This window comes from Neolamprologus multifasciatus, chromosome 3, assembly GCF_963576455.1.
Source record: "Neolamprologus multifasciatus chromosome 3, fNeoMul1.2, whole genome shotgun sequence".
NCBI lineage: Eukaryota > Metazoa > Chordata > Actinopteri > Cichliformes > Cichlidae > Neolamprologus > Neolamprologus multifasciatus.
The window spans coordinates 47,518,688-47,626,627 of NC_140441.1; the positions used below are offsets into that span (position 1 = coordinate 47,518,688).

The window sequence follows — 107,940 nt, forward strand, 5'->3', positions numbered from 1 at the left end:
AGGCTGGGTCTTCCAACATGACAATGATCCAAAACACACCGCCCGGGCAACAAAGGAGTGGCTCCGTAAGAAGCATTTGAAAGTCCTGGAGTGGCCTAGCCAGTCTCCAGACCTCAACCCCATAGAAAATCTGTGGCGGGAGTTGAAAGTCGGTGTTGCTCGGCGACAGCCCCAAAACATCACTGCTCTTGAGAAGATCTGCATGGAGGAATGGGCCAAAATACCAGCTACTGTGTGTGCAAACCTGGTAAAGACCTATAGTAAACGTTTGACCTCTGTTATTGCCAACAAAGGTTATGTTACAAAGTATTGAGTTGTATTTTTGTTATTGACCAAATACTTATTTTCCACCCTGATTTACGAATAAATTCTTTACAAATCCTACCATGTGAATTCATGGATTTTTTTTTCACATTCTGTCTCTCACAGTTGAAGTGTACCTCTGGTGCAAATTACTGACCTCTGTCATCATTTTAAGTGGGGGAACTTGCACAATCGGTGGCTGACTAAATACTTTTTTGCCCCACTGTATGTGCACAAACTGATTTACCAACATTTGCCACACACAGTGTCCTGTTAATGGTGCTAATATTGCGACCTCAACACTAACCGAGAAGGGTCTGGCTGCAGCCACTGGGGAGCTCCACAGTAGCCGGAAACACGTGACCTCCACGGTAGGTGGAAATACGTTCCTGCATGGATCATCAACTGTGGAAACCTTGCAAGTGGATCATAAAGGTTGTTACAGAGTCTTTCATGTCTAAATTTGCCGTTAATAATATATAATTGTAGGAATCATCTAGTTTGCTTACACTGATTACGTTGGCACTTTGTTAGCACTACAACAACGGTCAGACCCCCAAGGTATCTAAACTTTAGTAAGAATGTGCACATTTGACACCTCTGGTTAGCATTTAGTGGTCAGTTTCAAAGGTATTTGATTTTTGCTTGTTATGAACAAATTCACTTCACTACTTTTCACGATCTGTAACATCAATGCACATTGTTCCATTTACTGCATATTGTTCTTTATTCATGTCTCTCATTCCACCTGCAAAAACATTGTAAAGGTCGTCACAGAGAGTTTTATATATGTATAAATACTAATATTCTCTATTCCACTCTGTTTTATTGCCCAGATGTTAGTTAGCCTTTGTTCAATTGTCTTTTATACGGGGAGAACATCCAACCTCCACAGAGACTCTCTCTGCACTAAAAGCACAAAATAAAAATCACACTGTCATGTAATTTAAGAAACTGGTCTTAAAAAACAGTTAATCTAATATGTCCAAATGGAGCCCGTGTTAAGGTCCGTACTGGGCTTCAGAACATCAAGTGAACAACGTCAAATGGGACCTGGGTGCGTTGTCTCCTGATAGAAAGTGCTGAGGATCAGAAGGACTCAGGGACAACACAATATCTGTCCAGCAGAGGGCGCATTACTCCAAATGGCTCCATCCTAGAAACATGATGTGGAACAGCTGACCTGTAGATCTGCTCAAGAACAATCGTCACAGTCTGATCACAGTCAGTCCCACATCTGCCATGTTCTCAGCTTCCTTTAGTACAAGTAGCTTTAATGATCATTTCAAGTGTGATTGTTTCATGGAAACAGAGAGCAGACTGCAACATCCGTGACAGCCACCTCTAACACTCTGATGGACGTGTGGACAGCAATGCTGCCTTGAACAGTACCGATGTTTCAGGGCTGGATGACGTTTTTGGGTGGGACATCTACATCCTGACATATCAACGTTACTTTACTTTTAGGTAAATTTGCTTCACAGAAAAATAATAGCATTTGTCATCCCTTCACAAACACACACATCGATTTAAACCTGACAGACACATATTTGGAAATTAGACGAGATGAATCAAATCAGAAAAACAGTTATTAGTTATTAAGTTTAGTGACGGCAGCAGGGACAAAGCTGCTTTTATAAGACTTTGTCCTGCATCATTCTCATGATAAAACAGACTCAATGGCCCCAAGATATTTATATGACTGCACTTGCTCAGGTTTGTCCGGATTTCAAACTGTTCTAAAAGTCTTTTGATTCAAATCTGGGGCTGTGTTATTGAAAGCAGAAGAGAAATCGATGAACTGAAGTCCTTTACTCTCTACATGTTTGACAATCAGGCGAAGTAGAATCAAAAGCACATCCTCCACTCCTCTATTGGGCTTATGTGCAATCTGCATTGAATCAAGCTGAAGTTCAGTGTCTTCCATAATCACATTTCTGATGATTTTTTCAAAGACTGAGGTGAGGGCAGCAGGCCTGAAGTCGTTTAGAACTTTTGGACGACTAGATTTAGGACCAGGAACCACAACAGCTTCTTTCCAAAGACAGGGCACGAACGATTTATTCAGAATAACCTAAAATATAGGACTGAGTTCTTGAGCACAAGTGTAGGAGCCATATGAGTTGTTCCTTTTTGTTTTGGATTAAGAGGGTTGGTTTAAATGCACACCTTGTATTGGTGCACGGGTGTGGGGCGTGACGCGTGGGCGTGTTAGGTGATAAATGTGGTTGCACTCACCTGTTCACCTCACCTGATGAGCAGAAAGGTCGGGTGAGTATGAGGGGAAACCTGTTGACCCCAGCTTGAGTCATTTTGATGCATTTTTGACTGTAACTTGATGCATGTTTTATGCACTAATTGATGCCATAGGCCGATGTTGTAGTTTGGTGTAGTAATTGGTGTAATTCTTTGTGAGTTGCAGTCATTGTGTTTGTGCAGTCTGTGCATTTGTTTAATAGTTTGATGTGCTGATTTGTATAGTGGACAGTAACATGTGGAATTAAAGGAGCAAATAGTGCAGAAGTGCATCTCATGTGTTTATTGTTGTCGTCATCAGCGTCCTCATGTTTAGCCTGCTGCCGCCATTTGCTGGAGGAGCCACAACAACTTGTCAATGTTACACCCTGAAAAGGGGCTGAAAAGGGGATAAGTCAATGACGACGCTCAGACACGATGCTTCTCTTTCAGCAGCTTCATTGCGAATGATTCAGAAATATAAACATACATACAAAAGTATTAAACATCTTAATAACACTGTACAGTCTCTGTTAATTGTAAGACAATATATCTCCAGACTGTTTTCTTTCCTTTAAGTTACAGATTAAATTGAATGTAAGAATTTACAAAACCAGATTATGAATCAATAAACAAACTTAGATCATTAAACTGAAATGTACAGAAAATAAACAAAATATTCATATAAAAATACTAATAGGCATTTGTCCCTTCACACAAAATAAACATGTTCTTCGTCCAGATGAAATGCAAAATGCACACAATGCTGTATGTTTCATACACAGTCTGGCACGATAAAGCTCCATGCTAGCCACCAACAGAGCGCTTAGCTTAGCTAGCTGCTTATAGCTTATCCTAACAACACAGTTAACACAAGATCATCTAAATATTCCTAGTATCCTCTTGGTACATTTGGAAACATGGTCAGTACAACTCAACATACATATTTGTAAAGTTCAAAAGCAGAATTGCTCAATTATTACCTGAAAAGGGGATAAGTCAATGACGACGCTCAGACACGATGCTTCTCTTTCAGCAGCTTCATTGCGAATGAGGCATCGTGGCCAGAGCTCCCCCTTCCGGCAACGGCAGGCATAACTAATCAATCATGATCACTAAATCACATGGATTCTTCTCCAGGCTCGACAAGTAGATCACAGATTGAATTTTACACAGGTTGTAGTTACATTAAGAATTATTATCCAGTTGAACATAGTCATGAACTCTTTTAACTATTTTAGCCTGTGTTACATTACATCTCTTTGATGGGACTTCTTTTACCCTTGTTTAGACATTTACATATTTGAAATAAATTGAATAATACATTAACTTTTAACCACAACTTTTTACTCCATTATGAACTTCAACAAATAATCAATCTATCACATCAACAGAAGAGTTTGTAGGTTTTATTGGATTATTTATATATAGTTTTATTGGTGAGAGTTTTATGGTTCGCTGTTGCCTTTTAGAGTAAGCCTGTGGCTTCACACAGCTGGTTTCAATCAGGAGTCTTATTCCCCTGTTAGGTTTCAGCAGTTTCACCTGCATTAGGCGTTGTACTGATTTGCTTTCTAGTTATTGTGCATCAGGCGGCTGAAGCCATTGGCTTGGGAGTACCGCCGCAGTTTGTGTTTAAGACAGTTTGTCTTCCTCACACCTGACGGTATGGAGGTACATAAATACCCATCGCCAGTATGTACGGAAGACTAGGCTGAGTTGGTTAGGTTTAACAGGCAGATTAGTGGGGGATGTTACTCCTGTTAATTGTGTGTGTCCAAGGTTTACTGAAAGGAACGTCATTAATTTGATTCAGAAATTGGTTTAGAAAATCAGAATCAGAAAGGGTTTTATTGCCAAATGTTGAGCAGGTTTACAACATTAGGAAATTGCTGCAGTACTTGGTGCAAACATACTGTCATATAACCCTTAAATAAACATAAAAATAAAAATAAGAATTAAAAGTTCTAAGTAGATAAATATATACGTGAGTGCAAGTGGTGATCAGTGCCAAACATGGAATGAGGCAGTGAACACAGCGTAGGGTCATGTGCAGAGATGGGCAGTAACGCGTTACTTGTAACGCGTTACTGTAATCCGATTACTTTTTTCAAGTAACGAGTAAAGTAAGGGATTACTATTGCAAAAACGGTAATTAGATTACCGCTACTTTCCCGTAGGTACGCTGCGTTACTGCGTTACTAAAACCGTGATTTTCTTGCGAGAATGTCTCATGACAGTGACGTAAACGAGTGTGATGTTCGTGACAACAGCTGCGTGCAGATCAACAATGGATAATATATCGAGTGCGGGAGAGTATGAGCGTGCAGCGTTTAAAGCGTGGAAGTACTGACCTTACTTTGAGTTTGATTCCGTAAAAAGTGACAAAAACATTAGTGTCCGCTGTGCGTGGGAAGAAAACTTCTTTTTACAGCAAAAAAAAAAAACCCTAAACTTCCAAGCAAGCACCGAGTAGCTACGACGTAATGAGAAACTCACAGAGAAACTGCGGTATCCTTCCACTGACCTCTGCGGCACACCTGCACCAGGATAAACCTCCGCCTACTCTACTCCTGCTTTACAGGTGAAAATAGAGCAAAAGGACCGCTAGTCTTTGACTTTATTTATTTTCTGCTGTGTTTTACTTGCATCTGAAAGAGTGAGTGTAAACACAAAAAAAAAAAAAAAAAAAATATATATATATATATATATATATATATATATATATATATATATATGTGTATATATATATATATATATATATATATATATATATATATATATATATATATATATATATATATATATATGTGTGTGTGCTGGAATGTGCAGAAAATAGGTTTAAATGTTAAACTAATTTCTTCCAGTCAGAGAATGGTGCATATAATTAAAATTTTGCTTCATGCATAAAGTTAAAAGATTAAAACTAACAAAACAAGTTTTAAAAAGAGACTTTTCCATTTTATTACATTTTGTATGATGGATTATGTAGAAAAAGTAGAATTGGGCTGAAAGATCTATCGCTTTATCACCTATTCAGGTTGTAAATCATGTTTTTAAAAAGTAACTAAGTAACTAAGTAATTAATTACCTTTGAAAATAAGTAATCAGTAAAGTAACTGGATTACTTTTTTGGGAAAGTAATCAGTAATTAATTACTGATTACTTTTTTCAAGTAACTTGACCAACACTGGTCATGTGTTAGTGGTAGGAACAGTCATACGGTTATTTTTCATGAGTCCAACAGCAGAAGGGAAGAAACTGTTCTTATGGCCAGAGGTTCTGGTGCGACTGGACCGGAGGGGAGCAGGTCAAACAGACTGTGTCCAGGGTGAGAAGGGTCAGCTGTGATCCGAGCTGCACGCCCCAGTGTCCTGGAGGTGTACAGGTCCTGCAGAGATGGGAGTCTGCAGCTAATCACCTTCTCAGCAGAGCGCACAACACGCTGCAGTCTGTTTGTCCCTGGTGGCTCCAGCGTACAACACGGTGATGGAGGAGGTGAGGATGGACTCGATGATTGCAGTGTAGAATTGCATCATCGTCCGTGTTGGCAGATTAGTGGGGGATGTTATTCCTGTTAATTGTGTGTGTCCAAGGTTTATTGAAACTTGTCCTTTTTGTACTGGTATGTATATTTATACCTATATTTCTCTATTTCTCTAGTTATCTGAATATTTATCCATCATAACTCTGTTTCTACACTCACTTTATATGAGTGCTTGTTGTTTCTTGTATATTTGCTGCTATGACAACTCAGTTTCCCTCCTGGATTAATAAAGTTTCTCTCATTCTGAAATACAGTGAGCCATTATATTTGTAGTTTCTAACTAACAATATAAAGGCTCAGCAACCGATAGTGCCACAGCACCTCCCACTGGCAGCTGAAGGAACTTTTCAATAAAGGACTTTGTATTTTAAGCTTTATTTATACAGGTCGGCTCATTGAGACTCAATGTCTCATTTACAAGAGAGACCTGTTCCAGACAAACATATTAAAATTACAACAATAAAAGAAAAGTTTGTGTAATGTACTCAGTCACATTAAAAATGAGAACAAGTTCCCAGAGATGGTTTCACAAAAACATGTGTACGTCTTTTGAAGTCTGCAAGTGAAATCAACTGAGAGCCTTAAATCCTTCGGTTATGTTTTCCATGAAGACGGAGCAGAAAAGGAGAACGCCTTCTTCCCAAGCTCTGCATGAACTGATGGAACAGTGAATGTAATGATGTCCTGAGACTGCAGGCTATGACTAAACTGTTTGCCTAACATGTAAATATAGAGACGGACCCTCTTTCTGTTTGTGAACAATATGACTTTGGTTTTTTTCTACATTTAAAGCCAGTCTGAGCCAGCTGAGACTGAATACTATCAACAGCTGCTGTAATGGTTTGAAAACTATGTTGATGGTATAAAATGAACAGATGCATCTAGATTTTGTGTCACACCGTTGACATAAGTAGCCCAGGACAGAACCCTGTGCACTCGTTTAGTGACATTTAAAAAGCTGGAAGAGAGACCATTGAGCTGAACGCACCGCTGATGTCCAAAAGAACATTAGAGAAGCAGCCAGCTGCTCGGTCTGAAAGGCCTATTTCCAGTAATCTATGACATAAAATGCTGTGGTCAGCAGCTCAGCTCATAAACCAAGGGACTGGGAGCAGCTGCTACTGAGTGTTGCTGGAGTTCCTGTGCTGTTAGATCCTCATCCTCTCCACGCAGCTTGGAAGTAGGTGAAGTTGTGCCAGAAGATTTTTTGTTGTGGTCAACAGTGTCAAAGGCTTTTGATAGATCAATAAAAAGAGCTGCACAGTAGTTCTTTGCTTCCAGCGCTTCATAGATGTCTTTGAGAACTTTTATCGAAGCAGTTCCAGTACTGTGCAGTTTCCTAAAACCAGACTGGAAGGGAGATAAAATCATACTTTCATCCAGATAACTTTGAAGTTGATTATTTACCAGCCTTTGAAGAACCTTAGATAAGACACAGAGTTTGGAAATTGGCCTGTAATTATTAACTGTTGAAGAATCACCAGCTTTCAGTGGGGGAGTACAGAGGCACACTTCCACATCTGTGGTAAAGCCTTCTGTTGTAGAGAAAGATTAAAAATATAAGACACTGGCTCAGCTATGATATTTGCAGCCAAGTGCAAGAAGGAAGGAGAACGATTGTGAGGACGGGCCGAGTTTCTGGTGTTGGGGCTATTCAAAGCCTTACAAACCTCTTCTACTGTGACAGGTGTGACGGAAAAGGTATCAGTAACCAGGAACTACGAGCAGAGTTGTGTGCAAGAGGTTTACCATCAGATACTGTGCTGAACAAAGAACAAGAAGCAACAAAGTGTTTGTTAAAGCAACATTTCAGTTTTGTCTGACACAGGAGTGGAGTCGATATTTAAGTGAGGAGGTAGCTCTGAGGAGTCACAGCTGGCAGAGACACTTTATAGTTTGCCAAAACCTCCTACGGTCGTTTGGACTGTCAGTCGTTAAAGTAAAAAATAGTTACATTGGATCTTGATGATGGAGGCAGTAATCCGATTACACAGCTAATGAAAACGTAGCCAATCAGCATCAGAGCCAGACTTCCTGCCCAGGCCTGGTTTCTCTCATGTAGGAGATCGGCCGGTACTGAACCAAACCAGGCCTGTCCCGACCTTTCACCCTGACCTGGCCAAAAGGGGCGTGTCTGTCCACAAAGTAGACACAACTCTCCTGTAAATATTCCCAAACTGACATCGTCAGCCTGTTTAATACGACCCCAGTTCAAACTGATGCGGGGCTCGGAGCGTGAGATTTTAGTGTTTCTCACAGCACCAACTATGCAGTGATCACTCAGGTCGTTGGCAAAAACTGCAGATGTGGAAAACTTACGCAGCATATTAGTTAAAAAAGGTCAATAAGAGCAGATTTATCCGGGTGTTTAGGATCAAGGCGTGTGAGGCTTTAAATAATTTGAGTTAGTTTTAAAAACAAGCAGCGTGCCTTAAAATCATCAGACACAGAAGAAAGCCAGTCCCAATGAAAATCATCCATCTGAAAGACGTCATTAAAATGCAGTTCAGATAAAAGTTGAACCAGAGACGGTGATGTGCTGGGGGAAGCAGATGGAGGCTGATAGCAGCCAACAACAGTCTGATTTCCAAACAGATCAATAGTTAAGGCCAAGATTTCAAATCGCTGAGGTGCAGATGGAGAGAACAAGACTTGAGCAGCAAGACAGACCTTCACATAAACTTCCAGACCTCCGCCTTTTCTGGGACAGTCTGAGTGCTAAATGTTAAATCCATCAGTTGCTACGTTTTTATCCAGTAAAGATTTGGAAAGTCTCAGAAACAACAATGATACCAGCACCGGTTGAACAGGCCCAGATTCCAATCATATCCATGTTAGGAAGCACACGACGTGATGCATGTGTAACCCAGACAGTTTTTAACATCTGCTGGTGTTTCACATTCAGCCAGAGGCCCAGGGTTAGGTTGGATACCAGACAATAATAAAAGCATCGTTATTAGACTCTAGAGCTCGTATTATAGCTGACACCACATGTAGAGTTTAAGTTCACACAGAGACGATGACATTTTTCTAAAACCAGCAAACAATAAACAAGAAATGTAACAAGAGTTTCAGAAGAAGCTGTTTTACAGAGAAATGATTCCCTGAAGACAAAATTATTATTATCATCCTGTATTTCTCCAGGTGAAAATTTAATTGAGATTAAAAATGTTGTTTTCAAGAGAGACCTGGCATCATGGCAGAAAGAGTCAAAAATACAGAATAATTCAAACAAATACAAAATAGGAAAAACATCCTACATAAACTTCATAAAGTTTCATTTACAGACTTTGAACAATGGACTTCAAACTTCCCCCCAAAACAACAGAAACACATTTGAAGATAATGAATGACATTTATCCCTCTAAAGAATGACTTAGACTACGATTTAATATGAATGAGAACATGTTCATAAATGGATGAAACCAAAGATTTCATCAATCCCTGATTTAGAAACAACAGAACATTTGGTTTGATTTCACAAGATAAGAATGACGACTGAGTTGGAAGATTGTTTTATGTTTAGTCAAATCTTTCATACATAAAGTCGGATTACAAAATCATCCCCTAAGTTTGTTGTTTTATTCAAGGAATTGAAATTATAGAGAAAATCTGTGAAATGACTTAAAGAAAACAAACCACAAAAACTCGATGATACTCTAAACCCCCTGGTTTAGGTCGGCAACCTTTCTGATGATGAGTGCATCTAAAATTTCCTCAGAAGTCAATGTGCCATATGATTGCATTAGCAATAAATTACACACTATATAGAACCACTTTATAGGATTATATTGGTGCGCAGATGTTGGCAGCTATCAGCGAATAGTTATCAGCTACTTTGAAACAAAAAAGACTTTTTATCCATAACAGCAAACGAACTGTACAACAGAAAATACAAATGCTATTTATGGTCTCCTCACAACAATGATAAGAAAAATAACCTGGGCCAATATGGCATGTTTGTTAATACAGGGACACGCATGTTAATGTGATCTCTGGTCTCCCACTCAGAGACACAGGTCTCCGAGTGTCCAGCATTCAGACCTGAGAACTCTCTTCATGTGAGAGAAAATCTGCTCACACAGATATGTAGAGCCAAATACTGTCAATAAGGCCTCTGCAATGTTCTGAAGACAGTTAAACCTGTCAGGTAGTGATGTCCAGCAGGTGGAAATGCAGCTCCATGAACACGCACAGCTGTGGATTCCAGCTGCGTTTGTAGTTCTGCAAACTTTGACCCCACAGAGTCGAGCTTTTCAGTTCAATCATCTGCATTTCGATGTCCTCTGTGTCCAGCCAGTTAATGCGACACAAATCCAGCTGCTCATTAAAGCTTTCTGGTTTGATCAGAAAAGAAAACATTGGTCCAAACACCTGAAAGTCCCAAAAACACATTGTGAATTCTGTCTCCAGTATCCGGATGTATCCGAGTATTTACGTGGTGCTGATGCTCCTGAAGCTTTTGAAGTGTCTGAATGTGGAACTTTCAACATTGCTTGAAAAAACTGCCAGCGAGCAACGTCCCTCTCACCGGTAGGCGAAGTTATTTTTAGCCAATTACAAGTTGAATCTGGTAGTTGGGGTTGTTAGCTAAGATACCATCATTAAGAAGCAGCACAACTAATGTGTCTATGTGAGCTAATTTGCGATGTGCACCGCTGGCCCGGCCATTTTTTTAATGCACCTTCCCAGATTACTTCACTGCGTGTCGTGCCCAGGGCTGGACTGGGACATAAAATTGGCCCGGGCATTTTGACTAGAGACCGGCCCACCAGGTATTAAAGCCATAAAGCCTTTGAATGAAAACAAACACTGTTGTGACAGTGATGTACAGTCTTGTTGGTTTATGTATGATTTCTATACATTTTACATCAGATAAAAACTTTGGTTGTAAGATTCAGATAATTATTTATTAAAAGCGAAACATTTTAAATGAGAAGAAGAAAGAAAAGTATTTCTTTGTGCCCCCCTTTCCCTGTTAATGCCCTACCTGCCCCCCTGGCAAAACTTTGCTAGATCCGCCCCTGCACAGTTACCAGCTGTCAGCTACATAGAAAAGCATCCTGGTGTTATTTGTCTCTCAGAAACAGTTCATAACTTCCCTTCAACTCATTCATGTCACCTAAAAGGTAAACCTGTTTCTCCATCACCTGTTCAGCTCTGATGATTCAGTAAGGACATCTCCAGGTTTCATCTTCATGTTTCCCTCTCACCACATATCCAAACCGACATCATGACCAGCAGCTTTTGCAGCTGTGGCTCCAGCAAACATCAGCTGATACTAGAAAATAATAGTAAATAAATTCTAACAACAGCTGATCAAGCTTAAACGTGCTGCTGTTGTTTAGGGCGACATCCGCTGGTTTCCTCTTTCTGGCGCAAAGTGGGCGATAAATAAACAAGAGAGAAATCAGAGAGATTATTGATCAGTTTCATTATTGAAGTAGCAAAAGGAGACGGAGGGGAGAGAATGACAGTGTAAAGACACAGAATAAATCCAGCTTTGTGTCTTTTCCATTCTAGCTGAAGTCCGGGACAAACTGCTTTCCTTCTCAGCTCAAAACCCATTTGTGGCTTTAATGTAGTGTTACATCCTGCTTGTTTGCTTCCATCTGTATACATGTCCAGATTCACTGTTATGTTTCTATTCTTACATTGCTGTGTGTGCGGGACCAAGCAGCCAAAGCAAAGAGGACACAGGCAAAAAAATATCTTCAAAAAGGGTTCTTTATTTTAACCCTCAAAAATTCCAAAATTAAATAAAATTCAAAAACCATACTTAGCAGGCCCATAAAAGAGGTCAACTAAATATAACTCGACAAAAAGGAATTTCCAGAAACTTAAACAAAAGAAAGTGAGACAAAACTTAACTCACAAACTGACCTAATTACAAAGACACACGAGGGTAGCTTTTATAATGATTTGGCCAAACCATTTACACACAATAGGGGGAAAACAAAAACACACTAATATTAACTAAGCACAGAATAGCCTAACTAAACCTAAAACACCCCTGCTTCTGGTAAGCCCATGGTTGGTCCAGCTGAGCAGGCACTTTTGTTCCCGAGTCCTCAGCCATGCCTATTGCCAGGCAAAAGACAGGAAACAGCCACCGGCCAAACCCAGGTAACTCAAAGAAAGAGAAACATAATTAATATAACAAAACATTTTAGAAAAACCCACACAATATTACTATGTGCGTGCCTCATAATACCAGTGTTAGGTTTAACCAAATGATTAATGAAGAAAACTGCAAAGCAAACTAATAAAGTAAAAAATGGACTAATTTACCCCTGTGTGGCTGATGCCATCACACTATGTGATCACTGTTCCCTCTGCTAACTGATTTGACATTTGTATCTTACACTGATACTTGTCATATTTGTCTCTGCGCCTAAAAGATAAAAAGGTTTCCATGCTAAAACATATGGAACGCCAGGACTGCCATAATGAATTAATTAAATACACCATTAAATAATTAATTAAATGTGTCAATAATTAATTAAAATGGGAATTAATTAATTAAATAAATAGTTATGACACATGTAATTAATTAATTATTGACACATTTAATTAATTATTTATGTATTTCACATTTTAATTAATTATTGACACATTTAATTAATTATTGACACATTTAATTAATTATTTATTGACACATTTAATTAATTATTTATGTATTTCACATTTTAATTAATTATTGACACATTTAATTAATTATTTAATGATATATTTATTTATTTCATTTTGGCAGTCCTGGCGCCTGGCTCTCATCATGGAATAATTTTATCTGTCAACCTCACCCATCAAACGCAGGGGGCGGGGTTAACGCTGCCCATGCAGCTTCTCTAACATTTGATTGGTTGCCGTGCAAAGTAAGTCAAAACAGGTCGATCCTAGATAATCGATTGCTTGTGTAGACTTGGGGCAGCCAGGTATCCCAGAATGCATTTCAAATCACAGGCAGCAATGGTGGTGGTGTAGTTTTAAAATACCCCGTTTTTCTGTCACCAACTACACTTTTAACAGTGTTTTAGCCGCCACCTCCACCTCCACCTCCTGCAGTTCTCCCTCTGAACCACTAGATGTCTCTGTTATCTAAATGAAGACGTGCAGCACAGCAACCACAGCAGCGCTCAGATCACACGTGTCCTGTTATTATGTATAAAAGCATGAAACAGGTGAGACAGGTGGGATCAATATTAATGTTGTGGAAATATATGAAAAAGCAAGAGAAGAGTGAAAACATTTCGTGTTTCTAGAAAGATCTTTCAGCTCACAGCTGCTCACAGACTGTATTTACAAGTGACAAACTGCAACTCTACAGTACATCTACAGTATATATTAAATATATTCTGTATTCAAATCTACTGAGTGATGTTTGAAAGTCTTTCCAGGTGAGTTTGATCCAGGAGGGTCTGAAGCCAGAGTCAGACAGAGACTGTGCAGAGACTGTAGAAGGACAGAGCAGCAGCAGAGCAGTCCAGATACACTGATGATCCTCTGTCAGATCCAGAGGGACACACAGGGATGATGCTGGACTCTACATTGTGTCTGACAGTGGAGCTGTTCTCAGAGCAGTTCACCCTGCAGCACTGACAGTCATCTGCACTTCTTCTCATTCCTCTGTCAGTCACTGCTGGATGAAGCTCTCCTCTCCACCTCCCAGTAACATGGCCCAGTCAGAGCGTCTCTACACACAAGCTGCTGCTGCTTCAACCTCTCTGGATCATCAGGACACAGCTCCTCCTCTCTCAGCACACACACCGTCCTGTTTACCATCATCATCTCCACCTGCAGAAAGAAGAAGGAAGAGCAGAGGAGATAAACGAGTGTTTCCAGAGACTCTTCATCAGCTGTCAGTCAGTGATGCAGCACATCCAGTATAAAGAGCAGCAGGGACTTCAGTGCTGGGACTGTACTAGGACTCATTGTTGCTTCACTTTTTCTAATCTTTGGATTTTTATTGAAGTTGATGAAAATGTTTTTCACTCCTAGTTTGAGTTTAGACTTTCATTCATTAGAAGAACCTTGGTGTGTCCACTCTGAGCTCTGTAGGAACCCCAACAACAAGCCCAACAATCCAGATGGACGGTTCCAGCTGTTAACTGGAGGAATTCCATCCAAACATCTGCTCTCACTAAATTCTTCCTCACCTACAGACTGTGTTCTTCACTGCTTTAAACTTGGAAATGAATGCAGTCATTGGTCTGCGTGCTGCTTTGTTCAGAGAGCTGATTGGCTGTTGACAGTGTTTGATGAGAGCGTGTCAGCCGTTACTATGGTGACCATAAAGGTGAAAAAAAGGCAGAAACAGGAAGTGTTTGTGTCCAATCCTGAAGCCTGTCACCATTCTCCTCTCACAGCTTCACTGAGAAGCTGCAGCTTTACAGGAAACACTGGATCTTTGTTTCATACTGACTGTGTTTAGTACAATACTGCTGACAGCACCACCCACTCACTCCATCACTCTACTGACCACAGAGTCTCCAGTCTGTAGTCTGGACTCTGCTGAAGATCAGACAGCTGCTTCACATCTGGATCATTCAGGTAGTTTCCATGCAAGTAAAGCTCTCTCAGATGGGAGGGGTTGGACTTCAGTGCTGCTGCCAGATAATCACAGCTGATCTCTGACAAACCACAGCTCACCAATCTGTATAAAGAATGAAAGATGTAAGTTTATTAGACAAAGTGTGAGCTTGAAATCATTCAGTGTTTCATCATCTGTTCAGAGCTAAAGAAGGTTCAGAATGTAGAAGTTTAGAAAATGGAAACTCCAAACAGCTGAAGCCAACAGGAAGCAGCTTCAAACAGGAAACTGTGCAGAGTTTCAGACTATATGTCCTGATGCAGCCAGTTGGATTTTGGAGATTTGAATCTCTGTTCTGTGACTATGTCCTTGAATCATTTCTTCCAGTTTGTCCAACAAGACAGACTAAGTATTGGACATGTGTTGTGGCTCCATTAGGGGAGCTTCTAAATGTGATGTGATGGCCCCTCTGGGTCTGTCAGGTCACAGGACTGAAGAGAGCTCAAACTGGGCACACAGTTGTTCCAGTCTGGACCAAAGACTCTATACTGGGACTGAGGGACTGCTTTGACTGCACCCACTGGGACTTTTTAAAGGCTCATGTTCTCACTTACACTCACTCCTCCGTGAATCGCAACCATATCGTGGTGGAGGGGTTTGTGTGTCCCAGGGATCCCAGGGGCTATGTTGTCTGGGGGCTTTTGCCCCCTAGTAGGGTCTCCCATTGCAAATTTGTCCTGGGTGAGGGACCAGACAAAGAGCGATTCAGAAGACCTTTATGAAAAAAACACCAAGGGAACAGTGCCCGGGATAGGGTTACCGGGGCCCCCGCCCTGGAGCCAGGGCGGGGGCCCCGGGGGGGGGGGGGGGGGGGGGGTGCTGGAAGGTGCTTTGTTATTGGACTTCTGTGCTAATCACAGTTTGGCCATAACGAACACCTTGTTCGAACATGTAATCGTATCACCAGACCTGCGACCATATGTTCTGGACACTCGGGTAAAGAGAGGGGCTGAGCTGTCAACTGATCACCACCTGGTGGTGAGTTGGATCAGGTGGCGGGGGAGGACGCTGGACAGACCTGGTGCACCTAAACGCGTAGTGAAGGTGTGCTGGGAACGACTAGTAGAGGCCCCAGTCCGCGAGATCTTCAACGCACACCTCCGGCAGAGCTTCAACAGCATTCAAAAGGAGGGGGGGGGACATTGAGTCCGAATGGACCATGTTCAGCGCCTCCATTGCCGAAGCTGCTGCATTGAGCTGCGGCCGCAAGGTGGTTGGTGCCTGCCGTGGTGGTAATCCCCGAACCAAATGGTGGACACCAGAGGTGAAGGGAGCCACCAGGCTGAAGAAGGAGTCCTATCGGGCTTGGTTAGCCTGTGGGACTCAGGGCGTCTCAGGAGGGGAAAGCGGTGCTCTACCTGCACTGTGTATAGTGCTGGCGGAACGCTGCTGACGTCGACTGGGAAAATTGACTGAGCTGGAGGAGGTGGCTGGGGAGAGGGAGGTCTGGGCCTCTTTGCTTAGGCTGCTTCCCCCGCGACCCGGCCCCGGATAAAGCGGATGAAGATGGATGGATGGATGGATGGATGGATGTTCTCACTTAGATCATCGATTTCTACTTACATTTCTTTCTGGGAAAAATGGGGATTACTTTGAAAACAGGAAGTATTTTCCCCAAAAAGGAGCCCTGGATTAGTAACTCACTCCAACATGTTCTCAGGCAGAAGAAACTGTCTTGTTATGAGGGAGAGAAGAAAAAGATTGAGGCACAGAAACTTGTTGAAAGAGAGATAAAGCAGCTAAAATCAGGTGTAAAAGTAAAGCAGAGGATGAATAAAGGACACTCAAGGCTGGCTTGGAAAGGAATGAAGTCCATGGTGGGGATGCAGAACAAGGAGCAAAGATGAATGTGATGCTGAATCAGCAGAAGACTTGGACTCATTTGATTCCAGCTTTGATATCATTGATTTCAATGAAGAGCTTTGTGATTGTAGCAAAGGGCTGGTAGCTCTGAGAGTCCCACTGATGAGGTGTTTGTGTGGAAATCTCTTAGTGGGACCAAAGAGAGAAAAAGCTCTGATCCTGATGCTGTGGGAGGGACATGATTGAAGTGTGCTGTGAGGAACTGACTGCGAGATTTTCACACATTTTCCAGTCCTCCTTGGAACAACAGGAAGTTCCCAGCACATGGAAACAAAGGTTAAGTGTCCTATGGCACTCAGTGATGATGATGCTCTGGCCCCACCACCTCCACCTCTTTGTAAAGGAACTAACTGTAATCTGGAGCTTCAAATGGAACTAAGACTTCCTCCACTAGGTGGCAGTGTCTGATGAGAAAGTGTTAGTGGAGCTGGCCTGGAGTCAGAAACAGGAAGATGCAGGATTTGGGCTGAAATGGAGAAAAGTGGTTAGCGCCAGTGCCTTAAAGCAAGAAGGTTGTAGATTTAAGCTTGTTGGCCTTTATGTGGAGGTTGGATGTTCTCCCACAGTCCAAAGAAATGCTGCTTAGGTTCATTGGTGCTTCTAAATTGGCTGTAGGTGTGGATGTGAGAGAGTGCTTCTCTGTCTCTCTCTGTTGGCCCTGTGATGGACTGCTCACCTGTGCAGGTGGACCACGCCTCTTGCCCTATGACAGCTAGGGCACAGGCTGCAGCCCTGTGAGCCTAAGCTGAATAATCATTTAGCAAAAAAGATCCATAGATGACCTGAAGTTTCCCAGTTAGCAGTTTGGTAGATAGCTATGACATGCTAATCCCATCCAGCAGCTGTATTCTACCTGTAAGCTGATCCCTGCTGAGCCAAAGCACTTTTTCATATACAAATTACAACCTTTAATAGAAACCTATTGGTCAGCATCTTATTAGCCTGCTGTTAGCTTCATTCCACAGAAAACTGAGAGAAACTAACAGAGTTGATAAAGAATAAAGAGAAATGTGCTGATTTAAAGCCTTTGAAGTGCTTCAGATGATCTCTGTCCACTTCTGTCCACTCATTCATTCATGTAAGCTTTCTAATGCAGCTTTGATCTTCACAGTCTGCTTCATGAAACTCATTCTAACCCTGAATGTCAGAGTATTCCTCCTTCTATTTCCCATCATTCATGCTGGCAGTGGAGGAGATTTGGATGTTGGACTGTGTTTTGGATGATGTTTGTATGTTTGTGTTGGCCTGCTGTCTGTAAAGCAAACAGACATTTTGCTTTGGATTTCAGCGTCAGACAGACTTTAAGGTGGAATGAAGAGTTTGAGAGTTTCACAGTGAATTATCCAGTGGAGGATTTTTCTTCTTCTTTGAAGGTTTGAAATGTGAACATTGTTTTACTGCAGTCAGTGGACTAAACCAGAGAATAAGAAAACAGACTTAACCATGAAGATCTTCAGTGTGGATCAGTATAATATCAGCCTGATGTCTGCAGTTTAGTGTCAGCACAACTTTCACATCATATTCATCTCAGCACAATTAAAACATGCTGACTGACCTCAGAGTTTCAAGTCCACATCCTGGACTCTCCAGGAAACCACACAGATGCTTCACTCCTGAATCCATCAGGCTGTTGTGGGTCAGCTCCAGCTCTCTCAGATGGGAGGGGTTGGACTTCAGTGCTGCTGCCAGATAATCACAACTGATCTTTGACAAACCACAGCCCCACAATCTGTATAAAGAATGAAAGTTGTAGGTTTATTAGACAAAGTGTGAGCTTGAAATCATTCAGTGTTTCATCATCTGTTCAGAGCTGAAGAAGGTTCAGAATGTAGAAGTTTAGAAAATGGAAACTCCAAACAGCTGAAGCCAACAGGAAGCAGCTTCAAACAAACACAACAAGAGAAAAAACTCTGAATGTTTCACATTAAAGTTGTACATTTATCATAAAAAAAGGAAAAAGACTTGAAAAAGTCATGTTTTTCCTTCCAGGAACCACAAGGCTTCACTTTTAAAGGTGAAGTGTGAAAGAAATGGACATATTTGAAGTCCAACACCTTTTTCCAGTCACATTATTAAAGCAGACAAACTACAAGCTCATTTTCATTCCAACAAGTCAGCTTCTGACCTGGACTAACAACACTGGTCTCTATGTGCAGCTGGCTGTGAGACCAGTGCTTAGGGAGCGTCTACAAAGTGTAACACTGGAAGAACATCACACACTAATTTGCTTCCATCATCCAACCTGAAGAGGAAACAGAGACGGCTCCCCTTCAAAGTAAAAGCTGCTCCTTTTGGACACAGTATCAAAGAAAGTCTGTATAACATAGAAAAGTGTCACGTAAAGGAATGTTATTTTACTGTCACTGTGTTGTTATTCACATGCACGATCATTATTTCATCATTACTTCATTAGTCTGCATCACTTATCATCAGGTTATCACCAATATTTTCATGTATCATTTATCATTTAGTATATTTGCCAGAGCACACAGAATAAACACATTCTAGACGTAATACTATCATGCATAGCACCAGCATTGTGGTAGGTCCGCAGTAAAGTCAGATAAGGACACTGAACTTTCGTTGGCCGGGACCTATAATAAATCACACTTTCACACTCGAGTACACAGTTGATATGTTCCCAAACACCGATGATGGCAAACATCTGGTTTCAAGTCTGGGAAAGAGTTGTTGTTCTGAAGAAGATGATTTCCAGGAATGGTTCTGACGTCATAAAGGCTATAAAGCTTTCTGTAAACGGGCAGAAGGAGAAGTCCGGCTTCCCACACTGTATAATACGTGTGTGTTTAATAAATCACTTTTTTGGACACCCCCTAGGACTCTGTCTGCGCTTATTTTTCCTTCCAAATCAAAAGAACCTTACATTTTGGTGCCGAAACCCGGTTTGGGGGGAAAGAAGACGCGCTGCGGGGAGCGGAGCTCCTGGGGGGTGCCAAAAGATGGGGGAACCCAGGGGAGTGACCGACTGAGTGACAAAAACCGCGGAATAAAAGGTCAGTACCACCTGTTGAATAATTTTTATCCAAAGGTACTAAATGGGAAGTTAAAACTAAATTGAATGTTCACGCAGGGGGGCCTTCTGCTGGGTTCTGTCCGTAGTGATTTTATTTAATTAGGATAATTAGTGGTAAAAGTTGGATAAAATTCTCCCAAAGGTTATTGCTGTTTATTTTAGGGGGTTTTCTGTGTTTTTTGTGTGGTGTTTTGTGGTGTTAAAGCTAAGAGGCTTGGTTTATGTGCCTTAAGAGAGAGTGTGGAGTTAGATGCCAAGCACTCTTTAAGGTTAGGGGAATTCGGACTCATTGGGTGGTAGAAACGCGGTTTCGGGTGTCAGGTAATTAAAAACTGAGGGGCTGAGAGTCCCCAAGGACGCTTTTAAACAGTGTATAAATTAACCTAGTTCGGGGTGGGACCCCGTAGAGCACAGTTGTTCAGCGTGTGGCAGTGACCGGTAATCGTAGACGTGCGGTTATCTCTGGCGGCGACCAGTTAGCTCGGATGGTCTCCCGCGGGACTTCGGACACCCGTTAAAGGCCAGGTAATCAAGGATTACCTTTTACTGTGCTGTTTGGCTGAAGGGTGAGACCCGGCCGTGACTATTAACGTGGGTGACAGTGAGCTTTAAGTAAAGCTGAACACGTGAGTTTGATACTTTGACGCGAGATGTGGAGCGACCTGCCAACCTGCGGGAAGCGGTTTTAAATTAATTAGGGCTTAGAAATCTGACCGCTGTCGGAGATGGCGTTCCCGAAGCGGGTGCATTGACCAGCAAGGTTGGACCTGGGCTTAGAAGCTTTTAAATTAGTCAAAAAGTTAGGTGTACCGGTACAGAAGTGATAAGAAGTGATAAGAAGTGACAAGAAACTGTTGAATAACTTGTCTTGGCATCTGGCGTCGTTTCTCATGTTGATACAGGCCTGTGTATATAAAATGTATATAAAATAAAGTGTAAATCGGCTGTGTAAATTGCTTATATTGATTATAACTGCGTGTGCTGTGAAAGTGATTTAATACAGAAGCTGAGTGTATGAGGATTAAACAAAATAGTGTATGTATGTGGTGTGTAGAAATCAAACTGTGAAGTCAATTGGGGGGTTGAGTTTGGTTTTATATTTTTTAGGGGAAGAGAAACTGCGGTATCGAGTCTGTGGCGCAGTTTGCAAATTTGTGAGGTGCACAAGAGCGGATGGCACCCGCTCTGTGTGCCGTCTAGGGCGTTGTCCAGGATAAGCAGAGAAAGAAGTGTCTCACAGAGAGTTTGAATGGTACTGCGACAAGCATGAAGTGAGTGTGAGCCAGCCTCGAGGGGCGGGTTCACAGGCGGACCAAACGAGGAGTAAAATGTGTGTGTGTCTGTGAGAGAGAAAAAGGTGGGGGCCGAGTGACCAGCCTGTGCATGTGTGAATTCCTGGATGACAAAAGAAGGAGAAGTAGATCAGTTGATTTTCTGTGAAATAATAGAAGAAGAAATCCTAGTGATCAAATAGGAGCAAGTGAACTGAAAATAAATAAAGGAAACTAAAATAGTGAATTAGTGTTAAGGTAAAGATAAATAAATTGACAAAATTAACAGTGACTTTAAAGGTGATCAAGTACTCAAGGATGAATGGAGAATTTGATGGCTGACTGTATGAGTGAGTAAACAGGTTAAGGTGTGCGTGTGAAAAAATAAAAGAAAAAAGGAAAGGAAAAGAGAAAGAAAAGGAACTAAAATAAACAAAGAAAATAAAAGTGTGGAAGTGTGAGTGAGAAATTGTCTCCAACTGGGGAAGCAGTGATGCTAGAGGTCACCTTATTCCCCTGCTGGACACAAAATGAAAACATAATTTGGAGTGTTGTGGACGAAAATAATTAATAAAAACATCAAGAATATTTTTTGTGTTTGCGGTTATGAACAACTAAAAATTCACATTTGGGGTTTGAAGTCAGTAGAGTTCAAAACAGAATAAGTAGAGATGTGTTGTTTTAGGAGTGATGAAAACATCTGCAGTCACAGTGAGTAATGAAAGTCTCTCAGTCTGTCGTTTACAGGTGGGGAACGGACCTGGATCAATTCTCCATGGGCAGCAGTCGGAAGAAAATTATAGGTTAAAATCATTAGAAACAAAAATGGAAACACCCAGCCAGAATTTTGGCTGAATTGTTTTGCAGCTTCCCATCCTCATCCTGGACAAGCAAGCTCCAGGGAAGCTAATCTCTCCCTGAAGACACAGAGTGCAGTTCCAGAAGCATGAGCATGAACATTAACAATGGACAGAAGTCCAAGAGACAATACCGGAGTTCTGAGCAGAGAGGTCCAGCAGCGCTGTGGGCAAACGGCATCAGAAAGAGAAGATCCACCATCTGGATTGGATGGATGGAGATGCGTTTCCAGCAAGCTGCAACCTCACTGTGTGTGAAGGACCTTTGAGGAGACTGTCTGAGTTTGACATTTGCCATGTTTGGAGCGAGATGGCAATGAAAGAAACAGTGAGACAAAGAGATACACGGGACAAAGCTGAAGAGAACTGACTGCCATTGGACTGAAAAGTGGGAGAAAAGAACGGAGAGGAAAGGGCCACGTGATGACAGAGGCGGCTGTTGTAGTTTGGGGAATTAAATTGAGTTAAGGAATCCGGGGAGACAAACGACTGCCTGGGGGTGGAGGATTGACACAGTGTCCAGACTACCACAAAAGGGGGAGGAAGACAAGCACCACACCTTGACATAATATGCACCAGAGATAACACAAAATCATATATGAAGTGTAACACATTAAAAGAGGGCATTTGTAGAAGGGGGTTAACAACACACAGTGTGGTTGCCGATGGTAACCTGCAAATATTTGGGGTTTAGCTGTGCCTGACTATGCCAGAGTTTTTCATTTGGATGTTTCTGAAACAAACTTAGGAGTGAACGGAACTTTTTTGTTTCAGAAAAAAGGGGGAAGGTACATAAAAGGATACATAGAAACAGAAAATGTATTAACCCGACTAAAACACACACACACACGCGATCAGCTCATTAGGATCAAACACAATTTTAAGAAGGTAATACTGTTACCAGCATCCTGTCTGGTTTATTAAGTGGGTTGAGAAGTGATACATAGATTGAATTAGTATTATTTTGGGGAAGATGATAGCAGGCGTGAACAGGATCCTGCTGCCAGAGTTTAAAAGAGTGAAACTAGCAGATTTTTTGTTTTGTTTTGTTTTATAAGAGTGACAAGTCCTAAGACCGGGCTTCGGTATTTTTTATTTTATTTTTATTTTGAACAGTGCACTGATTTTGTTTGTGAATTTCTTTTCTTTAAGCAGATCTGCACGTCGGGAATTAAAAGCGCTACACGTCGTCAAGAAAATTGTTGCAAGTGAGTTTCTCCACATTAAAATGGGCTCTGGGGAAGCCACTTATTGGGGACAATTAGAATATGAGAGTCCCGGCCTAAGAAGGATTCAGCGAGGTAATCCGATCTAAAGTTCTTCTTTTTCTTTTTGAAATGACGTCATTTTGCTGAGGGTGGAGATCAAATGCGACGATGGTTTCCACTATCAGCAAAGGAAGAATGAATGGATGAATGAATGGGAATAAAACTGACTGACTGACTGGTAAAAGCTGACAAAAGCTGATAAGACTGGACCACGACTCAAAGTTAACCTCCACCTAGACAGGACGAAAGGGTGGATGAATTTTTGTGTGTTTCTTTTACAGGAACAGAAAGATGACAGCAACATCCGAGGTTGCGTGAGCTTTGGCCTGCCGATTTAACTTTTAAATGCCACTTTCTGTGTTTGTAAATTTACCAGGGGAGTGTTATTCATGGGTTTGTGTTGTGTGTTGCTCACAGAGGTACAGTGGGGCAAAAAAGTATTTAGTCAGCCACCGATTGTGCAAGTTCCCCCACTTAAAATGATGACAGAGGTCAGTAATTTGCACCAGAGGTACACTTCAACTGTGAGAGACAGAATGTGAAAAAAAAATCCATGAATTCACATGGTAGGATTTGTAAAGAATTTATTCGTAAATCAGGGTGGAAAATAAGTATTTGGTCAATAACAAAAATACAACTCAATACTTTGTAACATAACCTTTGTTGGCAATAACAGAGGTCAAACGTTTACTATAGGTCTTTACCAGGTTTTCACACACAGTAGCTGGTATTTTGGCCCATTCCTCCATGCAGATCTTCTCAAGAGCAGTGATGTTTTGGGGCTGTCGCCGAGCAACACGGACTTTCAACTCCCGCCACAGATTTTCTATGGGGTTGAGGTCTGGAGACTGGCTAGGCCACTCCAGGACTTTCAAATGCTTCTTACGGAGCCACTCCTTTGTTGCCCGGGCGGTGTGTTTTGGATCATTGTCATGTTGGAAGACCCAGCCTCGTTTCATCTTCAAAGTTCTCACTGATGGAAGGAGGTTTTGGCTCAAAATCTCACGATACTTGGCCCCATTCATTCTGTCCTTAACACGGATCAGTCGTCCTGTCCCCTTGGCAGAAAAACAGCCCCATAGCATGATGTTTCCACCCCCATGCTTCACAGTAGGTATGGTGTTCTTGGGATGCAACTCAGTATTCTTCTTCCTCCAAACACGACGAGTTGAGTTTATACCAAAAAGTTCTACTTTGGTTTTATCTGACCACATGACATTCTCCCAATCCTCTGCTGTATCATCCATGTGCTCTCTGGCAAACTTCAGACGGGCCTGGACATGCACTGGCTTCAGCAGCGGAACACGTCTGGCACTGCGGGATTTGATTCCCTGCCGTTGTAGTGTGTTACTGATGGTGACCTTTGTTACTTTGGTCCCAGCTCTCTGCAGGTCATTCACCAGGTCCCCCCGTGTGGTTCTGGGATCTTTGCTCACCGTTCTCATGATCATTTTGACCCCACGGGATGAGATCTTGCGTGGAGCCCCAGATCGAGGGAGATTATCAGTGGTCTTGTATGTCTTCCATTTTCTGATGATTGCTCCCACAGTTGATTTTTTCACACCAAGCTGCTTGCCTATTGTAGATTCACTCTTCCCAGTCTGGTGCAGGTCTACAATTCTTTTCCTGGTGTCCTTCGAAAGCTCTTTGGTCTTGGCCATGGCGGAGTTTGGAGTCTGACTGGTTGAGGCTGTGGACAGGTGTCTTTTATACAGATGATGAGGTCAAACAGGTGCCATTCATACAGGTAACGAGTGGGGGACAGAAAAGCTTCTTACAGAAGACGTTACAGGTCTGTGAGAGCCAGGGATTTTCCTTGTTTGAGGTGACCAAATACTTATTTTCCACCCTGATTTACGAATAAATTCTTTAAAAATCCTACCATGTGAATTCATGGATTTTTTTTTCACATTCTGTCTCTCACAGTTGAAGTGTACCTCTGGTGCAAATTACTGACCTCTGTCATCATTTTAAGTGGGGGAACTTGCACAATCGGTGGCTGACTAAATACTTTTTTGCCCCACTGTAACTGTGAGAAAGTGTATACATCTGCGCAGCGCTAACATTTGCATTTTCTTCTCTACAGCATTACAGTTCTTCATGTGGTTTGATCATGTGATTTACCACTGGACAATTGATTGACGTTTGGTTTTCTACTACAGGATTTCTGGGCTTATGTGTGAAGAAACTGTGTTTATAGGTTATGACGCCTGATCACCGGGATGGTCAATGTGTGTTGCTAATGTTTGTTTTGCTTTTGTTAAGGGTGCAGGTGGAAGATTCGGTAGAAAACAGACAAGTGACATGAGGAAACAAATAAGATGCAGTGTTTATGGAATAGTTCAACATGGAGCTCACTAGCTGGCCACTTTTTGAGCTCCTAGTGATAAATGGGTGGAGTGACATTGCTTAAGGAAAGTCACTGAGTAAATTGTGGAGTAAATTGGGATGATTCATGATTGGAGACAAATTATGGTAATAATAGTGAGTTAATGATTGGAGAAAACCTGCACATGATACTTGTCTGTTGTGCTGAATGCTTTATTGCTCTCATGATCTATAGTTGGTTGTAAATAGGAAGTTTGATTTAACAGATTTGTTCTGCAGGATACAGGCTCCAGGTTGAGCGGGGAGTTAAATAGGCTTAACCTGTAACTGCTGACTAAGGTTTTACACAAGGTTACAGGTTGGCCGGAGATTGTTTTAGAGAGAAGGTGTAACATTCTTGTACATGTCTCATTGGGGAGTTGAAACATGGAGGAAGCCATGTGCAAGAGGAGGTGAGTATTATAAAGTGTAAAGGTCACTCCTCGGGGACTGGCATGGTGGCCAGAGGAAATCAGGAAGCCGATCGAGCTGCGAAAGAGGCAGCAGGCTATAAAGCACTACGGCAGATCGTGCAAATAAGTGTGGAGGAAGAAGTAGGAGTCAACATGTTGGAGGAGGCCAGGATACAGGCTTGAGGAGGATCAGTGATCATGTTAAGGAACAGCAGACATAGCACAGAGAGCTATGTTACTGAGCGTCCAGGACATTGAGAGGAGACTTCCCACAGCAAAGTTTGAAATAAAATGAGAGATTCATCGTTGACATTGAGGAAGACAACTAAGGTGTACGACATGCTCTGCCTTAAATCTTCAGCAGCGTTGGAACATGAGAACCTGAGGGATGAAGGGAGCGTGCCAAGCTCCAGAAGTGACGGCTCGTACCACAACAGCGGTCCGGTTGAAGGGGACAGGCGAGACCTGGTTCCATTGGTCTCAATGTGCAGTAGCAGATGAGAGCTTGGTGGAGACAAGCTCATCTCCAAATGACACGGGTGGCAAGAAGGAATAGAGGCAGAATAACCCTCTGACCCGTGCAACGACTAACCAGTAGTCTACCTGGGAAGTTGAAGCGAGAAGAGGAGGATCGCAGAGCATCACTTCACTCAAAGAGGAGGTGGCTACAATCTCTACAATTGTAGAGGACTGAGACAAGAGTTAATAGAGCGGGCCACAGGTTTTGGTGATAGGAATCTTTGGTTAGATTGGGTGGCTCAAAATGCTAAAGAGCAGGAAGTGGTTGATTGTGTTGCTTGTGCTACAGCTCGACCTCGTCTGTTCACTGAACCCGCTCCTCTGTATCCAGAGGATGAGTGGGGTTATGATTGTATGTTGAAATTAACTAGAGAGGCGGTGAACACAGGTAACTGCACCACTTTGTCAGGTTTATATCCGCCAATTGATAAACGTACACAACCAGGTTCATTTACACCTAAAAGGGATAATTATACATGTTTTGAGTTCTCTACAGACAGCGTGAGATATACGTTAGGAAGAATTGATCCAAGCTGGTGTCAGAGGACAATCCCAGGCAGGACTACCAATAATGTAAGTGACCCAAGCACTATTATAGGCACCTGGGCAAGGGGTGGGCTATATTATTATTGTGGGCAGTACACCCTTTTGGTACAGGTTCCCCTGGGGAGTGTGGGAACATGTGCTCTGGTGCGCCTAGGAGCACCTTTGATGCTGATAGGAAATAGAGTAGAGACAGTTCCACAGCAGGACACTGGTGTGTTGACAGCCAGACGTAGGAGAAGTATAAGAGGTGCGCACAAATATGACCCAAGATGGGACTCGCCAACCTGGATTGACTCAATAGGAGTTCCCAGGGGAGTTCCAGATGAGTATAAGTTAGTCAATCAGATAGCGGCCGGCTTTGAAACTGTGTTTCTGTGGATAACTCCAAATAAAAATGTTGATCGCATTAACTATGTCCATTATAATGTGCTGAGACTCTCTAATCTCACTAGGGACGCGGTGGAAGGCCTTGCGGAACAATTAGGCCCGACGTCGTTAATGGGAATCCAAAATCGAATGGCCCTGGACATGTTGTTGGTTGAGAAGGGTGGTGTGTGTGCCATGTTTGGGGACATGTGCTGTACCTTCATACTCAACAATACGGCCCCAGACGGTACGGTTACTAGAGCGCTTGAGAGTCTGAAAATGTTATCTAAAACCATGCATGAGCAATCCGGTGTGAACACTGGACTGGGAGACTGGTTCACGTCTGTCTTTGGGCAATGGAAGAGTGTTGTTATGTCTGCCATGTTTTCTTTTGTTGTTTTTCTTGCTATATTAATGATCGGATGTTGTCTCATCCCTCTGGCCCGGCGAGTTTTAGTAAAGATGCTGGAGAGGGCCCTGAACTTGGGCTCACCTGGTTCAGCGGCGCCTGAATCCATGATGCCCTTGAGGGAGATTGTAGGCTGGACGGAGGAGTGAGACAAATCCTGGTGTAGGTTGGTCTCGCAAGCGAGCCCAAGAGGAGGAGTTGTCACGTAAAGGAATGTTATTTTACTGTCACTGTGTTGTTATTCACATGCACGATCATTATTTCATCATTACTTCATTAGTCTGCATCACTTATCATCAGGTTATCACCAATATTTTCATGTATCATTTATCATTTAGTATATTTGCCAGAGCACGCAGAATAAACACATTCTAGACGTAATACTATCATGCAGAGCACCAGCATTGTGGTAGGTCCGCAGTAAAGTCAGATAAGGACACTGAACTTTCGTTGGCCTGGACCTATAATAAATCACACTTTCACACTCGAGTACACAGTTGATATGTTCCCAAACACCGATGATGGCAAACATCTGGTTTCAAGTCTGGGAAAGAGTTGTTGTTCTGAAGAAGATGATTTCCAGGAATGGTTCTGACGTCATAAAGGCTATAAAGCTTTCTGTAAACGGGCAGAAGGAGAAGTCCGGCTTCCCACACTGTATAATACGTGTGTGTTTAATAAATCACTTTTTTGGACACCCCCTAGGACTCTGTCTGCGCTTATTTTTCCTTCCAAATCAAAAGAACCTTACAAAAGACAGAAATTTTTTTGGCTGTTTTTAAATTGTGCAGAAATGAAACTACACTAAGCTCAATTATGTGACAGACATTTCATCCCATGTCAGTTTGGCCTCATCCTGGGCCGGATTATCCAGCACACACTCTGACCACAGGCCCAGGGGCCACGCACAGCTGGGCTCCATCCAAGAGACAGGAAACAAACCAACACAATAATAAAAAGCACCATCTGATCTTCTTACATCTTCAAGCCAAACATAGTAAAAACATGAGCATATTTGTTTCCTGATAAAATGATGTGACAGGAAGAACAGAGTAAAGTGGTGGTGTTACAGTCTTTCTCCCCTCTGCTGCCGAGGCTGTTAGTCTCTCCCAAACTCAGCTACAGGACTTCCAAATGAATGAAAGCAGCAGAAGTGGCTTTACAAATCAAAGAGGAAGAGGAGAAGAAGAGGAGAGGGAGGCCACCCTCACCATCACTGCAGCTGAAAACATCACACTTCCATTAAAGTTGGTGAGAAAATGTTGAGCAGGATGAGCTGCTGGCTAATCTGGAGGCTGTAGGAGCAGCTCACAGTCACAGTGGATTCCCACTCATGAAAAAGCTCTGGCTGCTTCATTTCTCATCTCATATCAGAGACTTTAATGCTTCACTGAAGCTGTACTCTGATGCTTCCATATTCTAGTGAGGCCTCCATAATGATTTCAGCTGTTCTGTACACACACTGTGTGCCCTGTATGGCTCAAAGTCTCTGCAGCCTGTTTTTATCTGCTATCATCAGATCTTCATCATCCTCATTCACAATCTTCACACACTCTACAGCCTCATCAGCACTGACTTCATCTTCATTGACTGATGGAGCACAACATGAACCTGTGGAGGCTGAAACACTGTCCTGTCAAACATCTCCCCATCACCACTCCTCTTCTGTCAGCCTTTAAATGAACCCTGCTCAAGACTGTCACTTCTGTTTGGAGCCAAAAGAAAAAACTTTTGTTCAGTCTTTTGGAAAGACACAACATTTCTGAAAGCACTCAAACTCCTTCACATTTGTCTTAAGACACATCCTGAATATTTAGGAACTAAAGAAAGTTTCAAACATCAATCAAATACATGAAATATAGAAAAACCAACAACAGCCGCAGTCAGTGAACTCACCTCAGAGTCTCCAGTCGACAGTTTGGACTCTCCAGTCCAGCACAAAGAAGCCTCAAACCTGAATCCTGCAGCTTGTTCCAACTCATGTCCAGCTCTGTCAGATTGGAGGGGTTGGACTTCAGAGCTGAGGCCACAACTTCACAGTGAGACTCTGAGAGTCGACACCGAGTCAGTCTGTGATGATAGAAAATATAAAATGTGTTATTATAAAAGCAGAAAATCTGCATTATAAACACAGACTGAATGTATATGAAGACAAAACAGAGTAAGGTCATAATCTGATGAATCTGCTCTTCACATCTGTGCTTCAACTCCTCTTACTGTGTTTGACATAACACAACAATCGAGTCTCTCTCAGACCTGCAGACTTTTAATGAGAATCTTTGTTTGGCTTTAATCTGCAGATGAACGAGGAAGATGGTGTCACATTTAGGCTTCCATAATGTCCACAGTCTGCCCTGATCCAGAGTCAGAGTGAAGACACACATTTGGACTGTTTCCTGTTTTGAATCTGACTCCAGAACATTTTGAATGAGTTCAGCTCAGTGAAGAGTTCCAGCTGGAAAGATGATCTCTGTTTGCTACCTGCTGTCAGGTACGACTGTTCACGTCCACACACAGGAAAAACCTGCTGACTGTTACCAAACGGAGCAGAAATCTCATCACTGGACAATAATGATGAATGAACTCAGAGCTGCTGATATCAGATCTGATTTTAGGGGAACTAAACACATAAATGATATGCTCATTTTAGCTTTCTGAGCCATTATCTGCTGGTGTGTCGCTAGTTGGCAGAAAATGATTTGTATTCCTGTTTAGGGCTTCAGTGTTTATGAGTTCAGATCCAGGTGAAAGCAAGTCAAAATGATGTTACCTGTCTGTGTCCAGCAGCAGCCTGTATTCACTTTGAATATTGTTATAACCTGACATGGATCATTTTTTCTTTGATTGGTTTGTAAATGTCAGGGCCGTACAGAGAGGTTTAAAGAGGCAGGTGCTCAAAGTTAAAAAGGGGCACATTGAACCAGGCTGAATAACAACAACACACATTCATCAAGAATCTAATATGGGAAGGGCAGGGCTGTGTTGATCTGAGACTGTAGACATTAAAAAGTCCATAGGAGAGATGGTAGCTGATTAAACAAGTGTCATGAGATAATAACAAAATGCAAAGATTGGTGACAGCGCTTGGAACCATAAGCCAACAAAAAACTGAGAAATAATTTAGGCTCTGCCTGTGAATCACTCTTTGCTTCTCTTCTTCCTTCCATCCCATCATTTCATATATCACTCTCCACTTGCTGTCTATCTGAGAACAAGGCACAACTTGCTATTGCAATAAACTATAATCTAATTATCCACACCTAACAACTCTTGCACTTAATCTATAATAAAATGATGACAGAAAAATGTTATAGCACTGCCTTTAGTAGCCTCACACAGCTCCTACTGTTTCCTCCTCATGTCCTTACCAGGCATGTCTGGACAATGTTATATCATGAGTAATATTTTTTTTAAATTCATCTAAATAAAACACACACATGCACGCACAGTGACATTTTAGACCTTCTTCAGAATACAGTATATACTATGGGCATCATGGTGCTGATCCAGAATCCTTACATTATTATTTATTACTAGAGCTACAATAATAAAGCAATGAGGAGGGGGAAGTAATAAATATGAAATAATGTATTTATGATGATTCCATTTGTTTCACGATCCACTCTGTGCAGCCGAAAGCTTATTAAACTGTAGAGATACAATAATTTTACTGCTGTTAAATCCAAATTTTGTCTTATTTAAAATATAAATCTAATATAATCTGCTTCTTAATGTATGTTCTTTAAAATACAGCGTGTGTTTTTTAATATATTATAATTATAATACTGCATAATTATGTGGACATGCATATTAGATCATTTTTTAGTGAAATATAATCTCCCCAGAAAGGCAGGAAAAGCCCGGAAACTTACTTTAAAACTAAATATGTTCCCTAAAACGGTGACAGAGCTACAGACCCATGACAGCCTTACACAGGTAGCCAGCAGCTATGACCAGCACTACTTGTGCAGTTAATAAAAGGACAGGTAATGTTTGTCACGCTTTTGCACACACAGCACGCTCATTTGTTTCAGTTCGTCAGTTGCAACAAGAAAGCTTACCAACGTGTACGTAATAAGCTAATACTCCTGTGTGCTATACACTACAGTGTACGCTGTACACCTACTTACTGGTTTTGTCGCATCAGTCTGTGTCTCTGAGTTCATTTGTGTTTCTCCTACAGCTCCAGACTGCAAAAAATGCGCGTGCTCTTTGTGAGCTCGTTCCCGGATCGTAAACAGCGCGTTCTGCCGTCAAGGGCGATCATTGGTTAAATGTGATCATGTGACTGATGCAAGCCAGATCCTTTTATTTAGCAAAACTGTGATTAATAGTTAAATATTATTGTTGAGGGGCACAGACAGAACTCCGCACGCCCACACACATAAAAAAAAAATAATAATATTTTTTTTAAAAAGTTGCCTCAACAAAAAGGCACTTTGGGCACCCATCAGGAAAGGGGCGGGTGCTCAAGCCCCTCTAATCCCCCCCTCTGCACGTGCCTGGTAAATGTCACTGTTTCCATTGGACCTGAGTGACGGTACAAAGACAGAGAGAGAGAGAAAGAAGAGAGAGGATGGTGACAGCAAAGAGAGAGCAAACACAAACAGGTGAGAGTGGACAGGTGACCAAGGTCAGCAACCAATCAGAGAGCTTCTGCTTGACCCACAGTCACTGATGATGACTGCACATAACCAAGCAGTGTGTTACTCTGATATCAAATATGGATCCTGCTCTTATAATAATGATCATCAGATGATATTATTGTGTTATTTTGTAGCTGAATACGATGTTTGTGTGATTATCAGTGAAAGAAGCAGTGAGGAGGATGGAGAGAGAGAGAGGACAGAGGGTGAAGTTAGAAACACTAAAAGGATTTTTCATGGATTTCATGGATGATTTGAGTGATTTCCAGCAGGACACTTAAACATGTCAGTGGACGTCCTAAAGAACATATTCACTGATATGAAACGTGTCATTGAACAGGATTAATATCAGTGGAAACATGGTGGAAACAGCTGTGACTGCATGGATGTGACACACTTCAAATCTGTTCTCCACTCTTGGATTTGGGATCCATGGAGCTGCTGCTGAGTCTGTACAATAAAGGAATGGTGTGGAAGGTTGCAGCGTACGGACACAAACACTTTGTGGTTACAATCTGATTTTATTTTCAAAATTAAACTAAGAAACCTACACTGATCAGTGATGTTAATGGTCACATCTGGACTCACCCAGCCTTTCTGCAGTTCCTCACAGCTGGAATCAGTCTGTGTCGTCCCCGTTCTGATGTGTTGTACTTCTGCAGGTCCAACTCATCCAGAACCTCCTCAGACATCTGCAGCATGAAGGCCAGAGCTGAGCACTGGATCTCAGAGAGTTCCTTCTTTGACTTCAGGAACTCTTGGATTTCCTGAAATAATGAGAGGTGGTTCATCTCCATCAGACAGTGGAAGATGTTGATGCTTCTGTCAGGAGAGATTTCATCACTGTTCATCTCCTTCAGGTTGTTGATGATTCTCTGGATGGTTTCTGGACTGATCTTTGTCTGACCCAGAAGACCTACTAAGAGTCTCTTCTTGGACTCCAGACAGAGGCCATGAAGGAAGCGAACAAACAGGTCCAGGTGGCCATTTTTACTCTCGAGGGATTTATACATGGCTCTGTTCAGGAAATCATCCAGAGATATGTAAATGTAGTATTTTTTTCGCAAAAAGTTCTTCAGCACCTCTGTCTTCCTGTTGGTGTGACAGTGGAACATGTAGACAGCAGCCAGAAACTCCTGAATGCTCAGATGAACAAAGCAGTAGACTGGTTTCTGGAAGATCACACACTCTCTTTTGAAGATCTCTGTACAAACTCCTGAGTACACCGAGGCCTCTGTCACATCCAGACCACACTGCTCCAGGTCTTCTTGGTAGAACATGATGTTTCCTTTCTCCAGATGTTCAAACGCCAGCCTCCCGAGCTTCAGAAGAACTTCCCTGTCAGCCTTCGTCAGCTCCTGTGGACTCATCTCATGTCCCTTATGGTACTTGTTCTTCTTCCTCTTTGTCTGAACCATTAGGAAGTGTGAGTACATGTCAGTCAGGGTCTTGGGCAGCTCTCCTCTCTGCTCTGTAGTCAACATGTGCTCCAGAACTGTAGCAGTGATCCAGCAGAAGACTGGGATACTACACATGATGTGGAGGCTCCTAGATGTCTTCATGTGGGAGATGATTCTGCTGGACAGCTCTTCATCACTGAATCTCCTCCTGAAGTACTCCTCCTTCTGGGCGTCAGTGAAGCCTCGTACTTCTGTTAGCCTGTCAACACATGTAGGAGGGATCTGATTGGCTGCTGCAGGTCGGGAAGTTATCCAGACGAGAGCCGAGGGAAGCAGATTCCCCTGGATGAGGTTTGTCAGCAGCTGGCTGACTGATGACTTCTGTGTGACATCAGACAGCAGCTTCCTGTTGGTGAAATCCAATGAAAGTCTGCTTTCATCCAGGCCGTCAAAGATGAACAAAAGCTGAGAGACAGCCAGCTTCTCTGCTGTGACCTTCTGTAATGTTAGATAGAAAACATGGAGCAGCTCCAGAAGACTGTACTGCTCATCTCTGATCAGGTTCAGCTCCCTGAATGAAAGCAGAACCACCAGACTGACATGTTGGTTCTCCAAGCCCTCTGCCCAGTCCAGAGTGAACTTCTGCACTGAGAAGGTTTTTCCAACACCAGCCACGCCGTTGGTCAGAACCACTCTGATGGGTCTCTGTTGGTCAGGTAAGGCTTTAAAGATGTCCTGGCACCTGATTGGAGCGTCATGGAGGGCGTCCATCTTGGAAGCTGTCTCCAGCTGCCTCACCTCATGTTGGGTATGAACCTCTTCACTCTGTCCCTCTGTGATGTAGAGCTCAGTGTAGATCCTGTTGAGGAGGGTTCTACTTCCTGTTTCATCACTTCCTTCAGTCACACGTTCACATCTCCTCCTCAGACTGATCTTATGTTCATCTAAAACCTCCTGCAGACCAAAATCTGTTGAAAGTAAGAAAAACAATGAGACTAAAGAGAAAGAAAACTCTTCAATGTCTGAACAACACAAGAAGTCCAGTTTTCAGAAATGAGTCCATCAGCAGACAGATGTTCAGTCTTACTTTGTACACAGCTGCTCTGACTGGCTGTCTGCAGTCCAGCTCTGGTTCTGGATCTTTCTCCACACTGTGCAGAAGCTCTGATGGTGACACAGAAAAGTCAAAGTGGAGATACTTCTGTCCACCTTTGATTAGACTCATTATAAAAAGGAAAAAAAGTTTGAACACAGTCATGTTTCCAGTTCACTGACTTACATTTATTCCATGGACACTCACTCTAACCTGAACCACAGCTACAACCCAACATTGTTGAGGCCTCATCTCCTCCTTTCCTCACTGTAGAGGTTAAATATGCAACAACCAACAAATAAAAGAATTTGGTTCATTTCAAAGAAATTCACACGGTGACCAAGTAAAGTAACCGTAGTAAGGGAGACAACATCCCGTTGATGGTGGGATTATTTGAAAGATTTGCTTTAGTCACGTCACCAAATGCAGTTGAACCACCCGTGGATCCATGTTTGACCATTCTACCACTCTGAGCTCTGCTTTTTAATCATTTTATTATTATCATCATTCATTTATTCATTCTTTGGAGGGGGGCTATTTCCTAATGCCGCCCTAATAAGGTGATGTTCAAGGGGAAATGTAACAGAAACTCTTTCAGTGTTTTTCATTAATAAATTAACAGATAAACTGTGAAGAAGAACAAAACTGAGATTTAAAGGAGAGAGTGAGAAACTTGATCATCCATCCTCATAATACATGTTTATCAGTATCTGCTGTGACCATACTGCAGTAATAACTACAAGTCTACATTTCTGTGACTGTTGATCAATCACAGCAGGAATCTGAGCTCATCTCTGCACACAGAGCAGCTTCAGCTCTGGGATAAACTGCTCGCTTCACGTCCTTCTCAGCTCACAGACACTCATCCTGATATTTTCCTTTAAAATTTGATGGTATAATTCATCTGAGTTTACATTATCTGCATAAATACAGAAAAACAGACCCAAACACCATAAATCATTAGTTTCACCATGTAGAATATATTGTTGTTTCCTTGCTTTTAAGTCAGAGAAAAACTGATTTTTATTTTCTCTGTTCTCTTTGCCACAGCCCATCCCAGCAGCAGCTGACAACAACAAGTAAATCAAACAATTAAATCAAGCCCTTATACAGCACCTCGAGTTTATGCTGGGCTGTGAACTATCATTGCTTCTCTTCTTACCATCCCCTTTTGACCCCAGAGTCACAATTTGACCCCACTTCTGACTTCCCTCAATGCTCACTATAAAACCCAATCATATATAATTAACTTTATCCCCTAAAGGTCCCATATTACGCTTTGAAAACAGCCTCTATAGAGTTAACATTTACTCCTGGTGTTCACCCCCTCTAGGGGTAACATATATCCGGTCTTAACACTATTCTTGGGCAATTTACATAAATCAATCCTGCAAACTATTCCTAAAGTCCCTCTCATTACTCTTTATTACTTTTATGCTCACATTTAACCTTAACAAGCTTTTAATCTCGTAAACAACAAATTTTCTTCAACTGTCGTGCTCTGTGCTTCTTTTGTTGTCCCCCTTTCTCTGGTGGGTTCCTGGATTCTCGCCTCCCTTCAGTCTCCCCACCCGTGGGGTGGGGAGACTGAAGGGAGTCGCTGTGGTCCCGAAATCTGTGGTCGCTGTGGTCCCGAAATCTCCTGCAAAGTAAACAAACACCTTTCCCTACAACGCCTTACTTGTCTGCTATGCGTATCAATTGTTCTCCTAATTATTCAATCTTGGTTCAACCTATCATTTTGGGACTCTCTAATCAAAAGGATTAACCTAATTATGTGTATAAGCGTGTTAGCATTTATCCATTGGCACTCAAGGTCATCCCTTCAATATATCAGTTCAGTCAGTCACTCTGAATGACGTTTTTGACCTTCAGTTGACCGAGTGACAACTCATATCAGCACAATTGCAATGTGTGTATTAAAAAATCATTTATCTATTCATCTATGTTGAATAGTTTATGTTTATGTTTACTGAAATGTTACTCATTTCAGTAAACAACATTTTAACACCTTTAACACACTTAAAGTGCCGCTTTCACGTCCCTCCAGGTGCTTCCTGTTGCTCGCTCTCTTCTCTCATATCTGATTATCAACATCTTGTACTCAACTTACTTCCTCTTTTCAGTCAGACTATTCAGAGCAAGCCTATTTTCACACCTTCTGCATTACTTCTTGCTAAGCAAAGACGAAGCAAACTGTTTTTCACCTTTACCCCAGAAACTAATCTACGTCATGTCTGTGTCTGTAAGCGTGCATTAAAAAAAACCTGTTGCAAGTGCAAAAGTTTCCACGCAAAATGTGTCTTAACTCTGACCTACAAGTCACAGTACATGTTATCTGTTTCTGCAAGCATCTTCATTGACCTTTTGCACCCTGACACCTTTCACAATAGATTAGAAGAAAATCATTATAACCGCTTATTCTACTAAAAGATCAAAGAGAAAACAAACATTTTAATCAATTAAGTTTAAGCTTACAAGCAATTACTTATGCGTAAGTTTTATTGTAGCTAAATCAAACTCCCAGAAAATCATAACATTATCATAAAGCCCCTTATTTCAAATTAAACCCAAAATCCCCCCTTCTTGACACATCTCATGTGTCAAATAAGCTAAAACCATCTACTAAAACTGAAAATACTGAAAATATTTCACGACCCCTTATAAAAATGACAGGAAAAGCTTAGTCACGTCATTTCTCTAAAACTCTCAGCAATTCTCCTCTAGGGTATATTTGCCCCGGGCCTCCAAACCTGTGTTTAAAATCAGTCTAATCATCATGTCAAATCTTTTACACCACTGGCTCCATTCAAACCTGCCTAGAAACAACACCTGTGTGTCAACACTAACTTCATTTTAAAACTCACATTTCCTGTGTTATAACATGTTCTTGATACAGAATATTTTGATTTCATTTTGCTCTTCTTAATGTAATGGTAGAGTCTAATTATACTTTATCAGACTTAACCAAAATATATGTGCTTTCCTTACTTTGCTCCTGTTTTAAAGGAAACAACCTTGGTCACTTCGACAAGTGTTTGTTATTCTATAACTGCATTTTATATGAAAAGTCTAGCAATCTCCTATGTGACTCATAAATATTACTTTTGTTTTACTTATTTTACTCTATAAACTTTAATTGACTTCTACAGTGGCCTATTTTGTTAATGGCATGAGTTATATCAAAAAGTTTCTCCCCTTTAGCATTTGGCATTTTCCCAACAATATAATGTACTGCCATAATCTACACCCAGTCAATTAAACAGAATTTTCTCAATGCAAACATTAGCAACCCAAAATCAGCAGCCAAAACATTAAGTCTGCAAGCATCCCCTTTCTCTCCCCAACAGAGTCAATTGTTTGTCCCCCTTTATTCATGCTAACCCTCATTCACTCATGCACACACATTCACTCCAAAGAAAAACACTTGTCTATCATTTTTGGTCTGGATTGACACACGGCAATCCTTTTAGACAAGAACTCGCAGGTTCCCACAGGTGACCTTCTCCTCAGCCAGTTGTAATCTGGAAAAGCTCACCTTATATTTGCTCTCCCGAAAAAAATTTCAGTGCTGTTAATTCAATGTTGCAGGCCTGCTTACAATAATTGAGAAAAAAGAGAGCTGATTATTAGCTCATCAAAACACAAAACATCATCACCTGACAGATTTTCTCTAAGTGCACTGTTACAATTATAAAGGGCCCAATTCTAGACATGTCCATGTTTACTAAAACTCCCTCCTTTTAAAATAAGAAAACAACCCAAACCTAACTGACACAATCAACCCATCACTCAAACAACAACCCGAAAGATCTGAAACAGAAATATTTTCTTATCAATCTATCAATATGTTATGGAGATTAGAACTTCAGTACCACAAAAGTTTTGCCCTACTCTTGGTTTAATCAATACTCATATAGTCTGAAATCAGACTTAAAATCACTCTCTCTGTTCATTTTCCCCACACCATATGCTTTGCCACAGATTCCACAGCGTCCTGAGAGTCTGAGGTCAACTGACATAATTTCACCTGCTAAATACACAGAAAATCTTCTTAAAAGCCACACAGTTTGCACACAGTAATGTTCCCCTTTAAGCACTTTAACATACTTAGCTTTAGCATAAGATATAAACCCGTTATAACAAAGTGTCACCACTAAATTATAAATTTCTTGTTCAAATCTGCCCTTCTGAACAGACCTGACCACCTTAATTAATTTTTTCAGTGTTTCAGACTCCTTCACAATTTTCCCACTTATGCAGTCAGTTTTTCTTTCCCAAATTTGCTAACCCAAATTTTGATTTCCCACTTTAAATAACAGCATTCCTTGTCTTCAGCCAGGAGTTAGAGCTCGCTTGTCAGGTTTAGTGATGCATGGCGCTGTCAACAACCAGAAACTTGGCCTGAACGTTTCCAGTGATGTTAACCTATCACTTTCTTCCGACTGCTGCATGTGGAAAATTGATCCAGGTCTGCTTTTCCCCTGAAAATAACAAAACTTAGACATTTTCATTATTATTATGAATGCTTAAACGACCCACTTCTCTCTCTCCGGCCAGAAATACCAATCTATTTCATGTATTCACCTTGATAAATGTAAGCGTGTTCCTCCTTGCGTTCATGTTATGTGGTCATGTTAATGGAGTGTAAGCTGCTTCTTCATTGCATATGTATTTTATAATCAGGTTAACTCATGCCTGTTTGCACTGAGCTGTGGATTCAAACTATCTCAATTCTGCTTCTCCCCAAAAATAATTTCACATGTAACCATTTGTATATGTGTGTTTTCTACTCTTTGTTGTAATGTGGTGGACATTTCTAAACCTACATAAGTTCAGCCTTCAATCCAATTTTCCCATATGCATTCACTATATAATCCAGGTATATAGTCCAGGTTCACCTCTTACTGTTCTCACAGTTTCCTGTGGGGCCTCCCAGATCAACACAGGCCCAAATCAGCTGTTTCTTCTCTCCATTGCTTCTCTCTTGATCTTTTCAGTCTTTTCTTTGAGGATTACTCCAAGCATGGCAAATATGAAACTCAGTGTTCAGTGCTTCCACACAGTTGTTTATCCCACTGTTCAACTTCCGAGCTTAGAGTTCAGAGTGCATTTTCCATCAAGTATTTTCTTACATGCTGCTGCTGGAGTCGTCAGTGTTATAGTTCAGTTGCACTGTCTTTTTGCCTGCTGTTAATTCTTCAAGTACACGGTGTTCTGTCTGTCTTCATCAGGAGATTGACTGTCCTTTAAGCTTCTTCTCAGGATAAGGAGACAATGAGAGGTGAAGCTGTCAAATTTTAAGCCAAAGCCTGGCCTGTTTTCATTCCAATTCTGTTAATCTATGCTTTTGCCGCTGTACTCACGTTTTCAGGTTGAGAAGAGTCCACCTGTATTGACACACTAAAACATTCAATTAATATCCTTTTCATTTCTTTTCTTAAGACATCCATTGGCTTCATCTTCCTAGATTTTAACTCGTCTCTCTCTCTCTGGGTGCACACTTCACACACCAGCCAGTTTCCTTTTATGGGCATGCAAAGTTCCTGTCACAAACACACACTTCCTGTCACACACACAGCCACACAGACTCATATTTTTCTGTTTCTCTCTTTCCTGTTTCTACAGACTAATCGAACTCTTGTTTTTTTGTTTTTTTTATATTTACAGACTTCAAACCCTCTGTAATTCTGCTAAGTCTTGATCTAAAAACAATGCACCCTTATTACACGCACACACACTTTTAAATATACTAAGCTCTTTGGTTTTGCAAGCATTCACACCAAAATCTTCAGCATGCTCAGCAAAGCTCTTTCAGATATCAGGACAATTAACAATTTTCCACACATATTACCATTCTTTGAGTTCAGTTTTCTAGCATCATCCACGCAATACTTTCATCAGCATGTTACACTCCTCCCTGAACTTCCTTAAAAAATATATAACAAAAGACTGCCACTAACTGCCAAGATAAATTATTTCCATTACCATATCACATCTTCACCTCATCTTCCTCTAGTACTAGTCATCCTATCATTTCGACTAATTTAAAAGTCTCTAAGGCCCAGGTTCGCCCACCCTGCTGGTCAATCACCTCTCCGATAGCGGTCAAATTTCTAGGCCCTAATTAATTTATAACCGCTTCCCGCGGCTCGACAGGAAGCTCCACCTCCAGCGTCTAAGTATCCCACTTGCGCCTTACAGCTTTACTTAAAGCTTACCTGTCAGTCACGTTGAATGGTCACGGCCAGGGGCCCTGGCCCTGTTGGTCAAATGGTGCAAGAAAAGTGGTGCTTGACCACTGATTATTAACCACTGTCCCTACCTGTCGCGGGTATCACCCGAATTAAGCCTGACACCTGCAGGAAATTGCAGCGCGTCCGCCGCAAGATGGAGTCACAACACTCAGAACATTTTGCACCCCTAGAAGTCCAACTTCTGTCTTAAATTTAAATAATTCTGGAAGCATCACTGTGGACTCTAACTGCCAGTTTGTTATCTGATGCCCAGGTCCCACCCTATAATCAATGTGGGAATAAAATTCCCTGACCAAATGTCCTAATCTAACATACGTCACAACAATTAATAAATCCACCCCAGTATTAACAACAATGAGTTTTCATCAAATATCCCCAAAGTTTACTTTTATTTATCCCAAATTACCCAAAATTATCATGGACATGTCACCTGAAATCTACTTAACAGATTTTAAAATTTAGTTTAATTTCCACTACTGAGCCACTTTAACAATAACAATCAGTGTACAACTAATTTAGAATTCATCCAATGTGCACAATTTTCAACAGGCTTGCGCTTACCTATACTCTTTTAGACCGGTCTGTTGTTCACCTCATATCAGATCGTACCTTAAGGTCTAAATTAGTCCCCTCAGCTGCACAAGAATCCGGGTCACGGCACCAAGTGTTAATTCCGGTTCTTTAGTATTCTTAGGGCCAAAAAGACACGGCTCAAGAGTGGTCCTTTTACTTTAAAATTATTATATTTGCATAATTAAGATTAAGGAACTGACCTCCCAGCCCTTTGTTCCTTCACTGGGCTGGTTTCAGTCATTATGCAAACGTACTGTTTATAAGATTGAAACCTGTAGTCAGCTGAGACTGAAGGAGTCACCTGGATGATGACGAAACATTTCTCACACAAAACGCTACGAACAGATGAACAGAATCAACTTTTGGAGAAAGTTGAATCAGTATTTCAGCTTTAAGAGGGTATTTTAACACAAACATCAGTCCTTCTACTTAAGTATGTTTGACACTTTGTTTACGCCTAAATTAACTTTACTGTTAACGAGTTTTCATGTTTCTGTAATCCACCAGTGTGCTCATGCTTTTTTAAGTGAAAACATATTTTAATGATCAAATATAATTATTTTTGTTATTTGTGGATTTTAAATGTCCTTGACAGAGACAGATGATAATCATTATCCTGCACTGTGGTCTCAGGTTTGGTCGAGCTAGCACAAAGAATGGCTGGCTATGTTGAACTTCCTCCTGGGATCTACACTAAGAAGTGAGTCCAACATTAGCAGGGTCTCTTTCCTTTATCTGGATTCACTTTAGCATTCACAGTCACGTGAAGCTTGTTATTAACTCGATAAGTCAACCCAGGGTTTCAGCTGAGCGTTCACATGAAACACATGGTGTTGGCAGCATCTGATCAATCATATTCATGGAGACGTGTATCAGCAACAGAGCAGCTGAGTTTGCAGAAGGAAGTCAAACTAAACCATAGGAACAATATGAGGAGATTACACACATAATAAAATACTAGCAGTAACACAGCTGCTGCAGACAAATCAGTCGTGTGATCGTGTGTGAGAGGAGAAGGACTGTAAAGGAGTTTGGTATTAAAAGCTCTGTATGAATGTGGGAGCATTTGAAGGGCTTTAAAAAGGCCAAAATAAAATAAAAGGGAGCAAAATTGCTGACTGTGAAAGTCACCAGACTTATCAGACCTCTATGATTAAGACCTGTAAGAACACCTATTTGTACTTGTTGGCATTATATCAAATACACACGTATATCAAGCCTTTGTTTGAACTCTGGTTGAATTTGTTACTTTCAGACTGTGAAACATCACAGAGGCTGCAGCTGCAGATCGTTATTTTTCACCTGGAAATTTACTTTAAATGTTAGATGGAAAATGTATTGCTCAGTTTAACCAAAGTAAGAACAATAATCCATAAAACTTCATAAAGACAAACATCTCCCCAGAACATTGAGCTGCTGAAGTGTCACTGAAGGGAAAAACTATTTGTCCTCCTCCATCCAGCAACACCTGAAACACCTGAGTGGAAGCTCCTCCCTACACTGTGTTTGAAGCAAAGCACAAAGGAGACACCTGCTGGAGCAGCTGGAGTCCTACTGACACTCAGCCTCTTCACTACACAATCACCTCCTACAACATCCACTCTTTCCACTCTGACTGCTGTGTTTGTGGAAACACTCCCACACACACCGCTTCACATACCAACATAGAAATGTGTGTGAAAAAGAGCTGAGCTGATATTAAACATGAGGATTTATTCAAAAATAAAGAGTCAGGAACAACATCTAGACACACATTACCTCTCAGCAGCAAAAGAACATCCTTTAAAGTTTACACCAACACCCTTCGACTCGTTGCTCTTTAAGGAAACACAGCTGGGTTCAGGTCCAGGTTCTGGATTAGTTTTAGGGTTATGTCCAGCTGAGCCTGGTACGCCCCACAGCTCTGGGCTTTAAAACAACACACACAGAGGTATGAGTGTGAATAATGATGGAGCAGTGATGTGAGTGCTGAGCTGTGACATGGAGAAGAGTCATGGACAGTTAGAGATGGTCATCTCACCTCTGAGCTTTGGTCTGGCTCTCATGTTCCCCACACAGAGTGGTTTTAGAGGGAGGGACTCCCTCCTCTCTGTCCTCAAACTGATCCATGCTGCTCAATTCACATCAGCTCACACACACTTTCTACCTTCACCTGCAGAGGAAACACAAATCATTCATGTGCACATCAAGTGAGAGCTGCAGAGGTCATGTCTGATGTGTTGGACTAATATCCATCTGAGACGCAGCTTTCATCAGTTCACTACAAAAAGTGTCACAGAGCCGAGTTCAGCCTCCAAATCCTCCATTACTGTAGTCCTACAAAGCAGCAGGTCAAACATGGCTGCAGAGAGCAGCTTTATGTCAGTAACAATGTCCAGGACCGAGCTGACTGCTTACAGAATTCATACTCTAACTGCTAGCTGCTCTGCTAGCTAAGCTAACTCAGTAACAGTGACTCTGACAGCAGTTACTGTGGAACAGCGGCCGAGCTCAGGACACATTCAGTGTGTTTAGTCTGAGTCCTGGACTCTGATTCAATGGATTCAATCCAGCTCAGAGTTTCATGTGTTCATCACAATAAAATACATGTACTAATATAACAGAAGTAATACTCTGAATGCAGGACTGTAATGGAGTATAAATAAGGTTTTTACAGCCTGAAAGAAACATTCATTTCATATATTTGTAGACAGTGAAGCAGTTTTTAATACTGCAGCTGATTCCTTCACCTGTGTGTGTGTGAGCCACACCTTCATGTGCTGCTTTAGAAATATGTGGTCTGACTGCTCAGACTGAGTCTAGGAAGAAAGTTCACACGCTGGAGAAAGTTTTGTTCCTAACTTTGTCAGAGTTCGGCTCCAAAGAAAAAGAAGACGGAGCTCACAGTCTGTAGATGGTCCTCAGTGTGTGTGTGAAGCCAAGAAAGCACACTGGAGTGTGTTTATGTCAGAAAATCAGTGTGTGTGAAGAGTCTGAGGGAGTGTGTGAATAAGACTAAACACTGAAACCAACAGTCCAAAAAAAGCGTCTGGATTTCTTTACGTTTAACTTAAAGAAAGTAAAGGAGACAACATCCCGTTGATGGTGGGATTATTTGAAAGATTTGCTAGTCATGTCACCCTGAACTCCACTCACGGAGTTTCTGTCGCCATTGTAGTTTTTAAAAAGTCCCGTGATAAAGGCGGGTCTTTCTGTGAATCCGCACGCTCATTGGCTAATTACTTGAAATTGACACATCGTTGTCCAATGAGCGTGCGGGAACTTCCAACATAAAGTTGTTTCCTTTGAAAAACCAAAGTCTGATTATTTTTGCCTCCACTGACGGAGCCTGTTGTTCCCGCCACAGAGACACAGTAATGTCAGAGCGGTGTTAACACTCACCCTGCCTCAGCACAGCTCTCACTCTCCTCCTGCTCTCTCACACTAAACGGAGACTCAGCTAAACTCACTTCCTCTCTACTTAAGAGGAAACCAGCACTCAGAGGAGCCGACCGGCCTCACATTTCACCCACAGACACGAACAGCGTGGAATTATTTTATGTCATAAGAAGAAACATATTCATGTTAACACTCACCTGCCTCAGCTCCACCTTCCTCCTCCTGCTGCTCTGAACGGAGGCTCAATACTTTCACTTTCACTGCTCCTCCCTAAACACAGAGGATGCTGGGACTTGTAGTTTTTTCTTCCGGTGCGGTCTTCCTCTTTGTTTGTTTGTGTTTGTTTTCAAGTTATTTCGATCATGTAAACATCAACAGAACACGTGAAGCCACACAGAGTTTGTATGTCGAGGTGGGTAGGAGGGTTTGAGGGTTTGCGGAGGGGTCAGAGGGAAGAGGTCTCGGCAGTTGCAGGATCTCTAACATTAGAATCTTAAAATGTGTCTCATATAGGTGTCATTTTGGTACTTTACACATCACACAGTTTCAACAACTCCTTATATGTTACTAGTTCCTCTTTTCTTTCTGTCTTCCCGTATTTATTAATATGCTTGTATATTTCTACACTAACTTCCTGTTTTTCAGTCTGGCTGAGCACTTAGTTTGTGAGTCAAAAGTGGCCTTGCTTTACAAACCTTCATTATTAAAGTACATAAAACAATATAATCATGAAATAAGCACTAAGACTATATTAATTACATGACAGTTCTCCCCCTTTTCGTGTTTCCCAAGAAACACGACATAATTCCTAATTTATCCCATTAAGTTTACTTGCATGTTAAAAGGCTAAAATATAACAAAAGTGATTATGCTAAACAAAATGAAACCTTTCAATTGCCCAACCCTATCTGTCCCCTCAACGGGTTGTATGTTTTCAATGTTTCCTTATTATTCCGTCATAATTACTTCTATCCACAACAAATAAATCAAGCTCTAAGAGAGCACCTGTGAAATGTGAAATGTCCTAAATCTACTTCCTACGCCCCCTTTTTTACCCAGAATCCCAATTTAAACCCACTTCTGACTTCCCTCAGTGCTCACTGTAAACTCCAAACAGATACAATTAGCTTTTTCTGGTAAAAGGTCCTAGATTATTTTGTCAATCTTTGGAAACATCCTCTATAGAATTTAATTTTTAAAACTTAGTCCTGGTTTCTTGGCCCCTTTAACGGGTAGCGCATATCCGGCCTGAACACTGTGTTTGGGCAATTTACATAACATAGAAATCCTACAACTATTCCTAAAGTCCCTCTCATTACTCTTCATTATTTTTATGCTCACATTTGACCTGTGTCCAACGAGCTTTTAATTTCCTAAACAACACATTTTCTGGAACAATGGTTCTCTGTGCTTCTTTTCGGGTTCCCCTTTCTCTGGTTGGTTCCGTTCGGTCTGGGGCTTCCACCCCTGTGGTTGCTGTGGTTCTGGAATCTTCTCCTGTAAAGGATAGAAAACAAAACGCCTCTCTCTGCTACACCTCAATAATCTACTGTTTTCATCTATTGTGCCCTTAATTATTCAAAGTTGGTTCAAAATATCATGTTCTGTGCTCTATCCTTTATATTAACTTTACTTAATCTCAATTTTCTTAATCTTAATGTTCTTTATGTGTGTGAGCAACACTTTTTTTTTTTTTTTTAAACATTATGTTTATTGAATTTTATATTACAGAACAAGCAAAGAATAATAGTACAATTAACATGAGATTTATATTAAAGAACATAGTCCCCAAAATAAACAAATATAAATTAAAAGAAACAACAACAATAAAAATAAATAAATAATAAAATAAAACAAAACCGATGCACAGCATGGGTAAAACAAACAAAGCAAGATGCGAACGAAAAAAACAAAAACAAAAAAAAACAAAAAACAAAAAAAACACACACACACAAAGAAACCCAAAACTCAGCACCAAGTATCACTTTCTAAATTAATTCCCTTCATAATGTCTCAGAAACTCAGTTAAAGGTAACCATATTTCTTCAAAATCTACTCCCTTTCCTCTGACAATATAAGTAAGTCGTTCCAATACAATACATGACGCCATCTCCTTTACCCACATACGACTTGAGGGTACATCCACTTTCTTCCAATACAAAGATATTAAGCGCCTAGCTTGCAGGAGGCCAAAGTCAATTAATTTTAACTGTCTGGTGCTAAAGTCACAGTTCTTTGGATATATACCCAACACACACATTTTTGCTTCAGCAGGTATATTTACTCCAACAATCTTAGATAAAGTTTGCGTGATTAATTTCCAGTACCGCTGTAATTTTGGACAGCTCCATACACAGTGGAGCAGAGTGCCCTTCTCGTCTAAACATTTACTGCAGCTATCTGGGATGACAGGCGACCAGCGATTCAGTTTGACTGGGGTTATGTAAGTTCTCATCAACCACTTATATTGGAGGAGTTTCATCCTTGTATTAATTGATTGTCTTTGGGCTTTTAAACATGCAGTTTCCCAGTCCACCTCTTGTATCTCCTCTTGGATGTCAGCCCTCCATGCGTCCAACTTGTCAGTGGCAGATTCCCTATCATGCGTTAACAGAGCTGTATAAACTGAAGAGATATGACCTCTGCCCACTGGCTTTTGAAGTATGACATTCTCCAAGTGTGATAATGGTGGCTCAGATACAATCTGTTTATATTTTGACATAATGAAATGTTTAACTTGTAGATATTTAAAAAAATGTTTTTTGGAGATGCTGTATATTTGGCATAGCTGATCAAATGTAAGAAGGTTGCCATCCTTATAAAGATCTGCCACCTTCTGTACACCTTTATCTGCCCAGATTTTGAAACCCCCATCAGCTCTTCCTGCTTTAAAACATGTGTTGCCCCAAATAGGTGAAAAACGAGAGATAGAGGACTTATCACCCATATACTGATGGGCCCTATACCAAACATCTATTGTGTTTTTTAAAAAAGGGTTATTTGTCATTTTTTTTAAATTGCTCAGGCTTGCAGAATATAAATACAGATTTAACTGCAGATTTGTTACTGATGTTTGTTCAATTTGTAACCAGGCCGGGGGTGTCTCAGTGGAAAAGTAGAACATGGCTGAGCGCAGTTGTGCAGACCAGTAATACAGTCTAAGATTAGGGAGTTGTAACCCCCCTCTTTCATATGGTAGGTACAACAAGCGAAGTCTTAGTCTAGGTTTTTTATTATTCCAAATAAATCTATTAAAGATACCATTTAGTTTATCAAAGAATTCTTTTGGAAGAGGCAGAGGAAGTGACTGGAAGAGATATAAAAATTTGGGCAATATATTCATTTTAATCATGTTTATACGGCCAATTACTGATATGGGCATTGTCATCCATTTATTTAGAGATTCCTCCACTTCACTAATCAGAGGATCATAATTTGTTGCTACAATGGTATCAATGTCTGGGGTGATTTTAACTCCAAGATACACAAATCCTTCTTTTGCATTAATAAACGGGGTTTGTATAATAGGATTTAGCCTTTCATCCTTGTTCAGAAATAGGATTGAGGATTTTGAATCATTTATATTATAGCCAGAGAACTGTCCGAATAACTCCATTTGTTGCATTAATTTTGGTATACTAATGGACAGCCTAGTCAGAAACACTATCAGGTCATCAGCATACAGAGCCAATCTATGCTCCTGATCTCCTAACTGGACACCAAATATGTCAGATCTCATTCTAATTGTCATCGCCAGGGGTTCTATAGCTAAGATAAATAGCATTGGAGATAATGGACACCCCTGGCGAGTGGAACGCTCCAATGTGATAGGGTTAGAAACTATGTTATTTGTTAAAACACTAGCTTTGGGATTTGTATACAAAAGTTTAACCCATTTGAGAAAATTGTTTCCAAATCCATATCTTGAGAGAACAGTAAATAAATATGACCACTCTATCCTGTCAAAAGCTTGACGAGCGTCAAGTGATAATAATGCTGTATCTTTAGCATCAGATTTCTCATGAATTATATTTAGAACTGTTCTTATATTGTGAAACCCTTGACGTTTTGGCACAAAGCCATTTTGATCATTATGAACTAAATGTGATATATAGGGGTCTAATCTCCTTGCTAAAACTTTACAAAGTATTTTAGTGTCAACCCCCATCAGACTTATTGGTCTAAATGATGAACGCTCTGCAGGGGGTTTGCCAGGTTTCAGTATCAAAGTAATCATTGCCTGTCTCAGAGTGGGTGGGAGAGCTTCATTTTGGTACGCTTCTTCATACATGTTAAAAAGTGGAATTAATAATTTGTCTTGGAAAGTTCTATAAAATTCAATCGGAAAGCCATCTGGCCCAGGTGGTGAGCAACACTTTTAATTTTATTAAACACACCCAGGGTAAGATATACACCATCACCATATCAGCATAAAAACAGAAAGAGACGTTCCTCTTTCTATCACATTTTTCCATACATGGCAATTTGTTTCACCTTCCAGATGATTCCTGGGGACTTACAATTTCTTGACTCTTCTTCTGTCACTTGTTACTAGGCAGCTCAAATGCAGTTAGAAGCTAAATGAATTCCAGGCCCTTGGCCTGGCCTATGTTTAAATCATTTCTGTTTGTAAGCGTGTATGCGGTTAATCGTCTGCTGCTCCAAGTAACTTACACAATAGATCGTCGGGACATCGCCCCCAACGAAGCTTAAGACCTTGAATAGACTGAGCATCAATTCTTTCATGATCACAATATGCAATGTGTGTATACAATGATTATAGCTGCACCTTTAATAAAAGTTTTAGTCTAATGCCAGTAGCTTTAATAAACATTTTAATGTAATGTTAATGATGAAGGCTATGTTGTAGCAGTAAAGTATTTTCTTTATTATCACATTCCCTCTCTTGACCTTTCAAAAAGAAAGGTCACCACACTTCGTGTTGTGTCACTCCTCGGCCCATTCGGCCGCTTCTAAGTCCATCAATGGCATCATGGCCACCAGAACCATCGTTTCGGGGTCCACTGCCCTCGTTATTGCCTTTTCCAGCAGTCCTCTGGCGCAAGGAATGAGACAACAACCGCAGGTGACCAGTATCCCTAACAAGCGGCAGTGGAAAACATCGCAGACATGAAAAACCCCTTCCATTTCCCAAACACTGAGGTCATCCAGCTGTCCAGCGGATTGTCAATTCCCGAGTGCTCATGCATGGTTTTAGACAGAGTTTTCAGCCCCTCCAGAGCTCGGGTTACTGAGCCATCTGCAGCAGTGTTGTTGGGGATAAAGGTACAACACACTGCTCCAAACATGGCACACACGCCCCCTTTCTCCGCCAACAACATGTCTAGGGCCATTCGATTTTGCACTCCCATCAGCGAGGTCGGACCCAACTGTTCTGCGAACCCCTGCATGGCATCTCTGGTCAGGTTAGAGAGTCTCAGCACATTATAATGGACACAGTTTATGCGATCAACATTCTTATTTGGAGTTATCCATATGAACATACGTTCAAATCCTGAAGCTATTTGGTCCACTAGTTTATACTCATCTGGAACTCCCCTGGGCCCTCCTATTGAGTCAATCCTGGTGGATTGTTCATTCTAGGGTCATAAGCATGTATCCTCTGTGTCCCTCTCTTTGCCAAAATGTGTCTCTTACGTCTTTCCGCCAATGTGCGTATGTTGCGTTGTGGTATGGCTTTTACTTTGTTCCCGATTAGCATGAGTGGAGCTCCGAGTCGCACCATTGCGCACGTCCCTTCACTTTCCATATGGGCACGAACCAAAAGGGTATTACATCCACAATAATAATAGAGCCCACTTCTTTCCCATGTTCCAATTAAAGTGTTTGTTTGGCTTACATTGTTTGTGGTTCTCCCCGTGAGTGTGACAGAGCACCAACTTGGGTCAATCTCTCCCAACTTGTACTTTACTGTATCCATTGAGAATTTAAAGCATGTGTAGTTGTTTCGTTTGGGCATGAATGGTCCTACTTGCGTTTGCTTGTGAATTAGGGGAAATAAGCTGGACAAGATAGTCCAGTTGCCAGTACTCACTGCTTCTCTAGTCAACCGCAACATGCAGTCATAGCCCCACTTGTCCTCTGGATACAGTGGTGCGGGCTCCGTGAACAAACGTGGTCTACCTGAAGCACAGGCAACACAATCAGATACATGTTTTTCTTTAGCATTTTGAGCCACCCAGTCCAGCCAGAGGTTACTGTCACTGAAGCCGGTGGCACGCTCAATCAGGTCCTCAGTCCTAGTGTAATCCACCGTCAGGACTGGTCTCCCTTTTGTTTCCTGCTCCTCTTAATGTAATGGTACATTTTATTTTACTTTATCAGACTTACCCAAAATATATATGCTTTTGTTACTTTGCTCCTGTCTCCCTCCAGTAGCAGCTCTTTTAATAATTTACTGTTTAAAAGGGAAAAAACCTTGGTCACATGGACAAGTCTTTGTTATTCTATAACTGCATTTTTATATGAAAAGTCTAGCGATCCCCTATTTGACTCATAAATATAATTTCCCTCAATCAAATTTAATTGACTTCTACAGTGGCCTGCTTTTGTTAATAGTAACATGAGTAACATCCAACATTTTCTCCCCTTTAGCATTTGGTATTTTCCCCACTATATAATGTACTACCATAATCTAAACCCAGTCAATAAAACAGAATTTTCTCAAAGCAAACATCAGCAACAGCATCAGCTCCTCCTGCTCATGGCAAAAGCAAAGCAAAGCAAAGCAAAACAAAGCAAAGCAAAGCATCCCCTTTCTCTTGCCAGCGTGGTGAATTGTTTGTCAACATCTACTCATCCTACTCTTGGTCCAGTCTTTATCTCAGTGTCCAGTCAGTCCAACCTTTAGTCCACATTGTCAGTCCAGTCACAGTCCAGTCACACACATTCACACCAGATATTGCTGATAGTGGAGACTCATGCGCAAATATCAGATTCTCCACCCTCAGCAACGTGAGCTCATTCATTTGTTTTATTTTGTTTTGTTTTTTGTTTTTTAGGAAAAGAGTTCTTTATGCTCTTGAACTGGATTGACTCGCTGCAATCATTTTAGACAGGGACTTATAACCTGATCCAGGTCCCCACAGGTCGGCTTTTCCTCAGACCATTGTAATCTGGAAAAGCTCACCTTAAATTTGTTCTCCCGAAAATATTTACAGTGCTGTTAATTCAATCTTGCAGGCCTTCTTAGAACAAAAATGAGAAAAAGAGAGCTGATTATTAGCTCATCAAAGCACAAAACATCATCACCTGACAGGTTTTCTCTTAAGTGCACTGTTACAATTTTAAAGGGCCCAGTTCTAACCATGTCCATGTTTAGTAAAACTCCCTCTACTGAAATAAGAAAACAGTCTGAGGTCAACTGACATAGTCTCACCTGCTAAATACACAGAAAATCTTGTTAAAAGCCGCACAGTTTTGCACACCATTGATATTCTCATTAAGCCCTTTCTAAGGACGTTATAACAATCGATCATCACTAAATTCTAAATTTCTTCTCCAAATCTGGACTACTGCACTTAGTCACAGACCTGACCACTTTATTTAATTATCCTGTCTGTTACCAAGCCTTTCTTCTCACACAGTCACAGTGTCTCTTTCAGTGCAAGCTTCACTCATCCAGTCAGACAGGAAACTCAAGTTCTTCTTTTTCTTTTCCTGTCCCCAGTCATTCAACTCATTTGCATACTGAGTCATATCTCAAGAAGTTGCCGTGACAAGAGAAATGCATATTTAAACATTACCACATTATTGAATTATTTTTATTTTCTTTCTACAGTAATCACTTGTTTTGATCAATCTATACAGGAGCACTTCTAATTCACTATTCTAAAAACTACTTTAAGCTTTAATCACTTTTTCCTTTTCACAAAAATCACTCTACTGTCGTGGAACTTTCCTGAGTTATTCCTCAACTTCAGGGTTTAAGTGTGTTAAATTCACACTATTTTAACACTGATGAAAGATAACAAGCTGATTTTCATTGCATGTGTGTTATTAGTCAGGTTTAATCGATGTCTGTGCAGTGGAGCTGCAGATCCACCAGGGCATGTTCTCAAAGCTGCCTTTCCTACACATTTCTCTGCTATAACTAGATCATTTTTAACTACTTTGTTATGAGTCCACTGGTCTTTGTATCACTTTTTCATCACACTAAGTGACTTGAACAAGATGATAAACAGACTCACATGTTCAAGATGCTGTCTAATCTTCATGAGCTCTCTTGTATTTGTAAGTGTTAGTAGGGTTAATACATTTTCTGTTTGTGTGTGTGATTTTGTATATGTTTCTTTTTGCAGTGTTTCAGACTCCTTCACAATTTTCCCACTTAATCAGTCAGTTTTCTTTTTCCCAGGTTTGCTAACCCAAATTTTGATTTTCTACATTAAACAACAGCATTCCTCTGTGTTCTCACCTACTCCACTCACTCCGTTGTCCTCTCCCACTTCAACAGTCCAATAACAGGAAGTTCTCTTTCCGCTTTGTCCTGCATTCTCCACTGTCTCTCTTTAACTGCCATGTTATTGCTCTTTTGAGCTACATTCCTCATCTTCAGTTAGGAGCGAGAGCTCGCTTGTCAGGTTTAGTGACACATGACGCTGTAAACAATTCAACCAGAAACTTGGCCTGAACGTTTCCAGTGATGTTAACCTATAACTTTCTTCCGACTGCTGCATGTGGAAAATTGATCCAGGTCTGCTTTGCACCTAAAAGTGACAAAACTAAGACATTTTCATTATTATCATCACTGCTTAAACAACACACTTCTCTCTCTCTGGCCAGAAACACCAATTTATGTCATGTATTCACATTCATAAGTGTAAGCGTGTCTCCGTTGTGTCTATATATTTGTATTCATATTAATATTGAGTGTAAGCTGATCTCCGTTGCCTCGATGTGTTTTTATAATCAGGTTTAATTCATGTATCTTTGCACTGAGCTGTGGATTCAAACTGTCTCACTTCTGATTCTCTCCAAAAATAATTTCACATGTAACAATTTGTGTCTGTGTGCTTTCTATTCATTCATGTAATTATTAGTTTATGTATTTCTTTCTCTCTCTCCTTTTTTTTTTTTTTTTAAAAAATTACCTTTCTGTTATGATGCTCTGAATCAGGGCCGTGCAGAGAGGTTTAAAGGGGCGGGTGCTCAAAGTTAAAAAGGGGCACATTGAACCAGGCTGAATAACAACAACACACATTCATCAAGAATCTAATATGGGATCGCATCATACTATATCACTGTTGTGAGATGGCGACAAGGCAAAGCAAATGTAGCCGATGTTTTACCTGATGGGTAAAATGTTGCTGTTGAGGGGTTGCTGCTGATAGTGCTGGAGGGCAGGGCTGTGTTGATCTGAGACTGTAGACATTAAAAATTCCATAGGAGAGATGGTAGCTGATTAAACAAGTATCATGAGATAATAACAAAATGCAAAGATTGGTGACAGCGCTTGGAACCATAAGGCAACAAAAACCTGTGAGAAATAATTTAGGCTCTGCCTGTGAATCACTCTTTGCTTCTCTTCCTCCTTCCATCCCATCATTTCATATATCACTCTCCACTTGCTGTCTATCTGAGAACAAGGCACAACTTGCTATTGCAATAAACTATAATCTAATTATCCACACCTAACAACTCTTGCACTTAATCTATAATAAAATGATGACAGAAAAATGTTATAGCACTGCCTTTAGTAGCCTCACACAGCTCCTACTGTTTCCTCCTCATGTCCTTACCAGGCATGTCTGGACAATGTTATATCATGAGTAATATTTTTTTTTAATTCATCTAAATAAAACACATGCACGCACGCACAGTGACATTTTAGACCTTCTTCAGAATACTGTATATACTATGGGCATCACGGTGCTGATCCAGAATCCTTACATTATCATTTATTACTAGAGCTACAATAATAAAGCAATGAGGAGGGGGAAGTAATAAATATGAAATAATGTATTTATGATTCCATTTGTTTCACGATCCACTCTGTGCAGGGCAAAGCTTATTAAACTGTAGAGATACAATAATTTTACTGCTGTAAAAACCAAATTTTGTCTTATTTAAAATATAAATCTAATATAATCTGCTTCTTAATGTATGTTCTTTAAAATACAGCGTTTGTTTTTTAATATATTATAATTATAATAATGCATAATTATGTGGACATGCATATTAGACCGTTTTTTAGTGAAATATAATCCCTCCAGAAAGGCAGGAAAAGCCCGGAAACTTACTTTAAAACTAAATATGTTCCCTAAAACGGTGACAGAGCTACAGACCCATGACAGCCTTACACAGGTAGCCAGCAGCTATGACCAGCACTACTTGTGCAGTTAATAAAAGGACAGGTAATGTTTGTCGCGCTGTTGCACACCCAGCACGCTCGTTTGTTTCAACTTACCAACGTGTACGTAATAAGCTAATACTCCTGTGTACTACACACTACAGTGTACGCTGTACACCTACTTACTGGTTTTGTCGCATCAGTCTGTGTCTCTGAGTTAATTTGTGTTTCTCCTACAGCTCCGGACCGCAAAAAATGCGCGTGCTCTTTGTGAGCTCGTTCCCGGCTTGTAACCAGCGCGTTCTGCCATCAAGGGCGATCATTGGTTAAATGTGATCATGTGACTGATGCAAGCCAGATCCTTTTATTTAGCAAAACTGTGATTAAAAGTTAAATATTATTGTTGAGGGGCACAGACAGGACTCCGCACGCACACACACATAAAAAAAATACATACTTTTTCTTTTTTTAAAGTTGCCTGAACAAAAGGGCCCTTTGGGCACCCATCAGGAAAGGGGCGGATGCTCAAGCCCCTCTAGCCCCCCCCCCCCCTGCACGTGCCTGTGGAAATAGTTATAAAAATGCTGCGTAATAAAGAAAAATAGTGTAGATTAGTTTGAGTTGTGTTTAGCTGAGCTGTGTCTTTAATCAAATCTAAACTGAAGAGTTCATTTTGTGGAGGAGCAGCAAGACTTTCAGTGTTACTCTCAGGAGAAAGCCTCCCAAATGTCTGTTGTCTTAATAGTGGAATTATCTGGAAAATGAACCAGTTCTTATAAGCTGCTTTTCAATATGAGCAGTCAAAGCATTTAATACAGCATGCTTCATTCACACAAGCCCTTCTTTTTCTAACAATGACACTATGATGGATGCATCGGAGAGCAAGTTGGGGTTCCATGTCTTGCCCAAGGATACTGTGGCGTGCAGACTGGAGCAGCCAGGGATCAAACCTCCAACCTTCCAGTTAGTAATTCTACCTGCTGAGCTACAGTCTGTACTTCCTGAACAACACACCCTCCTTTTGTTTCTTTATTTCCAGTAGCAACCAGGACCATAATGAACCCTGACTCAACAGACACTCAGGATCCACCTGCCCAGTAAGTCACCCACTAACTGTAACTATCAGAGCCCTGATCTTCTGCAGAGACGAGTCACACTGAACACTGCAAGTGTCCCTGCTCTCAGATACAAAACCTGCCTTTAAAATTTCAGAGCAATGAAATCAGCAGTTCTGATTCTAGAATTTGTAGTCTCACACACTTGTGCACTTTTGTTGTTTTGGTTCTGAGCTGCAGAGTAAACCGGTGGTGTGTGTGCAGTTCTTCTTCTGGAACGACCTGGACCTCCTCCGGTATGCACCGCAGGTTTTATAAGGACGCAGCTGCATTTGAACCCAATAATGTAGTTTTACAGTGATGCACAAACACATCGGCTTTTCAAACTTCAACTTTACTTTGATAAATCGTTTTAAAAGCACACAGGATGCAGAGCTTTAAGAAGCTTTTAGTTCCTTACAGTTGAACAGCACTCCCTGGACCTGACCTCTCAGCACTAATGCAATTATTTTACTAATGTGTCAAACTATCTACATTTTTAAACCATGACGTCTTACTTTCCCTCTAAGCAGATACCCAGGGCAGGAACCCTCCCCCTAAACAGCCAGTTTACATTCCAGTGTAGGATCCACTGATATCAGGTCGCAGTGGAAATATTTTTGCTTATTTCTGTGAAAAAGAAACCACTTCGTGACATGTTGATACATGATGTTTGATTTGTCTGCTAGATGGAAAATATTAAGTTGGTGATGTCTGAAAGGGACACGCCGTAGTTCATGAACAATAACAGTAGTTATTGATAAAGTTATAACTGCACATACGCAAGAAAGGAGAAAACAAATACTTATTTCATTTAATAATAATCGAAAAATTAAGTACATTAAAAAAAAAAACAGGGCAACCAAGCATATCTGACTGGAGCTTTAATGAGTTTTCATTATTTACACCAGCGGTCCCCAACCTTTTTGGCACCACAGACCGGCCTTTAAGGTGTTGCAGATAAACACAACAAAATGAAACCAGTACCGAAGATTTATTCATAACACAGGAAAAAAACCAGAGTAACAATAAAAACCCTGAAACCCACAAATGTCACAGCGGAGCCTCAAACGACTCAGGCACCGGCCCGTGACCCGGGCGTTGGTGTTCTGGTTCATGGTGATCACCATAATACCAGGCCTGAGGAGGGAGCGTATTTACACACACACATAATACTAATAATAACAATGATGATGTGTGTATCAGTAGAAGGTTATGAACGTGCACACACACTCACATCTAAATATTTGAAGTCCAAACATCCACATTTGTTCCAGTGTTGTGGACAGACTGACTGTTCTGAAGGCAGAACTTCAACAATGTCTCTAATAATAATAATAATAATAATAATGATAATGATAATAATGATAATGATAATGATAATAATAATAATGGTAATAATAATAATAATGATAATAATAATAAAAATGATAATAATGATAATAATAATAATAATAAATATGATAATAATAATAATGATAATAATGATAATAATAATAATGATAATAATAATAATAATGATAATAATAACAATAATAATAATAATATAATAATAATAATAATAATAATAATAAAAATGATAATAACAACAATAATAATGATAATAATAATAATAATATTAATAATAATAATAATAATAATAATAATAATAATAACAATATCCTTAATGCCGTATTCGTACTCGACCATATTTAGCTGCATTATGATATACGACGTGATGATTTGAGTACATTCGTAGTTCCAGTGGATTTCCAGATGCAAATGTTTCTCGTCCAATAAGTTGTGCCTGTGGTTTGATGACAGGTATCCTCACGAGCTGCTGTGTGTCATGGAGAAGCCGTCCATCACCATGCTGTGGACTCACTACACGCTCTGGATCCCCTTATACATCCTCACAGTCATCGTTGAAGGTGTTAAATCATCGAGTTTCCATCTTTTATTCCAACAAACTGAAAGCTGAGCTCATAAGTACTTTGACTTCTCAACATTACGAGGTTCATTGTGTGGTCAGAGTGTTGTGTAAGGGAAGTGTTGGGAGCAAACAGGAAATGGGTTAGCCAAGCAGAGCTGATGATATGAAGCCAGGAAATGAGCACAGTGCATTCCAGCTGCAGTGAGTAACCTCTGTGCTGTAAGCAGAAGTGCTGGAGGAACGTTGTGTATATCAGCGACACACAGGCCAATAACACTGTGATAGTGAATGAAGTAAAAGCACAGCAAGTGAAGCGTTTGTTCCCCTTTTTTTTTCTCTCTCAGCTGCCACCATCTATCAGGCGCTGCCTTATGTTGAGCAAACGGCCTCCCAGTCGTGTCCACTCAACTCAACGACAGCTCCAAACAGCCACCTGGCCGTGGTGCTGGCGCTCTACCTGCCTGTCCTCACTCTTGGTAAGACGGAGAACAACCCTTTGTGACATTACAGTCACCTGATGGACGTGCTGCACAGGAGCACGTTTGTTTGAGTCCAAGCTCCTCCTTTACATGTATGGTCGCTGCAGTCGTCTTCAGTCAGCCACTACTTTCATTAGCTTTGGTTGTTTCAGCTTCTGCGTGCAGCCACGTTAAAGTTTGTCTCGATAAATCAGACTCACTTTTGGTGGACATTGATCTGATTCTGTCCATATTTACACACAACTTCCCTGTGCAAATGATACATAAAATGACTGAAAGCTCTGATACCAGTGAGGTTTTCTGAGTAATTATGTGGATTAAACTTAATAAAAGCTGTAAGATAGATTAAACTATACATTTCAGACTTGCAGCATAGGCCACTGCAACGTTGCAGAGACAGTTTTACTTTTTTCTTTAGATACTGCATAATCGTTACAGAACTAAGAAATATGTTACCATTATTAGTTTTCTAACATGAGCTCATTCTTGTGGTCCTCAGTCACTCGTCCTTGTATGTTAAACATGCTGGTTGGATGAGGGTTAATGAGACGGTTAGTCGTGCCGTTGTCAGGCTGATGTACAGCAAACACGTTTAGACAAGAACCTTAACTAAGACAAAAAGATGTTCGACACAGAGGTCGGTCGCTTCACTAACACGACCTAAATCCAGCTGAACTAGAACACAGACTGAAGGAAAAGAACACAAAACGTTCTCAGGTTCTCCTGATTTGTTACTGTTGGGAAAACTACAGGTGACAGTTTCCTGAGGAAGACTAGGACGATGAAGAACAGTTACAGGCCTCACTGTCATATCATCATAGTTGGTGTCCGAGCTTTCTGACCTGCTCTGTGGTGACAACACTGAGGAGGATCTTCTATCTGGGGATGTTAAATTGGTGTCATGAATGAAGTTACTGTGTAACTGTAGTGTAACTGTGGTGTAACTGTAGTGTAACTGTGTAACTCTTCAGTTACTGTGTAACTGTAGTGTAACTGTACAGTAACTGTAGTGTAACTGTAGTGTAACTGTACAGTAACTGTAGTGTAACTGTAGTGTAACTATACAGTAACTGTAGTGTAACTGTAGTGTAACTGTACAGTAACTGTAGTGTAACTGTACAGTAACTGTGGTGTAACTGTAGTGTAACTGTACAGTAACTGTAGTGTAACTGCGGTGTAACTGTAGTGTAACTGTAGTGTAACTGTAACTGTAGTGTAACTGTACAGTAACTTTAATGTAACTGTACAGTAACTGTAGTGTAACTGTGTAACTGTAACTGTAGTGTAACTGTGTAACTGTAGTGTAACTGTACAGTAACTGTAGTGTAACTGTACAGTAACTGTAGTGTAACTGTAACTGTAGTGTAACTGTGGTGTAACTGTAGTGTAACTAGTGTAACTGTAACTGTGGTGTAACTGTGGTGTAAAACACTGCTTGGTTTTCAGGAGCCTCGCTCACAGTCGGGCAGCTGCTGAAGGAGAGGCACCACCACCTGGAGAAGTGGAACAGGAAGAGGAAGTAACATGAAGTCACAGCTTGTTGGAGTTACGGATGAAGTCGAATTTAACGATCTGCTGTAAAGAGAGAAAAGGATGTTCTAGACCCAAAATGATTTCTGTTGCACTTTTATTGACAGCACAGATTCCTACAGTACAGTTACTGTCTAACATTAAACAGCAGCTCAGACCAGCAGCCGTGTGTGTCTTTGTGTACGAGCAGCAACGCCTGAGCAGGACGCCGAGGCTCCTCTGGGCTACCAGCCGTACGCTCTGGTCCACACGGCTTTCTTCTTGAACTCTGCAGAGGACCTGAGTGCCAACAGAGCAGCTGAAAGGAACCACAGGAGAAATCAGAGGAATCACATGGTTTGATTTTTTCAGCATATCCTGCCTTTATGAACACTGATGTTTGAGTAAACCTCTCTTAAAATACCACCTGCTCTTTCCACACCTTCTTTTCCAACAGTGCTGTCAGCTGAGTGTCTAATAAACATGGTGATTAGTTCTCATGTAAAGACTGCCACAGATGAGGCCTGTGGAGCTCATTTGGCCAAATCATCATTTATTTATATAGAGCTGAATCACAACAGTCCCCTCTATGGTAACTTGATATTGTGAGATAACCTGCAACAGTGCAGAGAAACTAACAGTCCAACGACCCTGTCTCAGGGACGTGGTGAGGGTGGAGCTCCGACACAACCAGGTTCTTGGAGGCCATGATTGGTTGGACTGCTCTTTCTGTGATCACTGACAGAAATATTTCAGCAGAAACTACAAACTGCATGTGTCTGAGCTGAAATTCAGGCTTCATACAGTGCTGCATAAGAACCAGTCCATGAAACACACGATGCATTTCACAAGGAGACCCGAACATACAGGCTTTACCACGAAGGTTTAGCTTCTGGGGCAAAACCAGTAAAGAAGAAACCACAGCTGGTGGTGTAGTGGTCACTTTAGTGAAACCTATGAAAATACACTATTGCCAAAAGTGTTCGCTCGTCTACCTTCACACACGTGAACTTCTCTGACTTTCCATCCTGAATACATATGATTTAGTTTGCAACTATAACAGTTTCAGCAGGTCAGGTTGATGTTGGATCAGAAGGTCTGGCTGAGTCCTCGCTCCAACTCATCCCACAGACGTCAAGTTCTTCCACACAAACCCGTTCACTGTGCTTTGTGCGCTGCAGTACAGTCGGGCTGGACGCACGAAGCTGTGTAAAATACCACACCATAATCGCCCTCTCCTCCAAGCTTTACACTTCGACAACTCTCCACCACGCCCACACTGCTCCGTTCGATTGTCACATGAAGTCTGAGTCATGGTCTCTGCTGCTGTGCTTTAAACCTTTAAAACCTACCAACGAACCAAGTCCGCCAGAGCTTATATTATATTTTTACATGCTGTAGAGCCATTTTTGGGAGCATTTCAAGTTGCTATACATCAATACAACCATTACAGCCTATATTTTAATAATATGTCTGCATTAAGTGCATAGTAATTACATAAATTGCAAAAAAGTGCAATAAACTACAAAAAAATTGAAAATCGTTTTTGTTTTTTTTAACATATATTTCTAGTTAGAGAAATTTAAGAGGCTTATCCCTCAAAACTGTAAATACAAAAAAGTTGCACAAAATAGTTTCCCACCACAGGAAATTTATTTTGACTGTCTTCATAGTTTTATTTTTGAAATACACCAATTTCTATACACTGCAGGAAAAACAAAAATAAATATTATAATTTGCAAATTTGCAAAAAAAAAAAAAGCATATGCATCAAAATAAACTATTTCCAGCAGTGCAATATGAGTCCTAAGCTTCCCAGAAACGACACAGAAAGTCATAAAGTCAAACATAACTTTTAAAAACACCAGTATAGGCTCATTGAGGCCCTGATGGTAAAAAACTACATTTCCAAGAAAATGGCGTCACTTCCGTCATGGCGGACATGCAAAAGTTCGCGCTGACGTCTATTCCAACTAGGAAGTGTTATGAACAGCTGATCGGATTGGCAAAGCGTGTTTCTGGAATATTATGTTTTTGTTGCTGCAAGTGCTTTTTATGCAGTTTTTGCAAAGTTATATGTGGAAGGAAACTGTGACCGAGGACAAGCTGATGGCATAAGACTGTCGTTCCCAGTTGCTTCCACTTTGTCGCCTCAACTGGAGTTTGTGTTCAGGTGCCATCCTATCAGCAGCACAAACACCTGCTCGGGCTTATACACCTGTGGCCACAAGTGACTGAACACCTGCATTCAGTGGTTTGGAGAGGGGAGTACTTTTGGCTTTATAGTGACGTTTTTACCTCGAGGATGTAAGAACCTGACAAAACTCAGGCCAGGTCTTAATTTCAATGAGACCTGCACAAGGATCGTAATAATAATAATCTATATCTAATTAAACTGTTTAGATGTGATTTCATGAAGTACTTTATGGAGTCAGTCTGTGTACTGCTGTGGTTCACACAGAGTGAAATATTATGAAATGTGTAAGTAGGAAAAAGGCTGCTTTGCTCACCTCTGGCTGTGCTGACCGTTGATGCTGACACGCTCTGGTCAGGAGCTTCCATGATGCTGAGAAGCCAGTCTATGAACTGAGACACACACACGGGGTCATCCCTTCTGCACGTTTACAACGAGTGACATTTGAGCTAAAGGTCAAAGTTCACAGCACAAACACTGACCTTGGGCGTTTGGCTGCTCCAGGGCTCCTTGTCCAGGAGCCGAGGGAGGCTGTGGGACATCGCTAACAGGCACTGGGACAGGGCGCCGTCCACCGACGACTCCTCGCCATATAGACTGTGTGTTAGAGCCTGAGGCTTGGGGTCTGGCTGCCATGGAAACCACTGGACCCGGATGCCAAAGAGGAGTGGCATGATGTGGTCGCTCCAGGAAACTACTGCAGCAGCAAAGAGCTGGAACAGGAAGTCGTGGCCTGCAGAGCACACTCAGTTAGAAACACACGACACAGAATCTGCTTCCACCAACTCAGATACACAGAAGAAGCAAACAGCAGCAAGCTTTGCTCTACTGCTGATGCTCGAGAGCAGCCTCGCTGTAGTTAACACGGCACCGTCATGGTGGACCAGCATTTAGCTAAGCTCAGCTGCTGGGAGGAAGAGGAGGATGTGTGGGAGTCACATGGCGGTCACTCAGAAACATACCGATCTGGTGTCTCCACGCTGGACATCTGTTACGCCGTAGGCAACATTTCGGATATGTCCCATCAGCTCCAGGAGCCACTCCACCCGTCTGGAGATGCCTGTGACAAAGATGCTGACTAAATGAAAACCATCATGGTAAAACACACAGGTGTCAGTCGTCTGTTAGATCAGGAGAGATCCACTTTCCACGCAGTAGGAACGCCTTCCTGTCTCACCTGTGTTGATGCTGGTTGCCAGGCGACACTGGTAAAACATCTGCAGGAGGAGCCACCCCACTCTGCGGCTCGGCCAAACACGGAGGACCCCAGCAATGACATCATTAAGACTAAGGAGGGGCACTCGTCCTTGAGAGGTCAGGTAGGCTAAGATGAAGCAGGTCTTCTCCATTTGAGTCTAAACAGAATGCAGAGATGTTAAAGCCACAGCGCACGCTGAGCTTCAACGAACCGTCACAGACTGAATGACAGGCGTGACGTGATCACCGCACGTGTGCTGAAAGGAAGCCAGCAGAGGATCTGACAACGAGGGTCAGCAGCAGCTGAGAGGGCTTCAAACTACACACCTGTCACCATTTCATGTTTAGTTATCCTTCTCCCACCCCAACCAATCACAGCAGAGGCCCCGCCCCTCCCTGAGCCTGGTTCTGCTGGAGGTTTCTTCCTGTTAAAACTGAGTTTTTCCTTCCCACTGTCACCAAAGTGCTGCTCATAGGGGGTCACATGATTGTTGGGTTTTCTCTGTATTATTACTGTAGGGTCGACCTCACAGTATAAAGCACGACTGTTGTTGAAGTGAATAAAGTAACCATGTGAGGAAGATTCCTCTAAATTACTGAAAGCTTAAATCACTATATGGTTACATTTGGTTAAACTGAACGTTTACTTAAAGCGCTCCTTTTAGAAATACACACTTGTGTAGTGGGCCCCCTGCTGGGCATTAGGAAGAATGCAGGTTTTACTGTCCACACACTGACAGCTATAAGTAATAAAGCAATATGAGCTACAGGTCACTGGAATTACTTCCATTTCCACTATGAGACCAACAACATGTCTTTGAACCTGTAAACCAAATGTACTTCTGCCCGCGCTTCAGCACATGGAAACAGTGGACGTGGTCCCTCTGTTCATTTTCTGCTGGTGTTATTAACACTGTACCTCAGAGACTTTCATGATCCTCTCAATCTCTGTGTCAGACATCTCAGACAGACACTTGGCCACGCCCACATACAGATCCACTTCATCATCCTGAAATAAATGTACAAGAAATCAAACACAAACATAAAAATTATTATTTTTTAGTTAAAATGTCTCATTTAAACACCTTTGAACCTGTGTTCATGTGTTAAAGAGGCAAAGCTCGATGCCAGCAGGGCCCAGCAGCAGCACGAATAAAAGGCTTTAACTGTTAGACTGCTCCACACAAAGGTTTCAAAACAGACAAAGACAGCAGGTTGAAGGAGATCAGCTGATTTCACAGAAAGGTGAACAGAGCACGGCTAACAGGTTCAGCTATTAGCAGCTGTTAAACTCAGGGAGCCAATGGTAGGCGACACACATCAGCGCACACATATCATCAACTAAATGATTCCAGCCGTTCAAAAGCTGAAATGTAGCATCAAGTACCATGAAACACGAGCACTGTGCTGTTCTTCAGACTGATGAGGTTAATGATGCCACAGGTTCAGAAACATGCTGCTCAACGTAAAGACGACAGAGGATTTGGACAAAGGCTAAAATGAGTCTAACTGCCCGTGATCCTCACACAACTTTAGCTGTTTGACTGTTTTCCTGTTTCTGTTATTGTACTTTGAAAATGCTGGTCGAGATCACGCTGGTCGAGATCACGCTGGTCTAGATCACGCTGGTCTAGATCACGCTGGTCGAGATCACGCTGGTCGAGATCACGCTGGTCTAGATCACGCTGGTCGAGATCACGCTGGTTTAAATCACGCTGGTCGAGATCACGCTGGTCGAGATCACGCTGGTCGAGATTACGCTGGTCTAGATCACGCTGGTCTAGATCACGCTGGTTGAGATTATGCTGGTCTAGATCACGCTGGTCGAGATCACGCTGGTCTAGATCACGCTCGTCTAAATCACGCTCGTCTAAATCACGCTCGTCTAGATCACGCTGGTTGAGATCACGCTGGCCTAGATCACGCTGGTCTAGATCACGCTGGTCTAGATCTCTCCTGTGAACGAGTCTCAACGTGACGACCTGCATGAACAAAGGTAAAAGGAGGTCTCGAGTGGCAGAAACAGCGACAGCTGTGTCACAGAAATCACTGTTAACCAGAGCGAGCAGACGTGCTAGCTACAGCTGCATCATGGACCAAGAGGTCATGTGACCATGGTCCAGAGGTCATGTGACCATGGTCCAGAGGTCATGTGACCATGATCCAGAGGTCTTCTTCTACGGTCAGAATCAGCTTTAAATGGACTGCAGCAAACTGTAAACACGTCTCTGACCAGGTGCATCAAACGTGACATTCTTCCTCATGAAGAGGAGGAGGAGCAGACCCTGCATCTCTGAAGGTATGAAGGTCGTTAGTGTCTTTGGAACTGGCACACACATCTGTCTTACTACAGCCAGACTTCATCGTTACAAAGACCTGCGTCTCACCTTTCTCCAGCTGAAAACATCTGGCCTATTAAGCAGCTGTTGTCCTACATCAGACAACCTGCTCTTCAAGCAGTGCCACAGTTAGTCTGCACACACAGACTGTTGTCAGAGGAAATGCTCTGATCAGCTCCTGTCTGCACTTCATTTACTCAGTTTATCCAGCTGACATGTCCTGTGTGTTCTGCTATGGATGTAATCAGGCCAATGCACGTGACTGCATTCTGTTTTTATGTTTGCAAACTTCACATTGTCCTAATAAACCCAGACAGCCATTCCACCAAAACATGTACAAATGTCTGCATGTTTCACTGAAGCACCCAGTTTGTATCCAAGAGTTCGACGTCTTTAACTTTTGAGTTTGACGACATCAAACGAACACTAACAGGAACCTGCTGCACATCCTGTCTTTGCACTTATTATAAACCTGACTGGCATTTCTATCAGGCCTCCTCGTCCAACATCCATCAAGATAATTACGTATTACTTATGCTCGTGTCATTAATATAATAACTGAGCACAGGAAACAGATATGTGAGATACAGACAGGGAGGGGCCAGAGCTCTGTGACCTGTTACTGTAACTGTTCCAGTTACCACTGTTGTTATTATGATGCTGTGTTTGGTCCCTGCCCGTCGAGGTGTTCTTACAGCTGAGCTAACGATGGGCTGAAGCTGCTGTGGTGATGAGCAGAGCTCATTTCCAGCCGAGCTCCGGTGACTGAAGCTCTGCACACCTACAGCAGCATCTGTCACAGCTTCTTGCTTTGAATAAAATGGGTTTATGCTCCTGTTCGTGTCTCTGGGTGGATGGGAACATCAGAGGATATCACGATCCCCGAGCGTAAAACCAGGGACAGAGCCATGCATCAAAGAAAAAGCTTCTACGTGTCAGTGATAACAGTCAGCAGCTACACTGCACCTGGATTCGGTCGGGCAGGAAGGTGAAGATCTTCTCCGTGGCAGAGCAGAGGATGGTCCAGCAGCTGCTAGAGGGGTTTGGGAGGGCCATGGCCTGAGCCAGGCCCCGCAGCACAGAGCGACACAGGGACGCGCGCTGGGGTCGGAGGTCCTCCTCAAACTGCTGCACCCCCAAACTCTCCACATACACCTGCAGCTTGTCCTCAGTCACGTGCTTCATCCACGAGCCCAGAGTCTCATAGAGGTGGGCCCGGGTCTGGTACTGGGGGAGACAGACAGCCAGTAAGGATCTCTGAAGCCTTCATCATTGTACTGGACTCAGCACGTCTCCTACAGCAGAGACAGACTGGATGTGTGTCGTGGTTAAAGAGCATCTGTTCAGCTTTAGAAGCCAAACGCTGTTTATTCAGACATTTCTTCAGCTGCTGTACGACTGAGAAACAGCTGAGCTCAGAGGTGAGGCAGTAGATGCTCCTGTTTCTGTTAAGAACACCTAAAGAAACCTGTTCAAATATAAGCTGGATATCAAGAAACAACAGATTAAAGTGGACCAGCCTATAAACCTGATGGAGACTGAATATCAGCTGTCACAGCGCTAATACCCAACTGAACTTACACTGAGACTGTGGACCAGGGGAGGCGACAACCAGGAGCCCAAAAACAGAGCAGCGCTGTGGGAGGACTGGGTCTGACAGGCTGCCAGGACAACACACTGATGCTGCACATCCTCTCCTACAAAACACAACAACAACATCGACTGAACAGGATCTGTGGCTTCACGGACAGCACTGAGCGACAACTCTTACCAAAGCTCATCCTCATTAAAGGAGAAAGAGCGGCGCTCCAGTTGATGGGCGGATACTGGAAAGAGGCGCCGACTGACGCCAAAGCGGTGAGAGCGGTCTTAACCAGGCCTGGATGGGAGGACTGAGGACCTGCGCCCAGAGAGAGACGATGTTACAGAGTTACAGCTTCAAACACAACGACCTCTGTAGATGTCACAAACCTTTTTGTCCAGCTTCTGTGACGAACTCCGTCGTGGATCTGACGACACTTTTCTCTGAGAGGTAACTGAAATCTGGAGGAACTGGGAGTTGGATCAAAGTAGTTAGTGCCCAGTAGATCATTTTAAAGTGTTACTAACGCTGCATCCAGCTCTGCTCCGCCCACTGACTCCTGTGTTACCTGCTGTGTGACTGTGACTGCTGGACATGTGGGCCAGGTGCAAATGTCCCAGCAAACAGGCTGTTGGACTGCAAACCGATGGCTCCAGAGAACGTGATGATCTGCAACCAAAGAGCCGACAAGTGGCTGAAACAGACGCTCTGAGGAGCGAGCAGAGGGGAGAGTATCGTGTGTAGTAATCAGAGTAAAGTAATATGTGATAAGTAAACTCTTACCTGTGTGACGGCCCGAATAACTTCATTCAGCCTGTTCTGCTGCTTGGACACGAGCTCCGTCTCGCTCTTCAGCTGCATCAGAGGAGAATCAGCATCACTGTCGCTAACTTCAGCTGCAACTAAAGGTGTGTTTGCATCTCTTTATGAACACGGGGACGCTTCACATGGCTGCACAGAAGACACAGATCTGCATCCATCACATCTTTTTAAATACTGGGTTTGCCAGTGTGTTCCTATGGTAACCATGGTGATTCCTCAAACCTTACAGGGTCACATGAGCTCGATCATCTATGGCTCCACATGCTTGAAACCACGAAACAAAGACATCCTCAGAAACACAACAGCAGGTGATAACATGAAGCTGCAGGCGTCTTACCTGAACGAGGTAACTCTCTGATCCCACCAACGCCACCAGCCCGTTGACAGCAGCCAGCCGCTGCATGGTGGGACAGCCCTGTAACACAAAGGTCAGCGCTGGGACCCCAAACATCCTTTCACGTGATTGGACATCGTTTACATGAACATTTAGGCTGAGATGTAGAAAGTGAGGTTTTGTACCTCAGCCAGTAAGATTTTGATCCAGGCTGCGAGCAGGTGAGGGTGGATGTGCTCTGCTTTGCCGTGGCCGCACACCGACAGCCCGTGGACCGCTAACCCCAGAGCCAGGGAGAAGCCCGGGGTCTGGGGACACAGGGTCATCAATGAAACCACAAAGAGCTGCTGGAGCCAGAATGACCCCATCAGCTCTCCTACTGACCTGCTGGCTCTCCTCAGTCAGGCTGCGCAGCGTGTCCGTGACCTCCTCGGCCTTGGCGGCGTCAATAAGACCTGCGCTGAACGCTGAGACGCTCACACACGCCACAGAGTACGCCAACACCTGCATACACACACATGTGAAGGTCAGTGAAAACTTTATACGGCACAGTTTTCAACCTTCACCCCACACTGGCCGTGCAGCGTCTCCACCTTGGACAGTAAACAAACCTTATCTGTGTTACACACTTTTTATTTGCTCTACAAGGTCACGACGACACGTTTTCACAGCTTATAGAAGCCGAATCTGTTCCAATCGTACGGTAAACATCATAAGATACACATTTTAGTGCTTCGAGGTCATAGGTCAAAGTTCACACATCAGCATCAGGCTCAAAGTTTTAGCTCTTGTTTCATGTTCATGTAGCAGAAACTGTCTTTAGTAGATAATTCATCAAAACGACTATTTCAGCTGCTTCTGTCACAAACGTGTCTGAGCAGAGTTACAATCACAGACTTGTTCCTGCGTCAGAGACTTCAGGACCTCGGCTCTGGCGTCAGCGTGCGAGTCGTGTGCAGGGCTGCTGTACCTCCTGCACCATGCGTCCTCGTCCACTGCAGTCTTGCAGGTTGGCCAGCAGCTTGTCGAGTGTCAGGCTGACACGGACATGTCGACTCCTCTGTCCGCTGCTGCAGAAGGCAGACAGCACTAGACCCAGACCCAGTATACAGCCAGTGCTGAGGAAAGAAGGCGAGAACATGGAAGAGCACATTTAATATGCTAACCCCTGTTTCACTGTTGGATATTAACTCCTAACATGCTTCCAGATGTGTCTGTTGAAAAAGAGTAAATGTGCCAAACGAGCTCTTTTATTGAGCAGCAGAAATGCAGCCTTGGTAACGGCTGAATCTTCCAGCTTCCTACCAACCATGTGATGTCAGTTTGCTCTCTGCAAACACGAGAGGACGTACTTGTATTCCAGGTTGGGGTTGAAAGAGGAACTTTCCAGAGCATCCAGAGGGCCGAAGAGGAGATCAGCATCCTTCTGAGCAGACTCATCACTGACAGAGGACACAGGCAGTCAGTAAGCGTTACGCTGTTGGTTCACATCAGAATCTCCTCCTGCAGACTCTGTACCTGAGGCGCTGGTGCAGCAGGGTGGACAGCACCATGCCGAGACCGAGCCCGGAGTGGAACTGGACGGCCTGGGAGTCGTCTGCGGTGGGGGAGCCCGGGAGGCCGGCCCGCAGCGCCGACAGGATGTGGGTCAGACCGTCCCGCTGCCGCACCACGAGCACGGAGACGAGCAGCGACAGGGAGAGGCTCGCACAGGAGCGCGCTATGGTGCTCGCTGTGTTCTCACCCGAGTAGGAGCGCTGAGGAGGCAGCACAGGGTGAAAGTAATCAATGCAAGAAAGCAACTTTATATTCACAACGACTGTGCAGCCAACAGCAACATGTGTTAGAGAGCAAAGACTCGCTGAGCTGTGAGAACCACGTTTACTGGAATATTGATGCTAATACACTCCAGCTGGTTTACGTGTCGATGCAGCGATGTTTCAGGCTTGTTTTGCTTCTTTTTGGGAGAAAGTCATCAAAATAAAGTTGTTTTTGCTTCACTGCATGCTCGGGATAAAGTGCAGCTTCAAACATCTCTGAAGCCATGGGGATGCATTAGTGCCGCTAGCACGTCTGCACGTCTGGAAAGGCACCGAGTGCTGAAAGTGTTAGCACAGGTGCTAAAGACAGTCAGCGGCTCCCCTCACTCACACTGATGAACACTTTCAGAGCTCAGAGTGATAAAAGCTGCTCCACACTAACAAATCCAACAGTGTTAATCTGACACACACGCTGGTGTTGCAGCTACAGCAGCCACATCAGCGTCTCTGAACCACAGCAGCCAGCAGGCTGCAGTTAACAGACGGACAATCACACGGAGCTCGTGTTTATTTACAATAACATGTGGTTTATGGGGCAGGTGAATCACTGCATGTTTACTTTTGAGGGTCAGTAAAGTGTTCATAGTGTGAGGCTCAGAAACAGCTGATTCTGTTTCATCACGTCACTGTCACGACTCTTAAAGAACTCGAATCATCTGCCAATCACGGTTTCTTATGTAAAAGCTGATGAAACTCACGTGTAGAAACCAGGGGAAAACTCGTCCTTTGGACTTGAAGCTGCTGCTGCTGATGCTGAGCAGGGTGTCCAGCACCATGGTCAACCAGCTTCCTGTGGCCACGAACTCTGGTCCAGCCTATCGAGTCCAACAGCACTGAGCTCAGCATCTCTATGATGATGAAATAGCAAACACACTGTGTAACAGGACCCTGCGGCGTCTCACCCCCAGGCTGCCGTCACCATCAGTGGGCAGGTTGCTCTCATACTTCGCCAGAACAGCGGCGAGGCCGCTCAGAGCCAAGATGGCGTTTCCCTGAACAACAGGACTGTCCCTGAAACGACCCACAGAAAGTCACAGCGCTCACATCAGGTTACTCTGCTCACCAAACGTTTCCTATGAAACAGAGCGAGCAGGGGACTCACTTTGTAGCAGCTTTGATGACATCTGCCAGCTGATCTCTGGCCCTGTGTCAGAAAAATAATAACAACACATTAAAAAGATGAAGAACGTGATGAAGATGGTGACCAGTGTCTGTTAAAGCAGTGATGCACATCAGCACTTTAGTCTATTTACAACCGTAATACAAAAACATCAGGACGGCGTCTCACATGTAAATGAAACAGGATGATTTACAGATTAAATGTAATCACATGTTTAAACTGAGACAAACTAACAATTTAGGGGAAACTAAGTCTGGAGAACGTAAGTTTGATGGTGTAGCGCTGAGACAGACGCCGTAGCATCTTTGTAACAGTCTGTAAATGTCTTCGACTGGACTTTGGGACAGGAATGTCCTCCTGTTCTTGTCCGAGGAGCTAAAATCCTGGATCAAAGTCCTGGGTCTTCTTTGGTGGATTGTTTGCTTCCTCCATGCTTTCTAAATAAGTCTCCGCTCCAATTCATCCCACAGATGTTCTGCTGGGTCAAAGTCAGGACTCTTTGTAGGCCAGTCAGGTTCTTCCTGTGCACACGTTCATGTTGGGAGCAGGAAATCCTCCCAAATGTCTTGGTATTTGGAAGTATTAAGAATTCCTCTCAGCAGAACTAAGTAGCTGAGCCCAACCTCTAAAAACAGCCCCACTATCATCCCTCCACCACCAAAGTCAGACGAGTATCAGTCTCCTGATAACTGCTGAACCAGACTCCTCCATCGGACTGCGAGAAGCGTGAACACGACATTTTCCAACGATGCTTGTTCCGATCACGACAGCGTCCAGGAACTTCCTGAGCTCCTGACAGCGAGCCACAGACTTTATACACCTGTGACTGACAGGCCTGAAAACCATGATTCACTTTCTTCATGGTCAGGAGGGAGAGCAGGTCGTCTACTGGTCAGGAGGTTGCTGGTTCAGAACCAGTTATTTTGGCTACATAGTGCAGGTGTTACCACAAAGTGTTGATGTAAAGTTTGGTCCACACAGCAGGGAAACACACACACTACAGTCATTACAGTAAGATTAGAGACCTTGTACAAAAGCACTACCATTTATATACACACAGTCTACACATATACAAGCAAGTATGAGTGTGGTTCTCACCACAGCCAGGCACAGTGATGCTTGTACTGCAGCTCCTGTGGATCCTCTTTGCCTTGTTTCTGGAGCATCTCTATCTCAGCACGTCGACCCTGCCAACAGAAACCAAACCCTGAGAGGCCTTTACTGTAAGATCAGAGGCCTTTACTGTAAGATCAGAGGCCTCTGAGGCCTTTACTGTAAGATCAGAGGCCTTTACTGTAAGATCAGAGGCCTTTACTGTAAGATCAGAGGCCTTTACTGTAAGATCAGAGGCCTCTGAGGCCTTTACTGTAACATCAGAAGCCTTTACTGTAAGATCAGAGGCCTTTACTGTAAGATCAGAGGCCTTTACTGTAACATCAGAAGCCTTTACTGTAAGGTCAGAGGTCTCTGAGGCCTTTACTGTAACATCAGAAGCCTCTGAGGCCTTTACTGTAAGATCAGAGGCCTTTACTGTAAGATCAGAGGCCTTTACTGTAAGATCAGAGGCCTTTACTGTAAGATCAGAGGCCTCTGAGGCCTTTACTGTAAGATCAGAGGCCTTTACTGTAAGATCAGAGGCCTTTACTGTAAGATCAGAGGCCTTTACTGTAAGATCAGAGGCCTCTGAGGCCTTTACTGTAACATCAGAAGCCTTTACTGTAAGGTCAGAAGTCTCTGAGGCCTTTACTGTAACATCAGAAGCCTCTGAGGCCTTTACTGTAAGATCAGAGGCCTTTACTGTAACATCAGAAGCCTTTACTGTAAGGTCAGAGGTCTCTGAGGCCTTTACTGTAACATCAGAAGCCTCTGAGGCCTTTACTGTAAGATCAGAGGCCTTTACTGTAAGATCAGAGGTCTCTGAGGCCTTTACTGTAAGATCAGAGGCCTGTGAGGCCTGTGGAGGACAGACTGGCTGACATTTGTGTTGTGTAGGTTCCAGTTAGGCTGCACATCACCCAGTATGTCTTACTGTGTCCTGGTGCCACATGGAAAGGGCAGAACTACCAGCTGGTGAAGTCACGCTTCACGATGTGCATTTTAGTCGCTGAATTCTTTGTCCACACCATTTATTTCTATGAAGCACTCAGTGCTGCTTTTGTAACACCTGCACAAACCTCCATAACGGCGTAGAAAGCTCGGCTCATGAAGCCCCTCCAGGCCTGTGGCAGGAGGAGGGCACGGTGCCACTCAGAGGGCTGGATGTTGACCTGTGCACCAAAACACAGAAGAAGGAAACAGTTCCTCTTTCAAGCTCTGCGTGCACGACAAAGAACAAGAGAGAAAGCAATGGAAGAAGACAACACGTACTTCATGAACGAGGGCTGTCAGCGTCTGCTGGTAACTGCGGCTGACGAGGAAGCGGCTGATGGGTCTCCCAGCACGATCGCTCTGCACAGACAGACTGTACGACAGAAGCAGCCCAGCTGCACCACAGACAGAGAGGCTGAGTTATAATGGTGCTTCCAACAGTGACGTGTTGGTACAGACACACTGTTTGAAATCTCCACCATGTCCTGGCTTTATGAGAACCAAACAGATTAAATCTGCAGAATATCTTCATCTTCCAAACCTCTCCTCAGAAAGACGTCCCTTCCTGTAGCTCCACATATTCTCTCTTCCTCACCAATTTAAGAAACACAACTTTGATATGCTGACTGACAGATTTTACAGAGTTTAAAGGCAAAGCAGCAACATGTTCATAGTGACGTTCAACGACACCACACAGTCGATATCACTGACACCAACTAAATGAGAGGTGTCACTGGGTCACCTGCCAGTCCTGGCTTCAGCCCAGGCTGCTTGTTTTTCTCGTAGGTCTTGAGCATGAACGACGGGATCCCTGCCACCGTTTTACCCTGGTCTGAGCGGAGGTTACCCCCCCTCAGGGCTGAGAAGTAGATTCCCCGCGGCATCTGACTCATCTCCTGCCTCACCAGTGACGTCAAGAAGAGCTCGAAGGCTGGAAACATAAAAGAAACACCATCAATGCATCATCAGCATTACTCAGTATCACACGCAGATGTGACAGATCCACGATCTCTCCAGCAGGAAACACACCAAACACCTGATGTCTGTTTCTGTGCAGCTCAAACAGCTCAAACAGCTGATGTTGATGGTTATGAACAGTTGTGCTGAACAAAAATGTTGTAACATCATGCAGCGTACATGTGTTCCTAAAGTATCTTAGCGGTCCCAGGACTGCACTCTCCTGGAAGCTGCTTTCAGGGTTACAGCCTCTAACGCTCCTACTGCCACTAAGACCACTTTGTTCTTGTTCTCCAGTCGCTGCTACTCTGGAAGTTGAAGCACCCCCGACCCTTACTCCTACTACCGGCTCGACGGGGCTTCTAGTCCACATGTGGCGCGGGTGTTTCTATACACTACAGCTTCCTGGTTGTGCTTTGAGTTTATGCTATCCCAGCTTGCATCTTACATCCTGCTACTACGTGGTGGAAAATGTCCGTAGCACCTTTGCACAGTCTGCAGCCGTGGTAGACTCCCTCCTACCACAGCTCACCTCTAAGCATCTGGATCTTTCTACCATTCATCGGGCTTCTCAGCATCTGTTTCAGCATCTGCACGGATTTGGCTCTGACTGATCTTCATCCTGCTGGCCTCACCAGGTGGATCTCACTGACTCCTCCCATACAGCTTGATGTCATCTACAGGATGACATTTGATGACATCACCTCTTAGTGATGAGCTGGCTTTGGGGATTGAAGCCTTTGCAGACAGAAGCTGGGACACTGCACACTCCAGTACTGTCTCCCACAGTTCCTGATGAATGTTATCAGTGCACTGAAGCACAGTAACAAGCAGGTCAGTGTGCATGAATGGGGCACAGAGTCAGGTTGGTCTGCCTAGTCTTAAGTGCTCTTGTACTGTCAGAATGACACGATAGCAGCCCTACGAACCAGCAGCTGAGCTTTTGTGTTGTTTCTAATGCTTTTCAGAGTTTTGCTCATGTACTGGCTCATGTGCCTCCACAGCTTCAGTAGCTCCTGTGTCGTGGAGAGGCGAGTTATCGGGCCGTGGTTTGATGGCCAGGACGGTTCAGTCCTGTGTTCGTGCCTTTAGCATTCCCCATATCTACAGACCGCTGATCACTGAACGCTTCTTAAACAGTAGACGTGGATTATGTCGGGTCCCGCTGTTGTCCCAGACTCATTGTCTCGAGAGTAGATCCTGGATGGATCTCTAGAAGCAGTTTATTCTGTCGGGACGACAGGATACGACCTGTTGGTTTGTTGGCTGCTCCAGTTTACCTGGAAGAACAGACGAGGTGGTGAGAGTCATCAGCTTCACATAAGATGAGCCTGGGACGGAGAGATCCTTCTCATCTTCCTCCTTTTCTTTACTCTGTTCATCTTCTTCGTTTTCAGGGAGCTTTGCAGGTGGTCGGGCCTTCCAATCAAAGAGGAGAGAGAGCTGACACACGGCGGCGTATAGGGACGTTTCTGAACACGCTAAAATAACTGAAACATCAGCTTCCTCATTAACTAGTGCCTCATAGTTACACCTGACTAACGTCTGAGGACAATTAATAAAGAAACATTGCAAAATGATCTGGCTAATATGTTAGAAACTGTTCTGATGTTGTTATGAGAGTGGAGCAGGACTCTTAACTGCCTCAGGAAGGTGGTTGATGGTGTGATCTGTTTCAGGAAAGGCTGCCAAAGCCCTGTAGCCACAGCTGGCCACCTCTGGATCCTGTTACAACACAAAGGTGCAGACACATGTTTCTGTTTCCTACAAGAGGATGAAACTTATGTGACATCACAGCATATTTGTGCATGTAGGAGTCATCATGTCAGCTGTGTGTGGATACAGTATATACAGACCTCGCTCAGAGCATAAGTCCAGAGAATGCTGACCACCTCTTCTTTTAATTTCTAATGACAAAAATAAGAAGTCATTTTAATGCACATTTAACACACACACACACACACACACACACACACACACACACACACACACACACACACACACTAGAATCAACAGAGTTTTCCAACCTTTTCTTATGTTTTCTGCAGACTTTCTTTCAGCCAAATCGCTGCACTGACCTAAAGCACGATCTGCACGACATTTCCTTCAAACACAGTGAAGGTGGACGCCGCTCTTAATGAAACCCAGAATTAGCTTTCATGTATATGAAAGTTGCTGCTGTGCTCTGGATCTTTGGCATTTTGCATGAAGCGATTTTCTCTAAGCTTCAGTTCACACAGCAGAGAAGTTTGTGTCTGACTCAGTGACTGCAAGGTGCTGCACAGGTCCTGTGGCTGCAACCCAAAAGCATCCCTATCAGGCGTCCTGTGCTAATACGCCATGTTTGGTTTTGGCCTTTGGTCTTGTGTTTGTTTAGATGCCACTTTGCAAACCTAAGCTGTACTGCCATATCATTGTTAGAGAGGAGGAGAGCTTTCCAACAAGCAGCACTGCATGGTCTAGGATTCATCTGCTGGGACGGCCTCTGCTGCTGTGTTGAATCCTCCAGAGCAACAAATTACCAAAACGTCTGTTTTTAAAAAGAGGCTCACACTCGCTGATCCATTTATTAGTTACTGTGAAGTCCGAGCAGAGCAGGACTCTGAGGACTGGACCCTCACACGTCTGTACTTTGTGCTTCTACACAACTTTACATTGATGTGCTAACTTTAGCTCCCAAACACAGTGATGTAGAGATGTGACTCTACAGTGAGGTGATACAAACAGCTGGTGAGAGTCCTGTTTACAGACAGAACCACAGAGAAAAACAGAACCTGGTGGAGTTCCTGTGTCACTCTGTTAGCTCCTCAACACAGAGGAACATGACCGTTACGACGCACCTCGTACTGCTCTGATTTAACTGTGAGCTGAGGCACCAGAGCCAAAAGCTCAGCGATGGCTTGAACCACCTCTGGCTGTGAGTGACAGCTGAGCTCAGGCCAAACAGTTCTCCATGCTGAGATAATATCCACCACCTGAGAAAGAAACATTTCTTTTAAGACCAGAACTTTGGAAAAGATTCAAAAGTTATGATGCAGAAAAAAGATGATTCCTGAATTTAAAGAGACAAATGGAGACAGACGAGGTACCTCTGCTCGACACAGCTCCTGTAGTCCCTGCAGGACGAGAGCAGCCGGGGTTGCCAGGTCTGGTCTGTTGCACTGTTTTAAAGTGAGTGAAATGGCAGCCACCATGTCCCCTGCATGCTGGTAAGGCCTGGTTAACACACACATCAGCGTGGACAAAGTGGAAAATGTGTTTCTTCTCATTTTGTTACCATTTTTATTAAAAAGCATTAAAAGTGCCAGGACACGTGTAAGTAAGTAAATGCCAAACACAGCTTCTTATCATTGCAAACTCTTCTGGCTGCAAATGTTTTACAATAAAAACAAACGTAAGCATTTGTGAAAACAAGAAACAGCTCAATGATTTGCTAAATTTGTGCTGTAGCATCCATCCAGAGGGTTTCCCAGGTTTTCACTAATGCTAACAAAGCTGCATGTACATGTTAGCAGGTGTAACAGGCCCCGGGACGATGAGCAGTGTGCACCAGCTGGTTAGAACAAAGGAAATAATCAAATAAAATCATCGTTTGATTTCATCAACACACATAAAGGCCAGTTCACAAACACTGACAAGCATTAGCTAACAGCTAACATGTAAAGGACGTGTGCAGGAGCCTGGATGCAGTTTGTGGAGTTTATATGATCAACATAGTTTTTGGGTTGAAGGTTAAAACTATGAAGTTATGGCTCACTTGCTTAGAGTTGTATTATATGGGAAGCAATGCTTACAGACTGACATAATAATAGTTTGATTTCTTTTGCTTCAAATGTATGCTTTTATTTTGATAGTCTGGCAGAGACAGGAAGTTAGCTGCCTCTCAGTCTCTCTGTTTGAACTGAACTTTGTAAGACTTTGATCCTTCTGGATTCAGTCACGTGTAGCTGCTCTGAAAGATTTAAAACTGGACTCCTGCTGATTTTTGGAGAAACAGGGACTCAGTGGAGCGTCGAGCTGAGGCTTCATTCACTGCAAAGCTACAAAGTGCATTCATTTATCTTAACAAGCAAAGTTGATGTGACTGAAAAAACAAAGATTTTTCTGAACTTTTATCAGCTTGTTGAGCAGAAACATCTATGAAGAGTCCAGTCAGTGATTATTACTCATCAGAAGGGAAGATGAAGAGTCCTGGTGTTGGAAGCTCACACTGTCTGCACTGTGCATGCAAAGTCCACTGAATGAATGAACCAGTGAATGTAGGAAGTGCCCACTGTTTCTGTAAGTATGGGAGGACCCACCTCTCTCTGCAGATGTCCCTGACACAGGCGGCCCTGGCCAGGATCTGCTCCCACTGGGCGTCCCTCCCCAGCACCACCCTGCTGTCCTGCTGGCTCATTAGACGCTGCAGCTCTGGGTAGACCCGGTCCTTACAGACATGACCAAAGCAGCACACAATCAAAGACAAACAGAAGCTTTGAACACATGAATATGACATTTATAGTAATGCGTTATTATTGCAAACCTGCTTCTTCCACAGAGCGGTCATGAGGCGCAGTCCCACTGCTCTCAGCTTGGGGGAGCCGGCCAGCATGTGCAGACTGTGCAGCACGATAGGGAAGCAAAGCTGGAATATTACAGCACATATGATCAGAGCCAAGTTTACAAGAGAAACACACGGTTACAGCTGAAGAAGGCAGATGTTAGACGATGACTGCTGGTTTGGAGAGTCCAGGTCACTGACAGAGTGCTTTATACTACAGAGCACTGCATCTATCCCACACAGAGGCTGCTGTGGTCCAATCCCAGCTGCTACAAACTGGGTACAAGAAACACTGTCCGTGTTCATCTCAGTTATTCACTGTTATTGGTGGATTGTGCTCACATGCGGGTATTTGGGACACGCGGGTCACTGGTTTTTAAACTCTAGAAGCCTCCTGGATGAAGAAAAGCTCCTCAGACTACATGACCTGGATGACCCTACAGATTAAAGCTCATCTGTGTGTATGATGGACTAAAACACACTGTGAGCGCTCAGATGAAGTAGAAAGGTGCTGCTGATGTTCCAGCCCCGTCTCCAGACGCTCACAGTCAGTACAGGTTCTTCTTAGTCGTGCTGCGTACCTTATGAGTGCCGAGGTTTGGCAGGCTTGTGAGAACAGCGTGAGCCAGGACGGGACTCTTTTCTTTGGTCAGTTTGAACAAAAGAAGCAGCACGAGGGGCGGGACCTGCAGAGGGAAACGCCCACATCAGCAAACACACCAACCAAACATTAGGGGTACAATGAAACAATGAGAGGTAAACTTCACACTTCATCTGCAGCTAGTGACTCCAACACAAGTCCAGAGGGAAGTCTGTCCCCTTAGAGCACTCCCTAACCTCTCCCTTTATACGGCAGCAGATTAGCAGCAATCACACAGCAGTGACAGCTTTTATCTTCCTGCTGATCTGAACCATTTCAAAGTCATGTGTTGGTGCCAAAACACCAGGTTATCAACATGTGTTTACTGCTCTTAGAAAGACAAACACGAGCTAGCTGCCTTACATACAACATATCTACATGTCAGAGGGAACAACATGCATTACTTTATATTCAGGTCAGATTTAAGAGAACCAGTTGTGTGGGTTATCTACCTGGCAGGGGTCGGCAGCAGCGACAGCCTGGCTTGCTTTCAAAGCCAGCTGGCAGATGTTTTCCTGACCCATGATGATGAGATAAGTCACAATCAGGACAAGAGAGGAGGACAGGCGCTGGCTGGACGACAGGGCGGAGCTGACCGCCAACAGCCAATCGGTCGCTGCTGCTGGATTGTTGGCCACTTTGCGCAGTACCGACAAAGACACGCTGAGCTCACTATACCAGGAACTCAGAGACAGAGGCAGTGATGGGGCCGGCTGAGGGAGACAGATTCATGAGAAACAAATGATAAAGAACAAAGAGCAAAGCTACAGATGCACCATGAATGTTAATGAAGTGTAATTTAAGGATCAAGCAAAGCATCCCAGAGGAACAACACTCCAGAGACTGGATGCTGACCCTGAAGAAGAGGCAGTAAAGACAGCCCTGTTGCTATGACACTGAGAGGGAAACAGTATTTTTGGATGGATGTCGTCTGTGCTCTAATGCTCTGTCCACTCACCACCTAACAGCTACCTGCACTATTGTAACAGTGTTTGAATTACATGGCTACACCTCAAAGAAAGACTCCAAAAACTGAATGTGAGAAACAGGCCTGGGGCTACCTGTTGGGCTACCTGCTGGACTACCTGCTGGGTTACCTGCTGGGTAACCTGCTGGGTAACCTGCTGGACTACCTGCTAGGCTACCTGCTAGGCTACCTGCTAGGCTACCTGTTGGGTTACCTGCTGGACTACCTGCTAGGCTACTTGTTGGGTTACCTGCTGGGTTACCTGCTGAGCTACCTGCTAGGCTACCTGCTAGGCTACCTGTTGGGTTACCTATTGGGCTACCTGCTAGGCTACCTGTTGGGCTACCTGTTGGGTTACCTGCTAGGCTACCTGCTAGGCTAACTGCTGGGCTACCTGCTAGGCTAACTGCTGGGCTACCTGCTAGGCTACCTGCTAGGCTAACTGCTGGGCTACCTGCTAGGCTACCTGCTAGGCTAACTGCTGGGCTACCTGTTGGGCTAACTGCTGGGCTACCTGCTAGGCTACCTGCTAGGCTACCTTCTGGGCTACCTGCTAGGCTAACTGCTGGGCTACCTGCTAGGCTACCTGTTGGGCTACCTGCTGGGCTACCTGCTAGGCTACCTGCTAGGCTAACTGCTGGGCTACCTGCTAGGCTACCTGCTAGACTACCTGCTAGGCTACCTTTTGGGCTACCTGTTGGGCTAACTGCTGGGCTACCTGCTAGGCTACCTGCTAGGCTACCTGTTGGGCTAACTACTGGGCTACCTGCTAGGCTACCTGTTGGGCTACCTGCTAGGCTACCTGCTAGGCAACCTGTTGGGTTACCTGCTAGGCTAACTGCTGGGCTACCTGCTGGGTTACCTGCTAGGCTACCTGCTAGGCTACCTGTTGGGCTACCTGTTGGGTTACCTGCTGGGTTACCTGCTGGACTACCTGCTGGGTTACCTGCTGGGTTACCTGCTGGGCTAACTGCTCTGTTACCTGCTAGGCTACCTGCTGGGCTACCTGCTGGGGTTTATCTGCGGGCCTGCTAACTCTGTGCAGCAGGCTGTGAGCCAGCCTGTGGTTGGTGCTGTGTGTGTTCTGGTCAGACAGCGGCTCAGTGAGACCCAAGCAGGACAGGAGCTGCAACACGGGGAGAATCAGGACCGGACTCAACCAGGGCGACGCCTCCGCTTGTTCAGGGACCAAACTCAGTGCTGTGTTGAGAGAAAGAATATCTCATGTAGGACACAAAGCTCTGTGAGGTTCCAACCATGACCTGCACACACAACCTAGTTTTGTTCCCACTAATTCTTTCACTGCTTCAAAGTCTCTTAAAGGAAGCTAAAGCCAGCAGAGCTTTGTCCAAAATAATCACTTTACCAAGTCTGAGAAGGCTGGTCAGCTGATCTGAAGGGGCTTCCAACAAGAGCAAGGCCACGCCCATCATCAGCTCATCCAACAGCAACTCCTACAGAAAACAAACAGCGATGCCAACAGGTCAATACATGTGTGATACGGTGATGATGACCAGAGGTACTGCATGGTGCCCCAGGCCACAGAGGCCCGAGGGCTCACACATTAAACCTCAGGTGTGTTTTCCCTGGTAGTAGTAACAAGGCAAAAACAATGTTGCTTCCTTGAAAAGGATAAAATTTCTACAAAGTGTCTTTGAGTGTCAGATATTCACATGTGTGCATGTCCATGTCAGCTCGCTGCAGTGAGTGAAGAAGCTGATAAGCATTAATGCCAAATAACCCACTGCTGTGAGTCCAGGCTCAGGTTTGGAGCAGAGATATTTGCACATGTAAAACAAAAACCATCACTTTTGTTTACTTCCATATTTAGCTCACGTTAACCAGCACAGCAGCGCGGCTTCTTTATCTTTGCTGGTGTCTGATTGTCTACAAACAGCGATCACCTGACAGGCTGGAACAAGCTGCTGCATTAAGCCGATTATTGGTCTGCAGTCTCCGTTGAACTCGAGGCATCGCCGACACGCACACAGCAGCTGCAGAGCCAGCGCCGCTTTCTCTGGTTTCCACTGGTCTCCAGAGGTCCCAGTTAGATCTTGGAGCAGAGCGCCCACAAACGCACACAGCTCCAGGACTGCCTCCACGCTGTCCACCTGCAGGACAGAGAGGAGAGGCTGACATAGCTCCATCCTGCTCTCTGTATTAGCTACTTCCTGTCAATCTGAGCGTATGCAAATAAGAGAGACACATTTAAATGAACGATGGTGTAACATACAGAGTGGAAACATGTTGACGTGTCTTTGTACAGTTACCTAACATAACTTCAGTGTGTTACCTGCATGTGTGGAACCAGCTGACAAAGACAGAGCAGCAGCCTGTCAGACACTGGGGACAGCGTTTCCTGCTCCTTGTTCTGGGGGGCGGACCTGGATCCTCCCTGAATGGGCAGCATCACCCTAAGAAGACTCTGTCGAAGGAGCGCGTGCTCGGGTTGCCTGTGAGGTTGGCAGTATAGGTACCGAAGGAAGGGGGCCAGCATGGTGATATAAGCCTCTTTATCTCTGTAACGTACACACACACTGGAGTCATAAGAATCTCTGAGAATAGATCATCTCATAATGTCCAGTTGTCTTCAAAGTAGTGTACAACATAACAGCTACGATAGGAACCAGTAAGACTTACCTGTCAACAGCTTTCTGGATAAAGTCATCGATCTCGAACAGCAGAGCCGGCCAGCAGTCCACTCTGTTCTCCAGGGCTGTGACGTACGGGTGAGGGCTGCTCCTGCAATGGACGGGTCAGTGTCCCAGCTCTGATTCAAGTTATGGTCCAACAAACCACTGAGTCAGTCTATTACAACGAAGACAAACTAAGAAGGCCTCAATCCACACAAGACCTGTTGCCTTCCTTCTCTCACCCCAACCAATCACAGCAGATGGCGCCGCCCCTCCGAGCCTGCCAGAGGTTTCTTCCTGTTAAAAGGGAGTTTTTCCTTCCCACTGTCGCCAAAGTGCTGCTCATAGGGGGTCATATGATTGTTGGGTTTTTCTCTGTGTTATTATAGGATATACTGTACAATATAAAGCACCTTGAGGCGACTGTTGTTGTGATTTGTTGCTGTTTGAATAAAACTGAATTACAAGTTCTCCAAAGAACAAGTGCAAACTGTCAACACTAAAAACTATTGACAGTGTTATTTTAAAGCATCGATCCTTTACTGTTGGCTACACATCGTCACTTTTGCAGAATGTAGTCATATAAATAGTCCTCCAACATCCATACTGTTTCCACACAAACTGGATTTATACACCCACTCCCACAGTGACAATCTAAAGGCAAAATGTCACGTAGCTGCCACCTATGAGGATGAAAACATGCTTAAAATATGGTGTACTCACACGTACCTCTAACCAGAGTCGAGTGTGAGAGACAAAACGTTAGCAGTTGCACACACACTAATGCATCCACTGATACCATTATAGATCAGCCTTTGAATGAAGTGCTGTGAGCCTGTTCAATCATTTTCCAAGTGCAGGAAGGAAGCTCACGTCTGTGCCTGTGACAGCCTGCACTGTGGGCCACACGTCTACTCCTCCGTGTTTCCAGTCTTCACATGACGGAACCTGTTTGACCACATGTGTCACCCTTCAGCACGCCATTTCCAGACCTGAGTTTCAATACACGCCAACTCGTCAGCCTATCAGAGCACTCCCCACGTTCCAGCACAAAGGAAGCAAACAATCAGGAGTTTCTTCTATTTATTGTGACTCAAAGTCTGTTGGTGTTTCAGAGCACTGGCAGACAATTTGGACAGAGGAGATCTTTCTGTTGCACCGCTGATTTTTATACGGATGTTCACGAGTGTCTTTGCCTTTGAGGTGAAGTCTGCAATCATCCACAGGACAGATTTTATACACTAAAAAGAGGAGAGCTCACTATATTGTGACCAAACATCACTTTTAATGTTAAAACCCTGTTCGTTCTTACAGCGGCCCCATCACTGCAGCCACAGCACCGTCTGTCACTCTGTCCTCACTCGTGAACAACACCCACAGATACTTAAACGCCTCCAACTTGGGCGCCAGCTCGTCCTTGACCTGGAGTGGGTGCTCCACTGTTTTCAGCTTTGAACCACAGCCTCAGACTTGGAGGTGCTGATTCTCATTCCCAATGTTTCCCACGCAGCTGCAGAATTACTCAAAACAGCATCGATAACAACACCCACCAGGAATAGATCCGACAGTGATGGCAAAACGGACCAAGCTCAAAAAGTCTTGCTCCATTGCCTCACCAAGCTCCTCGTACAGCTGAGTTTTTGCTTCAGCTACTGCAAGAGTTACACTCATCCTGTCGATATCTGCCAGAAGATAGCCAAGCCTAACAGGACGCTTCAACCTGCTGCTCCTGAACCTCCAATGTCTATCTTCTGGTTCAGGGATTGCCACCACCACATTAAAGTCTCCCAGCAGGACTATGGAGTTGCTAGATGGGGTACCCACCTCACCCAGCAACTCTAAAAATTACTCTAAACAACTGTTAGTCACATGTGAACAAATGACTATCGGCACCTGTTCCCAACATGACAGCACAGGGAAGCAACCGTCTTGTCCACCAGGGAAAACTTCTAAATGCTGCCATCAAATCAGGGAGATGCAAACGTACCCATTCCCTGTCTGCCACCTCTCACTCTTTACATGTAGTCAGTATTTTTCAACCTCATGCACCAGTTTGGGATTCTCATGCTCCAAGAGCCAGTTTATAGCTGGGACTGAAGCACCAGGGCCTTTGACTGCCACCAGACAGAGCACCGGACCCCTACGGCACTTCAAGTGGGTGGTGGACCAATGCTGCTTCTTTGGACTAGCAGTAAGCTACAAGCTATATGTCGCTTGATAGATTACACAAGACAATATGTTTGAACATCTCTAGATATTAGACATGAGATACTTACCTGATAGAATACGGACAGGTGAAGTGTCCATCGCTCTGGTCAGCCTGCATCTCCAACAATCGCCGAATGACTTTTATCAACCCTTGAGTGTGTCTGTTGGACATCAGAGTCAGAATAACTGAAAAAACTAACAGTGTGAGCGTTTTCATTGCTTCAAATGTTTTCAAATAGTTACATTATGCTGCACAACTAGGTTAGCGTCCAGATTAGAGAGCATCCAGCTCTGAACTGTGGAACAGTGACCTTTAACATTTTCATGTTTCCAGTTTGAACTTTCAAAGCTATTTTCTTTACTTCACATGAGCCCTGATGGAGAGCAATGACATCGTGGATTTATCCTCAGCACAGACTAAGCCAGCAGTCCCCAACCTTTTTTGCGCCACAGACCGGTTTATGCCCGACAATATTTTCACGGACCGGCCTTTAAGGTGTTGCGGATGAATACAACAAAATAAAACCAGTACCAAAAAAGAAGATTTATTCATAACATGAAAAGACCAAGGAAAACCGAGTTAATGATAAAAACGACAACAAAATGATGCTGAAAACCTGGCTCTTTGTGAGTAGCTCTTAACTGAGCAGTGGTTTTGCTTAAGTGACGGCGGCCTCCATTATTTTGTTTGGCCTGCCTGGTTATTGGTAATAGCAGCGTTGCTGTCTTTTTCTGTTGGAGCCTTATAGTTGTTTTCTTTGTTGAAGTGGTCGCCATCTCTTTGGGTTGACCTGTCTGATTTACCATTAAAGCAGCGGTGCTGTCTCTTTTTGTTGTTACTATTTATATGATTATTGAATTAATTGATTATAATAAAGATATATTTTGTGTTAACTACCTCTGCCTGGTGTTCTTTTCATTTCAACCCTGTTACTGTCCCCCACCCTCTGCGCCTAGATTTTATGTGGGGATGTAACATGATAAAAACCCTGAAAACTATACATTTCACACCTGAGCCTCAACTCTCACGGCCCGGTACCGGTCTGAGGCCAGAGGGGTTGGGGACCGCTGGACTAAGCTATGACCTCCATGTGTCTAACTCAGTTTGTAGACTGTCAGTCGGGTTCCTGCACTGGAAGCATTGACTCCATGTTACACACTGGTAGCTGGAAAAGAAGGCGACTGGACTTGATTAAGTTTTAAAGATGTTTCACTTCTTATACAAGGTGGAGAGACTCACATATTTAAACCCTACAGGGCGTTGCCCTCCTTGGAGATGGTCATCGAGCTATTTGTCATGTGCGTCATCACATGAGTATAAACAAAAGCGTAGGTCATTGTCAACACCAAGGGTTAAGGGTTGAACCACTATGAGACCTTTCTGCGACCCATCATGTGACCTTTGAGGTCACCTGAGGCGAGGTGTGAGTGGGCCTTTAAAGGGATTTAAAGACTGAATTTGTAGGTGACGATGGCCAGTAACAGTGGACATACACGGCCTTCTTCATACCTCTTCTCAGTTCACAGTGTTAGCATTCTCATGCTAAAGAGAGCCTTCTTTGTCCTGCTGATACACAACCTCGTCCTGCTGAGGTCTATCTTTCATGTTGTGCCTTTGTGCAGCGGCTGTAACGCTGCATGGATGCAGGTTACAGAGCCTCTGTCAGACTCATTGACAAACAGCTGAGCTGAGCTTTCTGAGGCAGGATCGTGGCGTCCAATAACTGCGCGTTGCATACCTTGCAGAAGGCAGGAGGTTGAGGACACCATTGAGGATGTAGTCCAGGTCTGCATGGCCCTGGTCCACCAATAACACCAAGGTGTCACAGCACGCTGAACACACCACAGCACAGTCACTGCAGCACTGCTGCCACAAAGCTTCCAGTGCTGGGCCCTGAACAACAACAGTGATGCAGTCAGTGTTTCAGAAGTTTAACAAAACGATCTGTGCCATTTCCACACATGCACTGAAGCCCTGAATGAAAACGGACAAAGACAGAGGTGCACGTGAGAATGCAATCTGTCCCACTCAGTGCAGCCACTCGGGCTCAGCACTGATTCAATCCCAACTCACAAGGTTTGATTCAATTTGGACTCAGACAGTCAGAAATATTATAACTATGATCGTTTATCAGTGCATATCCATATTTTATATCTGTGTATAAAAACAAAGCTGACACTGTGAGATCAGAGGTGTCAGCCTCACAGCAGATGTGTCAAAGTCACTGAGGATAAAACACAGGACCACATGAAGCAGATGTTCCTGCTCTTTTATACTTCATGTAACTAAAGAAATGATCATATGTGACTCTTACAGGAACTCACCTGAGCACAGGACCAGGTGATTTGCCCATTTGACCCTTTTTCCTTTAAGACAGCTGCAACAAGACTTCTCACCGTCTACAACACAAGAAAATCACACTTCTGTACCATTATTCACAATAACAATGAGAGGAAGAGAAACCAACACTACAGAGTGAATGAATGAATGAATGAGTGAATGAATGAATGAATGAGTGAATGAATGAGTGAATGGATGAATGAATGAATGAATGAGTGAATGAATGGATGAATGAATGAGTGAATGAATGGATGAATGAATGAGTGAATGAGTGAATGAATGAGTGAATGAATGGATGAATGAATGAGTGAATGAATGAATGGATGGATGAACGAATGAGTGAATGAATGAATGAATGAATGAGTGAATGAATAAGTGAATGAATGAATGAATGGATGGATGAATGAATGAATGAGTGAATGAATGAATGGATGAATGAATGAGTGAATGAATGAATGAATGAATGAATAAGTGAATGAATGAGTGAATGAATGAATGAATGGATGAATGAATGAGTGAATGAATGAATGAATGGATGAATGAATGAGTGAATGAATGAATGAATGAGTGAATGAATGAATGAGTGAATGAATAAGTGAATGAATGAGTGAATGAATAAGTGAATGAATGAATGAATGAATGAATGAGTGAATGAATGAATGAGTGAATCAATGAATGAGTGAATGAATGAATGAATGAATGGATGGATGAATGAATGAGTGAATGAATGAATGAATGAATGGATGGATGAATGAATGAATGAATGAATGAATGAATGAATGAATAAGTGAATGAATGAATGAATGAATGAGTGAATGAATGAATGAATGGATGAGTGAATGAATGAATGAATGTGCCTACAGGGACCTGAGTCTGTGTGTGTTCAGTAAAACCTGCCTCTCCTCTACATAAACATATTAAACACACGAGTGTGAGTGACTCAGAAACCCTCGTGGTTGCCAACAAACATACAAAGTAACTCTGTGTCTTGGATCTTTTTACACTGTAAACTCACCTCATGTCTCTTTAAAATCCTCCAACAGCTGCACACATGTATCAGTGCACCTTACAGTCATGTTACTCTATCAAATAGTTACGTTACTCTTTACTCTGTCTTATCAGGAGACTTTTTTATGAGTATTGCTGAATTCCTGTTAATGGTAGAGATTTTCTGCCTGTGTGAGCTGCTACTTAGTTGACCTCTATCATTAACAAATCACTCGTACCTGTGGAATCAGACAAGGGAAGGATCATTGGTATCATTTGGATGGGAGGAGTCACAGAGCAGAGTCCGCCTCTTACCTGGGCTTGTATGACAGGGCTGGGGAACTCGAGCCGCGTCTTTAAACTCTCCATCATGTCACTGGATCATACCTGTGAACATCCAGAATCTCCATTAGAACAAGAGGAGGAGGTTTGATCAAAGTAAAGACAGCTCTCCTGTTAAACTACAGATGATCACATATCAGGGAAATCAGACTTTAGCTCAGGGACGTGACATCGAACCCCTGACTGATCCAAACAGTTTATTCTTCCTCTCAAACAAACATTCCCAAATGTTTGTCCCAAACAAAGGAAACCAAGATTACCCTTCAGCCATCCACCCACTAACTAAACAACACTTTAGGTTTTCTTACATATTTTAATATGAATTTATGCTTCTTGATGTTATGCAAACTGATTATTTTGCACAAATAGAAATTTGTGAAATAGAAATAGAGTTGGACTGAATGAATTTCACTAACCTGATAATAATATTGATAATAATAACAATTATTTATTACATATATTAAACAATGAGGGGATGAGCAGCCTCAGTAAACACATATTGCTTTTGAATACTATTAATATACTAACACAGTAACCCAACCCCCTCCCCAAACACACCCAGTCCCACCCACCTGCTGTTACCATAACGATAAGCCAGGCTGTACTGTCCACCTGCTACCAGCAGCCTGTTTACTGGCTCCCAAAAACAGGAACAGGTAAGTCAGCACCTGTTCATCTTATCAACAGCTTATTTACTACAATATGTAGAACAGAGTTACTGACCAGTCAGAGCAGCGTGACAGTGCACACACACACACACACACACACACACACACACACACACACACACACGCGCGTCACTGCACTTTAAATCTGAACACTTTAAAACGTGTCACCAACATGAAGAAGACATTTCACCAGCATAAAGAAAGCCTTCATTATATTTTAGATGATGCTGAAAATAAGCTCAGTCCTGTTTCATGGCTGTGAATGGTTTGAAAGTCTGAAACCAAACAGTGCCAGCGGTTTCCACAGGATGTTGCCTATACAGCAAACAATACAGGCTGTGCTGTAATGCTAGGTCTGCACTAGCAATACAAGCCAGAACAATGCATGAGCACGATGCTTTAGAAATGACACCACGGAGGCTTTGCTGTGCAACACTCAGACTGCACGAGCCCGACGGGCCTGACGGGCCGCGGCTTTTTGGGAGCGCACTCAGCGGCACAGTGGCAGCCTGTGCTGTGGTGGAGCCCTGAGGTCATCACAGTCGGGGCTTTGATGGGCAGAGCTTTGACTTTTCTGTGTAAGTACATGAGATTTATGGCAGTTACTCTTCATTTTGATATGTTCTCGTTTATTCTTGTGTTAGTTTATAGAAATGCTTTAGTCACTCTGGGGTCACCACAGCAGGAAGCTCCATTTGTTTCATGTGGCAGCTTTTATTTTTTAAAGCTTCTTATTTGCCTTTAACCAGTGACTTTGTCACTTCCTGAGCAAACGTGTTACCATGACACTATGGAGGCACACTGGGAATACTGGGAATACAGAATTAGGAAAAGCTGTGGTTCTTTAAGAGTTTTAGACCTGAGGCATCATCTGCAAAGGATTTTCATCAAGGTATTAAAAACAATCTTTATATTTAAAATGAATGTGTCCAATAAATGTAGTGAGAGCATTAAAATATTTCTGAGAAATGAAAACAATACTTTTGTTAAAGCTTCAAATCTGTACTTGAATCATGATTTAAACTGTGGTTGTGAACAGGGAATAAAATGATGTAAGGAGGTGATGTTGCTCTACTTTATATGAACTTACATGACGTGTACATTGTTGTTTCTAAATGCACTTTGCTAAACTATTTTAGTACTGTGGCAGTGTGTTGTCATGTATATCTATTAATAAGTGTTCAAACAGAGATGCTAACAGTGCCTGATTACGTTATCTTATATAACAAATATGTAGCTTTCAAAGAGAACACATGGTGATAGATGATGAAGTCTCCCAGCAGCCCTCCTACTGCAGTGTTACTGGGATACGCTCAGAGACACCTGATCCAGTTCTAACAATAAGCTTTAGAGAAAAAACACAAACACTAAATGGGGAGTCTCATGAATCCAAGCTGGGAGCTGGTCCACAGGAGATGGGCCACTGAGAGACAGCTGAAGGCACTGCTGAAGGCACTGCCTCCTATTCTACCTAGCAACAACAAATAAGGCTGCAGTCTGAGGAGGGAGTGCTCTATCAGTATAACTTTGTACTACAAGCTTTTTAAGAGACGACAGAGGCTGATTATTCGAGACCTCGTCTGTCAGAAGGATTTTAAATCTTGGCTTTAACAGGGAGTCAGTGAAGAGGAGCTAATATGTGACAAACATGCTCTCTTTCTACTTCCTGTTGGTACTCGTGCTGCAGCGTTTCAGGTTAACTGGAGGCTTTGAGGCTTTTCATGGCACTTGTCTGATAACACTGACTCACAATCGTGCAGCTAGAATCACTCTCAGCTTAGTTCACAGACCTACATGGTTGTTTGTGCACACTGAATGATATATTCTGCTCAAAGACTCCTCACAGCTTCACTGGAGCCACGATGATGCTGTTTCTAAGAGTTTTAGGGCCGAGCACAACAGCCTCTGTCTGGATTTAGAAGCAGGAAATTAGAGGTCACCAGGTCTTTTAGGTCTCTGTGATCAACCAAATCACAACAACAGTCACTTGAAGGCACAGACCACGAAGTACAGAGAAAATCCCACCAACCGGTCAACCCCAATGAGCAAGGCCTTGGCCACAGCGGGAAGGAAAATCTCCCTTTTAGCCGAACCAGACTGGAGGACGGGCAGACGTCTGACCGACTGGTGGAGAGGGAGGGACTCACATGGTGGATCCTCATCTCTCACAGACGGTGAGAGGACAAAGACAAAAGTGTCACCTCATATCAGCCAAAAACTGCAATTCCACTAACGGCCTCTGGAGGCTGCATCCAAAAGTGAGACAACCCCAACAGCCCCCTATATGAGCACTGTTACAGTTTACAGCTGTAGCTCTTTACCAGGCCTCACCTCTGCCAATCCAAGTGACCCACCTGTGTCACACACACTGTGAAGCTAAGCAGTGTGTCACAATGAAAGCTCCTGCTTCTTCCATGGTTTATATACACATGCTGTGTGGATCTGTGTCTGAAGGAGCACAATACATTGGGACGCACACTCATTGTGTCCCAAGTGTCACTTTCAAACTATAAAAAACAAAAATAAAATCAGCAGCGTTTGCTCTGTTGGTCTCTAAAGAGGACATCAGGCTAAATACATCTACTGTTGTTAAATTAGTGCGACACACCATGATGAGCTGCACTCACACTGATACAGCCACGTAGTACGTGACAGCTCGAATAATTAATCAAGAATAATCCCCCAGATATATAACAATGCTCAATCTGGAAATGGCAAAGCCGACCACCCAAGACAGAGCAGCATGTTTATGAAGTGTCCCACAAGAAACTGGACACGTCAGAGAAACCAGGAGAGGAACTGTGGTGTTACATGATGAGTGGGTGAATACAGCTGTTAAGGGTCACTGAGTGAAGGATGCAACAAGAGTTAGACCTGCTCTGGTGTCTGTTTTGGAGATGGTGACAATGACTTCAAATTAAAACTAAAACCCAGCTGGATGTGTCGTAGTGGAAAATGTTCAGTTTGTCTTTGAGAGTGACTGGAATGGACGAGGAGGGCCAGCTCAGGGTGAACCTGAGACCAGGTGACAGACCTGGATCCTCGGGACCAGGTGAGAGGAGGCAGATGAGTTGCTATGGAGACACTAACAGGAGAAACCGGAAGAAGGACAATGAGCTACTATCTGTGGCGTTTCCGTCAGAGCCGCTGCACAGATCTACCCTGCAGGGCTTCCGTCGTGATGTTCGTGGCAGGAACACTGCATTGTTTCTTGAAACTACACCGTTAGCTGGGTGACATTAACGACGAGATGTGTTTTCCAAGTGACAAGACTTTTATTAATGAAGTGAGTGAAAATAAGGTTGATTTGTCAAAGCGGTTTACTGCGGTGCGCAGCTCGTCCTGATGTTTCCTACATTTCCCACAGGCCAAAGCGCTTCACCACGAAGCTTCCGTACACACGAGGCCATCCACAAATATCTGGTGATCGGAGGAAACTAAACTGTAAAGTCGTCCGGACACAACTTAGCGCTGAACAGGACCTGCTAATAGCAGCTTAGCATCAACACAAGCTAATGCTAACGTGATACAGCTGACGGCAGGTTCACTGTAATAGATACGCGGCTGTAAGTGTAACTGCAGCAGGCTGAGAAAGACTAACGAAGCTCAGTTAAAGTTATACATGCTGTTCAAAAAACTTTACCTCCGTCATCCAGCAGAGCCGCACGGAAATACGGCGAGCAGCGAGGGCCAAAAAGGACAGGAAACCGCCTTTCTCACGCGATTACATCACAGACATGCACAGCACGCGCAGACTGAGTTCATATTTTCACCACATTTAATAGAGCAATGCAATTATTATTATTATTATTGTTGTTTCTTGTTGTTAATATTATTTTATGACAAAATGTTGACACACTGTGTGAAAAGTAAATAAAATTGAATTAAATGGTTTGCATATCTCATGAACCCATACTTTATTCATAATGCTGTTGTGTGCAGCTTAGCAACATCCTCCTTAAACATGTAAAAGACATCATCTCCATGGGAGCACATGCTGCTCTAAAACCTGTGTATATAATTCAGTCTTGGTTCCTTTCCAAATGTGCAAGGTGCCACTTCCATAGGCACTGATCTAATGCCAACCATCAGAGATGCAGCCTTTTTAAACACTGATAACAAACTTCAGCTCAGACATGTAAAGCGTCTCATTACAGACGATTTACAGCCGGCGAGCCTTCAAAGTCTTGGGTCTGAGATGAGTCCGTAAGAAACCACGTCGGCCGGTCTGGAAGCACGTCGCGAGGCTCCAAATGCTCCACCAGACCGCCGACAGGTCTCGCACGCCACAGCCGCTCTATCACGTGACACATACTGCTCCTATGTGCTAAGGTCATGTGTTGGGTTACGCCATGTCGCAACTTTTCTGAGGTGCTTTTGTGATATTTAGTAGATCGGATTACATCTTTTTTTATTTATTACTTATATACGATCCAGTAATTTAGGTCAGTATCGGACTGACGCAACGTCGGATCGGTCCATCTCTAGTTCAGATGGTTTTTAATGAGCCTTATAAAATAAACACAGTTTAAAAACATCTAGCAACTAAATCAAGGGTAGCCTGAACTTACAGTCACTGAACACAGCAAGTGTCCCTGCTCTCAGACACAAAACCTGCCTTTAAAAGTTCAGAGTAATGAAATCAGCAGTTCTGATTCTATCATTTGTAGTCTCACACACTTGTGCATTTCTGTTGTTTTGGTTCACATCGGTTGATTTTCTGCTGTAAACAACTAAAGAGAACATTTTCTAAACCTTTGAGTGTCCATCAGGATCCTGTAGAAACAGCTTCCATGTCAAAGATCAATATTCTGGATTCTGTTTAGAAAGAAAAAGATTTTTAGAAAATTCTCTAAAGAATTCAACATCTGTTTTGTTTTCTACTATTTATTTATTTTTTAAAGTCACTCTAGCACAGATTTCTTTAGTCACATGTCTTTGTGTGTCTTCCATACAAACATTAAACATGAAAACACTCAACACAGCAACACTGAAAGCATTTGAGTGTAACTTTCATTCAAATCAAACTTTATACACAATTACAAAATGGAACAAAAGACAATCTAAACATTAAAACACTACAGCCACTGAAGAAACAAATGAAACCAATCACAATCAACATCAAAATATGATAACATAAAAATAGCAGAGACATATCATACATCATATATCATCAGAGTGTTTCTCTAACAGCAGGAGCCTCTTTACACTCAGCTTCACACAGACGAGCTGAGGAATGATCAAGCAAACAACAGCATATCCTGATATGAGGCTCACAGATCAGGATCAATACAACACGTAGCAACCGACATTGATGTTGCCATGGTGACCGCTGCCATATATAGTATTTCTGTTACCTCACTTGTCTTAAACATCAATGCTGGCTGTTTTTCATTTTACTAATGAGTCCACTCTCTTCCCTCACTTTCGTCTCTTCCTCGTGTTTGAGCTCCTCTCAGAGAGGATTTAAGAAAGAGCTTTGATGATGGCTGTAGCTCAGGAGATAGAGCAAGGCATCTAATGATCAGAAGGTTGGTGGTTCAATCCCTGACTGCTCCAGCTGGCACACAAAGTGTCCTTGAGCAAGACACTAACCCTCTCCGATGCATCCATCAGAGTATGAACGTGTTAAACAAGAATCAGTCCATTCACCATGGAAATATCAAAGTAGAAAGTGATGTCAGTTATGATTGGCTGCACAGCTGGATCACATGACCAGGTGAGTGGTACAAATAACAGGAAGCTTCTCTTGTGGCTTTAATAATCATTTGAATTGATAACTTATGATTTACAGACTGTTCTTTATCTTTTCATTGTCGTCTGAAACACAGAAAAATATCAATGTTGGAAAATATGACATTTATATCTAGTTTCTAAAGGATGGTTTAATTCTCCAAAGGCCACCACAGACATGACAAAGTTATTTCATCATTATAATGCACAAAAACAAAAATCAGGATGAGCCCTGCTGCTCACCAAACTTGTGTTGAAGAATAATTTGTGAATCATTTAGTTTAAAACATCAACTGACTGAATCCATGAATCTCATCATGTGTTTCTGAGTGAAAGACACAGACATGTACAGACTGACCTGTTTCTCTAACAGGTAAGACTAACTACACAGAGTCACTGACTCAGGAGTCAAAACCCAAAGAAATCTTATTCTCAAAATATCCGATGGATCCCAGAACCCAAATCCAGGATAAAGAGGTTCAGTGAATGTGGTGTTGAAGGTGTGGAGGTGGATCAGAGAGTCAGAGGAGACTCTGTAGAAGGACAGAGTGCCAGCAGGACAGTCCACATACACTGCTGCTCTGTTAGAGACAGAGGAGGAGGAGGAGGAGGAGGAGGAGGAGGAGGAGGTGGGTGTTTCTCTGTTATTGTGCCACACAGAGGAATAATGTTCAGAGCAGAAAAGACTCCAGGACTGATCATTTCTACCAAACTCACACTCATCACTCCTTCCTTTCCTTTTGATTCCTCTGTAACTCACTGATATCCAAGCCCTCCTCGTCCACTTGACCTCCCAGTAACAGCGACCAGTCAGACCATCTCTACACAGCAGCTGAGGATAAAAATCAAATCTGTCTGGATGATCAGGATATGACTGAACCTCCATCACATGTGTCACCTTCCTGTTGTTGTCAGACAGTTGGAGCTTTGTGTTCACTGTGTTTGTGTCGATTGTGAGTTGACAGGAATCTGATGGAGAGAACAAACACAATCCAGCTGCAGTTATTGATCCATCATCTGTTCATTGATTGACACTTTGATGATGACTCCTGACATGATGAAGATGGTTGAATGTGTGCTGCTTTGTTTTCATGAATCCCATTAAAAACACACTTACACTTCCTCAGACCTGGTCTCAACCATCGGACTCCAGCAGGCTCCACCCTGAAAGGAGGAGGGGGGTCAGAGCAGCACAGTCAGCATGCACACATGGACATTACATGGCTCTCATACACACACTGTTACACACTGATAAAGGAACAGTCCAACATTTTGACACATAAATGTTTCAACTTCAAAAGAGCAAAACTCATAATCACATCACATTTAATCTCCTTTATTAAGCACGATGTCCAGGGAGCATTGACATGTGCCACAGTCAAGGTTCAACACACTGTGACATTCATGCTGTCAGGGAGTGGCTGCATATTAAATGTAAAGACTGGGACTGGCTACAAAAACTGATCCAGTACAGGTAGAGTGCAGCAGCCAGTGCATCACATATTTTGAGCTAATGCAGCGGTCATCACACCACATACTGCTTTCTATGTAAAGGAGCCTTCATTCTCAGATTAGGGCTGTTTGTGACCATAAAGTCTGTCTCACAAGGGCAGCCACTGGTCCAGGCGAGGAGGCCTCCACAGTGGGATGTCTGAGGGTGCAGACATGGGTGAAGTTAGGACCAGGTGCCAGTGGACCTGTGGACCTCTGGAGACAGGAGTTATTGTTTCACTCCACCAAAAGCAGAGAGAAAGATGTTTATTAATAATCCTTCTAATTAATAAATGCTCTGTAGAGCAAATTTGTTGAAGGTAAACAAACATAAATGATGGAAACAGCATCAACCAATCACAATGCTGCACTCTTGCAGGAGGAGGTTGTGATTTGATGCATGTGATGAATATATTTATTTCTTATTCTCCTAACAGGAAAATTATCTTTTATTTTTGTATATTTATACTAACATAAGTGCATTTAAAGGCTCGTCATCTTGATTTATTTATTCAGAAATGATATCAAACAATAATACAGGGAAACCCTGAATTAAATGACACAATTCTTGGTCATTGATGGTTACAGCTAACAGTGTCTCTGGGACCACTTTTGACAGCATTTGACTGAAGTGCTGGTTGGCTGCAGGGCCACCATGAAGGCTCTTTCTGGAGCTCTCCGGCTACGTCCACACTAACACGTTTTAGTTTGAAAACGCCTCGTTTTCTCTCCGTTTTGGCCTCCCGTCCACACTGAGACGGTGTTTTCCATCCATCCATCCATTTTCTTCCGCTTATCCGGGGCCGGGTCGCGGGGGCAGCAGCCCAAGCAGAGAAGCCCAGACCTCCCTCTCCCCAGCCACCTACTCCAGCTTATCCGGGGGAACACCAAGGCGTTCCCAGGCCAGCCGAGAGATATAATCTCTCCAGCGCGTCCTGGGTCTGCCCCGGGGCCTCCTCCCGGTGGGACATGCCCGGAACACCTCACCCAGGAGGCGCCCAGGAGGCATCCTTGTCAGATGCCCGAACCACCTCAGCTGGCCAAACTTCTCACCCTATCTCTAAGGGAGAGGCCAGCCACCTTTGAGAGGAAGCCCATTTCCACCACTTGTATTCACGATCTCGTTCTTTTGGTCACTACCCACAGCTCGTGGCCATAGGTGAGGGTCGGGGCGTAGATCGACCGGTAAATTGAGAGCTTCGCTTTTACACTCAGCTCTCTCTTCACCACGACAGACTGGTGCAGCATCCTCATCGCTGCAGCCGCTGCACCAATCCGAAATATAACAAAAGGAAAGACACCCAGCTGAACTAAAATGATCCAGCAAACAAAAACTGCTGTGAGCAGCCACCCTCATATCTCCTTTGGGCTTTTGGAGCCTTGACCTGACTTTTAAAAAGTAATTTGATAAAAAGCTCTATGCTGCTAAAAGATGAAAAATAGATATTTGCAAAATTCTGCCTAAATATGTATTTTACCTGGTTAATGTGTGTGGCGGGGCGTGGTCTGCAGCGCCGCTGCAGGGGAGGCGGACGCACCTGAGCAGCACCCACAATCACACCTCGACACCTTAACATCTGTGCTCTCTATGCTGTTGTGTTGGTGTGTGTCGGGCTGTGAGCTGCAAAGCTACAGCCGGCTGTATGCGTACAGCAACCGTGTGCGAAAAGTGGTCAATAAAGATGCTGAAAAGCGTGTTCATGCAAACATCGTCGGGTCTGCTGTGATATGTTTACAATGGGACTTCTGGTCACAGCGTCTGCAAATCGAGGCTGTACGAAGTCAATCTCATCTTTACGCAGGACTGTAAGCTGTCATCTGTGAGGCGTGAGCGGTGTTTGTTTGTAACATAGTTCATGGTGGAGAACAGCTGCTGACATAATGTGGATCTGAAGATCTATAACTGTCCTACCTGGGGTTGAAAGTCTCGATAAATGCGCGGCGTTTCGGCGGGTACACCGGCTTCCGCGAGTGTGACGGATATTTTGAGCGATGAAGAAATAATAGAATATAATTTTATTTTTATACTTCAATATCACAATAATCTTCCAATTTAGAACTACAAGTTAAAAAAGGACTAACATAAATAAAATACACTTCAGCTGAATACTTCTAATTTATTTTCCCGGAGCCGCACTATAAGGACTAAAGAGCCGCATGCGGCTCCGGAGCCGACCCCTGACCTAAGTGAAACCACTTGGCTACGCCTAGAAATTCTGTCCATAAAAATTATAAACATAATCGGTGACAAAGGGCAGCCCTGGCGGATCCATCACCCACCTGGAACGAGTCCGACTTATTGCCGGCTATGCGGACCAAGCTCTTGCAACGGTCGTATAAGGACTGAATGGCCCATAGCAATGGGCCAGTCACCCCATACTCCCGGAGCACCCCTCACAGGACTCCCCAAGGGACACGGTCGAATGCTTTCTCCAAGTCCATAAAACACATGTAGACTGGTTGGGCAAACTCCCATGCGCCCTCGAGTATCCATGAGACGATAAAGAGCTGGTCCAGTGTTCCAAGACCAGGATGAAAACCGCATTGTTCCTCCTGTAACCAAGCTTCGACTAACGGTCGGACTCTCCTCTCCAGCACCCTGGCATAGACTTTCCCAGGGAGGCGTTTTCGCTCAAGGAAAACGCTGTGTTTTGAAAACGCTCTCGAAAATGCATACATTTGAAAATGGTGCTTTCCCTTCGCAGTGTGGACAGCAAAAACGCAGACTTGAAAATGATGACACCTTTTTAGTCATGTGATGCAGTCATGTGACCAATTAAACAAAGATAGTGGAGGGCATTATACAACAGTTGTTTTGTTTGCTCTCATTTTTGACAGCCCTATTAAAGGTTAATATCAGTCTGTACGTGCTCCAGATAACTTTTCTTTAAATTCTGTAACTCTCACTCGCTTTTGCAACTTTGTACTTTTGTGTTACTCGCAGCAACAACTCCACCTCATTGTTAGTCCATTTAAAAACTCTGTGCTTTTCCTCATTTTGCTGCGACGTTTCAACGAGCCGGAAAGTGAATAGATGTCAGACAGAAATGAGGCAGGCCGGATCTTCTTGCGTTTCATGCATGCGCAGGACTGCAACATAAGCGTTTTTCAGACGTTTCAATGTGGACACACAACCTTGTGAAAACGACTGAAAACAATAGTGTGGACGCGGAACATTTTCAGACGAAAACACTGTTTTCAAATCCATCTGGGCTAGTGTGGACGTGGTCTCAGTGGCACAGCACATATCCTGCAGTGCAGGCTGCAGGGTAACAGGACCAGTGGTTGTCCTTGCTAGATTGGCTTTACAGTCAAAAACACCCACTGGTCTGGGCCCAACACCCAACCAGTGACCTGGTTTCCTCCACCAGCTCCATCCCTTTGTTTCTTAATCTTTGCTTTCTGTTAGCAATGAATGACTGATTTGAATGATTGATTTATATTATATTTAATGTTGTCGACATTAACCCGTAATTACGGCGTTAACGTGGCAAATCCTCATTAACAAGTTAACGCAGATCAGCCCGATGAAGGGTTACACGGGGTTGAAGCGTTAATGCAGCTTAACGCGTTAATGTTGACAGCACTCATTATATTATAATTTGACTTTGAATTTCAAGGTTGATCAACCAAAGTTAATTCACTTTGACTGCATTCTATTTTTCTGTTGTTTTCTACTAACTATTATCACAAAGTCCAGAAGATCAATTTGATATTTTAGCACAAACAAGTTTCAGTAGTAAACGCTCAGAAGCAGCAAACTAGCAGTGCAAAATAGCCCATTTTAGTAGGTGGTTAGTTAAGTTGAGTGACCTAGTAATCCATTTACTTTTACTAATATGATTTTCTAAGCTGGGGAAACAACTTCCCCCTAATTCTAGTTTATGCTGGGCCAGGCTAAACATGTCCTGGACATGGTCTCTGCACACAGATAAAACTTAAAATAAATAAAGAGAGTGAAAATGTCAGTTCCTTTCCAGAGATCAGTTTGAACAGGCTGCACCGTTGTTGCTGACAGAGATTTTGTCCTTTGAGACCCCATACAGACATCTACTGTTTAAGTTAGACCAGAAATGTGTGATTGTTCAAATTACACTGGTTTCCAGCATTAAGTAATCAGACAGAGCCAGTTTCCTCATCTATCAGACACTGTTTGTGGCTGTAACAGCCATCTACAAACCTCAGAGTGTCCAGTCTTAGCTGCTAAAGCATCTTCACTGCAGCCTTTCCTGGGTTGTTGTAGCTCAGGTCCAGCTCTTTCAGATGGGAAGAACTGGAGCTAAAAGCTGAGACCAGAGACTTGCAACCTTCCTCTGTGATCAGGCAGCCTGACAGCCTGCAGACATGACAAATACTCTTAGGGAAGAGAAAAATAGCTAAATGCAAACAGGAAATTACAGCCAAAAAGACATGTAAACATCTAAACCTCATCTACTGAACATTTCAAGAACGCTGACCTGAGTGTTTCCAGTTCACAATATGGACTTTTCAGTCCAGAAGACAAAACTTTCACTCCAGAGTCCTTCAGGTCATTGTTACTCAGGTCAAGCTGTCTCAAACTGGAGGGCTGGGAGCTGAGTAGTGAAGACAGAGTTTCACAGCTTCCCTCTGAGAGATTACAGACACTCAATCTGAAGAGACAATAATGAGAAAAATAATAATGTTAAACTTTCTGGTCTGAACCTTTGAAAAATACATGATCTAGATAAAATATCATCTCTATAGAGGTTAAATCATGTGGAGGGTTAATTAATCATCAATAATCAATCAATTAGTCATCATTAAATGATTAATTAAATGTCATTAATGAATTAAGTTCAAAATACTTAAGGAATGAAATACATACATCACTGATTTAATGCCAAGTAATTTCCAGTAAATTAATTTCAAATTTATTGATTTTTAAATATATTTAATTAATCACTTATTGACACATTTAATTAATTATTTAAGAATCTATTTATTTAATTCATTTTGGCCCTTCTAGCCCTGCAGCTGTGCATGTGCTTACATATCCACTGGCATGTATCCTACAGGTATTCTCACAGCAGTGCTGCTGAAAATTAAATGACCAGCAGATGTCAGTTCTTCATAATAAGCAGTTAAACGAGGCTTTGTGTGATCTGCCTTTGGGCGAAGCAACAAAGCCGGAAAAATTGGACACATTCACAGAGCTTTACCACACCATCACTAGACAACAATGGAATTATTTTAACTAAAAACAAATAATCAGAAAGTCTTCTGCCTGGTCTCGTATCTCCATGTTTCTGTAACATGAATAATGAGTTGAAATTCTCCTCACGACACCACCGATCATCTCGAAGGGCCCTCGAGTTTACCTGCATGCATCCTGTTCACCTGTCAGCTGTTTACCACCTGCTGCTTATTCAAGAAACACGCCCATATTACCTGGTGACAGTCACAGTTTAATGTGGGCCGCTGCTTGTCAAAATAAAAATAATTTAGTTCCAATATTGTGCACATTGGTATTGCAAATGCACTATATTTTACAGACCATGAGGCTCACTGGATTATAAGGTGCATTAAGTGAAACAAAAATGTCGCATAAGTCAAACTTTACTCAGCTCATTCTTCTTGCTTCCTCCACTTCTGTACCGATTCATTAAAGTTTAATTCTCTCACAGCTGCTTTATTTCCATGTTGGGAAGGGCGATGGACACTAAGATAACTACAGAATACTTTATAAGTGAACCTGATGGTTCAATAAGGATTTGGGTTATTTGCATTTAAATTAAATAGATTTATTGACAGACATCAGTTAAATGAGTAAACTTGTACCTCAGTAATATAGTTCTGCCACTTATCTGCTCTAATGACTGGAAATCTGATATCCAGTCACCAGCACAGCTTACTCACGTACAGTCACTTACTTCACTGTTTTTGCTCCTGAGCAAATAATTTTGTTTTGGATGAAAGTTGTTTCATAACTGCATAATTTTACTGAAGTTTAATGTCTTAGCGGAGCACATGTGGAACTGAACCATTCGCTTGTCTTAATTACCTGATGTTTATATGTGTTACACTTTTTTAATCTTTAATTTTAAACTGAAACTAACATTTAAAAACATTTGGTACAATGTGGAAAGAAGAAGAGTATTTCCACCAGGAGCAGAAACGTCTGACTCAGCATGACAATGCTGTTGGTGGATACTGAAGAGCTCAGCCTGTCAAGACAGGATTAGGTTATCGTTTTTAAAAATGTTTATTCAATTATATTCTGAGGCCAGTTATCTGGTATAATTTTTAGAAGTCTATTAAAATAAAAATAAAATCACATTGGTTGTTTTTGTTTTGTTCAATAAGCAGATGTTGATGTTTCAGCAATGCAGTAACTTAAGTTTAAAAGGCTTGTTAGAAACTATGACACACATCATACAGACTTGTGGACATTAGAAGACAACTAATAATCATCATGAATAAGACTAAAGGCAGGAAGGTGTCCTTTATAACTAATAATATTAATAGTGGTTGGCACCTCCACATTTATATCATAGTCTGTCTGCAGCTGAGACAATACAAACTCAAACTGTGGGGAGAAGATTATATCACTTCAGTTTAAATTGACCTGGAAGCGCCACATTTTCACAGACTTCTTTATTTATAGCATTTTTTACGTGCTGTATAGAATATACAGTTAGGTCCATAAATATCTGGACAGAGAGAACTTAATTTCTAATTTTGGTTCTGTACTTAAACTAAAATCAATTTTAAATGAAACAACTCAGATGTGTTTGAAGTGCAGACTTTCAGCTTTAATTCAGGGGGTTGAACAAAGAGATTGTAGAAAAATGTGAGGAACTAAAGCATGTTTAACACAATCCCTTCATTTCAGGGGAAATGTAGAGGAAAAATTAGAAAAATTAAATAACTTAATTAAATTAATTAAATAATAAGATTGTCAGCTGATAACCAGCTTCATGCAACCACTTATCCTGGTCCCAGTGTTAGGGTCAGTGAATCCAGTTAACAGAAAGATATCCTGGATATACTTGACTGACTTTTTAGACTCAAGATTAATAATCATAATAAAAATTATAGTCTAACATCCAGAAATCTGTACGATGTGTTTCATTATGTCTAACAAGCCTTGTACAGTTAAAGCTAACAGTTACTACATGACTGAAACACCAACATTATCTCTTTTATTAAAACATGCATATTAGGGCTGGGAATCGTCACTCATTTCTAGAATCGATTTGATTCAATTTTGATTCAATTTGAATCGGGGAAATTTTGCCTCAGACAGTCAGAAATATTATAATTCAGGTCATGCATCAGTACATTTCTATATTTTTTATATCTATAAAAAGAAATCTGACACTTGCGAGACTTTATTAAAGGTGTGAGCATCACAGCAGATGCCTTTGTGTCAAAGTAGCTGAGGATAACACAGAAAAACATGAAGGTTTTCCTGGCCTGGGATTTTATACAAATATTCTGCAGTACATCAAAAACGAAAGAAAATCATTAATGAACATATGAACATTACCTGATGCTGCTGACGTGAAGCAGAGCAAAGTTACAGAGGTTTTATTACAGACACAGCTGAGCATTTTGCAATTTTGCATCATTTTAAAAAGTTTAAATTTGTTCAGTATTGAACAGCAGAAACGAGGCTTTGTTTTCAGAAGTAAGTAAAAGAAAAGAAAACAGCGTCCGACAGGCTGTAAGAACGGTAGACTTGTGCATAACAAGCAAGCGAATAATGCAGAAAACAGATTTTAAGACGGGAAACTGTTCTTGAAGTACAGAGAGAGAGAGAGCTGTGCATGAAGTGTGATTTTATCGTGGTGGCAGCAAAACAATCAGAGGGAAATTATGACGATGTTTATGTGAAGCGTAGTTTGGATCTTCTTTTGCTGCTGGTTTACTCAATATTGTTTGGAGAGAGATAAAACCTGCAGCTTCAGAATCAGCGCAAAAAGGGCGTAAACACAAAGCGCGGACCCGTCGAAACATCAGAATCAGCGAGCTGTCGGCTTTCAGCTCGTGTCCGTGCAGTCAGGTGAGAAAGTCACATCTCACTGATTCTGATGCGTCGGCGGCTCCGCGCTTTGTGTTTACGTCTTTGTGCAGAATCCGTGTTCCTGCTCTCATTTACTGTTTTAGCTGTTTGGTGGTTCTTGAAATTTTGGGAGGTTTAACCTGAGATTCTGGTGTTTTGGCCAAAATAAATTTATATTAAAAAAATCGATTCAGGATTTTAATGAATCGATATCACGTTATCCAAGCGAGAATCGATTTTAATCGATAAATCGATAATCAAAACCCACCCCTAATGCATATACACGGGTCACACTGCTTATTGAAACCCGCCCCCCCCCAAAGATCAGATCTTAATCAGACAGGTTTTTGTTTTAGACTTTGCTTCTATTGGACTTTTTATCAGTAACACGTGCTTACTTTTTGCAGAAACAGTTGAAACTAACATAAATAAATAACTCAAGAGGTGATAGTCAGCAGGGAGTTTACAAGTTGTGTGCTGCATTGTCGGCGGTATAAGCTCGACCACTTGCAAGGTGAGCTGGCAGACATCACTGAATTCATCAGAGATGATTAGGTTCATTTTGACAAAGTGAGCAGATATTTAACCTCCTAGGACCTGGCGTCCACATATGTGGACATCACATTTTGGCTTGTTTAGACCAAAATACTCAATTTTGCTCTACAAGGGCCTGATATCCACTTACGAGGATGTTATAATGCCACTGTGCTATCGAAATTTTAGACCAATATCCTCATATGTGGCTCTCATTTTTGTTCTCACACCTGCAGCTGTTCAAGCCTCGTCAGAGGAGCTACTTAGGAGTGTGGTGGAGCTCTCTCCGATGCTGGATCATTGCGTAACTTCACGTTAGTCTCTTGGCGAGTTAGTTAAGGTTAGTCTGCCACATTGTGGCGTTGCTGACGGCTGCCTCTTTGTTATTCCCCAGGAGGAGTGTGGAGACGAGAGGGCAGCGAGCACGGGGTGCTCAGACACTGAGGAGCGGAGACAAAGAACACTAACATGTCAGAGTCGGGAACGCACTGGGGATTTATTGTTTGATTGATTGATTGATTAGTAATTTATTTCAACATGTGAACAATATACAAGTACATTTAGAAAAGAAAATAAGAAAGAAAAAAAAATACTGTACAAATTACATACAAAAAAAATTATTAATTTACATGTTGAAAGGGAGTGGGAAGAAGTAAACACTTATTTAATCCCACCCCTTTGCCATAAATTATCAGTTAATATTTAGTCAGCTTCCTTACTGATATAATTTGTAATAAAAACAGTGAACAGATTTCTGATATACTATATACTATAATATCACATCATGAGTTGTTTTGGGTTTTTTTTGTTTTTGTTTTTTTAAATAGAGACATTCACTTAATTTCAATATTTTCCTTTTCTTTATAGTTCGAGAAGATCATATTTTTATAACTCTTTTTGAACAGATTTATGTTTGGACATTGCTTTAATTCCATATTCAGACTGTTCCATAGTTTCACTCCATGAACAGAAACACAAAAGCCTTTTCTTGTGGTACGTACCTTCATTGTTTTGAAGTTACAAAAACCCCTTAAATTATAACTTCCTTCTTTCAAAAAAAACATACTCTGAATATTACCTGGCAGTTCTTTCTTTTTTGCTTTGAATAGAATTTGTGCTGTTTGGAATTTCACTAGATCGTCAATTTTCAATATTTCAGACTGCAAAAATAGTGAGTTTGTATGTTCCCTATAACCTGCATTGTGGATGATTCGAATTGCTTTTTTTTTTGAAGAGTAAAAAGTGAATTTAATGTGGTTTTATAGTTATTGCCCCAGACCTCTGCACAATAGCTTAAGTATGGTGAAACCAGTGAACAGTATAGAATATGAAGTGATGTTCTGTCGAATACCTGTTTTGCCTTGTTTAGTATTGCAATGCTACGTGATACTTTGGAATGAATATATCTTAAGTGAGCTCTCCAGTTAAGTTTTTCATCTATTATTACCCCCAGAAATTTATTTTCACTGACTCTTTCAATATCAACACCATTTATTTGAATCTTTGCATTTGTATTTAAACTACTATTTCCAAATAACATAGGTTTAGATTTATTCAAATTTAATGATAATTTATTTTTATCAAGCCAGAACTTCACTTTACTTATTTCATTAGTCATATCCTCCAATAAATTCTGCAGATCATCACCAGAGAAAAAAATGTTTGTATCATCAGCAAAGAGAACCATTTTTAATACTTTGGGCACTTTACAGATGTCGTTAATGTACAAGTTGAAGAATTTTGGACCCAAAACCGACCCTTGGGGTACACCACAAACAATGTCCATACATAAGGAACAACCACCATTTATTTCCACAAACTGCTTTCTGTCACTTAAATAACTCCGGACCCAATCTAAAACTACCCCTCTGACACCATAACGTTCCAGTTTTCTTATTAATATATCATGATCTATAGTGTCAAATGCCTTTGTCAAGTCTATGAATAACCCAGCCACATATTGCTTTTTGTCTATGGAATTTGTGATGTATTCTATTGAATCTAATAGTGCCAATGATATTGATCTGCTTGATCTGAATCCATACTGACTCTCAGTGAGTAGTTAATGTTTATCTGTAAATTTTTCCAGTCGGTTTTTAAACAGTTTTTCAAGAACTTTTGAGAATTGAGGTA

The 107,940-nt window shown here is 42.6% G+C and overlaps 5 protein-coding genes and 2 long non-coding RNA genes across 9 annotated transcripts; 3 read left to right on the top strand and 4 right to left on the bottom strand.

The window, feature by feature from the left end:
- Positions 1–9,201: 9,201 nt before the first annotated feature.
- LOC146523727 (protein NLRC3-like) lies at positions 9,202–34,532 on the bottom strand. The gene is made up of 5 exons (XM_085153970.1): positions 32,823–34,532; positions 29,485–29,658; positions 18,094–18,267; positions 14,565–14,738; positions 9,202–13,879 (listed from the first exon to the last, which is right to left on the bottom strand). Exons 1-5 carry the CDS (start codon positions 34,403–34,405, stop codon positions 13,870–13,872), a joined length of 2,115 nt encoding a protein of 704 aa, XP_085010096.1. The 5' UTR covers positions 34,406–34,532; the 3' UTR covers positions 9,202–13,869.
- A 59-nt stretch (positions 34,533–34,591) lies between these two features.
- Positions 34,592–45,257, bottom strand: LOC146523728 (uncharacterized). Its single transcript, XM_085154033.1, has 4 exons — positions 45,133–45,257; positions 43,578–43,709; positions 43,316–43,465; positions 34,592–34,798 (listed from the first exon to the last, which is right to left on the bottom strand). Exons 2-4 carry the CDS (start codon positions 43,664–43,666, stop codon positions 34,630–34,632), a joined length of 408 nt encoding a protein of 135 aa, XP_085010159.1. The 5' UTR covers positions 43,667–43,709; positions 45,133–45,257; the 3' UTR covers positions 34,592–34,629.
- Positions 45,258–55,817: 10,560 nt separating this feature from the next.
- Positions 55,818–60,716, top strand: LOC146523729 (very-long-chain (3R)-3-hydroxyacyl-CoA dehydratase 4-like). Of its 3 annotated transcripts, XM_085154030.1 has the most exons (5): positions 55,818–56,210; positions 56,287–56,344; positions 58,145–58,251; positions 58,598–58,729; positions 60,179–60,716. In XM_085154030.1, the coding sequence occupies exons 1-5, from the start codon at positions 56,117–56,119 to the stop codon at positions 60,253–60,255; spliced, it is 468 nt and encodes a 155-aa protein (XP_085010156.1). In that variant the 5' UTR covers positions 55,818–56,116; the 3' UTR covers positions 60,256–60,716. The 3 variants fall into 3 exon arrangements, with proteins under 3 accessions (XP_085010156.1, XP_085010158.1, XP_085010157.1); XM_085154032.1 differs by having other exon boundaries at positions 55,818–56,598; XM_085154031.1 differs by having other exon boundaries at positions 55,818–56,344.
- LOC146523730 (focadhesin-like) lies at positions 60,343–89,406 on the bottom strand. Its single transcript, XM_085154040.1, is given in 44 exon segments — positions 60,343–60,560; positions 62,752–62,827; positions 62,918–63,168; positions 63,394–63,495; positions 63,613–63,790; positions 64,552–64,641; positions 66,938–67,198; positions 67,553–67,668; positions 67,743–67,871; positions 67,943–68,023; positions 68,122–68,183; positions 68,185–68,222; positions 68,337–68,408; positions 68,713–68,790; positions 68,895–69,017; positions 69,094–69,213; positions 69,680–69,827; positions 70,062–70,151; positions 70,228–70,466; positions 71,228–71,344; positions 71,432–71,540; positions 71,632–71,673; positions 72,748–72,836; positions 73,824–73,916; positions 74,017–74,132; positions 74,480–74,668; positions 75,975–76,113; positions 76,336–76,419; positions 76,551–76,601; positions 77,535–77,669; positions 77,784–77,910; positions 78,996–79,123; positions 79,220–79,321; positions 79,819–79,923; positions 80,330–80,590; positions 81,851–82,044; positions 82,211–82,298; positions 82,749–82,955; positions 83,138–83,363; positions 83,485–83,586; positions 85,754–85,846; positions 87,425–87,579; positions 88,011–88,085; positions 89,329–89,406. Coding segments are annotated over 44 exon segments (5,412 nt in total). The 5' UTR covers positions 89,386–89,406; the 3' UTR covers positions 60,343–60,486.
- Positions 82,223–83,341, top strand: LOC146523731 (uncharacterized). The gene is made up of 2 exons (XR_014873107.1): positions 82,223–82,337; positions 82,383–83,341. It is a non-coding gene; the product is annotated as an uncharacterized LOC146523731 (long non-coding RNA).
- A 5,489-nt stretch (positions 89,407–94,895) lies between the features above and the next one.
- On the bottom strand, positions 94,896–96,949 carry LOC146523732 (stonustoxin subunit beta-like; the record flags this gene model as incomplete). Its single annotated transcript, XM_085148307.1, has 2 exons — positions 94,896–96,725; positions 96,874–96,949. Coding segments are annotated over 2 exons (666 nt in total), but the record flags the coding sequence as incomplete, so codon positions are not given.
- Positions 96,950–105,597: 8,648 nt separating this feature from the next.
- LOC146523733 (uncharacterized) lies at positions 105,598–106,602 on the top strand. The gene is made up of 2 exons (XR_014873103.1): positions 105,598–106,121; positions 106,202–106,602. It is a non-coding gene; the product is annotated as an uncharacterized LOC146523733 (long non-coding RNA).
- The last annotated feature ends 1,338 nt before the right edge of the window (positions 106,603–107,940 follow it).

Excerpts from the sequence above, each read along its gene's own strand:
- LOC146523727 (XM_085153970.1), bottom strand. The coding sequence starts at position 34,405 with ATGGACGCCCTCCATGACGCTCCAATCAGGTGCCAGGACATCTTTAAA. Across the intron at positions 18,268-29,484 it reads TGTCGACTGGAGACTCTGAG|ATTGTGGGGCTGTGGTTTGT; the intron begins GTGAGTTCACTG and ends TTCTTTATACAG. Across the intron at positions 14,739-18,093 it reads TGTGGACTTGAAACTCTGAG|ATTGGTGAGCTGTGGTTTGT; the intron begins GTCAGTCAGCAT and ends TTCTTTATACAG.
- LOC146523728 (XM_085154033.1), bottom strand. The coding sequence starts at position 43,666 with ATGGATCAGTTTGAGGACAGAGAGGAGGGAGTCCCTCCCTCTAAAACC. Across the intron at positions 43,466-43,577 it reads AGCCAGACCAAAGCTCAGAG|CCCAGAGCTGTGGGGCGTAC; the intron begins GTGAGATGACCA and ends GTTGTTTTAAAG. Across the intron at positions 34,799-43,315 it reads TGTTCTTTTGCTGCTGAGAG|AGCTTCTGCACAGTGTGGAG; the intron begins GTAATGTGTGTC and ends TGTCACCATCAG.
- LOC146523729 (XM_085154030.1), top strand. The coding sequence starts at position 56,117 with ATGCATCGGAGAGCAAGTTGGGGTTCCATGTCTTGCCCAAGGATACTG. Across the intron at positions 56,211-56,286 it reads ATCAAACCTCCAACCTTCCA|TAGCAACCAGGACCATAATG; the intron begins GTTAGTAATTCT and ends CTTTATTTCCAG. Across the intron at positions 56,345-58,144 it reads ACTCAGGATCCACCTGCCCA|GTATCCTCACGAGCTGCTGT; the intron begins GTAAGTCACCCA and ends GTTTGATGACAG.